The sequence below is a fragment of the Nicotiana tomentosiformis genome, chromosome 2 (assembly GCF_000390325.3).
Source record: "Nicotiana tomentosiformis chromosome 2, ASM39032v3, whole genome shotgun sequence".
Classification (NCBI taxonomy): Eukaryota; Viridiplantae; Streptophyta; class Magnoliopsida; order Solanales; family Solanaceae; genus Nicotiana; species Nicotiana tomentosiformis.
Genome location: NC_090813.1, coordinates 87,075,608 through 87,219,786, shown reverse-complemented (window position 1 = coordinate 87,219,786; position 144,179 = coordinate 87,075,608). Strand labels below are relative to the sequence as shown.

Genomic DNA, 144,179 nt, shown 5'->3' with positions numbered 1-144,179 from the left:
CGGCCTCACTCAGTCATAAACCTCTCAAGCCACTCAGGCATTTCAGTAAAAACAGGGCATTCGGCCCAAAACAACATTTATATGCATCAAAATAGAGTCATAAAACTGAGTTATGCAGTAAACAAGTATAACCATGACTGAGTATAGATTTTCAATCGAAAATAGTGAGAAGATAGTAAGAAAAGGCCCCTAAGGGTCCAAACAGCACTGGCACAAGGCCCAAAATATGGCATTCAGCCCAATTTATAGAATCACTTTCTAAAACATATAAGTATCATATAGTTTTAACAAAATATGAAACTTTACAGTTGCTACGGGACGGACCAAGTCACAATCCCCAACAGTGCACGCCCACACGCCCGTCACCTAAAAATAGTAGAATGATACGAAATTCGGGGTTTCATACCCTCAGGACTAGATTTACAATCGTTACTTACCTCAAACTGGTCAAATCTCTACCCGCATTGCTCTTGCCTCTCGACTCGGCCTCCAAATGCTCCGAATCTATTCACAATCAGTACAATACCATCAATATACGCTAATGGAATGAATTCCACAAGAAAAACTATCAAATTAGCCCAAAACCCGAAATTGGCTCAACCCGCCCCCCAGACCCACGTCTTAAAATCCGACAAAATTTACAAAACTAGGAAGCTCATCCACTCACGAGTCCATACATACAAAATCTATCAAAATCTGACATCGTTTGGTCCCTCAAATCCTTAAATTAAACTCTCTAAAATTTCAAGCCCTAACCCCTCATTTTCACTAATTACATGATTAACAATGGGAAATCACCATACATACGAGTATTAGGGCTCAAGAAACTTACCTCACTAATAGCCCTTGAATCACCCTTCAAATATCACTCCAAAAGCTCCAAAAACCAACTTGAAAATGGTGGAAATGAACTAAATTCGCGAAGGGTTCTATTTATGGTTTCTGCCCAGGCTTTTTCGCACATGCGGACAATTTCTCACTTCTGCGCCACCGCACTTGCGGTCCAATCAACCGCACCTGCGTAAGTCACTTAAACGCCCAGGCTCCGCACCTGCGCTCACTTTCCGCATCTGCGGGAAAATACCTCGCACCTGCGGCCACTGCCTGACTTCCTCAGTTTCGCTTCTGTGTCACCCATCTGTATCTGCGGACTCGCAGATGCGACCAATCCTACACACCTATGGACCCAGCCTACCTCGACATTGTCCGCACCTGCGACCTCTTGTGCGCTTCTGCGGCCTAGCAGGTGCGGGAACTTCATCGCACCTGCACCTTCTGCCCAGCTCCTCCAACCTCGCATCTGCGACATCCCGCTCGCTTCTGCGGGCTCGCACCTGCGATGAGACATCCACAGGTGCTATTATGACAGCTGAGTTCCAACTTCAGCAATCCTCCAATATCCAAACTTGTTCCGTTAATCACCCGAAATCACCCCGAGGCCCTCGGTACCTTAACCAAAAATACCAATAAGTCATATATCAACATACAAACTTAGTCGAACTTTGAATCACTCAAAACAACATCAAATCACCTAATTACCCTAAGATTCAAGCCTAAGAACTTCTAAACTTTCAAATTCGACATCTGATGCTGAAACCAACCAAACCACGTCCGAATGACCTCAAATTTTGCACACACATCACAAATGACACTACGAATTTACTCCAACTTTCGGAATTCCATTCCGACCCCGATATCAAATTTTCCACTGCCGACCAAAAATCACCAAATTTCCAATTTCATCAATTCAAGCCTAATTCTACCACGAGCGTCCAAATCATATTCCGGATGCACTCCTGAGTCCAAAATCACCTAACGGAGCTAACAGAACCATCAGAATTCAAATCTGAGATCGTTTACACATAGGTTAATATCCGATTGACTTTTCTAACTTAAGGTTCTAAATAAGAGACTAAGTGTTTCATTCCACTCTAAAACCACTCCGGACCCGAACTAACTAACCCGGTATATCATAATAGAGCTTAAGAGCATAAAAGAAATAGAAATGGAAGAAACTGGGCTATAACTCCCGAAATGACCGGCCGAGTCGTTACACATATGTAATATAAGTGACACATAAGAAATGAAGTGCCACGTGTAAGTACGAGTTGAGGATAGACGAAGCATGCCATATGTAAAATATGGGCATGACAACCTTGAGTTCCTCGAGATGATGAATGTGATACAATTAAAAGTCAATCTCTAATTATGCATACCAAGGTATGCGAGGATAAAGTATGTGAACTTAAATGGGTAAGCGTGAAAATATTAAGGCATAAGATGCACAAAAGGCATAATCTTGGAGGTTATAAGAAACAATATAGGTTGTTAGAGAAGAAAAAGAAAATGACGTGGAATGATAATCTTGAGTTTTTCTAGTCGAGGTATGTCTTATTTTATTCTATTGAAATGATAAAAAAAAAATTGAGAATTCCCAAGAATGATCTCAAAGCAACTCTATATGTGCCCGATATTGAAAGAGCAGTTAACTTGTGAGTGAACAGATCCTTATGATTCAAGAAGAATAAATATAGAAATGGATCATGGGCTAAGTTAAAGTTGTTGGAAAGTTATACATATAAGGTATATGACGTACGGCTCAAAACAATGATTGAAAACGGTTATGGTACGGATTTGGATATTGAGAAGTTACAAGAATTCTAAGACTACATGATAATGTGTCATAAATCCCTACATGAATGTGTATGGACGAGGTCAACAATACCATGAATAATAGGAAAATATGCAAGTATATATTTATCGTATGAAACATGTTGATATAAATATGTGGTATTAGCTACGACCAAAAGAGTTCATATTGTGATAAAGATATGAGGTAATAAGACCCCACATGCGTGTCATCTTTATTATAAGTATTAGCCTACTCGGTGAGATTCCATCAAAATAAAGTTTCATGAAAGGACTTAAGAGAAAGAAATATAATTTCAGATATATATACTACAGAATCTCTCATATATATATATATATATATATATATATATATATATATATATATATATATATATATATATATATATATATGCAGCAGCTTGAGAACATGATGGTAACATTAAGATAGGATGTGTAATTCTTACATGTAGCATTGTGAAGATAGTATATGTTGTGAAAAGTTATATAATGATATGTGGATTTAGCCTAAGGGAGTCACACTTGTTCAACATATTTAAGCATGAGATGAGAGGCGCAAGGTAGTCGTACTTGCTAGAATTGTATTAGAGCATGGATTGAAGGGTGAAATATTAAAAGAGATTTCAATGGTAGAGTGAACATGAAAGAGTGAAGTGCTAGCTATAAAGATGTCGCAAGGGCGGAAAATAATGGACCTTAGCAATATATGTTGCAGCTAGTAGCGACGTGATACTTGGATACGAAAATGAACAAAGAAAGTTCCTACGAGTATAACCAATATATCATATTGTTAGAATAATGACCATACCAGTATAATGATGAAACAAAAGACAATGTACAATGAAAGATTGAAGCGGTAAAATAGAGATTTATAATTGGGGGAGCCCGCCTGAAAGCTTTTGACAAAATAAAGGATGTAAAATCAGGTGAGCATGTACATGGTCCGAGAAAATTTATCCGAAATTTTAGTTAACTCTTTGAGTGGTAGATAAGAGTTTCAAATTTTATTTGTTCTTAAGTGGGGGAGCGTATGAGTAAGCAGATGTCACCTTTAAAGTGATGGTTTATAAGAAAAAAAAATGAAAGGTTATAATTACTAAAAATAAGATGAATGAGGTATTATCAGTAACCTTTATGATCAGAAGGGTACAATTTTCATGAAGTGCTTGTACGACAAATACAAACTTATTACGAGCAATAGTTACGATATTCTACATCAGGGATGTTGAAAGTTATTTCTGATAGTCAAGGATTTAATACGCAACTTGAATGTATTCCGACAACTTGGGGACATGTGCTATTTGAATTAAATTCAAGTATTGTAGAGAACGAGGGAGTACTTTGAATTATACATGTAATTGTATGGAATAAGAGAGTCCTTTTAATATGTGCGCACTTTGCACGAAATAAAATAGAAATGGATAATGCAATGCTTATTCTTAAATGAGAAGAGACTTCTATACAAAAATAAAGTATGTGAGTAAAAAGCACGGGTTCAAAGAAGAGCACTAATATTAAATGAGTGCAGGTACCATCGTAGTAACAATGACTCTTGACTGTTGAAAGTTTACGGGCTACGGTAGCATGTCTATGGTGCGCATGAAAATAAATGCAATCCCAATTTTTTGGTAGAAAAATATCACAAGATACTCAATGGTGTCAAGAAATTGGTAAAAGTTAAGAAATAAAACTAGAACACGGATGTCCGCGAGTAGGTGGCAAACTAGTGTCATGAACTCAAACGAAGTTAGTTGAATTATTTTTAGAGCAAACTTGTTGGTAACAATAGTTATCAAGTTATGTATCTAACATGAGCTCTAAAGGTATGAGCAAAAGTGGGGGTATAAAATTATCATATGATGGATAAATCTGAGATAAATATCGTATTAATCTTTGGAAGGAATAAAAGAACATTCCAAAATAGTTTTGATGATTAGTGAATATTAAAAGTCTCAAGTGGAAAAACTTTTCCTGGAAACAAGACTCAAAAAGGGCAACAGACTAATTTGAAAGTATTGGTTATAAGAAAATTTAGAGACTATGAGTCGGAATAGATAAGTTTACAGGTACCAAGTGGGAAATATAATTTTGCTCTCACCAAGCATGATCCATAGCTTCAAGGAAGCTGAGAATTTAGGAAGCATGGATATGTTCCATTCTACATTATGAAATTTTTAAAAGTTCCAATCACAGATAAATTTTAGTTTACTAGAAGAGACTTTTCAGGTACAACTTGACGTACACATGACAAAAGAAAATGCATGCATGTATAATAGTGATATGGGAGCTATGTATAATAGCAATTATTGATATTGAATGGTATTCATATATGTTATAAGTTAAAAGTTTTAAAGATATACATTTGATGCACTTATGGTATATGTACGGCCGAGTGAGGTCAAGATGGTACATTATATTATGTGTTGTTGGTTGTTGAGAGATATTGTTATTGGTGCCCGTGTGGGGGCTTGTTCTGGACAGGTTAAAGTTTTTGGATAGTCCTAGTTATAGGGGAAGCTCTGTCGAAATTTTTAAGAATTTGTAAAGATAGCCAAATTTTGAGGGCCATAAGTAAGTTGAGATTTTGGAAAGGAAATATAAGACCCATGTAGTAATAAGTGCCTATGCATAATGGTTAAAGGTAAAAGGATGGTAACTCTATTCTTAGAAGTGACTTGTAAAACATTCGAGGACGAATGTCCTTAAGTGGGGGAGAATGTAGTACCCCGAAAATTTCGAAGTACTTAAGCGCTATTAAGAAAGTTGATATGCGCTAATTATCGAGTCTAGTTTCTAACGCTTCAAACCATTTGTTATTTGGACATTCCTACAAGAATTATGACCAAATTACCAAAGGCTGACGGAGGAGCCAGCAGATGCGAAGCATATGAGGCCGCGTCTGAAAGAGAGGCTGGCAATGAAGTGCTGCCATAGCATCCAGGTCCGCATCCGAGCTTCAAAGAGGAGTGAAGTGGGGATGCGAAGCATATAGGTCCGCATCCGAAATCCAAAAATCTGGACCTATAAATACAAGGTCGGGGGAGGGGAGTATTTTGAATATTTGGGGGTTAGGGTTCTAGAGGTGAAGAGGCGAATTTGAGCTCAAATCAAGTCCAATCAACCAAGGTAAGTTGTTAATGATATTTTTGGTTGATTGTTACTCAATATACATGAGTTCTAACATCATTGTTACATCCAAATACTAGATTTCTTTATCAAATCCTCAAGAACACAAAAATCACCAAAGTTGTGGTTTTTCAAGATTGATCTACTAGAAGCAATCCTAATGCTTCAAACTCGGTTATTATGAGTATTTAGAAGTATTTGAAGCATTTGTTACAAGTTTTAATGGTTGAAAGATTGGATTATAAAACTCTAGTTCATGGCATGAATAATACTTTTGAGAAAATAAGAGAGAAGATGAATGGTAATTTTGACGATGAAATTTATGAATACAATGAACCTATGGAATTATTTGTTTGCAAAAGATGGAAGTGATCAACTAAGTAATCACCCGAATTATATATTTTGCAAGTGTTGATTATGGAAGACGATAAATAGTAACTTGGTGGCAATGGACAATTGATGTAGTATCATTAATGACTCCGAATGGGTATTAAAACATAAGAATGAAGTTGAATGGTCTAGCATGTAAAACTATTTGGCGATTTGAGTTGTTGGAGGCTTATAGACAACTACTGAGCCATATATGGATGTTGATCAATATCTTAGGTCATATTCTGATATAATTAGGATGTCTAATTGTAGATATTGACTTGTTAGTGATGTCGAGAATTTTAATCAATATTGGAATGATGAAAGAGGATTGAAAGCTTGTGAATGTTAATAACACGAAAACGAGGTAAGTTGCTTAAAACTTACTCTTCTTGAGGGACTTTCTCTAAAAGCATGTTTCGAGTTAATACTTAAGTTGTTTGCAAATGTGCTTTCGTGCTTTTGGGGACAAACAAGTACGGATGTCTCTATGTACTAGAATATTATGTTGCATATGTAGCGTCATGCCATTTTATAAAATTTTATTTTAAATCTTGTTGGCAATGTGACACTTAAGGTAAATGTTATAAGTTTTTATCAAAACTTACGTATTGACAAGAGTATACATATTTGAGTGCTAAAGATAAGTTTTCATGGAAAGTATTTCTTTTGGAAATTGACGAACATAATAACACTTGTGGTATCTTTTAAAGATTGCTGTTAAATTGCTAAAGGCTTTAGCATGTAAAAGGTTATTTATTTAAATTTTGTTCAAAGAATTTAGATTTTCTATAAATGCTATGATTTGATAAAAATAGATCATTTGGGGCTAATATGCTATGAATCTATTTTGAACTATCAAATGTTATGGGAGTTACTTGTGTTCACCGAGATTGACTTCGGATATATCGTGTTTGTTGTCATGACACTATATGTGCCGGTGTAGGCGTAGATGGACGCTTTGTGGTATAGACTACGGTAGAGTGCTCTCCCTCGAGAGAGTACTATTTTGTACTATTATTAGCATGGCTGAGTCGATTTGTACGAGACTACGATGAGACGACCTGAGTAAGTAGGGTATATGATACTTGCCGCTAGGTACATAACCTAGTTGAACTTCTTGTGTTGGTGATGGTATAGTACTCCCAGTGAAAGGTAAGGAAGATTTTCTTATGTTTAGGCCTGCCGAAAGTGATTTCGATGACTTAAAGCAAATGGAATGATTTTGTACGATTTTATCCAAACTCTTGGGTTGATGTAAATGTTTTAAAAGTTTATATTGTGGGTTATATTTCACTTGTTTGTTATTTAAAATAACAAGGGTCATGAATTGATAGAATTTCTTATCATTTTATATCAAATATTGGTGCATTATTTTTATAAAGTTTATCCAAAGAACTTGAGTTAGAGAGAGTCTATGACACTTATTAATTACCGTTGTGGTGTACTCAGCCCTTAGGGTCCCCCCTCCAGGGCTCTGCTTACTTTACATGTTTCAGTATGATGTATGATACGTGGCATGTGATCAGGCCAGGATGACTCTCTTTTCGAGGTATTATGAAGCACCACTTTTATTTTGTAGTAGCTATCATGTTCTTCCTTATTTTATTTTGTTAGAACTACTCCAACAGTTGGTTCTATTCATTGGTATAGAGGCCCCATAGATAGTTGTGAAAGGTTTTAATAATGGGGTTGTACACGACATACATGAAAGTATATTTATTTTACTTAGTCTCATTGTTATTTTCATGAAAGACATCATGTGTAATTTTGAATTGGAAAATATTTTATCATTTAACTTGAAAATGTATATGATTTTCAAGGAGCTTCTGCAGTTAAATTAGTTTTCATGCATATGATTTTGGTGCATCACATGCTTTGGTTCACTCGGGTCGGGTAGTGTGCCGGGTGACGGTCACGTAGATTTTGGGTCGTGACAAACTTGGTATCAGAGCACTAGGTTCTAAGTCAAGTCCTAGGAAGTCTATAGAGCCATGTCAAGTAGAGTCCCTCTTATCGGTGTGTTACCGGCCACAGTTATATCGGGGAGCCTACAATGACATCTAGGGAGTTCATTTTTTCATACTCTATATCGTGCGTTTGTGCCTGAAATGAGAGTACTGATTCTCGATCGTATTGATTTCCTGTTGAGGAGGATATTGAAGTGACGATAATGAAGCCCAATGTTCAAGTTATAATACGAGATGTTTTGGCTAATAGCCAGAAAGTGTCAGATTTGTTCAAAATGGAAAGATAAGTTGAGAATAGATTGGGACTGATATAGTCAATACGTATGGCTTTGGTGAATAAGAATTATCAGTCGAATACTGAGAAATCATTGAAAAAAATAAGGTGATGATGTCAACTAGTATTGTCAGGATGGTGTCCTGACTTGTAAAGAGTTTTACTAAAGGATGTGAATAAGGGCACATATGTTAGGCCCTAGATTTCAATTCAAGATCGTTGGTCAAGATGTTGGAGAGACTGTTTACTATGGTAATCACCATTAACGAGTTTAGCAAAGGTATAAAAGAAAATATTGTAAATGAAGATGCTGCATCTTAAATTATCATGACAAGATATGGATCTAATTGATAAGTGAATGTGAATCAGTCAAGTTTGTGGTAAACAAAGTATGACTCATAAGAAGTTTGGCATAGTTAAGACAATGTCAATAATGACCAAAGACACATTCCCAAAAGAAAAAAAAAGACTTTCTTGATCATTCGAAAAAGGGAATGTCATAGGATGAGGGACATGAACCTTAATTATACTAGACACTGGTTTCCTCTGAGCATGATAGGTTATCGTCACGATTGTGTCATACTTAATATAAGTGACACATAAGAAATGAAGTGCCACGTGTAAGTACGAGTTGAGGATAGACGAAGCATGCCATATGTAAAAGATGGGCATGACAACCTTGAGTTCCTCTAGATGATGAATGTGGCACAAATAAAAGTCAATCTCTAATTATGCATACCAAGGTATGCAAGGATAAAGTATGTGAACTTAAATGGGTAAGCGTGAGAATATTAAGGCATGAGATGCACAAAAGGCATAATCTTGGAGGTTATAAAAAACAATATAGGTTGTTAGAGAAGAAAAAGAAAATGACGTGGAATGATAATCTTGAGTTTTTCTAGTCGAGGCATGTATTATTTTATTCTGTTGAAATGATAAAAAAAATTGAGAATTCCCAAGAATGATCTCAAAACAACTCTATATGTGCCTGATATTGAAAGAGCAGTTAACTTGTGAGTGAAAAAATCCTTATGATTCAAGAAGAATAAATATAGAAATGGCTCATGGGCTAAATTAAAGTTCTTGAAAAGTTATACATATAAGGTGTATGACGTACGGCTCAAAACAATGATTGAAAACGGTTATGGTACGGATTTGGAGATTGAGAAGTTATAAAAATTCTAAGACTACATGATAATGTGTCATAAATCCCTACATGAATGTGTATGGACGAGGTCAACAATACCATAAATAATGGGAAACTATGCAAGTATATATTTATCGTATGAAATGTGTTGATATAAATACGTGGTATTAGCTACGACCAAAAGAGTTTATATTGTGATTAAGACATGAGGTAATAAGACCCTACATGCATTCCATCTTTTATCATAAGTATTAGCCTACTCGATGGGATACCATCAAAATAAAGTTTCATGAAAGGACTTAAGAGCAAGAAATATATATATATATGGATGGCATGTGGGCCGGGCCCGGTCCTAAGTCGGTCGGTTCTAAGCGGTCCCGGACTTCGCGGGTTTCTTGTTGAAACCGGCCCGGGACCGGGACCACGAACTAACGGTCCCGGGTTAAGTGGGCCGGGTCCCGGGCCTAAGCGGACCCAAGTGGGCCCAACGGAAACTTTTTATTTTTTAAATTATTTTTATACAAGTTAGAAAAAAAATAGTAATAAAAATATCTAAGGCAATTCCTTTTAAATTATATTATAGAATTGTCACCTAAATTTTTTAATTCAAATTTAAAAATAAAAATATTGTAAAGAGATATTCAAAGTAATGCGTTATAATATATATATATATATATATATATATACACACACACACTATCGAATATGGCTTATATACTATATATATATAGTATAGTATAGTATATATATAAGCTATATTCGATAGTGTGTGTGTGTGTGTGTGTATATATATATATATATATATATATATATATATATATATATATATACTATATTAAAAGTACGAAAATCCTTATAGTATATATATATATATATATATATATATATACTATACTATACTATATATACATAGTATATAAGCCATATTCGATAGTATACATCTTAAGATATACTATATATACATCTTAAGATATATATATATATATATATATATATATATATATATATATATATATATATATATATATATATATATATATTATATAGTATAGTATAGTATAGTATAGTATAGTATAGTATAGTATATACTATATTATACTATATATACAACTTAAGATATATAAAAAGACAAAAATATTTTAAAGAGATATTCAAAGCAATGCGTTATAATTTTATTATATCATTTAAAAATTATGGCAATATCTTTCTTAGTCTTCCTCCCCCCTATGGAATGAGCACAACAAGGTGCTAATATCACCATTGAGAAGAAAAAGAAACTAATCACGATATGCCAAAATACAAGTTACATATTAATTTACATGGTATCTCTTACAAATTTTATAAATCCTTCAAGGTCCGGAGGAATTTCCATTGGTGGTGGCGAAAAAGAAGCTTGGTCATCACCGCTTCCAGGCGAAGCATCATCCTCCGCAAGTTCAGCTAGCATTTCTTCGTAAGCTTCGTCTACCTCTGGTTGTGATTCAGCAAGTCCAAAATTTCTTCTTTCCGAACTGATCCAATCTCTAAAAAATACTGATTTTTCCAAGCTCTCCCTCATAGACGCTCTATAATCACCGAGTTGAAGTCGTGCTTGATTGAAAGCGCTCTCTGATGCCACTGTTGAAGCTTGAATAGTTAAAATATCTCGGGCCATCCTTGAAAGAATCGGAAAGTGTTTTTCTTTGTCCTTCCACCATTCTAAAATATTAAAGGAGCCGTCAAGATTCACTTCCTCAATTCCCTGTGACAAATAAACTTCAAGCTCATTTAGTTGTTAAAAATCACTAGTACTAGAACCTTGAGAACCCCTGAACCCCGCCCAAGCACTAAGTGCTCTTACTCCCGCAGTTCTTTTAGATGATTGAGAACTAGAAGAAGAAAGAGTTGGAACATTTGATCTAGCATGATCTAATGCAACTTGATAAGCATTATAAATAGTTTGAACATTTATTTTAATTGAGGCTATTGCGTCCGGAATTTTAGACAACTCCTCATCTTCAAGTGCTAAACCATTATAAACAGTTTCATACCAAAATTGAGGACCTCCTAATTTCATAGTAGGATTTAACAATGCAGCAACACCATAAATAAGGGGAATAGGGAAAAAATATTTTTTAAACTTTTTTCTCATAGAATCAATAGCAAGTTGATAAATTTCCCCACCCTCTGAAAAATGATCAAACAAATTTGCAAGTTTTGCAATATAAACTAAATAGTTAGAAATAGTAGGATAATATTGCCCAGAAAATTCATTTGAAGCAATATGAAATTTTTCTAAAAAATCTACAAGCATTTTAACATTAGCCCAATCCGCATTTGTTAGGTGCTCATCATCATCACTTACATGAGCATTAAACGTTGAGTTTATGGGGTTTCTATATTCATATGCAACAAATAAACTTTCATACATGTAATTCCATCTAGTTGGACAAGGTTTAGGAACCTTTCTTTCTCTTAGGCCAAATTCATCGCATCTTTTAAAATATTCTCTAAGTCTACTTCTACGGTTTGAATAAAAAAGCCAATTAAGAGCCATTTTAACCTTTTCAATTTCAACATTTAAAATTCGCATACCATCACCCACAATTAAATGGTAAATATGACAAATACATCTAACATGAAAAATATTTCTAAATACAGGACTTAGTGTAGTGGTAAGCAAGGCTACAACATTTATGTTACTAGTAGCATTATCCATTGAAACTGACATTATTTTATCACTAATGTAAAAATATCTACAAATATCCGTAAACGTGCTAGAAATAAACTTCCCTGTGTGACATGAATTAATTATTCTATAAGCAATAATGCGCTTTTGCATTATCCAATCCTCATCAATCCAATGACTGGTAACAGTAAGGTAATCACAGTCATTACCACTTCTACCAATATCAGTTGTAATAGCAATACGATAATTTATATGAGTAAATAAATAGCGCAAATATTATTCATGTTTATATTTATAAATATCGCTCTTTACGGTTGTAATGACCCGGCCGGTTGTTTCGAGAGTTATAGCCTCATTTTCTCCATTTCTACTTTTTTTTGTGTTATTCAGCTATATTATGTTATGTTGGGTTAGTTGGTTCAGGACCGGAGTGGTTTCAGAGTGAATTGAAACACTTAGTCTCTTAAGTAGAAACTTAAGTTGGAAAAGTCAACTGGATGTTGACCTATATGTAAACGATCTCAGATTTGAATTTTGATGGTTCCGTTAGCTCCGTTAGGTGATTTTGGACTTAGGAATGCGTTCGGAATGTGATTTGGAGGTCCGTGGTAGAATTAGGCTTGAATTGGCAAAATTAGAAATTTGGCGATATCGGTCGGCAGTGAAAAATTTGATATCGGGGTCGAAATGGAATTTTGAAAGTTGGAGTAGGTTCGTAGTGTCATTTGTGGCGTGTGTGCAAAACTTGAGGTCATTCGGACATGGTTATCGGTTGCCGAATTTGGAAATTTAGAAGTTCTGAGGCTTGAATCCGAGGGTAATTTGGTGTTTGAATGTTGTTTTGAGTAATTCGAAGGTTCGACTAAGTTTTTATGTTGATATATGACTTGTTGGTATTTTTGGTTGAGGTCTCGAGGGCCTCGGGGTGATTCCGGGTGGTTAACGGATTTGTCGAAGTTGGACTTTGCAGCTGGAGTTGTTGCTTCTGCTATTTCCGCACCTGCGGAAGAAAGGGTCGCAGGTGCAAGGCCGCTGGTGCGTGTGGGGAGTGCATAGGTGTGGGAGATGCTGGGCCAAGGCTGGGAATGCAGGTGCGAAGAATTGGCCGCATCTGCCGAGCCCGCAGGTGCGAGGCCTTGAGCGCAGATGCGGAGATGAGGAGTTTGGGCTGGTTTCGCATATGCGCACCTGGGACTGCAGATGCGAGTCCGCAGGTGCGAGAAAGGTGTCCGCAGGTGCGGAAGCTGGGGGATTAAGTGAGTTGTGTAGGTGCGGCTCCTTGGACCGCAGGTGCGGTCGCGTGGGTGCGAGATAATGGCCGCAGGTACGAAAAACCTGAGCAGAAACCATAAATAGAACCCTTCGCGATTTTGGTGCATTCTTCACCATTTCTATTCGGTTTTTGGAGCTTTTGGGAGAGATTTGAAGAGGGAATCAAGGGGGTTTCGTTGAGGTAAGTTACTTGAGCCCTAATACTTGTATATATAGTGATTTTCTGTTGTTTAATCATGATAATTAGTTAAAATGAGGGGTTAGGGTTTGGAATTTTTGGAAAGTAATTTAAGGATTTGAAGGACCAAACGATGTCGGATTTTGATGAATTTGGTATGATTAGACTCGTGAATGAATGAGCTTTCTAGTTTTGTAAATTTTGTTAGATTTCGAGACGTGGGCCCGGGGGCCGGGTTTGAGCCAATTTCGGATTTTGGTCTAATTTTATAGTTTTTCTTGTGGAATTTATTCCATTAGCGCGTATTGATGGTATTGTACTGATTGTGAATAGATTCGGAGCAATTGGAGGTCGAGTCCAGAGGCAAGAGCATTGCGGGGTAGAGATTTGACCAGTTTGAGGTAAGTAACGATTGTAAATCTAGTCCTGAGGGTATGAAACCTCGAATTTTGTATCATTCTACTAATTTTAGTAACACACATGCTAGGTGACGGGCGTGTGGGCGTGCACTGTTGGGGATTTGTGGGTCTGTCCCGTAGCAACTGTAAAGTTTTATACTTTGTTAAAACCATATGATACTTATATATGTTAGAAAGAATTTCTGTAAATTGGGCTGAATGCTATGTTTAGGCCTTGCGCCAATGTTGTTTGGACCCTTAGGGGTTGTTTCTTACCATTTTCTCATTGTTTTCGATTGAAAATCTATACTCAGTCATGTTTATACTTGTTTACCGCATAACTCTGTTTTATGACTCTATTTTGATGCATATAAATGTTTTGGGCCGAATGCCTTGCTTTACTGAAATGCCCGAGTGGCTTGAGAGGTTTATGACTCAGTGAGGCCGAGCACCTGATTTGTGAGGATGAGTGTGGATCGGGGCTGCCCGCCTGCAGCATATTTATGATTAAGTGAGGCCGAGGGCCTGATTTGTGAGGATGAGTGTGGATCGGGGCTGCCCGCTTGTAGCATACTTTATTATTTTGGCACGTGAGTTGTCCATGCAGATTATAGCGCTTGGGCTGAAGGAGCCCCTCCGGAGTCTATACACATCCCCAGTGAGCGCAGGTACCTACTGAGTACGAGTGCCGAGTGCTGAGTGTTGAGTGACTGGGAGGCATGAGTGATTGTGTGGTATGCCCGAGTGGCAAGAGTGATTGTGAGGTATGCCCAAGTGGCACGAGTGATTGTGAGGTTTGCCCGAGGGGCTGTATATAAGTGATGTTTTGCCTGAGGGGCTGTTTATGATTTCATCATTTTTGCTCACCTTTACATTGAGCCTTTGTTTGAAAAACTGTTGGAAAAATGTCTTTAAATGATTTTTACTGGAACTGGGTTTAAACTAGATAATTTGATTCAAATCCTGATTTTTAAAAAGCATGTGGTATTTTACTGAGATTTCCTGATATGAACGTTATATGCTTTATTGCTCGTCACTACTGCTCAGTCTTTATTTATTGTTGTTACTTACTGAGTTGGCGTACTCACATTACTCCATGCACCTTGTGTGTAGATTCAGGTGTAGCTAGACACGGTAGCAGTTATTGAGTGTTCTGGTTGCAGATTTTCTTGGAGATAGCAAGGTAGCTGTTTGGCGATCGCAGCCCCTGCTCTTCTCCCTCTTATCTTCCTCTAGTTGTATTTAGCTATTTTTCGGGCTGAGTTAGCCTTGATATTGTTAGACAGATTGTAGTATATGCTCATGACTAGTGACACCCCGATGTCGGGCTTTTCTTTTCCGCACTTCTATTTTTCTTTGATTTGAACTCTTTAAATGGAGGTTTTATGTTAAATAACATTGAAATTATCTTTAAAATAAAAATATCGGTTTGTTTTAGAAATGAGTTGGCTTGCCTAGTTCCACGATAGGCGCCATCATGACAGGGGTTAGTTTTGGGTCGTGATAGATTGGTATCAGAGCCTAGGTTGCATAGGTCTCACGAGTCATGAGCGGGTTTAGTAGAGTCTTGCGGATCGGTACGGAGACGTCTGTACTTATCTTCGAGAGGCTGCAGAACTCTTAGAAAAATTTCACTTTCTTGTATTCTATCATGCGAAATTGATTCAGCTTGAGACATAACTCTTTGAATTCCTTCCACGCATCTCGTATGCGCACATGAGCGCTCGGTATCAGTTGTGCATCGCCGGTTTGTGATTCTATGAACAAGCTTGAGATGTGTATTCTGTGTTATGGTGGTGGGCCAGTCTGAAAGACTTGAAGCCATGTGAATGTGACGAGAAGTATTTTTTTGAAATGTAAAGGAAGGCCATTGGGTGCTTGATTTTCGTTTTGATGCGACATACTGTCTCGAGTGTGAATGTTTTGAAGGATCTTTCACGTTGTTAAGTTTTGGGGCAAATTAAATTCTCATGTCTGTCAATGAGTTTGAACTCAAGAAGCGTAAGTGTTTGTGTAGTAATGGTGGTTGCGAATGGGTATTTTGACGTTGATGGCTCGGGAAAGATAATCTTTGAAGAGACTTAGAGTCGGTAACATTTTATTGGTTCAGGTGTGACAGAGATACATTTCGATTTGATGCAGCGGTTGGGTAGCAAAGTATGAGGGAAGACATGACGGGAAGTGTTTCGCAGTGGTTGAAATACTAGCAGGTCAAGTAGGAGAAGTAGAGGTTGAGATGTTTCTTAAAGGATATGATTTAACCAAAGTAAGAGTGGCAGATTAGCATATGAATTCACTAGTAGGGTAGTCGTGCGCCTTGAGAAAGTGTAGAATGGTTTGGAATCGTATTAGTATGTGAATCGGCCTGCAGACTCTATTTGGAGTGATGATTAGTGTACAAAGGAAAAATTGAATATGGCAGAAAGGAGTGTGTTTGAAATGAATAGAGGCGTGAAGATCTGATTATCATGTCAGGTGCAATTTGACTTGAGTTAGGAAGGTATTGTTTACGTACAATTGATGTCAATAGAGAAAGTGCAGACTTATATAAATGGTGGGCGAGCATGAACTCAGGAGAATTTACGAATTTCATGGTTGTTGCACTCAGTGCAGTGTCATTGGGAGATGTCGGTAAGGAATTCCACATATGGGTTATCTCCTGTGTGCAGCTAGCAGTGGCGTAATGTTGATGAAGCTTTTGCGAGGAATATTTCTAGCTACCCGGTAGGAGGTCGCATGTGTAATTTTGGCTGGAGATTCAGAATGTTCATGAAAGGCTTAAAACGGTACGAGACCTTAGTAATTGAGAAGGAGAAATCCTTACGGGTTCTAATCTTATATAATTGCAGCTTAAGGCTAAGTGGGGGAGTCTGCTATCGACGAGTTGATTGCACGGTTATGGGTCGTATTATTTTCGGTTCGGGGTATACCGGTGAATCGGTTATGACTTACAGAGGTCGAGATCGAGGATGACTCGGGTAAAGGAATTTCTGGACACAAGTTGTATTACACTCTATGGTTATAGGAGGACCATAAAAATAATTGAGTGGTTATTCGCAGAGAATGTAGTGTACATGGAGCAGGAATTTGCTCGGTTGCGTAGGAGTGAGGGTTACTCTTTATTCCCTTGGGTGTTGGTGTGCTAATGGGGCACAGGTCGTTTCGATCCATTTGGTCGGTTAATTCGAGAATGGTTCCAATGGATTCAAGATTTATAAATATGGATAGAAAACTGGGAGTTGCATTGAACGGTGTTGAGACTCGTTGCATCTTATATCATTGTGAATTATGCATTTCAGTATCAAGTAGGTGAAGGAAACAGTTTTAGCTTCACATAAAGTCTCTTCGGAGTAAGCATTTTGGTTGTGGAACCTTTGGAATACATAAAAAGGGAATTCGGCGGCTTATAAACCTTAGGGCGGCGTGATTCTATGCTAGAGTTCGTGGGGCAAGTTTTAGTTAAGGATAGTAGTGTTCTAACAAGGAAATAAAATAGCAATTTGAAGGCAATTTGGAAAGGACTTGGGGAAAATAGGACAGTTTGGAAGTAGGTTGGGGTAGCACAGTAATGGGTATGATTGGTTATTTGTGTACTTATGACGTGGCTAGTATCTACAGGTGTTTCGTGCCAATGCTCCCGGATTTGGCAACCTGTGTGGCTTGGTGAAGTTAGTGGAATTCGGTTCAGATAGCTTGGTTATGTGCAAATGGATTTCAAAGTGTTCATGATGTTTTCTACCATGGTTTGAACCAGATATTTTCTACCGGTGTACGGAACGTGCTGTGTGTTATGATTTTCTCCTGGAAAGAAGCAAGAAAGAGGTTTCTGACTAATAAGGTATGTAATTTGCTAGTGACTCAGAGTTGATAATAGAATTTTTATGCTTGTCACATGATGGCATAATAGATGTGGTGTTGTGCGGGAGTAGGATTTACATGTAGAAGGTCACAATTCAGTTTTGAAGGGAAGGACATAAATTCTTAGGCAGCATGGACGGTTTTTGATGTCTAGATAAATGATGTTACTATTTAGTATGGCTTGATGGGAGTGTACAGTTCAGAAGGGGCAGTGTGTTTTGATTAATAGGTACTTCGCTGGTATTGCGGCACTCTCCCGGTTGATCGACTGTTGATATTTAAATTTTTGCCAAGTGGCACGGAAGATTTTTTTTTTATGTATTTATCGTGGGATGATTGTGTATGAGAGAGGTGTTAGACATTCGGGCTGTGGAGGTGGAATCAAATATGATGATTCATGTGTTCTATGGAATTGGAGATTGGGAGTTCTCAGGAGCAGATTGTTTCATGGCTGTGGACTGCGAAGTTGTGGCCGGAGCTATCCAGATGATAGAATGTGTTATGATTCAGTCATTGTGTACTTTTGGAGGTTATTTATTGTGATTCGTTGGTTACATGCACATATGGTGCGGTTCTATTGTGGCCTTATAGCGGAATTTGAGCGAGAATAGTATTGGATATTTCTTGGTTGATGGCATATTGGTCATGTTCTTTCGGGTTTTGTGTGGCATGGTATCGTTTGCTTCTCCGTGGTTATGGTAATGCGCTTTGGGTACTTGATGTCGAATTGCGCATGGTTATTGATTTTAGCAGAGTGTCTTGAGGTGTTTCAGATGGACCAGTATTTGGATAGAGTCATATATTGCAGTAGAGTTATGTGTGAATATGATCCTTTGTGTAAGATTCATGTGTTATGGGTCTGCGGTTAGTGAAGGGTGCTTAGCATGGCGTCGAGGCGGTACCCGTCGAGCTTGCGGAACGGTTCTCCTGTTTGGGTCCTTGGTACGATTGGGTACACTTAGAATGTTGCTATCTGGTGCACGGATTGCACGGGTTGTGGCTTTAGATTGTATTGATATGTCATGTCACTAGAGTGGTCGTGTGGGATGAGACGAGGTCATTGGGCCTAGAATGGATGCTATCGGATTTGATTGTGATATAATTGGGAGGATAATATCGGAAGTCGGCTTTGAAATTGGCTATAGCTCTTATAGAGGGAACGAGAGCTCCATGACCTGTTGGTCTAATGAATGGTTATGAATTTGGTATGTTTCTTTCATCATCGGCGGTGTACGAAGGTTTTGAAATGAGGTTTTGTCTGATATGAGGTTATTACCGGCACTGGGTTGATTTGAGTCGATACTGTGATTAGAAATCATTGCTTTGAGCATTTGAGCTATGCGGTATTTGGATTTGAGTATTTGAGTTATGGTTACGGATTTTGGTACAGATTGTTTAGACATATACGGTATATAGATGCAAACTTCTCATCTTATAGGAAATTTTGGATGTTGGAAATTTGATTCGAAGGCTTGTGAGTTAGGTTGAATTTAGAAATTTCAGTTATGCTATTCTATCAGACCTGTATAGGATAGGGTGACGTGGGATCACCCGCAGGTATGTGCATGTGAAAGGTACACAGTGATTTAATGGCTTTTGGAACAACTTTGGCCACGTTCGAGAACTAATGTGTGTTTAAGTGGGGAGGATGTAACGACCCGACCGATCGTTTTGAATATTTGCACTTCACTCGGTTGTTTGAGGGCATGAGTAGCTCCGTATGATGTACTTTGACTTGTGTGAATCATCAGTTTTGGGTTGCAGGTATTTCGGAATCGAATTGAAAGAAAGAATTTCATTGTTGAAGCTTTAGATTTGGGAGAGTTGACCAAAATTTGACTCTTTAGCATTGGACCTCGGATTTGAATTCTGATGGTTCTGTTAGCTCCGTTAGCTAATTTTGGACTTAGGAATGCGTCCGGAATGTGATTTGGAGGTCCGTGGTAGAATTAGGCTTGAATTGGAAAAATTAAAAATTTGGCGATTTCGGTCGGCAGTGAAAAATTTGATATCGGGGTCGGAATGGAATTTTGGAAGTTGGAGTAGGTTCGTAGTATCATTTGTGGTGTATGTGCAAAACTTGAGGTCATTCGGACGTGGTTTGGTTGGTTTCAGCATCGGTTGCCGAATTTGGAATTTTAGAAGTTCTTAGGCTTGAATCCGAGGGTAATTTGGTGTTTGGATGTTGTTTTGAGTGATTCGAAGGTTCGACTAAGTTTTTATGCTGATATATGACTTGTTGGTATTTTTGGTTGATGTCCCGAGGGCCTCGGGGTGATTCCGGGTGGTTAACAGATTTGTTGAAGTTGGACTTTGCAGCTGGAGTTGCTGCTTCTGCTATTTCCGCACCTGCGGAAGAAAGGGTCGCAGGTGCGAGGGCCGCTGGTGCGCATGGAGAGTGCGTAGGTGCGGGAGATGCTGGGCCAAGGCTGGGAACTCAGGTGTGAAGAATTGGCCGCATCTGCGAGCCCGCAGGTGCGAGGCCTTGAGCACAGATGCGGAGATGAGGAGTTTGGGCTGGTTTCGCAGATGCGCACCAGGGACCGCAGATGCGAGTCCGCAGGTGCGAGGAAGGTGTCCGCAGGTGCGAAAGCTAGGTGATTAAGTAAGTTGCGCAGGTGCGGCTTCTTGGACCGCAGGTGCGGTCGCGCGGGTGCGAGAAAATGGCCGCAAGTGCAAAAAACCTGGGAAGAAACCATAAATAGAACCCTTCGCGAATTTTGGTCATTCTTCACAATTTCAACTCGGTTTTTGGAGCTTTTGGGAGAGATTTGAAGAGGGAATCAAGGGGATTTCATTGAGGTAAGTTACTTGAGCCCTATACTTGTATACTTGTGATTTCTCGTTGTTTTAATCATCGTAATTAGTGAAAATGAGGGGTTAGGGCTTGAAAATTTTGGAAAGTAATTTAAGGATTTGAAGGACCAAACGATGTCGGATTTTGATGAATTTGGTATGGTTAGATTCGTGAATGAATGAGCTTTCTAGTTTTGTAAATTTGGTGGGATTTCGAGACGTGGGCTTGGGGGCCGGGTTTGAGACAATTTCGGGTTTTGGTCTAATTTTGTAGTTTTTCTTATGGAATTCATTCCATTAGCGCGTATTGATGGTATTGTACTGATTGTGAATAGATTAGGAGCAATTGGAGGCCGAGTCCAGAGGCAAGATCATTGCGGGTTAGAGATTTGACCGGTTTGAGGTAAGTAACGATTGTAAATCTAGTCCTGAGGGTATGAAACCCCGGATTTTGTATCATTCTACTATTTTTAGTGACGCACATGCTAGGTGACGGGCGTGTGGGCGTGCGCTGTTGGGGATTTGTGACTTGGTCTGTCCCGTAGCAACTGTAAAGTTGTATACTTTGTTGAAAGCATATGATACTTATATGTTTTAGAAAGAATTTTTGTAAATTGGGCTGAATGCCATGTTTGGGCCTTGCACCAACGCTGTTTGGACCCTTAGGGGCTGTTTCTTACCATCCTCTCATTGTTTTCGATTGAAAATCTATACTCAGTCATGTTTATACTTGTTTACCGCATAACTCTGTTTTATGACTCTATTTTGATGCATATAAATGTTTTGGGCCGAATGCCCTGTTTTACTAAAATGCCCGAGTGGCTTGAGAGGTTTATGACTCGGTGAGGCCGAGCGCCTGATTTGTGAGGATGAGTGTGGATCGGGGCTACCTGCCTGCAGCATATTTATGATTGAGTGAGGCCGAGGGCCTGATTTGTGAGGATGAGTGTGGATCGGGGCTGCCCACCTGCAGCATACTTTATTATTTTGGCACGTGAGTTGTCCGTGCAGATTATAGCGCTTGGGCTGATGGAGCCCCTCCGGAGTCTGTACACACCCCTAGTGAGCGCAGGTACCTACTGAGTGCGAGTGCCGAGTGCTGAATGCTGAGTGACTGGGAGGCATGAGTGATTGTGTGGTATGCCCGAGTGGCAAGAGTGATTGTGAGGTATGCCCGAGTGGCACGAGTGACTGTGAGGTTTGCCCGAGGGGCTGTATATGAGTGATGTTTTGCCCGAGGGGCTGTTTATGATTTCATCATTTTTGCTCACCTTTACATTGGGCCTTTGTTTGAAAAACTGTTGGAAAAATGTCTTTAAATGATTTTTACTGGAACTGGGTTTAAACTAGATAATTTGATTCAAATCCTGATTTTTAAAAAGCATGTGGTATTTTACTAAGATTTCCTGATATGAATGTTATATACTTTATTGCTCGTCACTACTGCTCAGTCTTTATTTATTGTTGTTACTTACTGAGTTGGCGTACTCACATTACTCCCTACACCTTGTGTGTAGATTCAGGTGTAGCTGGACACGGTAGCGGTTATTGAGTGTTCTGGTTGCAAATTTTCTTGGAGATAGCAAGGTAGTTGTTTGGCGATCGCAGCCCCTGCTCTTCTCCCTCTTATCTTCCTCTAGTTGTATTTAGCTATTTTTCAGGCTGAGTTAGCCTTGATATTGTTAGACAGATTGTAGTATATGCTCATGACTAGTGGCACCCCGATGTCGGGCTTTTCTTTTCCGCACTTCTATTTTTCTTTTATTTGAACTCTTTAAATGGAGGTTTTATGTTAAATAACATTGAAATTATCTTTAAAATAAAAATATCGGTTTGTTTTGAAAATGAGTCGGCTTGCCTAGTTCCACGATAGGCGCCATCACGACAGGGGTTAGTTTTGGGTCGTGGCAGATTGGTATCAGAGCCTAGGTTACATAGGTCTCACGAGTCATGAGCGGGTTTAGTAGAGTCTTGCGGATCGGTACGGAGACGTCTGTACTTATCTTCGAGAGGCTGCAGAACTCTTAGAAAAATTTCACTTTCTTGTATTCTATCGTGCGAAATTGATTCAGCTTGAGACATAACTCTTTGAATTGGCCAAATAACATATGTTTCTGCCCGTTTAGAAGGTTGTCTAGAAAAAGTATGGGCATTAACAAGAGGGTCAGACGGGGCATCATTGGATTATTATTAGTTGGGTTAACTTCAGGAGCAGGACTAGTGGGTGTATCGTCATCCAGTTGCGTTTCATCAAAATATATTTCTTCATCATCATTTTCATCAATAGTTGGATTACCATAAAGAGCATTCATATATTCATGGTTTAATTGTTCACCGGGTGCAATATTATGGAAAACTTGACTCTCGGTAAATTGTAATAAACTATTATTGCTATCAAGAATAGGAGGTGTAGGACGGGTAACAGGTTTGGGTTGGGGAGCCGGGGGAAGTGGAGGAGGAACATATTGGCCACTAGATTCACCACTCTTGGATTTTTCCTTATTTTTACTAAACATTGTTGTTAAGGAATAAGCCATCTTAATTAATCAAGCAAAGTAAATAAAACAAACAAAACTATAATATTAAAACTTAAGATTTGGAACAAGTTTACCGAATTGACGAACAACTTGTTGAAAATTAATTATCGTTGAAGACTTCCATTCACCAACTTCACAATTTTGCACAAATTGTAACAATTAAGTAAGCAATTATAGAAGAATATTAGAGAGAGATTGAGAGAGATTGATGATTTTGTGAGAAAAATGAAAGAATGAGGGGGTATTTATAGTTGAAAATAGGAAAAAAGTATAATTATAAAAAGTTTGGGGTTAAAACAAAGTTTGGGGGGTTAAATGGCTATTTTGCAAATAGCCAACGGCTATTTTGGCAGACCAAACGGCTAGTTTTTAAATGACCAAACGGTCAAATTTTGTTTTAAAAAAAATTATCTGTTGGGCCCGGATAGGCCTGTTTAGGACCGCTTGAACCGGCTCACTTCTCAGCCGGTCCCGGTCTCGGTCCCGATCCCAAACGGTCCCGGTCTCGCGGGCCTCGCCTATGGGACCGGCCCACTACCCAGCCCACCTCCCCACGGTCACGGTCCTATCCGGTTAGGACCGTTTAGGCCCACCTCCCATTTGGGCTTGCGGTCCTGGGCCGGTCCCGGTCCTAACCGGCCCACATGCCACCCTATAATATATATATATATATATATATATATATATATATATATATATATATATATATATACAGCTTGAGAACATGATGATGGCATTAATATAGGATGTGTAATTCTTACATGTAGCATTGTGAAAATGGTATATGTTGTGAAATGTTATATAATGATACGTGGATTTAGCCTAAGGGAGTCACACTTGTTCAACATATTTAAGCATGAGATGAGAGGCGCAAGGTAGTCGTACTTGCTAGAATTGTATTAGAGCATGGATTGAAGGATGAAATATTAGAAAAGATTTCAACGGTAGAGTGAACATGAAAGAGCGAAGTGCTAGCTATAAAGATGTCGCAAGGGCGGAAAATAATGGACCTTAGCAATATATGTTGCAGCTAGTAGCGACGTGATACTTGGATACGAAAATGAACAAAGAAAGTTCCTACGAGTATAACCAATATATCATATTGTCAGAATAATGAGCATATCAGTATAATGATGAAACAAAAGACAATGTACAATGAAAGATTGAAGCGGTAAAATAGAAATTTATAATTGGGGGAGCCCGCCTGAAAGCTTTTGACAAAATAAAGGATGTAAAAGCAGGTGAGCATGTAAATGGTCCGAGAAAATTTATCCAAAATTTTAGTTAACTCTTTGAGTGGTAGGTAAGAGTTTCAAATTTCATTTGCTCTTAAGTGGGGGAGCGTATGAGTAAGCAGATGTCACATTTAAAGTGATGGTTTATAAGGAAAAAAAATGAAAGGTTATAATTACTAAAAACAAGATGAATGAAGTATTATCAGTAACCTTTATGATCAAAAGAGTACAATTTTTATGAAGTGCTTGTACGATAATTACAAACTTATTACGAGCAATAGTTACGATGTTCTGCATTAGGGATGTTGAAAGTTATGTCTGATAGTCAAGGATTTAATACGCAACTTGAATGTATTCCTACAACTTGAGGACATGTGCTATTTGAATTAAATTCAAGTATTGTGGAGAACGAGGGAGTACTTTGAATTATACATGGAATTGTATGAAATAAGAGAGTCATTTTAATATGTGCACACTTTGCACGAAATAAAATAGAAAGGGGTAATGCAATGCTTATTCTTAAATGAGAAGAGACTTCTATACAAAAATAAAGTATGTGAGTAAAAAGTACGGGTTCAAAGAAGAGCACTAATATTAAAAGAGTACAAGTACCATCGTGGTAATGGTGACTCTTGACTATTGAAAGTTCACGGACTACGGTAGCATGTCTATGGTGCGCATGAAAATAAATGCAATCCCAATTCTTTGGTAGAAAAATATCACAAGATACTCAATGGTGTCAAGAAATTGGTAAAAGTTAAGAAATAAAACTAGAATACGGATGTCCGCGAGTAAGTGGCAAACTAGTGTCATGAACTCAAACGAAGTGAGTTGAATTATTTTTAGAGAAAACTTGTTGGTAATAATAGTTATCAAGTTATGGATCTAACATGAGCTCTAAAGGTATGAGCAAAAGTGGGGGTATGAAATTATCATATGATGGATAAATCTGAGATAAATATCTTATTAATCTTTGGAAGGAATAAAAGAACATTCCAAAATAGTTTTGATGATTAGTGAATATTAAAAGTCTCAAGTGAGAAAACTTTTCCTGGAAACAAGACTCAAAAATGGGCAACAGACTAATTTGAAAGTATTGGTTATAAGAAAATTTCGAGACTATGAGTCGGAATGGATAAGTTTACATGTACCAAGTGGGAAATATAATTTTGCTCATACCAAGCATGAGCTATAGCTTAAAGGAAGCTGAGAATTTAGGCAGCATGGATATGTGCCATTCTACATTATGAAATTTGTAAAAGTTCCAATCATAGAGAAATTTTAGTTTACTTGAAGATACTTTTCAAGTACAACTTGACGTACACATGACAAAAGAAAATGCATGCATGTATAATAGTGATATGGGAGCTATGTATAGTAGCAATTATTGATATTGAATGGTATTCATATATGTTACAAGTTAAAAATTTTAAAGATATACATTTGATGCACTTATGGTATATATACGGCCGAGTGAGGTCAAGATGGTACATTATATTGTGTATTGTTGGTTGTTGAGCGATATTGTTATTGGTGCCCGTGTGGGGGCTTATTCTGGACAGGTTAAAGTTTTTGGATAGTCCTAGTTATAGGGGAAGCTCTGCCGAAATTTTTAAGAATTTGTAAAGATAGCTAAATTTTGAGGGCCATAAGTAAGTTGAGATTTTAGAAAGGAAATATAAGACCCATGTAGTCATAATTGACTATGCATAATGGTTAAAGGTAAAAGGATGGTAACTCTATTCTTAGAAGTGATTTGTAAAACATTCGAGGACGAATGTCCTTAAGTGGGGGAGAATGTTGCACCCCAGAAAATTTTAAAGTACTTAAGCGCTATTAAGAAAGTTGATGTGCGCTAATTATCGAGTCTAGTTTCTAACGCTTCAAGACGTTTGTCATTTGGACATTCCTACAAGACGTTATGACCAAATTACCAAAGGTTGACGGAGGAGCCTTCGGATGCGAAGCATCTGAGGCCGCGTCTGAAAGAGAGGCTGGCAATGAGTGCTGCCATAGCGTCTAGGTCCGCAACTGAGCTTCAAAGAGGAGTGAAGTGGGGATTGGATGCGAAATCCAAAAATCTGGGCCTATAAATACAAGGTCGGGGGAGGAGAGTATTTTGAGTATTTGGGGGTTAGGGTTCTTGAGGTGAAGAGGCGATTTTGAGCTCAAATCAAGTCCAATCAACCAAGGTAAGTTGTTAATGATATTTTTGGTTGATTATTACTCAATATACATGAGTTCTAACATCACTCTTACATCCAAATACTAGATTTCTTCATCAAATCCTCAAGAACACAAAAATCACCAAAGTTGTGATTTTTCAAGATTGATCTACTAGAGGTAATTCCAATACTTCAAACTCGTTTATTATGAGTATTTAGAAGTATTTGTAGCATTTGTTATAAGTTTTAATGGTTGAAAGATTGGATTATAAAACTCTAGTTCATGGCATGAATAATACTTTTGAGAAAATAAGAGAGAAGATGAATGGTAATCTTGACGATGAAATTTATGAATACAATGAACCTATGGAATTATTTGTTAGCAAAAGATGGAAGTGATCAACTAATTAATCACTCAAATTATATATTTTGCAAGTGTTGATTATGGAAGACGATGAATAGTAACTTGGTGGTAATGGACAATTGATGTAGTATCATTAATGACTCTGAATGGGTATTAAAATATAAGAATAAAGTTGAATGGTCTAGCATGTAAAACTATTTGGCGATTTGAGTTGTTGGAGGCTTGTAGACAACTTGTGAGCCATATATGGATGTTGATCAATATGTTAGGTCATATTCTGATATAATTAGGATATCTAATTGTAGATATTGACTTGTTGATGATGTCGAGAATTTTAATCAATATTGGAATGATGGAGGAGGATTGAAAGCTTGTGAATGTTAATAAAGTGAAAGCGAGGTAAGTTGATTAAAACTTACTCTTCTTGAGGGACTTTCTCTAAAATCATGTTTCGAGTTAATATTTAAGTTGTTTGCAAATGTGCTTTCGTGCATGTGGGGACAAACAAATACGGATGTCTCCATGTACTAGAGTATTATGTTGCATATGTAGTGTCATGCCGTTTTATAAAATTTTATTTTAAATCTTGTTGGCAATGTAACACTCAAGGTAAATGTTATAAGTTTTCATCAAAACTTATGTATTGACAAGAGTATACATATTTGAGTGCTAAAGATAAGTTTTCATGAAAAGTATTTCTTTTGAAAATTGACGAACAGAATAGCACTTGTGGTATCTTTTAAAGATTGATGTTAAATTTCTAAAGGCTTTAGCATGTAAAAGGTTATTTATTTAAATTTTGTTCAAAGAATTTAGATTTTCTATAAATGCTATAATTTGATAAAAATAGATCATTTGAGACTACTATGCTATGAATCTATTTTGAAGTATCAAATATTTTGGGAGTTACTTGTGTTCACCGAGATTGACTTCGATATATCGTGTTCGTTGTCATGAAACTACACGTGTCGGTGTAGGCGTAAATGGCCACTTTGTGGTATAGACTACGGTAGAGTGCTTTCCCTCGAAAGAGAACCATTTTGTACTATTATTAGCATGGCTGAGTCGATTCGTACGGCACTATGATGAGACAACCTGAGCAAATATGGTATATGATATTTACCGCTAGGTACATAACCTAGTTGACCTTCTTGTGTCGGTGATGGTATAGTACTCTCAGTGAAAGGTAAGGATGATTTTCTTATGTTTAGGCCTGCCGAAAGTGATTTCGATGACTTAAAGCAAATGGAATGATTTTATACGATTTTATCCAAAATCTTGGATTGATGTAAATATTTTAAAAGTTTATATTGTGGGTTATATTTTACTTTGTTATTATTTAAAATAACAAGGGTCATGAATTGATAGAATTTCTTAGCATTTTATATCAAATATTGGTGCATTATTTTTATAAAATTTGTCCCAAGAACTTGAGTTAGAGAGAGTCTATGACACTTATTGATTACCGCTGTGGTGTACTCAACCCTTAGCCTCCCCCCTTCCCCCTCCAGGGCCCTGCTTACTTTACATGTTTCAGGATGATGTATGATACGTGGTATGTGGTCAGGCCAGGATGACTCTCTTTCCGAGGTATTATGAAGCACCACTTTTATTTCGTGGTAGCTATCATGTTCTTCCTTATTTTATTTTGTTGGAACTACTTCAACCGTTGGTTCTATTCTTTGGTATAGAGGCTCCATAGATAGTTGTGAAAGGTTGTAATAACGGGTTGTACACGACATACATGAAATTATATTTATTTTACTTAGTCTCATTGTTATTGTCATGAAAGACATCATGTGTGATTTTGAATTGGAAAATATTTTATCATTTAACTTGAAAATGTATATGATTTTCAAAGAGTTTCTGCATTTAAATTGGTTTTCATGCATATGATTTAGGTGCATCACATGGTTTGGTTCACTCGGGTCGGGTAGTGTGTCGGGTGCCGGTCACGCGGATTTTGGATCGTGACAGCCCAATTTGAGGGGATGTTGAGTAAGCTTCTCATCAGAGAGAAATGGAATCGGCGGAGTCACCTATGAAGAAATAAAGGAGAAGAAGAAGAAGAAGAATAAGGGCTTCAGACAAGAGACTTAGGTTTGTTTGGAATTAGACTATGTTGTCTATATTATTGACTAATGGACTTGACACGTGGAGGAATCTCAGCATTCAAGAACTTCTTATCTGAGTTGTTGGATCCTACACGAGAAGAGTACATGCTGAGCAAAGTAGAGAATATTTTTGATTACACAGCTGTATTTACAAGCAATGAAATTTAGACAAGTGTACAGAATAATTTAATTACACTGTTATAGACATAGGCAATAGAAATTAGACAACTGTATAGAGTAATTTTATTTTGCAATTTCTTTTTACAATAAATATCTGTATAAATATCTGTACAGTGAAGTGAATGAAAGAAGATATAGAAAATTCTGCAAATTCCCTTCTTCAATTTTTCATAAAAGAACGTGCAATGTAAGGTCAAAGTTTAGTTCATTGAAGTTGTTAAAAAAAAAAAGTTTAATGTTTTCGAATTGCAATCTAATGAAAAGTAGTGCTACGTACATAGTTTCAATAAATTGTGATTTAGAAGAAGCTAGGATGTGTAAGATTCAATAGCCACAAACCCTACCGGTTAGCATTAAATGAGTGTCGCACTTGAATCAATTGGATGACTTTTCTTTTGGACGATTTTGCAGTCTCCACGTAAGCAACCCTTATGCCTTATAAATTGGTAAAATTATTTGAAAAGTTGTGATTGATCACAAATTTTCATTAAAAAATACTATGATCCTAGTGTGAACTCATGATTTGCTTGAGTGAAGTGAATTTCCCTTGAATTACACAGATGTATCCAAGACTTCATATTTTAATGAACGACTAATATGTTGGTTAGGTGTAGATGGGGAACCTGATTGGCTTCAACCTACCTCCTTAATTGTACTTAAATATACATCTCTTATCCTAATCTAAATTATTCCTAAGGTCTAATATCTAGTTTAAGGGGTTGGCTTAATCTTTGAAAATCACCCTATATATACTGCTAATCAGACCTCCTAAACTGCAGAAATTGGGGGCACTTATATCCACAAACACAACCTAACTTTCTAGTTGACAGTGAAAACTTCCATACAATCACATCACCTCATCTTTCTTGCCATCTTAACTATTTTTAGTATTTTAGCTAGTAACTAATAACTATATAGTGGAGTAGTATCTTTTAGAAGTTCAAGAAAGCCACACACACTCACTATATCAACTTAAGTGGCAGGTAGCTTAAGGCTCTGATCACAAGAAAACTTCAGATTCTGAGCTGCAGAGAGAGATATGGAGGTGGCAATGTCCTTACCAATAGAGCTACCAAAGCAGAGGAATGATTATGGAATGTGCTTTGCTAATAGTTTTAGCTGCAGTCTGAATGCAAGAGACAGAAAAATCGTTTGTGTCACCAGTGGAAACTCCTACTTTGGTTCTCACTTGATCAAGAAGCTTTTGGTATGTGGTTACCTTGTTCGAGTTACCATTCAAAATCAAGGTACTAGCAATCCCTTTTCCTTAATTAGTTGTGTACTTGTGCAGTCCCTTCTTTATCTTTGGTTTTTGTTGCTAATATTTGCAAGTTATTTCCTTTTGAGCAGCTAATCTTGAGGACATGAAGGAGCTGATGAGAGAAGAAATGGAGCAATTGGAAAGTGTTGTGGTGGCAAAAATGGGTGATTTAGAGAGCCTCTGTAGTGCTTTTAGAGGTTGCCATGCTATATTCCACACATCATCTTTTATTGATCCACATGGGATCTCTGGATACACGGTTGGTCATATTTTTCTATTTTGCATTGCATATTATATATAGTCACTACACTTGGTACTTGGTACTCAATGAAAAGAAAAAGGGAAAACTTGGTAGCATCAGTACATTTGTCCACATCTAGTATTTGATCTTTCTCAACTCTGAAATATTTATCTTTTTTAGTCTTGTCCCCTGGTTAGGATGAGGCGGATGGGGCCTGGTTTACTCGGTTTAACTAAATCGAGTATTTTCCACACAGAGTGTAAATATATGTGAACTAAGGTTTCAATAAATATTGAACTTTGAAGTCTGAACTCATATTTCAAAAGTGCTAGGGATTCAATAGTGAGAATTTAAAGGTTTAAACAATCAAATTAAATTCTGGATCCGTCCATTGAATAATTGAGGCAACAAATTTTCTTGAACCTCCTTATACACAACAGATTACTGAAAAATGTATTAAAGAAAAAGAGAGAAAGTTCTTTAAATTCCTTCTGGTGCAGCTCTGCCTGTGTAATGTTTTTTTAACTTCTACAAAACAAAAATTCAAATATGTAAATCCAAAACGTAGGGTCTATTGGAAACAGCCTCTCTATCCTCACAAGGTAGGGGTAAGGTTTGCGTACACACCACCCTCCCCAGACCCCACAGTGTGGGATAATATATGTTGTTGTTGTTGTTCTATGCTGACAAGCCAACATGTCTCAGGAACGGATGGCATTTCTTGAAACAGAAGCAGCAAAGAATGTGATAGAAGCCTGTGGCAGGGCAGCATGTATAAAAAGATGCATTTTCACCTCCTCTCTACTTGCATGCATCTGGAAAGGCAATGACCTGCCAAACCTTATAGATGAGAGTTCTTGGAGTGATGAAGCATTCTGCAGAGAAAACAAGGTACTTTTGACTATTTGTTAACCTTCATTCTTCATTTTGGTCTAAAAATCCGAGGGAATACAAATAAAATTAAGACATATACATTTACTAAGATCATGCTCATTCTGAACCAGTAGTGTATTCGCTTATGCTAAGATAAGAAAAGCTCTTTTTTAATCTTCTTGACTATTAAATTTTTTTTCATTGAATAGCAGCTTTGGCTAGCATTGGCCAAGACCAGGGCAGAGAAAGCTGCTTGGAATAAAGCAAGGGAGATGAAGGTGAAACTTGTTTCTTTATGTCCTGGACTTCTCATGGCACCATCTTTCCCAAATGCTCACCTTGAAACTTCTATTCCATATCTCAAAGGTAACATATCAATTATAGATAGAGGACGTAGTTGATTGATTGATTGGTTTACTAACTCGAAGAAATGTATGTTAATTATAGATAGAGGAGGTAGTTGATTGATTGATTCGTTTACTAAATCGAAGAAATGTATGTTAATTATAGGTGGTCATTTCATGCTACGGCAAGGACTTTTAGCAACTGAAGATGTTAGTAAAGTTGCAGAAGCACATATTTATGTCTATGAAGATATGGACTATGGAGCCTGTGGAAGATATATTTGCTTTGGAAAAATAATTGGAACATTGGAAAAAGCCATACAACTTGAAAATGGCTTGAATATGCATGGCCAGTTATCTGGGAATCAAAACCTTCTTGCAGTAGAAGTGGATAATGATGAAATTCATCCCAGAACCAGAATAACTAAGTCAAAGCTCAGTAGATTAATATTCCGTTCGTCACAACGTCGTTCTTGCAAACAGTGATTAGAAAACCGTTACTGTAATTTTTATCTCTCATTTTGCAACTGTTTTATGCGAGTAGCTTGCTCAATTTTGAATATAAATTGAGTTATGTATTTTCTTTTGTTCTCTTTTTAAAAAAAAAAGGGCATAATTACCTGTGAAATAATTTTGTTTCACTTTCGATTCTCATTTCGAAGATATACAAATTATGTAATTATTTGTTACAAATGATTCGAAGTCGATCTACAGAAAATATTTAAAAACTAAAATTATTTCCTCTTTTCGTGATATCATTTAATCTCGTGGTCAAACTAACTTTATTTAGATGTATTATTTGTATGCTATTTACCTAAAAGAATATATTGAAACGCTAAATGTTGAACGACAAAAATATCCTTAAAATGTTGATCGACTTTTATACCCTTGAAATTTTAATTCTTTTTGGGAAAACCCAATACCATAGTGGGTAAAATTTTAAAATTTAGAATTTTGCTTATAATAGAACTCTAAAATCAACCAAGATTTTAGAAAATCACCGCCACTACATAAAGGAAGCGTACCTTATTTGTAATGGATTCTAATTCAGTTACGCCTTACTACTCTATGTCCTTTATATAAGGGAAATTATTTGTTTATTAGGCATAAACGAGTTATTAAGGAATTATTTGTAAGATAAGTGCATAATTTTTTTATTTAAACGTTGAGAATTATCATCAATTGTTCAATATATTTTACTTGTGATTGCAGTGGTTATGTTGCTTTGAGATACAACAATTGAGTTCTTGCTCATTTGGTAAATTTCTTCTATGTGCTTTATGTTTGTATATCTTGACATATTAGAGAATTTATGATGAGAATTAGGGTTTGTAATAATTGTATTCTTCTTTTAAATTATTATTCAAATAGGTAGATAAATTTTTACTTTTTTTTCACCGTAGATGAATGTTTTTGCTTTTTTTTTTGTTACGCAGAATGCACCTGCTAATTTAGAAGTCGTATCTATATCACATGCATAGTTTCTTCTTTATGTAACAAGGTAACCGTGATCATTTATTTAGGTATGAGTACAAACATATTAATAGGAACATATATATTTGAATTTGAACTCAAATTCATATTCATCGAACATCACATATGAAAATAAGAAAGTTAAGAAAATTGTTCTCGCCTATAAAAATTACTACATATTATCAGTTTTCTCTTAGTAAGTAATTAAGTATACAAAATTAGTCTAAAATATATAGTAAACTAAGACATGAAATACAACAAAGCTAAAGTGAGATAGAATTCTAATGGAACTTTATCACACAATGATTTGACTACAACTGTGTGTGAAAGAATTCTAATACCAATCAACAGTCTTTCCAATTCAAGTTTGACTGTCGTCTTCCAGTTAAATTTTGGATACTGGAATCTTACACAAATGTAATTTTTTAAATTGAGTTTCTTGTTTAAAAATTAGAATTAACCAATTCAGTTTAGAATTTAGACTTGGCTAGCTACAGTGAGAGAATCCTAAAACCAAGGCCTTCTCAATTTCTAGTATGAATTCCGACAATGTCGTACGTGCACATGCAATAATTTTTTTTTACATGATAGGTCACAATTAATTTTCTAATATTTGGACATTTTAGAATTAATAATCTATTAAAAAAACTACTTACGTTTTATATAAGTATAATTTCACATACCTCCCTCCAAATTTGGCTTGTAACACTAATCTTCCATGCGATTCATAATACAAAGTTTGCCTCCCTTGTTTTGATTTCTTAACTTAATAATTATTTTAAGAGAAAATGCATAAAGACCACATTCAACTTGTCCTGAAAAATTATTTACACACCTAAACTTTACGGGTGTCCTAACACCCCACTATTATTAAAATAATTATATTTATTTACTCCTTCCTAAGCCCTGGCCAGCCGAGCGTCTCACACAATGCAATTGAGCGCGTCTTTGCTCTCTTTTAATCGTTAAAAACACACCAAAAAAAAAAAAGAAAAAAATAAATTTTTAACTTCAATATAACCCCCAACCAACGGTAAAATCCATTCTTCCCCATTATTTTACCAAACCCGATTGAAGAACCCTAATTTCTTCTTCATCTAAATTCTGTCGAAATTGCATCAAATTGCTCTTTGAAGTTTTGATCTTTGAAAGCAAAGATTAATCTTTCTCCTCCAAACGTAATAATGGTTCACAGATAATTCAAATTCAATGTTTGAGCTTGATTCTTCAAAGAACTTCGGCTTCGAACGGGTCTTCCTCCAACTCGTCAGGAACTCTAAATAACAATGAAATCGAAGGATTTTGCAACCGGTCACTTCGATTTTGTTTAGGCAAATCAATTTTGGTGAGGCAAGAAGAATTTTCAATGGTTGGGCATTAGGGTTCTTCAATTTAGAATTTTTTAACTGATGGGGTAAATAAGGCTCGTTTAGAGACTGTTATTTTTATTTACTAGACATTTTGAATTGAGAAAAAGTCAAAGTTTGACTAGAATCAACATAAAAAAGAGCTGGTTTTTCAGGAAAATATGAAATATTTCTAAAGACAAAAGAGACCATAGAAAGATTTTGGTTTTTTGGAAGAAACAGATGAGGTCTAAGTGATCTGTATATTCCATCACACCCAATATTTCTATTGAATTGAACACTGTTTTTTTCTTGATTTTATGTAACATTTTTTTCTGAATTTTCAGTGGGAAATGAATTGGTATTTGGAATTCTTGAATTGAGGAGAAAAGATAGGAAGATGGCACGGAAATATATAACGTGCTATGAAGATTAGATAGAGGAAAGACAGTTTGTTGGGTGCCGTCCATGTTAATTACATGACTTACTAATAAAGCGCATGTTTCCCACTCAAATTAATATAGTTGGGCCAGAGCTTAGAAGGGAGTAAATAAATCCAATTGTATTAACAATAGTAGGGTATTAGGACAGCCGTAAAGTTTAGGTGTATAAATAATTTTCTAAGACAAGTTGAATGAGATCTTTATGTATTTTCTTAAATTTTAAACTATTTATCATTACTGCAACATGATATATCACCATTAAATTAAAGTCTATGTGATTTGGCTAAAGAGACTTACCATATTTATTTCTAAGACTAAAGTCTTTCTACGAAGAGCTCAAAACTCAGATATTCATTCTCTAAACATATATATACAAGACGAGAAAAAAATAGGCAACTACTCAATATATAATAGAGATAAAATTTACTAACATTCGTATGTACATTGGCTCTAAATATCTACGTACAAAGACGAGAAAAGAAAATATGCAACTACTCAATATATGTAACAATCCGGCCAGTCATTTTGAGTATTATAAACTCGTTCCTTCATTTACTGCTCAATTTATGTTTTATAGTTGTTCTATAACTTACCGGATTAGTTGGTTTAGGTCCGGAAGGAATTCGGAGTGAAACGAGACACTTAGTCTCATAATTAAAAATTTAAGTTAGAAAAGTTGACCGGATGTGGACTTATGTGTAAACGACCTCAGATTTGAAATTTTGATGATTTTAATAGCTCCTTATGGTAATTTTGAACTTAGGAGTGTGTCCGCAAAAATTATTTGGAGGTCGGTAGAGGAATTAGGCTAGAAATGGCTAAAGTTGAATTTTTGGGAAGTTTGACCGGGGGATTGACTTTTTGATATCAGAGTCGAAATCTGATTCTGAAAATTTTAATAGGTCTGTTATGTCATTTATGACTTGTGTGCAAAATTTGAGATCAATCGGACGTGATTTGATATGTTTCGGCGTTGTTTGTAGAAATTGGAAGTTTCAAAGTACATTAGGCTTGAATATATGTGGGATTCGTGTTTTTAGTATTGTTGGATGTGATTTAAAGACTCGACTAAGTTCGTATAATATTTTAGGACTTATTGGTATATTTGGTTGAGGTCCCGGGGACTTCGGGTGAGTTTTGGATGGTTAACGGATCAAATTCGGACTTAAAACCACTCCTGAAAATTTTACTTCTGGTATTTCCGCAGAAGCGGAGCTAGCCTCTCAATGCGAGCCCGCAGAAGCGGCTCCTAGCTCGCAGAAGTGGCTCCATTGGAGGCTTGGTGAAACCGCAAAAGCAGTTGAATTCTCGCACCTGCGAGACCCCAGAAGCGGCTAAGTGAGTCGCAGGTGTGGAACCCCTAGACAATATACATTTCGAAGGGGTTCCGAGTTTTACAATTTTTGGACCTTCAAGCACGATTTTTTGGGGCGATTTTGAGAGAGAATTCAAGAGAAACTTGAGGTAAGTCCCTTGTGATCATTTCTACTCCATAATATTGAATTATCATCGAACATTCCGACTAGATTACATATTTTTGAGGTGTAAATCGGGGGTTGGAACTTACGGATTTGGAAATAAGATTTGATGATTTGGAGGTCGAGTTGATGTCGGATTTTGGAAAAATTAGTATCGTTAGACTCGTGGTTAAATGAGCTTTCGGATTTTATAACTTTTGTCGGGTTCCGATATGTGGGCCCCACTAGCGAATTTTAAGTTAAATTTCGGGTTTTTATGAAAAACTTGCATTTTCTTATGAAATTAATTCCAATAAATTTTATTGATTGAATCGAATTATTTGTGACTAGATTCGAGGCGTTTGAAGGCCAATTCATGAGGCAAAGGCTTAGCGGAATAAGAATTTCACGGTTTGAGGTAAGTAACAGTTATAAATCTGGTCCTGAGGGTATGAAACCCTGAATTTTGTGTCATGTGATTATTTTGGAGGTGACGCACATGCTAGGTGATGGGCGTGTGGGCATGCACCGAGGGGATTATGACTTGGTCTGTCCGTAAAACTGTAAAGTTGAATAACTTGTTGTTAGCTATATGCTCTCTATGTGTTTAAGAAATTTGACTATAAATCATATTAGAAATCATGCTGAGGCTATGTGATAGTACTGTTGGGACCCGCAGAGGTCACGTACTTGTTGAATTATTTGCTAATTGTTGTCTTGTGCTCAGTCATGATTTTTATCATACCTCAGTCTTTCTTGATTTTGTTGATACACTATGTTATCTTTGTTTGGACTGATCTTTATGATTTCCGAGAGCCGAAAGACTAGAGAGGTTAATGACTGAGTAAGGCCGAGGGCCTGTCGGTGAGGTATGGATATTACAGCACATGAGTTGTCCGTGCGGATTATAGCGCTAGGGCTGTAGGAGCCCCTCCGGAGTCTGTACACCCCCAGTGAGCGCGGGTACCCTTTGAGTGTGAGTGCTGAGGGCTGAGAGCCTAGTGAGTGAGTATTGTCCTGAGAGGCTATACTTACTTTTCATTTGTTGTTGCACTTAGTTGCTATTTGTCATTATTGTGAAATTTTCTAAAAGATGTTATATTCGAAATATATGAACTTGAACTGTATAGAATTGATTTGACTTAAAATACTGGATTTGAAAACATGTCTATTCTTTCCTGGAATTACTGAAAATAAACTATAACTGTGTAGCTCGTCACTATCTTCAGTTCCTTATTTATTATTGTCACTTACTGAGTTGGTTGTACTCATACTATACCCTGCACTTCGTGTGCAGATCCAGATATTTCCGGACATAGCGGGTGTTGAATCGTTCGCGCAGTTGATTTTCCAGAGATTCTGAGGTAGTTGCCTTATTTCGTAGACCTTGTCTATCCTTCCCTATCTTATTGTTTACTGTACTTGGTCTCAGATTATCATAGACCGTATTTTTCAGACTTGTAATCATATTAGATGCTCATGTACTCAGTGACACCAGTTTTTGAGAAGTGTTCATATCAATATTTGTGGAATTTTGTATTGTATTTAAATATTATATTTTTCAAACTTAAAGGAAATCGGGGGTTATTGATGTTATCGGCTTACCTAGTATTGAAATAGGCGTCATCACGACATATCAGATTTCGGGTCGTGACAAGTTGGTATCAGAGCCTAGGTTGCATAGGTCTCAAGAGTCATGAGCAGGTTTAGTAGAGTCTTGCGAATCGGTACGAAGACATCTGTACTTATCTTCGAGAGGCTGCAGAACCATTAGGAAAATTTCACTTTCTTGTATTCTATCGTACGAAATTGTTGATTCCGAAAACTAAATTTCTATTATTCTATTCTCCCACAGATGGTGAGAACACATACTACCGGATCGGACGGTCAGCCACCAGTGCCACCAGTTAGGGCCGCGAGAGGTCGGGGCCGTGGTAGAGGCCGGGGCCGAGGTAGAGGTCGAGGTGTAACTCGTACCACAGTTGGACCAGCACCTGTAGTACCACCAGTTGCTCCAGCTCAGGAGCAGATTCCAGATATAGCTAAGCCTACAGGACCAGCTCAGGCACCAGCTGTGCCCATTGAGATTTCAGGCCTTCAGGAGACTTTGGCCCAGATATTGACAGTTTGCACTGGTCTTGCTCAGGTGGTTTCGGCTCAGGACGCACCTTCCACTTCTCAGGCCGGAGGAGGTACGCATACCCTTGTTGCTCGTACTCCAGACTAGGTAGTGCAGGGACTTCATATACCAGGGGCACTACCAGCCTAGCCGGTTGTAGCTGCTCAGGCCCCGGTAGTTCTTGTTATGGCAGACGATGAGCAGAGAATACTTGAGAGATTTGAGAGGCTTAGTCCTCCACCATTCAGTGGTACTGAGTCAGAGGATGCTGAGGCTTTTCTGGATAAGTGTCAACATATGCTTCGGACAACAGGTATTTTAGAGACCAGTGGGGTCTCGTTCACTACTTTTTAGTTTTCTGGGGCTGCCTTCAGATGGTGGGAAACTTACGAGAGGTGTAGGCCGGTCGGCGCAGCACCCCTTACCTGGTAGTAGTTCTCCGGTCTATTCCTGGAGAAGTTCGTGCCTTAGTCCCGTAGAGAGGAACTGCACAGGCAGTTCGAGCAACTTCATCAGGGTGATATGTCAGTGACGCAGTATGAGATGAGATTTTCAGAGTTGGCCTGCCATGCTATCTGGTTAATTCTCACAGACAGGGAGAGGATCGGGAGGTTCATAGATGGCTTCACTTTTTAGCTGTGATTACTCATGACTAGAGAGAGAGTGTCTGGTGCTACTTTCAATGAGGTGGTCGACATTGCTTGTAAGATTGAGATGGTTCGCAGTAAGGAACGGGTTGAGAGAGAGGCTAAGAGGCCTCGTGGTTCAGGTGATTTTAGCGGTGTTCCTTCAGGTGGTCAGTTTTACTACGGTAGGGGCCATTCTTTCATACACTCTCAGGCGACTCGTCCAGCTCATCGTGGTGCATCAGCTAGCCACAGTTCTTACAGTGCTCACTCAGGCCAGTCTTCATTTAGTTCACTACCAGCGCAGAGTTCTCATTATGCCTCGTCCGCTCAGGCTTCTACAAGTAATTACCCGGGTTATCAGGAACAATAGTTCCGTCAAATGAGGGGTTGTTTCGAGTGCGGAGAATTGGGTCATTTCAAAAGAGATTGTCCTAGGCTGTTAAGTGGGGCTCCACAACAGAGTCCTCGACTGATAGCACCAGCACCAGCAGTTCCACCACCCGCCCAACCAGCTTGGGGTAGGGGTCAGGCAGCTAGGGGTCGCCCAACAAGGGGAGGCCGGTCAGGTGGCGGTCAGGCCCGATTCTATGCTTTTTCTGCCAGGCCAGATGCTGATGCTTCAGATGCAGTGATCATGGGTATTATCTCAGTGTGCCACAGGGAGGCTTCTATATTATTTGACCTTGGATCTACTTATTCATATATATCATCGTATTTTGTTCATTATCTGAACATGCCCTGTGAGTCCTTAGTTTCACCTGTTTGTGTATCTACACCGGTGGGCGATATTATTACTGTGGACCGTGTGTATCGGTCGTGTGTGGTAGCTATTGGGGAACTGGATACTTGAGTTGATATCTTATTACTCGATATGGTTAATTTTGATGTAATACTGGGTATGAATTGGCTGTCTCCATGTCATGCTATTCTGGACTGTCACGCAAAAATTGTGACGTTGACAATGCCGGGGTTGCCAAAGGTTGAATGGAGAGGTTCTCTAGATTTTGTTCCTAGCAAGGTAATTTCTTATTTGAAGACCCAATGTATGGTTGGTAAGGGATGTTTGTCATATTTGGCCTTTGTGAGAGATGTTGATACAGATGCTCCTATTATTGATTCAGTACCGGTCATGCGAGACTTTTCGGATGTATTTTCTACAGACCTGCGGGGGTACGCCACCCGACAGGGATATTGATTTCAGTATTGACTTGGTGTAGGGCACTCATCCTATTTCTATTTCTCCGTATCGTATGGCACCAGCTGAGTTAAAAGAATTGAAAGAGCAACTTTAGGAACTCCTTGAAAAGGGATTTATTAGGCCTAGTGTGTCACCTTGGGGTGCATCGGTTTTGTTTGTGAAGAAGAAATATGGTACTATGCGGATATGCATTGATTATAGGCAGTTGAATAAAGTTACAATCAAGAATAAATATCATTTGTCGTGTATTGATGACTTATTTGACCAGCTTCAGGGAGCGAAGCTGTTCTCCAAAATTAATTTGAGAACGGGGTATCACCAGTTGAAAATTCGGGATTCGGATATTCTAAAGACGGCATTCAGAACTCGTTATGGCCACTATGAATTTCTTGTGATGTCTTTTGGGCTAACCAATGCCCCTGCAACATTTATGCATTTGATGAATAGTGTATTCCAGCCATATCTTGATTCATTTGTCGTGGTATTTATTGATGATATCCTGGTGTACTCACGTAGCCAGGAGGAGCATGCACAATACTTGGGTGTTGTATTACAAAGATTGAGAGAGGAGAAACTTTGTGCCAATTCTCTAAGCGTGAGTTCTGGTTTAGTTCGGTGGCATTCTTGGGACACATAGTGTCCAGTGAAGGAATTAAGGTGGATCCGAAGAAAATAGAGGCAGTTCAGAGTTGGCCCAGACCATCTTCAGTTACTGAGATTCGGATTTTTCTCGGCTTGGCCAGTTATTATCGTCGCTTCATGGAGGGTTTCTCGTCTATTGCATCGCCTATGACTAAATTGACCCAGAAAGGTGCTCTCTTCAGGTGGTCGGATGAGTGTGAAGAGAGCTTTCAGAAGCTCAAAACAGCTTTGACTACAACTCCAGTATTAGTGTTGCCTACATGTTCAGAGTCTTATACTATGTATTGTGACGCGTCGCATATTGATATCGGCACAGTGCTTATACAAGACGGTAGGGTGATTGCCTATGCATCCAGGTAGTTAAAGGTACCTGAGAAGAATTATCCGGTCCACGACCTTGAGTTAGCTGCTATTGTTCATGCCTTGAAAATTTGGCGGCATTACTTATACGGTGTCCAGTGTGAGGTATATACCGATCATCATAGTCTACAACATCTGTTCAAACAGAAAGATCTTAATTTGCGGCAGCGAAGGTGGTTAGAGTTGCTTAAGGATTATAATATCACCATTCTCTATCATCCCGGAAAGGCCAATGTAGTGGCTGATGCCTTGAGTCGTAAGGCGAAAAGTTTGGGCAGCTTAGCATACTTACCGATAACGGAGAGGTCTTTAGCCTTGGATGTTCAGGCCTTGGCCAACCAGTTTGTTAGATTAGATGTTTTCGAGCCGAATCAATTTTTGGCTTGTGTGGTTTCTCGGTATTCTTTATATGATCGCATCAGCGAGCGCCAGTATGATGATCCACATCTGCTTATCCTTAAGGACACGGTTCAGTACGGTGATGCCAAGGAAGTTACTATGGGAGATGGTGGTGTATTACGAATGTAGGGTAGGCTATGCATGCCTAATGTAGATGGTTTGCGTGAGTTGATTCTCTGGGAAGCTCACAGTTCGCGGTACTCCATTCATCCAGGTGTCGCGAAGATGTATCAGAATTTGAGGCAGCACTATTGGTGGAGGCGAATGAAGAAAGATAAAGTTAGATTTTAGCTCGGTGTTTAAATTGTCAATAGGTAAAGTACGAGCATCAAAGATCGGGCGGATTACTACAGAGACTTGAAATTCCGGAGTGGAAATGGGAATGTATTACCATGGACTTCGTAGTTGGGCTCCCACGGACTTTGAGAAAGTTTGATGTTGTTTGGGTGATAGTAGATCAGTTGACCAAATCTGCGCATTTTATTCCAGTTGGTACTAATTATTCTTGGGCACACAGGTTCTGTTGAGTACAACATTTCACCCTCAGAGGACGGATAATCCGAGCGTACTATTCAGATATTAGAGGATATGCTGCGCGCTTGTGTCATCAATTTTGGGGGTTCTTGGGATCAATTTCTGCCACTTGCGGAGTTTGCTTATAATAATAACTACCAGTCAAACATTCAGATGGCTACGTAAGGCTTTGTATGGGAGACGGTGCCGTTCTCCGGTGGGTTGGTTTGAGCCGGGTGAGGCTAGTCTATTGGGTACTGACTTGGTTCAGGATGATTTAAAGAAGGTCAAAGTGATTCAGGAATGGCTTCGCACGGCACAATCTAGATAGAAGAGTTATGCCGACAGGAAGATTCGTGATGTCGTTTACATGGATGGGGAGAAGGCTCTGCTCAAGATTTCACCTATGAAGGGTGTGTTGAGGTTCGGGAAGAAGGGAAAGTTGAGCCCTCGGTATTTTGGGTCTTTTGAGATGTTTAAGAAAATTAGAGAGGTGGCTTATGAAGTTGCCTTGCCACCTAGTTTATCAGGTGTTCATCCAGTGTTCCATGTATCCATGCTCCGAAAGTATGTCGGGGATCCGTCTCACATTTTGGATTTTAGTACAGTACAGCTGGACGGTAATTTGACTTATGATGTGGAGCCGGTGGCTATTTTAGACCGGCAAGTTCGAACGCTTAGGTCAAAGAATATAGTATCAGTGAAGGTACAATGGAGAGGTCAGCCAGTCGGAGAAGCTACTTGGGAGATTGAGCAGGAGATGCAGAACAAATATCCACACCTATTTGAGACTCCATGTATTATTCTAAACCCATTCGAGGATGAACATTTGTTTAAGAGGGGGAGAATGTAACGACCCGGTCGGTCTTTTTGAGTATTATAACCCCGTTCCCCTATTTACTGCTCAATTTATGCTTTACAGTTATTTTATGACTTACTGGGTTAGTTGGTTCGAGTCCGAAAGGAATTCAGAGTGAAACGAGACACTTAGTCTCATAATTAAAAATTTAAGTTAGAAAAGTTAACCGGATGTAGACTTATGTGTAAACGATCTCAGATTTGAATTTTGATGATTTCAATAGAATCGTATGGTGATTTTGGACATAGGAGGGTGTCCGAAAAATTATTTGGAGGTCGGTAGAGGAATTAGGCTTGAAATGGCGAAAGTTGAATTTTTGGAAAGTTTGACCGGGGGGTTGACTTTTTGATATCGGGGTCAAAATCCGATTCTGAAAATTTTAATACGTCTATTATGTCATTTATGACTTGTGTGCAAAATTTGAGGTCAATCGGACGTGATTTGATAGGTTTCGACGTTGTTTGTAGAAATTGAAAGTTTTAAAGTTCATTAGGCTTGAATATATGTGGGATTCATATTTTTAGTGTTGTTGGATGTGATTTGAAGGCTCGACTAAGTTCGTATGATATTTTAGGACTTGTTGGTATATTTGGTTGAGGTCCCGGGGGCCTCGGGTGAGTTTCGGATGGTTAACGGATCAAATCCAAACTTAAAACTACTAATGGAAATTTTGCTTCTGGTATTTTCGCACCTGGGGAGGTTTGATAGCAGGTGCGAAGCCGCACGTGTGCACTAGCCATCGCAGAAGTGGAGCTAGCCTCGCAAATGCGAGCCCGCAGAAGCGGCTCCAGTTGAGGCTTGGAGAAACCGCAGAAGCGGTTGAATTCTCGCACCTGCGAGACCGCAGAAGCGGTTAAGTGAGTCGCAGGTGCGGAACCCCTGGACAGTATACATTTCGAAGGGGTTCCGAGTTTTGCCTTTTTTGGACCTTCAAGCACGATTTTTGGGGCAATTTTGAGAGAGAATTCGAGGAAAACTTGAGGTAAGCCCCTTGTGATCATTACTACTCCATAATATTGAATTATCATTGAATAATCTAACTAGATTACATGTTTTTGAGGTGTAAATCGGGGGTTGGAACTTAGGGATTTGGAAATAAGATTTGATGATTTGGAGATCGAGTTGATGTCGAATTTTGGTAAAATTAGTATGGTTAGACTCGTGGTTGAATGGGCTTTCTGATTTTGTAACTTTTGTCGGATTCCGAAACGTGGGTCCCATGGCCGAATTTTGAGCTAAATTTCGGGTTTTTATGGAAAACTTGCATTTTCTTATGGAGTTAATTCCAATAAATTTTATTGACTAAATCAAATTATTTGTGACTAGATTCGAAGTGTTTGGAGGCCAATTCACGAGGCAAAGGCTTAGCGAAATAAGAATTTCACGGTTTTAGGTAAGTAACAGTTATAAATCTGGTCCTGAGAGTATGAAACCCCAGATTTTGTGTCATGTGATTATTTTGGAGGTGACGCACATGCTAGGTGACGGGCGTGTGGACGTGTACCGAGAGAATTGTGACTTGGTCCGTCCGTGAAAATGTAAAGTTGAATAACTTATTAGCTCTATGCTCTCTAAGTGTTGAAGAAATTTGACTATAAATCATGTTAGAAATCATGCTTAGGCTATGTGATAGTACTGTTGGGACCCGCAGAGGTCACGTACTTATTAAATTCTTTGCTAATTGTTGTCTTGTGCTCAGTCATGATTTTTACTTGCGTATCATACCTTAGTCTTTCTTGATTTTATTGATACACTATGTTATCTTTGTTTGGGCTGATCTTTGTGATTTTCGAGAGCCAAGAGACTAGAGAGGTTGATGACTGAGTAAGGGCGAGGGCCTGTCGGTGAGGTATGGATATTACAATACGTGAGTTGTCCGTACAGGATATTATAGCGCGTGAGTTGTTCGTGTAGGATATTATAGCACGTGAGTTGTCCGTGCAATACGTGAGTTGTCCGTGTAAATTATAGCATTTGGGCTTAGGAGCCCCTCCGGAGTCTGTACACCCCCAGTGAGCGCGGGGTACCCATTTAGTGTAAGTGCTGAGAGTTGGGAGCCTAGTGAGTGATTGTTGTCCTGAGAGGCTATGCTTGCTTTTCATTTGTTGTTGCACTTAGTTGCTATCTATCATTGCTGTGAAATTTTCTGAAAGATTTTATATCCGGAATACATGAACTTAAACTGTATAGAATTGATTTGACTTAAAATGTTGGATTTGAAAGCATGTCTATTCTTTGCTGGAATTACTGAAAATGAACTATAAATGTGTAGCTCGTAACTATCTTTAGTTCTTTATTTATTATTGTTACTTACTGAGTTGGTTATACTCATACTACACCCTACACTTCGTGTGCAGATCCAGATATTCCCGGACATAGCGGGTATTGATTCTTTCACGCAATTGATTTTTCGGAGATTCTGAGGTAGTTGCCGTGTTTTGCAGACCTTGTCTCTCCTTCCATATCTCCTTGTTTACTGTATTTGGTCTCAGACTATCATAGACCATATTTTCCAGACTTGTAATCATATTAGATACTCATGTACTCAGTGACACCAAGTTTTGGAAAGTGTTCGTATCAATATTTGTGGGATTTTGTATTGTATTTAAATATTATGTTTTTCAAACTTAAAGGAAATCGGAGGTTATTGATGTTATCGGCTTGCCTAGTATTGAGATAGGCGCCATCACGACAGATCAAATTTCGGGTCGTGACAATATATAACATTTGCCAATGTACACATATTTTTTATGAAAGACAAAGAAAGTATGATGAAACAAAAAGAATAACTTAATAATCGGAATTTAAAGGGTAAAGTTACATTGTCTTTTTAAAATGGTTGCTTAATTGACATATTTTAGGACGTGCCATAATAACCGTTTATTTGTTTAAAGTTGGATGGATTTCTTTTTAATATAAAGTTGGAGGAAGAAGTACTTTTCACCTTACCTTTAAATAGTTAACGAGAGATATACGTACAATGCACGTAGATAGAAATTAGTTAATATAAAAGTACAAATATTTTACACTAAATGTTGAACGATAAAAATATCCTTAAAATGTTGATAAACTTTTATGTCCTGTGAAAGATAAATTATTTCTTCAAGAAATAATAAAATGTTGGATAAAATTGTAACATTAAATGCCTAAAATAGGAGTTTGAAACTAACTAATACTAGAAATTTTAAAGCTATAACATAATGTGAAATTCTAACGTCACACAAATTCACTTGGGGAATAACAATGGTCATTTGAATGACTTTGACTGAAATTCTAATTCCAATTGCTTTCAAACATTATAACAATCAAATACTTGAAAAAAGAATTATTTCCTTAAAAAATATTAATTCTATTTTGGAAAAGAATTGTAACATTAGACTTTGCCTAATTTTAGGACTTTGATTTTAACTGTAAATTTGCAATAATTTGCTAAAAGAGACTTAATTAAATGGGAATGGATTAATTTATAGTTTATTATTAAAGGAAAAAATAGGAATCGGTCCCTACAATTTTTTTTTAGAGGCAGATTCTTGATTTGAGACCTGCTGGATGCAAGAGGTCAAGATTAAGACTCTGAACTGTGTTTATGGTGGAGCTAGACGGTATCGTACGTGAAAGGAGTATTATTTGGTGCATTAGAGTACTTTAAACCTTTAAAATATAATTGATATTCCTCGCAAAGAATTGTCGGACGGAGGCAAAAGCCTGATACTTATTTTTGGTGTACGATTTACTTATTTTCACATCTTGGTGCTCTTATAGTTTTTATGTATCACCAATGCTCTTGTTTCCGACTTCAAACAGCTGGTATACATATATAGCACTTGATGTCTTCTCTTTAGTTTGCTTAGTTTTGCAGCGCAGTCTTCAAACAGCTTTGTGCATGAACAAAACCAAGTCCTCTACACCGGTAATTGTTGGTAATAAGTATCTATAGAGGTGGATAAGAGATGTAAATGACCGCTGCAAATTTATGTTACAATTTTGTACTCTTCATGCTAATTTCAATCAGGTACATGTCATGCATTTAAATTATCTATGACATGATTTTCTTTTTAGACGTAGACAAATTTACGATATATCATACACATCGACAAAGTGCTTTTCATGTGCCCTTAGATATACTTATTTTGATATGTTTTTTCAATTATAGAAAAAAAAATATATTACTTATGTGGTGTACCCTTCGGTTTCAATTGTCACAAATATTAGTGAATAGCCGTCAAATTTTTCACGATGTGGCATGATCGAGTCTAGTGCGATTGGAACACATAGTTGGCATGATCGAGTCTAGTGATATTGGAACACATAGTTGGTACTTATGAGTTGATCTAAAACAATATTGTCCAAAGCCATGACACTAGAGGTCTTCCAACTAAAAATATCAAAGACTCTTAAATTGATCTTATTTTAGTCCAGTTTGTTTGCAAATTAATTCTAAACGAAAAGAGGAAAATATTTAATGCAAATAGTACAGAAATCAACCTATAGGAGTCACAAGCTCATGATTATTGCCACAAGCATTTTGAAGGTATAACTTGGATTATATATGATATTTTTCTATTTTCGTTTTTAAGTAACTGATTATTGAACTTAGTATATATTCACTAACAATTAGTTATAGAGTATCCGCATAATTGATAGTTTATCATCTTTGGAAGGCGTTTTGTAATATTTGATACAAAATAATTAGTGTATCGCACGAACATAGAGACTAGTATTATCAAAAGAAATGGTTCACCACTCAAGCATAGTTGCTAGATTTATGGGACCATTGAAGTAGATTTTTTTTTTAAAGATGTGATTGATTGTAAGGAATATTTGGATTACGTGAAAGCTAATTACAAGAACTTGTCTAGAATGAGCGTAAAGCGAAAATGATAAATCATAACCGGTTAACACTAAAAGAAATAAAACTTTCAGTGGCGCCTTTAATTCCTTGGCGACCGTTGTAGTCGCCACCAAAAAAGTAAGTCTATGTTGAGGCGACCTAGCTAGAATTTATTTGTGCCATTTATTACTTTTAGTGACGAGATTATTAATAATTAAATTCGCTTTTATGCTCGCCACAAAAAGTAAATAAATGACAAATTAATGTGGGAGACGTGGTTCTCCAGCACTGTCCGTCAAAAGAGTTCTAAAGAACACCACGACTAAACGACTGTGAAGAATAGTAGAAGCAACATCAACTACTCCACGGATTTTCACAACTACTAGTAGTAGCAGGGAGCGATGGGAGAAGGAGGAGAAGATGATTCCCAAAAATTGAAGAGAATAGCGGCGGCGGCGTATGACTATGAAAATGATCCCAGATGGGCCGATTACTGGTCCAACATTCTCATTCCTCCTCACATGGGCTCACGCTCCGATGTCGTCGACCATTTCAAGCACAAGTTCTACCAGCGTTACATTGTACGTTTTCTTTCTTTTTCTTGTTCATCATATGCTGCGCCGAATAGAATGGAACAGATATAGATGATGACTCCAATTAGCTTGAGATTTGGTGCTTAGTTGATGAATTGATTGAATTTGCGTTTCATGTGTATATGCACACTATATCTGTTTACAGTATTTTTTCTCTAACTGCTCCGAGATCCTTGGATTTCGCATTTTAATTAATGGCTGACTTTTTATGGTATAGTAATGGATCTAATGTCCCTCTGTTGATTCGGAAGGCTTAATTTCCGGGGTAATCTAGATGCAGGGATGCCGATTTCATTCGATTATGAGTTTGTGTATGTGCAGAACTGGTTTTTGGCTTTTTTTTACCATAATACCGGTTCTTCTGCGTGTTCAGCTTTTCTCCGAAGTGTGCTTCTTAGTTGCCCTTGTTCAGTGTTCGTAGGCCTTTTCTTACAGCCCCATCAACTGTAGGGCACTGCTTTCTTATCCCTTGCATTATGTCATATGGTGCCAAATGAAATTTATGGAGGCTCCCTGACCACATGGAGTCCTTTATCTCTGAACTTCATGCAGGTCACTTTGTCATCCTCTTCTTCCTTAGCTTGTTTTTATATTAATCCATTGCTGATAAATACAATGTTGACAAAGTTTGACTTGATTAAATTGGGAAGAGTCTTTCATGTTTGCTTTGTTTGGCTGTTCCCACTTCCTTCTCCCTCTGCTTCTTCCTCTCATGGGTCAAGTGTATCAGTATCACTTGCTTCTCTTTCTATGATGTGATTGTTTCGCATAACTGTATAAGTTCCTAATGTTTAGATCATAGTTGCGTATTGTTTTGTTGTACTGGAGCATATGAAATACTCTCCTCCATTGGTTTTCTGTTATATAGTGGTGTAAACCGTCCTGACATACCAGTACTACACTATGGACTGAGTAACACCGAGAGATATTTAACTTGCAGTAACATGAAGTGTATTCCAATTCAAAATTTTGCTATAAGTGACTTATCTACGCTTTCTGATGGGCTCTTAAGCTTGGCTGTAACTGACAGTAGAATTTCAGATGATCTAAATAATCAGGGGATGTTTATTATTTTAATTGTGGAAAATTTCCTCTGAGGTTCACAGTGTTGATTGTATCTATGTGTCCAGGATCCTGGTCTAATTGTTGAACCAATGACTACCAGCAGTTCGTCCCAACCAGCAAGATCATCAGCCCCACAATCTTCTTCATCGTCGTCGTCATCATCAACTTCTAACAACCAGCCAAGACAACGTAACTCTGGTATAAATTTCTTTCTTAATAGTGAACTCTGAATGAATAAAAAGAGCCCCTTTTTCTTTGGTTGAGAAAGGTAACAAAAAAGCCCCTTTGCTTTGTAGACATCTTCACTTCAAATGTAAATGTGTATTTCATCCAAATGATATTTATTTCAGGTTCAGCTAGTAGAACTTCTGGAACATCCACAACTCCAACTTCATGTGCAACATCGCTGCGATGGAATCGACAAACTCTACAATTTTCAGTGAATGCTTGGGTACCATATATTCATCTTTTTATCTTTTGCACCATGATTTTCTGTGCGAGAAAGTTTTGATTGGCTGCTTCTATGTAGTAACTGCTCTATGTGATACTAGATTAATTGTTAACTCTTTATTAGCCCAAAGAGTCCAAAAGTGGATATATACTTTCAAGGATAGGACCTTATCTCCTTTACAGTGATGGAATCTGATATGCCCTGCTTTACCACATGGCAACTTTTGCTATCAGGTGATGCCTCTCTATGAACAGGATGCATTATGGAAAAATTCCTTGTAGAAGTATTGCCTTTTATCATGACTTCTTTTAGCCTTGATTAATTGCGGAGGGGAGAGGGGGGAAGAAAGATGCCACTTTGTCGTTAATCAGAAATATCATTGCATGATATCTTACCTCTTCTTGAAATCACCTTTTGTTTGAATTTGTTGTTTAAGTTCCTGGAGACAAGCTATGGAAAAACTTGACTCATTGATAGGTGTTTGTCAGTTTTCCAAAATAAATACTGTATTTGGTTTCCGTTTCCTTTTAGATGTCACAGTATGCTAATTCCTTCTGTCAGTGACGCCCTGTCTTTTGCAGCGCAGAGGGGAGAGGCCCTTTGTACATTTCATTAGCTCTGAAAATTGTCTGTTAAGAGCTCTTGGGATTTCTGGGATCAAGCTTCATATAAACTTCTATCATTATCTCACTGAAGCATTTCTGCATGTTCCATTGTGCTTTCTAATGTGGCATTGATTTTCAGCGTGGAAATCATGCGCCAAATGATTTTGATGATTGGGTTTATCGCTCTTGCGTTTGATTTGACTACAGAATAGTTGGCCATCTCTTTCGATTAATTTTTGGTACTCTTCTCTGCAGGTCCTTGTTGTGGCAGTTCTTGCAATCTTACCACTTATACCTGCAAATCTGTCAAACAGAGCATTTTGACTGGCCTTTGCAGGAACTGCATGTTCTTCCCTATATTCATTATACTCATTATATGGGGTAAATTCTGAATGCAGATTCGCCCTCTTACTTTGTTGAGGCTAGTTCGTGTCTTTTGGTCTATGAGGTGACTTTTGATAATCTAATCCCCTTTTTGCAGAAGCCTAGCGCTTGGAATTTGCAGGCGGTGCAAGTTTGGTTTCAGTCAGTTATTGTGACGAAAGATTTTATCTACTTCATTTACTGCCTTACTTTTGTCACTTCACATCTTTACTTGAAATGTGAGTCTATTTTCGTTTGTCCCTCTCGTTCTTTATAATTTTATGGAAATTTGGTCTATTGGTTCAATAACATGTGTTAATTGATCAATGCTGAGCAGTTGCTTTGATTCCCGTTCTATGCAGAGCACTTGAACATGTTGCGAAGTTTCTTCGACGCAACTTCAGCACATCTTCGTTATACAGGTAGCAGAACGCTTTTCCTTAAGTATCATGAAAAAGAGTTGTTTCTCTTGAAATGAGTGATTCTAAAATTGATTGAAATTGATAATATCCTGCAAAATCTGTAGAACAAACCTTAAGAAATCTTCGATATAATGGCAAAATATTTATTCATGTTGTAAATCTCCTAGATGTGCTTTTACCTATTCGTGCCTCCTCTTGATTATTTTTTGTGGTGTGTGTTGCGGGGGGCAGGGGGTGTCCTAGAAAGTTTTTTCCTTATCTCTGACTTACATGGCAATATTTACAGGAAATACTTGGAAGAGGCTTGTGTATGGGTCAAGTCAAACACAACTACTCTTAGCATACTGTCTTCACAGGCTGAGATTGGGCTTGGATTTCTTCTAATTGTGTCCCTATTATCGTTAGTATCAGAGCTCATTTTCTTACACCAAGTTTCTGTAACTGGTGCTGGTACTTGTTATTCTCATTGTTCTTTCCATTTTCTGCATTTAACTCTCCACATCCTTAAAAATGCAGGTGGCAGCGTAACATAATACAAGCTTTCATGTATTGGCTTGTATTTGCCATTCTGTCATTTTCATCGAAGTACTTCAACTTCTAAATGAGTGAACTCTAAAAGTTCTAGTAACTTCAGCTTCTTGCTCCGTAAAAATTTTATCAAGTTACATCTTGTGTTCCATCATGTCAGTCAGTACATTACAATACGTCAGGCCGCTACTATCACTAACTCTCATTGACGAGTATTCAACTCTTGTGCAGCTATTGAAGCTTATGTATCAAGCTCCTGCTACTGCTGGTTACCATCAGAACATGTGGGCTAAGATCGGGAGGCATGTAAATCCTCTGATTCAAAGATATGCTCCATTCATGCATACTCCTATTTCTACTATTCAGAGATGGTGGTTCAGGTAAAACCGTAGAACATAGCGGGCAAAAAAGACATAGGACACAATTCATGACAACTAGGTCGGAAGTACTATTTTAGATTTATACTTTGTTCAGGAGGACGAGTATCAACTAGACCTTTACTTTTTAACTTTTATAAAAATATTAGCTAGTAATTGTCTTCCGAAGCAAGACCTTGTAGTTACCTTCGGGACAACTGCCAATTTTTAACATTTTTCCCAGAAGAGGTTCGGTGAGAGGTGACGTGGCGCTTGGTTATAATTTGGTTCACCTTGCCAGAATGTAATCTATTTGTTGAAGAATGATTCACTGAAAACGGGCTTGAAGGGTCTTCTGAGAAGACATGTGATTTGGGTGGTTTTACAGGGTTTCACAACCTAAAGTTAAATAAGTATAGCATATTGTAACTAATGTATTAGTGTTAGATTGACTCATGTATATCTATTGACATTTTTGTTTCACTTATTTACTTCTTTTTTATTTAATTAATGTTATATTAGTTCTTGTAAAACTAAATAAAAGTGACATTCTAATAGCTAGCCAAATAAACCAGGTCGCTCGTAGCATCCCTATTTAAAATATATTTAGTTTTTAAAAACTATTCAAAATTTAGTTTGTTTGGGCAAACTTAATACTTCCTCCTCCCGCTTCTTCAGGTCTAGGTCTAAAGATTGAAAAGCCAAAGTTCAAATTAAGAACCTGTGAGTCTGAAGTTGGGTACTATCAAAGCCTAACTTAATTTGAATTTCATTTAAATTGGTATGAAGTTAGGCTTTTGCAGTGTAACTTCATACCCGTATGTCTGAAGCTGATTCTGAAGTGGTTAAATTTTAAAACTTTATAAATTTGACCTTTTCAAAATAGGGTCCTAAAAACGACTATTTGTGCACTTTGCCCATATGATAGTAAAATCAAAAAGGGGAATTTACCTATCTATACTATAATAGAAACTTATTTGCCACTTTTCTTTATGTTCCTTAAATATTACATTTTCTATCTATATTTACTATTTATATACAAAATCTTAATAAAGAGAGCAATCCTTAAAATTAGGATGTAACTGATATAACCCCCCTCCTCACGCCGCTCCCCTCCCCATCTCACTCTCATGTATATCTGTTATACAAAGCCCCTTTTTTCATCATATTTTTAAATAGATTTCAAAATATTTCTTTCTCTTTCGTACAAATCAACCCAAATCTCTCCCTCTTCACACAAATCCATCGATATTATCTCTAAAATTGCAGCAACAAAGAGTTCTCCATTGATAATCATTAAAAAACTTTGATGCTTTGAATTCAATATTTGGGCTTTACGAATTTGTGATTTGTTTGGATTGTGTGTTCTTGAAAATGATTGAGAATATATCTTGGAGTTTTATATCTCAATTTTGAGGGAGATTGGTTAAGTTTAAAGTTATTTTTAGGTAAAATTTTATATTGAATCTCGTAGAAGAAGAAGTTTCTGAGTTGTATCACGATTGTATGATAATTATATCATAAATGTATCAGATTTGTTTCATAATTGTATCGCAATTATATCAAAGTTGTATTTGACTTGTATCCGATACATCAATACCTAAAACAATACCTGATACAATACTAATACAATTATAATACAATATTGTATCAGAATTTAAGTTTATAGTTGTGATTGAAACTTGAAGAAGATGAAGATCAGTATTGTATCATAATTTTTCAGAACTGTATCACGATTGTATCATTATTGTATTTGTATCATAATTGTTGCATAAATTATATCACAAATGTATGATAATTGTATGTTAATTATATATGGCGACCCGCAATTGTAAGTTTGTGCCCAATTTTACATTTGAATTTTGTACGAGACATTATCTTATTAGTAATAGTTTTGGTAAAGTTTAACGATTTTTGAATTGTTGAAAAAACTTTTAGCAACTGATTTTTTCTGTCATCGCATGACATTCTATGCCGTGTGTATAGATTTCTAACTGCAAAGAAAAAGTTTTTTTTTTTGGCTATTATGGAATTATTTTCCTAATATTATAACAATAATATGAACATATAATATGTTGTATAACATTATATCCATTCAACCAAAACCATTCAACAATTGAAGCAAAATTACCAGCTTCTTGTTGAAGACGTGCAATTATAAAAGAGAGAGAGAGAAGAGGAAATCTATAAGATATTAGGACGCATGAAATGAGGAGAAAGGATATAATTGAATTCCTTAATTGAAGACATTAATAATGGAATGAGAGCCTTTTAAAGGGGGACTGTATACAATTTGTAAGAAAAATCTAGATACTTTTTGAAAAAATACAAAACCTAGAGAAAATAAATTAATAAGTTCCTATTATAGTATATGTAGGAAAAACTCCCAATCAAAAAAGCATTTACAACCTATTTGAATTAATGGACCTTGACTCAAGCCCAAATTCATCGTAGCGAGCTGAATTTTTTTAAATAAATAACTGCAAAAAGATTAACAGGATATAATCTATTGAAACCCGTCTTTATATTTATGTGCTTTTTTTAAAAGATATAATCATGCTAAGGCAGCCAGAAAGTAGAACGCTATGGCTTCAAATATGTTATCATTTACTAAATTGTGAGCTCATCGTAATTGTGATTATGTTGGTGTATGAGGCAAAATCTATCTCTAGAGTATCTAAGCCAAGATAATATTATGGAAAGGATTCTCGAGTCTACGTTAGTCGAAGCGACCCAAGAAGCAACAAAGTCCTTGGCCGAAGTATCGACATGAGCCATAGTCGAGATGTTGACAAGGACCGTAGTCGAGATGTCAACAAGGGTCGAGTTCGAGGTTGAATATCGATGATAAGAGTTGTAACAGCGAGTTTGTCAGGATAAGATATTAAAAGAAAATATTCTAGTGGATATTCTCTGCACTTGTACTATTAGGGTTTCTTAGGAACATATCCCATATATATAGAAAAAAGAGATAATGATAAGGGCATGTGATATTCATTTGTAAGAATACTCTTTGATAAAAAGATTCTCTCTCTCTCTCTCTCTCTCTCTCTCTCTCTCTCTCTCTCTCTCTCTCTCTCTCTTACTAAGCTTACTAAGATACAAACACCACCTTTTCACTGATATTCTTGTCTATATTATTCCATATTTCCATCAGATCCGAGAATAACTCGAACATTTAAGGATTTGTCTGTCACTCATCATTGTCAGAAGGAACAACCATCTAGTTCATCATTTATTGGGTGAATCATTCCTCCTATTTACTTAAATGTCATTTATTGTTATTCATTGCTATTAAATGCTACATTATTGCTCATTCTTTTTGGAATAGTTATTGTATATTGTTATCACTATTTGACAAAAACTATCTAATATTTATTGCACCCTTGGAAGCTACATCTAGAAATATTATTGTTAACTAAGTTTGACCCATAATTACATAAATTTAATTATTTGAACCAAGAGCCATATTTTTTGTCAAACAAATTGGCGCCGTCTGTGGGGACTTCTTAGTTAAATTTTTAGTTCCTCTAGATCTACGACTGACACGAGTCACTAATGTCACAAAATCCAATATCTTATTTCTTTGTGCATACACAACCCTACATGGCAGGTAACTGAGAAGAAAGGACGAGAATAGCATGTGACCTCCCAACCAACCTCATGAACGTCATCAATGAAAGTTGTGAAACCGCGGGTGAGGACACGACGCCCAGTACATCCCTTAGGCGAGACGGGTCACCACCCCCTTACTGCAGCATCATCACAAAATCTCATGGTAAGGGAGCCTCCACGTATGTGGGGGGAAGAGACGCCCCCAGCTTTAAAAAAGCTCCTTGAAGTATGGCTAATTGACATGCTAACCCGCGTCCTCAACAAGCCCACTCGGGATACGAATACAGAAAACGCAAAGACTTGTATGATACAACAAGCGGACGAGCAGTGCAACCAGCTTTTTCCTCCAACGACAGGTATTACTCACAATGTCATTGATAGTGCAGGTGACAACTCCCTTGCAGCCATTCGGAAAAGGATGGAAGAAATGGAGAATGAAAACAAGACGCTCCGAGATCAAATGAAAGAACACCAAGAAAGGGTCGATAAAATGCCGGGCACCCCTACGCTATTGCCGAAGAGGTATGCCGGCCGGTTCGTCGAACAGTCGTATAGTGATGACGCAACCCCACATGTTATACCAAAAACCTATAAAATACGGCCCTACCTCTGGATATATGATGGCACAACCAACCGACCCTGAAGATCATGACTCATTACGTCACCTCCGTAAAGAGCAACGACCTCGCCAAAGAACAGGTGTCTTCCATCTTACTGAAGAAGTTCGGCGAAACCCTCACATGAGGGGCATTAACCTGGTATTCGCAGCTACCAGCAAGCTCCATAGAAACCTTTGAAGAAATGGCTGACAAGTTCGTAACGGCCCACGCCGGAGCCAAGAAGGCCGAGGCGAGAGTGAATGACATATTTGCTATTAAACAATCTCTGGGAAAGGGGCTGAGGAAATTCCTCGCCTGGTTCAACCGAGTAAGGATGACTTTGCCAAACGTGTCCGAAGGGATGTCGGTCGTAGCTTTTCAGAAGGGCTGAGTAGGGATGGTTCAAGAGCAATGAGGAAACTGTTGAGTCAGTTGATGAAGTACCCCCCAACCACTTGGGTCGAAATCCACAATGCTTATTGTGACGAGGTCCACGCAGATGAGGACGACCTCAACGGGCCAACTAACCTCGATACAAGCGAAATCACGAAAGGAGTGAAGAGACAATGCCAGAAGAGATCATCCAATTCCGCGACCTAACAGGGAACAACATCAACCATATATCAGAACGGCCGCCCCCCTCCCCCCCACTACGAAGAAGGTCTATCCAGACCAAGGATGGGAACCCATCGGAACGACAAAGTTATGTCCTCGTATTATCTGCTCACAATTTTTGTGTGTCACCTACAGAGATAGTCTACGCCCTGGAGAAGCTTAGGCCAAAAGTGAAGTGGCCGCCAAAGATGAGATCAGACCCTAATACCAGAAAATATGACGCTCTATGTGAGTTCCACCAGGAATGAGGGCACAAGACTGAAGACTCCATCGCCCTGAGGCAGGAAGCCGTGAATATGTTACGACAAGGACACCTTAAAGAGTTGCAAAGCAATAAGGGAGGAACCAATTTTGCCAGAGGACACGAACATCAAGGGCCGCCTAGACCACCCTCACCAGCCCTTACCATCAACATGATCATTGGCAGCGACGACGACGCCTCTATCAACAACGTGAAGTTCACCACTACCCACAAACTCAAGCGATCTATCACCCACGAACGGTACGACGAACTCGAAGAAAGTATCATCTTCGACAAGTTGGACGCCGACGGTTTAGATTTTTCTCATAGTGACGCCCTCGTTATTACTCTGCGAATTTTAGATACTGATGTTAAACGCATTATGATAGATGACGAGAGCAGCGCGTGCATTATCCATCCCTGAGTACTTAGCCAAATGAAACTCAAGGATAAGATAGTACAGCGCTGCATCACGCTAACTAGTTTTAACAATGCATTTGAACGGACATCCGGGGAAATTACACTCCCCATTTTGGCCGACGGCGTGACTCTCAAAACAACTTTCCACATCATGGACCAAGAAACCGCGTATAACGCCATAGTAGGATGATCGTGGATATACCCCATGAAGGCCGTCCCCTCCAGCTTATACCAAGTCGTTAAATTTCCAACTTCATGGGGAATAGTCACCATACGAGGAGAGCAACGTATGTCACGGGAATGCTACCGCATTTCTTTATACAGCACGGCCACCCAACAAAAGAATAACAAAGAAAAAGAGACATAGCAATCATCAGGGTCAAGGTATGGGCATGACAAGATCGGGGAAGGCATCAAAGAGCCCGACATAGTCGAAGCTGCGGGATCGACCATAGAAGACCTCAACCCCGTTCAATTAGATCCCAATGACCATAGCAAGAAGGCCTATATCGGTTGCAAACTTCAGGTTCATGGTAAATTCAGTCTATTCTTAAAAGCTAATACGGATTTGTTTGCTTTCAGCCATGCAGATATGACGGGCATCCCAAAAGAAATCATCACGCATAAATTAAACATCGACCCCTTCCACCCCCCACCCTACCCCCCGGTGAGGCAGGTCAGGTGTAAATTTAACTCCGCAATCAATGACGCAATGCGTGATGAATTGAAAAAACTGTTAGAAAATGGTTCCATCAGGGAGTCGAAGTACCCCAAGTGGGTCGCCAATGTAGTAATGGTTAAAAAGAAGAATAGGAAATGGTGGATGTGCGTGGACTTCACATATTTGAACAGATCATGCCCAAAGGATTCGTTCTCGCTACCTCACACTGACCATCTCATTGACGCAACGGCCGGGCATGAGCTGCTAAGCTTCTTGGACGCTTACTCAAGCTATAATCAGATCCTCATAGAAGAGGAAGATCAGGAAAAAACCAAATTCATCACCCACCAAGGAATGTACTGCTACAGGGTCATGCCCTTTGGACTAAAGAACACGGGGGTGACTTACCAAAGGTTGGTGACAAGGATGTTCAAGGATCAGCTCGGTAAAATAATGAAAGTATATATAGACGACATGCTAGTCAAGTCCAAAAGGGGAGAAGATCACATCGACCATCTGAAAGAAACTTTCGACATACTCAAACGGTACGAAATGAAACTGAACCCGTTGAATTGTGCGTTTGGCGTAACCTCAGGGAAGTTCCTAGGTTTCATGGTATCACATCGAGGGATCGAGGTCAATCCTGACCAAATCAAAGCCATCGAGGGGATACCCGAACTCTTGACCACCAAAAATAGGTCCAAAGGTTGACTGGACGCATCGCCGCCCTACCAAGGTTCATCTCGCGGTCGTCAGATAGGTGCCATAAATTCTTTGGAGTACTTAAGAAAGATAACGGCCTCCAATAGACTTCGGAGTGCATCCAGGCTCTGAGGGAACTAAAGGCATATATGTCGTCGCCGCTTTTGCTTTCAAAACCAGAGTCGGGGGAGAATCTCCTCGTTTGTCTAGCTGTGTCCGAGGTAGTTGTAAGCGTAGTCCTAATTCGAGAAAATAAAGGTACGCAATCTCCCATCTACTACATTAGCAAAACACTAGTCGATGCCGAGATGAGGTACCCACACCTCGAGAAACTAGATTTGGCCTTAGTCATAGCTTCACAAAAGCTAAGACCATATTTCCAATGTCACCCCATCTCGGTCGTCACAACGTTCCCTTAAGAAGCATTTTGCATAAACCCGAGCTATCGGGAAGGCTGGCCAAGTGGTCCATTGAGCTAAAAGAGCACGATATCACGTACCATCCGCGAACGGCGATAAAGTCACAAGTGCTCGCTGACTTCGTCATCGACTTCAGCGCAAAAATAATGCCTGAAGTTGAAAAGGAAGTCGTCCAAACTTCCCCCCAAACACAAGACCCCTGGGTCCTATACACTGATGGCGCATCCAACGCGTCGGGGTCCGGACTGGTGCTCGTACTCGAAGTCCCAACAGGCGAAGTAATTTGCCAGTCCATAAGGTGCCCGACTATGACTAACAACGAGGCCGAGTATAAGGCCCTCATTGCAGGTTTGAGACTAGCGCTCAAGTATGGGGCAAAACGTTTAAAATTACATTGTGATTCCTAGCTCGTGGTCAACCAAGTCACAGGGACTTTCCAAATCAAGGAACAAAGATTGCAAAAATACCAGACCGAAATATGCAAGTTGCTGCCCGATTTCGACGAATGCCAGCTCGACCAAATTCCACGAGCACAAAATGCCAAGGCAGACGACCTTGCTAAACTAGCCGCAACCACCAAAAGCATCACAACAGGAGACAAAAACGTGGTCTATCTCCTCAACTCATCGCTAGACCAAGTCAAGGTAAGAAACATTAACTTAACTTAGGACTGGCGCAATCGTATTGTCGTATACTTGCAGGACGACACACTCTCAGGCGATAAAAAAGAGGCCAAGAAACTGAGAATGCAAGCAGCCAGATGTAGTATCCTCCACAATGACCTGTACAAGAGAATTTATGTCCTTGAAGAAATCCACGAAGGTCATTGTGGGGCTCATTTCGGCAACTGAGCACTAGTCAGATGCCTCATACGGGCGGGATATTACTGGCCTACCATGAAAAAGGAGGTCACAGACTTCGTGAAAAGATACGAGCAATGCCAGAAATATGCCCCAATGATTCACCAAGCGGGCGAACACCTCCACTCAGTCACCTCACCTTGGTCGTTCATCAAATGGGGAATGGACATCGTGGGCCCCCTCCCGATAGGGCGAGGTAACATACGATTCCTTTTAGTTTTAACTGACTATTTCTCTAAGCGGGTGGAAGTAGGAGCATTCACCCAAATACGGGAACAGGAAGTAATCACCTTTATATGGAGAAATATCATATGCATGTTCGGCCTTCCCAAAGAAATCAGTTGCGACAACGGACCCCAATTCACGGGAAAGAAAACCGCCGAATTTTTCGAGAAATGGCATATCAAAAGAATAATCTCAACCCCGTACCACCTCGCTGGAAACGGGCAAGCAGAGTCCTCTAACAAATTGATACTAAACATCATGAAGAAGAAGCTTGAGGACGCCAAGGAAATATGGTCAGAAGTACTACCTGAAGTAGGAGTACCTTAGACTGGACTCTCCGACCTCGACTGGTATTACTGCCTCGGTCCCGTAGACCAAAGAGTAGGCAAGCAACGATGAGCAGAAGGCAAGAACTCGACGAAGTCGACGAACGAAGAGATATGGCCTATATAAGAATGATCGCCCAAAAATAGCAAGTAGAATGCTATTATAACAAAAAAGCAAAGGTTAGGCCGCCCAAAATCGGGGACTACGTACTGAAAGCTAAAACTCAAGCGAGCAAAGATCCCAGGGAAGGCAAGATGGGAACAAATTAGGACTGTCCGTACAAAATCATAGCAAAAGCAAATAAAGGATCATTTCAACTAGAAACAATGGAAGGAAAGCTACTACCATACAATAAGAATATCAGCCACCTCAAATACTTCAACTTCTAAAAGAAAAAGCGTCCCCCAAGTCGTACTCTTTTTCCCTCACTTGAGTTTTGTTCCGGTTGGGTTTTCTCAAGGAGGTTTTTAACGAGGCGGCGAAGGGAACACTCCAAGTCAAAGTATGCGAAGGTAAGGCCGTGATCACCATTTCATTGCTTGACCTCTCACTACTCTCCAGATCGACCAATGAAGGGACTAGATAGACCGAGACTAGGACTGGAACACTAGCCAACACCCAAAAATCTATAAATTTCTCCAAGTATGTAGCGAAAACAACAATGTCAAGGCAATAACTTTATACTTATCAGCACATCTTTCTTAAATTCAGGTTATGTTCGACCTCGCTCGAACCACTATTTTAAAAGGCTTTTTTGGGACTCGCCCCTGGGCGGGGCACTATCAAAAAGCTCTGAGACTCACGCGTGGGGCTCAGTTCTATGAGGCTTACGCCTTAAGCGCCCGACTGTACGCTTTAAACACGCCTAACGCCCGACGCTCGGGGCTCGCCCAACAGTTTTTACCCAAATCATGTGTCAATTTTTCTAATTAGCATTGTTGACCCTCAAAATTCTTTATCAAATGAAGGATTAAAGGTTTATTCATCTATATGAATATGAAGATTGAAAGTAACTCAAATAACGAGACATAATATTACATATTTACTTATTGAGAACACCGTGAGGGTTAAATAGATAGCAAAAATTTATATTTTCACTTGTTGTTGGCCTTCATGTCTTAGTTCTATGTCTCTCAAAATTATTAATTTTTTTTTATTTTGCTATTTGAAAGCAATTTTATATTTACTCATGAAGGATAATATTACTGGTAAAGTTTATTAATTATTATCTTTTAAGAAGGTAAAATATTTAGTTAGTAATATTTATTAAGAAATTATAATTTTCTTATTATTTGGAAGTTAAGACGTTATAGTTGATTTGTATTTCGAAGTAACATTAACATTATTGATTGTTTATGTTGTTAAGAATATGCTGGATATTTTTTTTTCTATGAGTAATTATTTGTAATTTTCTTAAACTTTTATTGTATTTTTATATTTTTATGTTATTATGCTATTTTATTAATTTATAAATTAAAACATTTAAAGATCCATAGGGCTTACGCCCCATGCCTCGGAGCTTACTCCTCACCTCATAATAGGTAAAACGCCCCGCCTCATACCCCCGCCTTTTAAAATACTTGCTCGAACTAAAGCCTACCGGCCCTCAGTCATAATTAAATTTAAGTTATGTTTGACCTTGCTCGAACTAATACCTACCGGCCCTCAGCCATAATTAAATTCAAGTTATGTTCGACCTCGCTCGAACTAACACCTATCGGCCCTCGACCATAATTAAATTCATGTTATGTTCGACCTCGTGAACTAACACCTACAGGCCCTAGGCCATAATTAAATTCAGGTTATGTTTTACCTCGCTCGAACTAACACCCGTCGGCCCTCGGCCATAATTAAATTCAGGCTATGTTTAACCTCGCTCGAACTAACACCTACCGACCCTTCTGCCATAATTAAATTCAGGTTATGTTCGACCTCGCTCGAACTAACACTTACCGGCCCTCGGCCATAATTAAACTCAGGTTATGTTCGACCTCGTTCGAACAAACACCTGTTGGTTCTCGGCTGCGATTTAACGAAGGGTCATGACCAAACAAGTTGACGACCTCGGCCATGTCTCAACGCAGTAAAAAAGAGAGAACAAAGGCAACCAAACAACAGAAGCAAAAAACATACAAGTACAGAAAATAAACCACACGAAAGGAAACAGATACAGAGAACAACCTTGTCATTTCATACTTAAACATTTTTTTTTTACAAAAGCTCGTGAAGATGCCGGCAAAAATACACAAGTTCACAAAAAAGAAGAAGAAAAACTACTGATTGTCATCATTATGATCCTCTGCACATTCACCACCCTGACCATCGATGCCCAGGCCGTCTTGATTCCCTTCATCACCGTCATCTTCGCCCTCAGGGTATGCAGCATCATACCAGGCATTCTCTTTAAGCTGATCCACGCCCTCGTCCCCCTTGTCATCGCCGACCTCAGGCGTGGAAGGATCATATCCACAAGCGATCCGAGCCTCACAGGCCTTAACACGAACATCATCAAGGGCGACCACAGAAACAGACCCCGCCTTATACAAATCTCGAAACACGTCCAACTGAGCCTCGACATGAATCCATTCTTCATACAGGTCCCGAGGAATGTTGGGAAATTCTGAAGTACGAGAAGAAGATGGATGTGCAAGCAGTTGGGCCTTCTCAGCTTCTAAAGCGGCTACCCGATCATAGAGGATGGAATTGCCTTTCTCCAACTCTCCTCTCCTCTCCTCTAGTCGATCCTCTTTTACCTTCATCGTAGACTGATCAATCTCCCGCTCGGCCAGGAGAGTCCTATTCACCAACTCTAGCATCTCTGATTTCCTCCGATCCTCCAAATGGGAAGACTTCATCTTCTCAAGCTCGATCTGCTTCTCGGCGACCTCACCATTAAGGACCTCCATTTGAAGCCGACATTCTTCCAATTGACTTCGTAGCTCGACCACTTGTGCCTGAAGGTCGAGCACTGGGCCTCCACGGCTCTGCTGACCTCGAGATCCTCTTCCCTACTCCTCAACGTCCCCCCAAGGACACTACACTTCTCAATGACTCTCACTATCTCGTCATCCTTCTCCTTCAACTCATCACGAAGAGCCTGCAAATTACGGCCCTCACCAAACTGCCTACAGAACTCCCGGTACTTGCCACGGTACTCGAAATATTTGTTTTTTAACCAACCAAATATTTCCCTGCGCTTCTCCTCCCTTCAGGCGCTTTCAATATCCAAATCATAGTCTGCAAACACAAAACGAAAAAAAAAGTAAGGAAAACATGAAAATGCCCCTACTAACAAAGAAAAAAAAGGGACAAAACACTAAGCACTCACCCTGAGAGCAAGACCTGCTATACTCCTCGACAAGGTGACGTTGTTTAATTCTTGGAGGGTCTTACCCTCTATGTCAGAGCAAAGAGGTCCGAGGGCAGGTACCACGTTCTCCGTATTCTTCAGCAAGTCGCGATCTATAGGGATCGCAATGGTTCTCGTAGACCCCTCCAACCTTACCTCCAGTTGGGTAAAACCATCCTCTATCATCTTCAGGTCATCCGCGTCAACATCCGACCCTGACTTCTCGCCTTCCTCGGCCACATCCTTACCTCTCTCATTGGTCGGCAAAGAAGTATTAGCGGCCGGCTGAGAAGTCGATGCCTCCTCTCTCCTCAAAGTATCGAGAACATTGGTAGCCGATCCCTCTACCTCAGCCTCCATAGAAGGCATATCCACTTCGGCTACCTCAAACCTCAAAGTCCCGAATTCCGGCTCGGTGTCATCCCTAATGATAATGGTCGCCGTCTCGCGTAGTGAAAAATCACCTGTCACTGAGTCAACGGCCCGGGAGACCCCATCGCCAGCGTCCATGGATCTCCTCTTACGGGGCATCAAGTCCCCTTCGCCCGGCACAAGTTCATTGTCTTCATTTATAAGATGATATATAGGAGAAGCCGATATCTCCGTGGTCAAAGTCCCCACGGCCACGCAAGGCGCAGAACCATACGCTGCAATATGAGGGGTAGAGGTGCGAGCAGAGATAGTCACTGACATAGATAGAGTAGAAGCCGAGGGCGTCGCAACTTTGTTTTTTCAGAACGAACGGGCAGGAGCTCTCGACCTACTCGAAGGCCCCCTGGTCGACGCTGAAAAAAACACAGTAAAAATGGGAGGTCAGCAAAGTAAACGGAAGGAAAATAAACCAAGACTTCAACAAAACAAGGGACTTACCAGTCGAAAGGAGAGCCGGCCCAAACCCTTGAAGAAGCCCGACCACTCACTAATTCCCATGATGTGAGGGAGGAGTCTATTAACCCAGTCCGAAATGTCTTCAACTAGAGGAAGAGGCGAGGTCTTGGCTGCATAAAAAAAAGAGAGGGGAAAGGACCATAAATCATAAACCACGACCAAGCAAAAAAAAATCAGACACATGCGAACAAGGAAACTAAGTGCTTACGAGTGCAATTCCAAACCTAAGTGAAACCGTCAACGTTGGCTACCACGTCTTCGGTTTTGACGAAGAAGTAGTTTAACCAAAATTGGCGATTAGCCTTGTCGTCCATCTTCACCACCATGCACTTGCCTCCTTGGTGGCGAAGGTTTAACATAGTCCCCCTGTAAAATCTAGGGGCGAAGATGTGTATCAAATGCCGAAGTGAGAGCTTGGCCCCGGCCAGCTCGGCAAATTTAGTGAGCATCCTTATAAGCTTGTAGAGGTATGGGGCGAGCTGGGCTGGGCAGACGCCGTAATAACGGCAAAATTCCTCCGCCAGTGAAAGGGAGAGAGAGTGTAGCCGACTTGGAAGGGGTAGGCATAGAAGGCGCAGTATCCAGGACGATGGACCTGCACCATTTCCCACCCAGTCGGGATCAATTCGAGATGATCGGGGATGCCGTACTTACCCCTAAGATCTCCCAATTTCTTCTCCGTCATCACTGACCCAAAGGCTCCAGGGTCGTCATCAGGGGACTTCGAGAAATTAGACCTGGTGTCAGGATTGCGAAGAATTATCTCCTCCACCAAAGGGAAGCCTCCATCCTCGACGGCTGTAGGAGCATTCCCCTCATGAGGAAGGAGCACCATCGCTAAAGGGACCAACTCACTTCCCTCACTAGACTCGGAAGGTACGTTAGTCATGATTTATCGGAAGAAAAAGAGTATCAAGCAATAAACGATTGAAAACAACGAAAGCCCCCGGAACAGAAAGTGTTAAGTCACAGAGAAGAAAGAAAGAGATATGGAGTTTCGGAGTAAAAGGTCTAAAACTTCGAAATTACACCCTACCACATCTATTTATAAGAACCTGGGCACCAAAATCGAAAATGATGCGCCATAACCGAAGCGGCAGGTTCAATCAAAGGATGTACGAGAAACGAAGCAATGCATTGGGAAAACGCATCATAATGACGCATGACGTCATGGCGTCATCTTAATTTGTGGACAGCCCAACTCCAACAAACCGATTGGGAAAATCGAGACATTTTAGAATAGGTGGTATGCATAGGGCCACGTTGCCGACTCACCATGACCACTGCGACCTGAACGGCTCGCTCAATTATTTCTACCAACGAGGAAATCCGCTCATCGACCCCGCCTGAAGCCAATCTCAATAAGCGGATAGACTATCTGTATGAGGCAAAATCTGTCTCTAGAGTATCTGAGCCAAGATAATATTATGGGAAGGATTCTCGAGTCGATGTTAGTCGAAGCGACCCAAGAAGCAGCAAAGTCCTTGGCCGAAGTATTGACATGAGCCGTAGTCGAGATGTCGACAAGGGCCGTAGTCGATATGTTAACAAGGGTCGAGGTTGAATATCGATGATAAGAGTTGTAACAGCTAGTTTGTCATGATAAGATATTAAAAAGGAATATTCTAGTGGATATTCTCTGCACTTGTACTATTAGAGTTTCTTAGGAACATGTCACATATATATAGAAAAAAGAGATAATGATAGGGGCATGTGATATTAATTTGTAAGAACACTCTTTGACAAAAAAATTCTCTCTCTCTCTCTCTCTCACTAAGCTTACTAAGATACAAACACCACATTTTCATTGAGATTCTTATCTATATTATTCCATATTTTTTCATCAGATCCGAGAATAACTCGAACATTCAAGGATTTGTCTGTCACTCATCATTGTCAGAAGGAACAACCATCTAGTTCATCCTTTATTGGGTGAATCATTCCTCCTATTTACTTAAATGCCATTTATTGTTATTCATTGCTATTAAATGCTACATTATTGTTCATACTTTTTGGAATAGTTATTGCATATTGTTATCACTGTTTGACAAAATCCATCTAATGCTTATTGCACCCTTGGAAGCTACATCAAGAAATATTATTGTTAACTAAGTTTGACCCATAATTACATAAATTTAATTATTTGAACCAATAGCCATATTTTTGGTCAAACGGTTGTTAGAAACAATTCATGGATTTCATTGACCCATCAAGTATTACTCAAGGTGTACATTATGTTGGCTTGTTTACTTGATCAACCTACTGTTGGTCTTGGCATCACTGAAACTCGATGAAGTAAAAGTAATAAATAAGTCGAGTTCAAGGGAACTGATATAATACGGAACATGATTTCTAAACCCATGGTCTAAAATTAAAAAGACAAAAAAAAAGTATTTTAGAAAAAATTATGATCAAATTTTAGACCACAATTATTAGGAATGTCTTGCAACCAATGGTTTGAAGTTGTAAGAATTAAACTACTTATAAAAAAATTTATGATCAAACTTTGTACCACTTAGTGTAAAGTTGTCCAGAAGATTTCACACAACTTCATTAGAAACTCCAGACCAATGGTATGAAGTCGTAGAAGAGACTGAACTACATATAAAAACTAATGACCAAATGTTAGACCAAACTTTTTTATTCTTCCGGTTGTGAAGTGAAGGTGTTATATTTGCAAAGCTTTTAAAATAGGGTACGAAATAAATAGTGGCCTCAAAACGAGTTATCTGAGAAAATCAGCTAAAAAACTGAAATCCGAATACTACCCAAATTTGAATCCGGAATCCGTATCCGTTTCAGCCTCAAATTCTTGCCAATACTCCTTGCCGCGCTATTACCCTCCCTTTTATCTACCGCGAACAAACCTTCTATTTTTCTCCGAAGGAATCAAATTGTAAGTTCCTCTTTCATTCTATATATTTTCCTTCTCTCTAATTATACCAAAAACCTTATCCAATCTGTAACAATTATGATAGTAAAGCAATAATTTTTGTGAATTAAATTCTAATGCTGTGTTTGGAAATCATAGTTTCTTCGGTAACTTTATATGTCAATTTACGTTCTTATTTGCTTCACATGTGTTAATAGCTTGAATTTTGATGGTAGAATAATTTGCATGTGAGTAGTAAGAGTCAATTAATTACAAAAACCTTTGTTGGATTATGCAGTGGCATGCAACGTTGATCAATGATCAGCATTGCAATCACAGAATAGGATTGATTATTAGACTTAGTGATTTTTTTGAAAGGCCGTTTTCTGCCTTTTTAATCTTTCTTTTGCTTGAATAACTTATCTTGGCAATTAGTTGTATAATGTAATGGATGCTACTAATTACTTGCACTGCTCAAGTTGTGTAGATAAATAACATTGAAGTTAGTTGGTAAGTTCTACGTGTAATTACTCTCTTTTTGTAACAATTAATCTTTGTTAGTCCATGAATCTTTTATTTGATGGAGACTGTTTAAGGCAATCTCACCATAGTTGTCGAAGAGAATTTCGCGTGATTGCCACAACCCCCTTTCTCAGGGTGGTGAGGGGATGACTATTTAAACAAGAGAGAGTACTTCCAATGAAAACCATATATAGGATGTTTGTTAATGAAAACAAGCTTCACTTCCCCTTCTCCAACCCTAAAAGAAAAAAGAAGAAGAAAATAAATTGAAGTGCTTTGATCACCTGAAATACACAGTATGTATGTGTATATAATAGTTTTATGGAATAATGCGATCTCTTTCTTTCTTGAATCTGCTGCTGCCACAGCATTTGAACCAAATTTTTTTAACTCACATTAGCGTCAGTATCACTTCTGCAAGTAACTAGAAACGCATTTGTGTCAGCTGATACGGGTTGAAGCCCCTAAATCTTGTTGGCTTTTCAATTTTCATTGCAGGAGGAATGTGTAGAAAGCGAGATGAATTTGAACGGATTCAACGTTTGGATACCCTCTAATTCTGGAGGAACCTATTTGTTCCAGGAAGCATCAGATATCCTGCGGCTTAGTAACACTGGTTCACGACAACATTCCTGTGAGAAACAAGATTTTAATCAGATTGAGTGGACCAGCCAAAGAAGGGCTCCTGTGAGTGGATTGATTGGAAATAGAATGTAAGTTCTGAATACTTTTTTGTCTTTCCATGGATAGAGTTGTTAAAACTTGGACGTATGACTTCATGTGAATGTTATGCTTTCTTAATTTTCTGACTTTTGGAAAACGATTTTCTTTTGCAGCAAGAGTTTTGTGTCGACAAAGAATTCGGACGTGGGCAAGCAGATGGTCAACAATTTGGCTGACTTGAGAAGTCATCCATCAGTAGATGCTGTTTGTAAGGTCTGTTTCTTTGGTGATTATTTCTCTTTTAGCCCGAGAAACATGTCAAATTCTCTGGTCACATGTTTTTTATTTTTTATTTTTATTTTTTAAATTTAAATGAGGATCTGTTCATAGTCCAATGCTTTCTGAACGAATTTTCCATTACCAGCTAAGAGTTCACTTTTGTTGGTTGACTGATGTTTAATTTTAGTCTGAGAACTGCTTTATAGAGATGAGCTCATTTGTTTTGAGTTAGAACAGCAGGATCATGTGTTGAAGGAGATACTTTCACGTGAATATCAAAACCTAATCCAGCAAGAAGCATATTATCCGCAACCATGGCAGGATGAAGCAAGGGACTTTCTTTCGTCCAACTTGACACCCATTTCCCATACAATAGACCTGGGTGATTCACCTCTTCTTTGCAGCTCAAAATTGCAATCTGCACAGCGTGATCTCTCAACAGCTTCTTGTATGAATTACAGCATGCTCCAAACAGGTGAGTTTTTGACAACTTTGTTGTTTTGAAAGTGGCAAGTAGCTTTGCACCCTGGCATGGATCTCTCTCTCTCTCTCTCTCACACACACACACAGAGTTAAATGTGACACTTAATGCTTTACAATTTTAAATTCTAAGGTATTACTTTTAATACAGGATCCTCAGCTAATAAGCCCAGTGAATTGGGAGATGTACTTTCCCCAGTCAGTGTGTCACATGTTCCTCAAGAGATTGTTGATTCTCCTGAACCATTCTCATCTGTTACTGTATGCTCTGATGGAGAATGGAATGCCAATAAGGAGCCTTATGAAGATGGACTAATGTATTCAGATAGCAGTTTGCTGAGTATCTCTGAGTCAATATCGAAAAGTTCAATTAAGCCTCAGTATTCTGATGATGGTAAGATTTCTATTTATTATGATCAACTCTTGGAATGTATTAATTCCTAAATCTTCTTATGGAAATCGTTAATATGGATAAATGATTGCAGTGATAACCTCTATCATTTTCTGAATGGTCTACAACCTTTTATTGCTTTTCTCATTCTCTTACTATCCCTGCCCTCTTTTCCATTTTACTTTTTTCTGCTTTCCACTTTAATCCGGAACTCTGTTCCTTTTTCCTATCTCTAAACTCTTCAGTACTTTTTGATATATCGTCACCGAAAAAGATGCATTTAGAACCCACTTTTTATACTATTGGAATTTCGTCTTTGTCAAAAGATTAAGTTCTTTAGATTAGACCCATTTTATACTATTGAAAGTTAATATTTATCAGCTATTACTTTTTGAAAAAAATCTACTATTTATCAGCTATAACTTTATTATCAACTTTGGACCTACTTCAATTATAATCCAATAGATTTTCAGCCCTCAGTTTAATAGCTCTTCCAGGTCAAATTATGCCGCATAAAATGGGACGGAGGGAGTAACTTTTTGGGAGAAATCCCGGAATGGTATTGGTTGTTAGAGGTAGTTGCATGTGTTTATCATCTTCTACTTGCAGAGCATGACACCTTGAACTTTACGCCAAGTAGAATTTGAGGTTGCAAGATGAAAATTTGCTATCCTTCATTACCGAGTTTTTATACTCAAAAAAACCAAGAAAATGGCGAAATAGAGGTGTAAACATTTTCATTTTCGACGGAAATATAGTACTTTAAGAACATAGGGGTTGACTAATTAGCACTTGTAAATATTAAAAATTCGAAAGAAAAACTGAAGTACTGTTGGGGCTGGGTGCAGCTTGAACTCTCTTCTCAAGCAGGGTTTAAGCTCAGTTTCAGCCAGGGAAATAGCAAGCTGAATCAAATTCTAGTTAGTTTTATCAGGTCGCTTGCAGCGTGCTATGTTGATTTGAAGCCCACCTTGTAATTTGATGATCTGCTCCTGTTCGGAGATTTAATCTAACATTCTCCATGACTTTTAGTTTTTGTTTTCCTTTTTTGTTTAGTCACTTATTACACTTGCCTTTTTGCTTGATTTGGTCAGTTGAATTCAATCTCAGAAACTATGGAGGATATTCGGAAAGTAATCAGAATATATATCATGAGAATGTTCCAGCATCACATGGACAAAGTGTAGCGTTGTCTCATCTGAATCGTTGGACTTCACAACCGGATGTTAAGTCTTCTGAAGACAACACTTTGTCAGCTGCAATATCTTATCAGCTGCCTAATCTGAGATCACATGGGTGCTTGGTGGAGCAAGACGCTTCTATGATTAATTTATCAAGACAAAGGTCGATTTTACCCAATGTATTCCAGCTTTTCCCAGAGCAGTTACCTAGTATTCAGCAACGAGATTTTCATCAACTCCACAGTGGTTCTTCAAATGGGTCTGGCTGTGATGAGGAATGTAATGGCTATAGCTCTTATATCAATGAAGCCGTTTTACCTCCATCAAAGCGGAAGAGAGAGAAAAATATCCCTGTGCTTCATTTTGGGGCTTTCAATGCTGATGCTGGTTCTGGAAATCAGCAGTCTCCGGTTGCTAAACATTTATCATTAGGACAGTGCTCTGAAGGTCCTACATGCAGCAAAAAGAATAAGACAGAGATCAGTAACAAAATTGCAAGCTGTGTGGAGGACCGCAATATAGCTGGCGGATCTTGTAATCTTGCCAGAGTCGACATGTTGGGGGTTGACAATGGTTATTATTTTTCCTCTACAGAGCTCAATAGTGATTGTGAACTGCAGAAGATAGAGCATACATGCAGTAGTGGAACTGAAAATAGTGAAATTGACAATTCTCCCGAAAAGAGCTTAGATAGGTCGTCTTTTCGTCATGTAGAGCCCGCTGATGATCAACGAGAGGAGATACAACAAACATCCAAGTATAACCAGATCACTTCAGCAACACGAAGCGATTTGATTGAACCAAAAGTTAAGTGCCAGATGGGAATGAGGTCAAGTACAGAAGACTCAGAGAGGCTGAGTGTTTCATTGACGGACTTTTTCACGGATGAGCAGTTGAAGAATCATGTTTACAGCCTCAGTCAGACTAATCAGGTATGAAATATAACCTGACCTCCATATTTGCTCAATGTTTTTCTCTAGATCAAATGGACACTTTGAGTAATGAAATTCTAGGTTATAGATTGAGCTGGTCTGACTATTGGGTAGAAAATTTTTGAATTTTCTTCGGCTTGTTACTTTGAGTTGATATTTAATGGTACAATTTATGTATAATGGCTTGTTCTCTTTCATGCCGTTGCTCTTATTGTGGCTGTTATAAGGTATCAATAATGAATTAGGAGTACCTATTACTATTGTTTTTGTTAAATGGTAAAGCAGATTGATAGAGATATGTCAAGAAGGTTAGGTAGCAGGGTCTCACGTTTATACTTAAGTGATTTCACAAACTTCCTCGGGCTTTAAGTTTCCAAACTTACGCTAGCACATACTGCAGAGTTAGCTAAGTGAAAGGAGCATAACCTAAAGGCATTTCTTATTACATGCAAATCATACAATGAAAATATGTTCTGCTTTTGGCTATATCCTATTAAATTAATGGAGTAGTCCTCCTTAGCGAGACACATATCTTTGAAGAAATAAAAGAGTTAGAAATAGGGATACTCTGCTATTTTGTTCAGTTTGGGGATAGGGGATTAAAAGATTACACACATTTTGGAGCTTGCAGAAACATAATTAGTTCTTTTGAAACTTATTGAAGTTCATGCATTAGGATCCAGGTATATGTGTTAAGCTCCTTAATTCCTTTTCCGTCTTCTTTATTTCCAGTAGTTCTTTTATTTCTATTTATCTTTACTGTTTTATTTTTTATGTGCTAGTGTTTCTGTGGAGGCACTTCATGTACTTATGCTGGCTTGTTAGTTAGCTAGATAACCAGTTATCTCTTACATTTTTGTGTAGGGATCAACTGGAAATATGATACTACATTCTGTCTGTGAGAATATATGCCAGTTATGTGGCACAGATCGGCTTGCTTTTGTCCCGGTACCTATATATTGCTCATCATGTTGTGCTCGTATCAAGCGCAACTTGGTATATTATTGGACTGTGGACAAAGCCAGTGCACGACATTGCTTTTGTACAAGATGTTTTAGGGAGTCTCGTGGCGATAATGTCTCATCCCAAGGACTATTAATTAGCAAACAGAAGTTTCAAAAGGCAAAAAATAGTGAGCAAAACGAAGAATCGGTTAGTTTAGTAAAAGTATATCTTTTTGTTTCAAGTGTTAGTATTTGATTTTCTATTGTTGTTTAATTTTATCTCATTGGTTTATTCGTAGTGGGTACAATGTGATAAATGCGAGTGCTGGCAGCATCAAATATGTGCTCTCTACAATGCTAAAAAAGATCTAGAAGGACAAGCAAAGTACATATGTCCATTTTGCTGCTTAGAGGAGATAGAAGCAGGAGAGCGTGTGCCTTTACCTGCTACTCTTGGAGCCCAAGATCTTCCAAGGACTATGCTCAGTGATCACATAGAGCACAGATTGTTCAGGTGCCTCAAGCTAGAGAGAGAGGAGAGGGCAAAATTGTCAGGACAAGATGCTGATGAGGTAAGCGAATTAAATAGGCTGGATGTAGTTTGTTTCCAACAAACATTCAAGTCCAATGATTCATTAAGGTGTTTTTTTATCCTTACAAGCTACTTGAATTATTAATTATCTGAAGCGAAGCGGAAAACATACAAAACTAGCACTTTTCTGATATTTACCTATTGTCAGGTACTTGGTGCAACAGATCTAATTGTCAGAGTGGTATTGTCGACCAACAAAAAGTTGAAAGTGAAGCAGCAATTTTTGGATCTCTTTCACAATGAAAATTATCCAATGGAGTTCCAGTACAAATCAAAGGTGAGATAAGTGAACTTTAGCATTCTTTCTTGATATGACTTTAAAATGTAAGGTTCCCCTCTTGAAACTATAACCTCCATTCGAATTGTTTGGTCTGAATGTACTCAAAGTTTTATGTTAGCTTGATATTTGCAATAACACTTCCTGGTTTATGAATTTGTGGAGTATGAAACTCCTTGACACTTTTTCTGGTCCACACCATTTTCTTTTGTCCTGCATACGTTTAGAAAATGCTGTATAATTTTTTGGAGTTGAATCTGACATAATGCCCAAATAGGTGATTCTACTGTTTCAGAATATCGAAGGAGCAGATGTTTGCCTCTTCGGGATGTATGTCCAGGAGTTTGGATCAGAATGTGCTCCTCCGAATAAACGCTGTGTCTATATATCATATCTTGATTCTATCAAGTATTTTATACCTGAGATAGAAACTGTGAAAGGGGAAGCTCTTCGTACGTCTGTCTACCATGAAATACTGGCAAGTGCAAAATAGAACCCTTCTTTTATAGTTAATATAGATTCTTAATTATATTGGTTGAATCACAGGAGTAATTAGATATTTGCTTTCTCTTGGTTATCATATCAGATTGGATACCTGGATTACTGCAAGAAACGAGGTTTTACAACATGCTATATATGGGCTTGCCCACCTGTAAAAAGTGAAGACTACATCTTGTATTGCCATCCAGAATCTCAGAAAACACCAAAACCAGACCAACTTCGGCGGTGGTATGCATCTCTCTCTATCGCTCCTCTCCAGTTTTCTTTCCTCATCATTCCTGGCTCCCCTTTTCTGTTGCAATTTTTCGACATTCTCATGCTTTGGTTTATTTCTTAGATATGGCATGAACATATGGGCATTGTTCTTTGTAATTTTGATAGCAAAAAGGAACAAGTTCTTACATTTATCAATTTCCTGATTTCAAGGCTTAAAAGTAAATCCAGCCGTGAAGTTCCTCTACTGGCGCACAAAGTTTGTTCATCAACACTTCAGAAGTTTGAGAAATTTTTTAACTAATAAAACAATATACAAAATCATTCCATTCATGAACTTCTAATCTGTCAAAACATTGGATTTCTGAATTCTATTAAGGCCCTCCTTGAATTCCTTTCAAAGCTTGTTGAATGATCTTTATGGATTCTGTCATTTCACTGATTCATACTAAATAACAAGCTAATGAATTCTCTTCTCTGTGCCATTTAACCTGCCAGTCAAATTCGTCGTAAGACTTATGAAGATCCCCCTCTAATCCGGAAGCTCATCATATCCATATTAGTGGGATGTCCTATCAACTCCAAAAATGTACAAAATCTAACAAACCTCTCTAAATGGGGAAGCAAGTTCTCTTCATTCCTTCAAAGCTCTTTTGTTTCACTACCTCCAAACTGTCCACACTGGGGCATGAAGGCATAATTGTGAAGCTTTGCCACTTTCATTTCTTCGAGTTTGTCCCAATATCCTGCAGAACCAAATTTTCCCTTAAATCCATTTAATCCTGATGTCTCTCCAGAAAGTGGCTTCTTAGAAAGTTGTGACCTGTTGAACCAACTCTCCTTTCGACTAGTTTGTCTACTATGATTTTCTTTCAACTCCACAATCCCTTCCAAAATAGTGCTTTATCGGGACTGTCACGTTCTCTTGCGCCCAGTTCCACTTCTACTGGGAGTCACCTTTTCCCATTCGAGTTAAATTGTTCTCTTTCTCCATCTTTTGCTTAAATTTCCTTCTAATCTGATCAATCTTTTTAAAATTACAAAGAGAAAATTAGCGCCAAGCTTTCAATACTCACCAAAGAGGTTTCAAGGGTTCTTCTTGGACAGGTCAAGTCTCTTTAGCCGTACAGTATGTTTATTTGAATTGAATGGATTCTGTCTTTTGGGCTGCAGGTATAGGTCAATGTTAAGGAAAGCATCTGAAGAGGATATCGTGGTGAACTATACTAATTTATATGACCACTTTTTTGTTCCGAGTGCAAGGAATAATGCCAGGATAAGTGCAGCCCATTTGCCATATTTCGATGGAGACTATTGGTCAGGTGCTGCAGAAGATTTAATTAGGAATATTGAAAAAGAGAGCAGAGGTGATTCACCAAACAAAGTGAAAAAGCTAATGACAAAGAGGGCGCTAAAAGCAATTGGACATAACCATCTTTCTGCTGATGCAACTAAAGACATTCTAGTTATGCAAAAGGTATAGTTTCATTGAGTTATGTCCTCAGTTTGCATACTTCACCTGAAAGAACTTTCCCCTTCTTTTGGTATTAGTTCTGACATAAGTTTAATAGAAAGAAATAGGTTGCACTAGATAAGAGATTCACCACCTAATTCTTATTACTGTGGAAGACTACAAAAGATTGGGCTGAAGAAAATGGAAAAAGTAAGTATAAAAGGAGAAAAGAGATGAACAATCAGGAATATGCAAAGAAAGAAGGAAGCACAAGGAGGTTTTATGAACTTTCTTCTTTTTTAGAATATCTTTCTTTTAAAAAGTACTTATATACTACTCTCTCCATTCTCAATTTATATGGTACTCTTTCCATTTTGGGTCGTCCCAAAATACTTGAAAGGTTCCGCTAACATTGTTGAGCCATTCAACTGAAAATATTTTTCTATATGACTTTAACAAGTTTCAGGTTTACTTAATATTAAACTTTGATGTGATGTTTTTTTATCGAACTAACATTTTAATCATTACTTAAATATTTTTTCTCAATGCTGTAAATATAATAGACAAGTCAAATTGACATCTTAAATTTCATTTCTAGGCGAACACCGTCACATAAAATGGGACGGAGCATTAGGAAAAACCTTAAGTATCATCTGGGATGGTTGCGGAATCTGATGAACATCTTACAATTTTGCAGTTACAGAAAACACAACTTTTAATATCTAGAATGAATGGTGGCGTTAATAAAATCAATCTCATTGTCTGAATTTGTAGACAACAAACTAAAAATGTAACTTTAGATGAGACTTATAGTTTACATCCTTATGCCTGGTATATGTAATGTCTTTAACTTTCACACTAGGTGATTGATGAGACATGCTAAGATAAATGTGTGATATACATGTGTGAGCGGGTGTGTGTGTGTGTGTGTGTGTGTGTGTGTGTGTGTGTGTGTGTGTGTTTGTATCTCTCTGCGTCTGTTTGCATTCAGCTGAAAAACCCAGGTGCTTTCGAATAGCAGAATGTATTATTAACTTGAGTATTTCATTTATTTGAATTGACAGCTGGGGCAAACTATCTTACCTGTGAAAGAAGATTTCATCATTGTAAACTTGCATGTTGTGTGCACGAACTGCCATGAAGCAATATTATCAGGAAGTCGATGGTTTTGTTACCAGTGCAGAAACTTCCATATATGTGCAAGGTGATATTTCCACGTCTTTTGTTTCTCCCCTTCACTGTCTCTTTGTTCATTGAAGAGGTTTCTTTTAATCTATGTTTAGTTTGGGGAAAGATGAGGGCTGATTGATATTTTACATCATCCTAAGGCATATGTTAATACTCATATTATGCTGCTTAGGACAACTAGAAAGGAAGATAAAACTTCTTCCTTTTCTTACAGAGGGAGGTTGACATCTGATTTTAAGTCATAAAAAATTTCTCCACTTTCACGTCGCCCCCTACACCTCCTTTTAAACAAGGTATATGAGCCTTTCAGCTCTTTACACCCTTTCTCCAGTCAATAATAGGTGTCTTTGGAAGTAGAGTTCTTTGGGGTATCTTACCTTGGGGATTCATCCTGCATGATATTAGTATATCATACAGTAAATGTATCTTTCTATGGATTGAGTGTGCCTAGTGCCTTTGGAGCTTTGGGTTTAAAAAGTAGTGATAACTATAGATTTGCAAGTCATCCTTGTATAGAATGAACTTTTCTGCGTATGTGTTAATTGAAATTCTCCTCTAAACATTGACTGATAATTGACTTGGTACATATTGTTTCTTTTGTCATTGAAAAGAAAAGGGAAATAGATATTAGGTCATTGTACCTATGTTTTTAGCATGTTTTTATTGTAAAATGAAAAATATGGAATATGTTATATCTTCATTCATATGTTATATCTTCATTCATGAGATGTAATGTAGTATCAGTTTCTATGACACTCCAGCTTTGTCTTTTTTCAATGGGTTAATCTACCAGCTGCAAAGTTGCGCAATTATATCAAAATTTAGATGAACCTTGTATTACTTAAAACCAAGTGAATTTTCCTGTCAGCAATACAATCCCCTCTGCTCTTGTTTCTCATGACATCTGTAGTAGTCTAATTCACTACCTTTAACTTATCCTATTTGCTCTCTTGACCTTTCTCCCTCTTGGTAAAACAGACTTGTAAAAACGGTGAACTTGCGTTTTTGTTGTAGAAATTGTGGTTATTTCCGTGAGAATCACAATACTAATATTGCATATATTTTGTAATTTGAATTTTATTTTCTTCTTACTGTAGGTGTCTTGCTTTGAAGGAAAACTTTGGTGAGCAGAAAACACACACTTCCATTAATGGAGAAAAGCATTTACTTTCTGAGGTGCTCTCTTTTTCCTTGAAAATTCTTCAGTAACTTTGTGGAATGGATATGAAAGAAATGTTGGGACTTAAACATAAATCTTTTCTTCTCACTTTCACTTTATTTTATTGGATGGTATGTTGAATAACTTCAACCTCACTACCATTCTGACCATCAAAACTTTCTCCAAAATTGCTGTTTCTAGGTTGTGGTGGACGATATACCTGCTAATACAGAGGACCAAGATACCATTATAGATAATGATCTTTTCGAGAATAGGCATTCTTTTTTGAGTTTCTGCCAGAAAAATCACTATCAATTTGACACACTCCGTCGTGCTAAGCATTCCTCAATGATGATATTGTATCATCTCCACAAGAAGATTCACTCGTCCGAAACTGACTCTGGCGGTGGAAGTGAGCAATTTGAGGGCCAAAGACCATTGCAGGTTCGCATTGCTATATCATTTATTTGTGTGATAACAAACAGAACTGCCAAGTTAGTTTTATCATGTTATTAAGTGTTTTTAGATGTCTAGTGTCTGCTCATTTACCTTACTCTTAAAATTTTTGAAGGGTCTACTTAAATTATATGTTCTGAATCTTGAGTGTCGGCATAAAGTGGAACAGTTTTTACTGTAATATGGAAATAATCTGATCAGCATTGCTCAAGTCATCTAACGAGATATTTTGTGCTGCAGGTCAAATTAATGGGCGTACTGGTGCATGCATCACAATGCCGTGCAACCCCAAGTAATCCCTGCTCGTACTCAGGATGCCTCAAAATTAGAAAACTTTTTCAACATGCAAGTCGGTGCAATGTTAGAGTTCCAGGGGGTTGCGAACTTTGTTTCAAAACCTGGTCGTTACTGCATTGGCATTCACAGACATGTCAGGATTTCAGTTGCCTAGTTCCCCGTTGCATGTATGTTAAGTCCTGAATTTTTGTTCCTCAAATTTCTTGCTTCATAATTGATGTAACTCCGCTTTTATCAAATATGATGCAGGGACATTAAAAAGCACGTAGCAAGGAATTCATCGCTTCAGAGAGGTGAAAGGGATTAGCGTCTACATGAAATTACATTGCCATGATCACCCTAGTGTATATTCATCACAAGATGACAAGTGTATAGTCATTTCAGTAATTGATAACGTTGACTTGATGTACAGTGACACTAGCTCATCAGCCGTGGCCAAGTTTTTGTGAAGATTGCCACAAATCCTTCTCAAGATCCTAGTACATATGTTAGCATGAAATGTACATAGAGTTGCCATTGTAGTTGAGTAACATGATTTAGGACTTAGTTTGCCTCACAAGATAGCCCCTTATGTGGGAGCTGCAGAAATTTCTATAGATGAATATAGTACAAAGAGTTAATTTAGTCAAAGCGTAGTTGTCTTTGTAGATAAGCACAGCACAAGTAGTTAATTTAGTTGAAGAGTAGTTACATCGGTGCATCACTAGATGTCGTTCAAGCTTTCATTCCGGTTGCACAATTTCCTGTTGAACATATAATTCAGATCCTTATTAGATTGTATCTCTCTTGGCCGGAGATTGAGGAATAGACGTCTTTTCCCTTCTTTTTTGACCCACATTTTGGTAAAAATTGTTTATCCCCACTTGAAAGAGCAAGTTATTAAGTCCGCGTTTAGAAAAAGCTGGTATTACATGTATTGGTCAACGTGCATCAGGAATTCAGTAGTTGCATATATTCTTAAATCGGTTAACATACCTACTGTTACGCGGCGCCTTCCTGAAGTTCCTTGGAAGGGCGAGGTAAGGCTAAACAACCGATGTCAGTGCGGTTGCTATGCGCCAACTGAGGTCCTCGCTGTACGCTAGATTAGATTGTCAGTGTCGTACGGAAAAACCAATGTCGTGAGCAATTGAGCAGCGAAAAATGAGCAATTGATGATGAAAACTGATGATTGTATTGATGATGATGAAAGCTATTACAAGATGCAATGCGGTGTCGGGGGGAGAGATACCAGTACAGAGAATTGTTTGAATGCTTTGGTCCCCTTTAATAATGCTTAAAAAAAATAAACCAAAGTTACATGAGTTGAGCTAAGAAAGTTGTAGAAGCACACTGAAAATGAATGAAGTAAAACTACTCTATAATTACAATGAAAAGGACTTAGTCTTCTATGGAAGCAAGCCCGATGGCAGCAACTTTGTCTTGAGCAGCAGGGTCTGCGCGCGCATTGCTGTGGGCGCGCGCGACACTATTTGGATCTGCCAGCGGCTGGGCGCTGGTGCTTGGCATTGGATCTGCACGCGGGGCACTGTCTGTGCTTGCGGCGCTTTTGGCAACATGATGGTTTGTGCGCGCGGCATTGTCGGTGCGCGCGGCACTGATGGCATTCGCCAGCCGCTGGGTTCTGGCACTAATTATCGGTGGGGCGACAGAGGCGCATGCGCGCTTGTCACTTGGCGCAGCCAAGACCACGGGGTCGACCATAGCGCTAGGCGTTGGCTTGCCGGGACGCCACGGGGCGCTTCCAAGGGGTCATGGGTCGATGATGGAAAGCAGTCCATGACATTATGTGATTCGGATGCTTCACTAGATGCAGAATCCTTTCCCCATAAATCCACTGCATAAAAATGATGCAGGTTGGCCATTTCAGAAAGAAAAAAAAGAAGAGAGAGATGCAGATTGGCAAATCGGCGTACATATTTGACAGTAGGCTTCCCCCGCTCATTTGGAAAGAAGTGAGAACAAAGAACTATAAGGTACCACCTACTTGCGTACTACAATGCAACAACAAAGAGATTGCAAATGAAACAGAGAAAAAAACTATCCACTTATTTAGTATTTGAATTTCAATGGTATAGATACAGGAAAGCGCACTCTAGTGTTACAGCTGCAATGGTTAACTAAGGGACTCAAGCATATGGATACTAAAAATCGTTAAACCAATATGAATGCACCCCGACTTGGACCATCATTATATAAACAATCAAATTCCAACCCTAAATTGATTTCTTGCTGACTACATTTTGAGAAGGATACAAAACACTGCACATTACCGTGAAAGCTTTAAACTACTCCACAAGTAGCAAAAGAAACAAAATACTAGTCAAGATGCCAAGAAAGCTATAATCAAAAGTGCGACCAAACTACAGAGTCATTTAGATTTCCACTATGTCGTGATGAAAGTCCAAAGCTTCTTCCCTATAGAGACTTCACCGGGATGTTCAATCTCTTCCTCCTCATCACCCTCATCGCCATCACTGTCATCACACCCATCCCCATCTCCATTCACATCATAAGCTGAAGGCTGTTTTGGTGTTTCATTTACCTCTTCACTCAAACCTGTATCATCTACCAGTTCAGTTGCTATGTTAGCACTGCCTTCCTGGTTGTCTACTGTATCATTCAACTGGAGAAAAATATAATGAATGTTAATAGCAGCTGCTGGTTACAAAAAACATATATCACAAATATATCACGGATGAAACTACCAGTCTACTAACAGCTACACCTATGCATTTGGGGACAATAGTGATTTCAAACATAAAATCGTAGTAAATCCAGTGGAAGTAGGTGTGCCAAGGGATAAAAGAGAATATGATGTGCGCATACCACCTAAAGCAACTTGAGTAATTATAAAGAACTTCTGAAACATATTCCAAGAAGTTTGAGAATGTGTGTGCAATTGTGAGAAATTGTGCATCACAGATGAGAGAGAGCACGGAGAGTACTAACAGGGCTCTCGGCTACCGTGGGATGACCAGCAGCAAAATTTCTATATTTTCCATCATCTGCACCGTTGTCAACCAGAGGAGTCACCAGGGAAGCGTTAGAGTTCCAATTCTCTTCCTGAGATTTTGAAATTGGGTCTGACAAAGATCCATTGGCTGTTGCTGGTGCAGCACTGTGAATAAAAGAAAGCGCAAGTCAACCACTACAAATTGTCTAAACAACATTGTCTCTTGAGCATGTGAAAGCAGTGGCTCCTAGTCCTAGGATAACATATATATTTTTAGGGGGGATGGAGGGAAAAACAATTTTCATGTAATTCTTAAGACAAGTTCCACAATGTTTTAAGGTCCTATTTACATTCCAGCTCATTTTAGCTATGCAGTAGAACTTGTCTATCCAGTTCAGCAATTAAAAAGGCACTCAAACAACTTACCTTTTAGGTCGGCGGAGATTGTATCTTCTTTCAGCATGAGCCTGCACACCGGGGGCAACCTGTTGTCTCCTCTTCCTGCGACTGTTGGCTACACTATCTGACTGTCCTTCACTATTATTGCCATCGATCTCACTAGCCATTTCTTGTGATGTTTGCATGTGACCACGTTTTCTGGAATTTCTTGGTGCTCCACCCAGAAGACCTGATTTTCTCTGGCTCTCCTCGTTCATATTAACTGAGGTCTCCAAACTTCCATTGGCGTGCATATTCTCACCCTCTTTAGGAACTTTTTCAAGAACTGTTCTTGTATCTGTAGCTTTTGCTGTTTTACTACTTCTACCACTCCCTTTCTTCACAGGTCTAAGCTGACCAATTTTCACGCTGGCATGATGAGAGTCTTCTACAGTGCCTTGGCCAACTTCCACCTCTCTAATGCCATCACCCTGTTGAAGCCTCTGATCATCAAGAACATTCATGGAAACAGCCAGATCCGTGTGATTTCCTTCGTTTGACAGTTTATTTGGTGATATGTCTGCACACTTCTCTGATGCAGAAGATCCATCAACCAGACAATGAGAAGAAGCATTTTCAATCTTTATGCTAGGTGAGAATTTGAGAATCTTAGATGTGCACTTCCGAAGCCAGGACATGGTTCCACCAGAAACCATTGATCCTGTATTACGAGCACCAGGGGACAGCTCATCACCAGTCCTTTCCAAAGATCCTCTTTGACCATCGTGTAGATATTCCTGCACGACACTTGGCAGAGGAGGGGCCTCAAAACTCTCCGCTTCAGCGAGAGCTTGAAGGTCAGAAAACTCAATCACACGAATTCCTTCTCCGCATGAGCTGCAGCTTTTCTGCTGCTTGACAAAAGCAATAAACTTGTCCCTTTCCTCAATAAAAGCTAATCTCTGATCCTTCAACTTCCTGCTTAAGCCAACAAGCACATCAATATCCTTTTTCATCTCTAACTGTTGTACTTCAAGAAGCCCCTTGTTAGCAGAAATTTCCTGTTTTTCTTTCTCCAGACTTACTCTTTCTAATTTCATCTCTTCCATTTCTCTATGGGCGACTTCCTTTAAATACTCAATATTGCTGAGCTCCCTCTGCCTCTCTTCCTCAAAGAGTTTCTCCCGTACATGCAGTGCAGACTCCTTTTCCTCCTGCTTCCTCAGCATATCACTTTCAAGTTCTCTTTTTTGCCATTCAAAGGCATGAAGCATTTGGCTTTTTTCACTTCGAGTTTGTTCTGCTAATATTGACTTCTCATGATCCATGGTAGCTTCAAATGTTTCTCTTGCCACTCTAAGGGCTTCCAACTCCCTCTGAACATAATTTTCTGTTTCCAGCTTCTCCTTGCTTATCATTTCCTCTTCAGTGCGTTTCAGTTTTTCGAAATTCTTTCTCTGTTCATTAAGTTCCTGCAAGTCTATCTTGATCTCAGATCTTTTCTCATCCAGTTCTTCCCATTCTTTCTCAAATCTTTCTTTTTCCTGCTTCAAATCCTCAGCTTCCTTCAATAGATTTTCTTGGAGGAGTCTACACTTGTCTATCTCCTGCTTCAGTTCTGATTGTAGGCGAGCATGTTCCATCCTCTCATCTTCAGTTACTTTAAGTTGTTCTGTTTCGTCACTGATCTTGACTTGTTGCTTTTCAATGTCAGCTCTTACATTCTCAAGCTCAGCCATCAGAGCTAGCAAATTCTCCTTCTCAGAAACTATCTGTTTCCTTTCAGTTTCCAAAATTTTCTCCTCGGTTTTCAAAGACTTCTCCCTTTCCTTCAATGATTTTAACTTCAACTCATGATCCTTCTCCTTCTCCTTGACTTTCTCCAGCTTCTTTTCAAAGGCTTGTTCTCGTTTCTTAATCTTTTCTTCCATGTGATCAACTTCAGCTTCCTTCGTTTCCAGTTCAAGCACCTTACCTTTTAGTTCCTCATCAAGTGATGCCCGCCTTTGCCTCAGTTCCAATTCAAACTCTTCTTCCTTAGAATGCAGGATACTTCGATGTTCATCCATTAGATTTTGAATTCCCTCCTGTTTACAATTAGAAGAGCAAGCCTAAGATAAATATCATAGCTTGATAGTAACTTAGATAATTTTTCTTTTTCAAGTAACTCTCTTCCTCAAAAGATTCTGAAGGAAGAAGAGGGAGGGAAAACAGAAAACTGAACCACAGAAAACGTAAATCAGAAGGAAGCTTTAAAGGGCAACTCAAAGAATTGGAATGGGTTCATAATGGAAAATTTTCAACAAAAACAAGATAATGACTGGTGAAATTTCTTGGATTAATGGGTTCGTGGTCATAAGTAATTTCCAAACTAAAATGAACTCAAGACAACAGAGGCCATCTTTCATCAATAAGGTCATTAATTTCAATCATCTGCACTAGACACCTTGTGGTCCGGCCCTTCCCCGGACCCGCGCATAGCGGGAGCTTAGTGCACCAGGCTGCCCTTTTTTTATCTGCACTAGACAAACCCAGGGGGTGGGGGGGAAAAGACCAGGTACTCACTCTCTCTTTAAAGTTCAACTTTTCCTGTAGATCGAGCAACTCCCTCTCTTTTATCTCCAGGCTCTTTCTCACATCCTCGAGTTCCTGTATCAAGCGGAAAACTTTATGGTAAATATAACCTCAGCTAGGCAATTGAAGAACTCAAAGAAAACTTACCTTCTCCTTATGAGTAAGGTTTGCTATCCGGCTGCTCATATCATCTTCTTTCTTCCTCAAAACTGAGTTAGCGGCGTCAATTTTCCTCTGGTCATCTTCAAGGTCATTTTCCTTTTGCATCAAAATTCTATCAGTGTCATTGGCTCGCTGCTCTCTTTGGTTAAGCAATCTTCGGCCATCAGCCAACCTCTCCTCTCCAGCCTGTAGTTTTCTTTCCCATTCCTGCAAGTCTTCTCTTTGTCTGGATAGATAAGTCCCAAAAGCTTCACGCCTGAGACAACAAGAAACAACGTCACTATCAAGCAAAAATTAAATGCGGTCATCATACTCTTACCAATTCAGCCTGTGAATTTAAATGGGAACAAATTAGAGGAGAAATATGGGATAAGAAAGAATCACTGGGAGCCAATAGCATACTCTGCATTGAAAGATGACCGTTCTCTTCGAAGCACATTTTCTTGAGCCTCAACTTCATTAAGTTTCCTCTCTACTACAGAACTCTTTTGGTTCACCTCAGCAAGCTTAGCATCCGCTGCACGCAACTTTGCTTCTACCTCCAATGATTTCACTTCAACACTAGCAGCCAATGCATTTGCCTCTGCCAATTTTGAATCAGCTGTATATTTAGTCTCTGCATACTCCGAGCGCATCTCACGCAATTCCTTCTCGAGCTGCATCCACCAACAATTACGACGTTAGTCACCAAAGAGCATTACTAAAAGGAAGTCCAGAGTTTTTCACATTCAAATAGGAGAATTGAGCAAGTTCAACATAAAAAGTGCATGAGTTATCAGAAAATCAGCCACTACCACTACAAGCAATTGACACGCATTCAATCTGGAGTGTTAAATATTTTGTTACTTACAGGGATTATCCCAACTCGTAAAAAAAAGTCTCAGCAAGGATTAAAATGCACATGATCATTCTAGAAGTCGAAATAGAAGTTGATATAACAGGTAAGAAATTGCGAGATAACATCCCATATAAACACTTGTTAGCTCTAAGCAAAATGCAGATATGTCAGCTCATAATTACAATCATTACTATTATTATTTCTGACAAGGATCCCAAAATGTAAATTATAATGCATGCTATAGATCATTGTTTTTTAATATCTATGCCACTAAATCACTATTACTTTGTCCATAGCGAAAATACTAGCGCGTACTAAATAGCACATGAGATGCAATGCATGACGGGCAATATACCTCCCCTCCCAAATTTTTTGTTTTGAGAAGGTAACATGTTGTATGTATTAAACACAAAACAGTACATGGGTTGTACTGAAACCATATATACTGAAACCAAAACATGCACCTAATGTGTCTAAGATAGAAATAGTATCCTCTGGGCAGATCTTGTTGCACCAAAAACAAAAAAGCTTAATACAGTTAAGTTTGATCTCTTGCAATGTGTTGTTGTTGTTCTCGAAACATCTAGAGTTTCTTTCTTTCCAAATTGTCCACCAAATACTAGCAGGGACCATTCTCCATCTGTTTTTGTTGTCTGCCCCAGCTCCAGCTGCTTCCCAACTATAGAGAGCTTCAGTAATCTTTCTAGGCATTGTCCAAGCTATGCCTCTGAGATTAATGAAGATCTTCCATAACTGATCAGTTATCCTACAGTGCAAAAATAGGTGATCTAACTGTTTCCACTTCATTTTCACAAAGAAAACATCTTGAGCATAGAGTCCACTTCCTTTGGTTTAAGTTTTCATGTGTGAGCACAACTTCCTTTGCTAGTAGTCATGAGAAACATGCAACCTTATATGGTATCTTGGTCTTCCAAATATGTTTCCAGAGCCAGTTGGTGACTTGAGGTATTGGTTGGTTTATCGTTTTGTAGGCTGCATTGACACTGAATTTTCCATTGCTATGTCCCTGCCATCTCAATGTGTATTTTCATTCTGAATTCCTGTGAAGTTGTCCAGTTGTTTGTAGAACTCAATCATTCTATTTATCTCCCAATCATTCAAGTCTCTTCTGAGTATTAGTTCCCAACCTTGAGGTGACCACATTTCAGCTATAGATCTCTGTTGGTGATGAGCTAGAACATATATGTCAGAGCATAGATCCTTCAGAGCTCCATTTCCCAGCCAATTGTCATTCCAGAATGATGTCCTGCTACCATTTAGCACTTTAATAGAGACTTGATTTTTTAGAGCTGGCCATAATACCCTTATGGATCTCCAAAGACTAACTACATAGGCTGTGCTAACTGGTTTAGTCATCCAGTTGTCTTCTACTTCATATTTGGCTTTGATTACCTTGCTCCATAAACTTTGAGGGACTTGAGAGCACCTCCATAGCCAATTTAGTTTAAGGGTTTTGCTGTGATTCTTCAAGTTTCTAATTCCCAATACACCTTGCGCTTTGCTGAGAGTTACCTTTTTCCACTTGACCAGGTGATAGGACTTTTTTTCCTTTTTGCCTTGCCACAAAAAATTCCTTCTTATGATATCCAGCCTTTGAATGACTCCCACAGGAATGGGGAAAAGGGACATCATATAGGTTGACAGTGAGTCTAATACCGAGTTAATTGAGCCTTCCTCCCATTGACAAATATTGACATTTCCATCTTGACAGCTTTTTCTCACATTTCTCCAGTACATTGTTCCATATTGCAGTAGATTTTGACTTTGCCACCAGTGGCATACCCAGATAAGTGGTAGGGAGAGTCCCCACTTCTCCGCCCAGGATCAGTGCAAATCCTCCACGTTTGTTTCTTCATTGATCGGGAAGAGACGACTCTTTCTCCAATTAATGTGTAGCCCAGAAATTCCTTAAAAAAACCACTATAAACCTCAAAACTTAGTTGTTCCGCTTCTGCATCACAGAAGATCAAGGTGTCATCAGCATATTAAAGATGTGTAATCTCCTGGTTGTTATGTCCACTCATGGCTACCTCAAAGCCTTTAATCCACCCATTGTGTTTGGCTTTTTTGATCATGTTGTTCAAACCTTCCATGGTTATTATGAAAAGAAAAGGTGACAAGGGATTACCCTGCCTGAGACCTCTCTGAGTAGGAAAGAATCCTTCTGGAGAACCATTAATAATGACTGAGAATTTGACAGTAGATATACAGATTTTCATCCATTTAATCCATTGCACTCCAAATCCCATTTGTTGTAGCATGTTTAGTAAGAAATTCCAATTCACATGGTCAAATGCTTTCTCAATATCTAGCTTGCAGAGGATACCAGGCTTCTTCTGTTTTTGTCTTGAGTCTATTTCTTCATTGGCTATTAGTATGGCATCCAATATTTGCCTTCCTTTTATGAATGTCATTTGTTGAGAATCTATCAATTTTTCCATCATCTTTTATGAATTTCCCCTCCCAAATTTAATTTTTACAATTTGGAAGTTGAGAGTCAATCTGGTACTAAGTTCTTAGGTTTTCAGGCAAACCTGATGAAATACCCCAGAGCAACAAACACAGTAAGAACCAAGTTTACGTGGCTGACTTCTTCAAAAAACAATGAATGTAAAAACCTATGGATGCTTAATAAAGAAGTGGAACTTTTTTGAGTAATAATAAAGAAGTAGAACTTGTACCTCTAGCACACATTGCTTCTCGACACCCAGTGCCTTCCTTAAATTCTCTTCCCGTTTCTCCACTTCAGATATAGCAATTGAATGAGCTGCTTGTTCTCTTCTATAAGCACCATTTGCTTCTTCTAAGGCTTGCTTAATTTCTTCAAATTTAGAAGACCAATCCTTCTTTTCGATCAGTAGAAGGCCCATACTGTATTGGTAGGAAAAAAGCTGCAGAAGAAATACAGCAGTATTGCAGTGAACAACTTTGTAGACGTAATTGAACATTCTCAGTAGGTATACTGTGCAGCTGATATATTAAGAAAATCTAACGTAAACATCCAAAAAAGAAGATACAATAAGTCTTCCTTCTACCCTACAAGTGGCTTTGGCATACTGTTGTGAGCATTTGCACTTTTTATGTTTTGTCTATGGCCCCAACCACAGCTTCTAATTTATTCTCATTTTGGCAGGTTATGCAGGCTGAGGGGAGCAGGCAAGTTAGGGTAACAATCAATAGAAAAAATGCTTCCGGGTTCAGAAAATTGATCTATATTTTTTTAAACTAAACCTACGCAAAAAGTTTCTGCACTCAGAATTTGGATTAAAGCAAACACAGTTTACATTGTCACAGCTTCTATATTGTTGTATAATTTCTATCAAACTGACTCTTTGGAATTTGTTTTGCTATCCTCTTCCCACTAAAAGTAAAATTGACCGCTTAAACAACATTCTCAAGTCTCAACCAGATGATGGCCACAAAGCATTAGATGGAATAATTGTTAGGTTGGTTTTGATCTGCATACATACATGGCAATTAATATTGTACCATTTTGTAACGTGTACATACAAGTGAAACAATCTCTCTGTTATCAAAGTGAAGCAGTCTCTCTATCCAAGGGAAACAATTACATAGCACCAGGCATTGAAACCCAAGAAGATATACCCTCTTCATCCAGCTCTAAAGCTGCAAACTTGCTAGTTTTATAATAATGTTGCCCATAAACCACTCATATTCAGCGAGAGACATCACTATGCAATTATGATGGATGATTATAGTCTTCCCATATGATGATCTGATGCTCTGCAATGAACCTTTCAGCTCTACTAATACTAATGTACTGAATCCCAGTAGCAGGACGAAAGTCGCAGAATTTCCAAATATCCTTTTTACAGCCAAATTCACAGTTCATTAAAAAGGCTATGGAATACACGAGGGGTTAAGTTGGCTAACCTCATTTTCAAGCTTGGAGACCTCTCCAATTAGTGCTTCCTGATCCATGTTTCCATAATCTTGGCTCGTCAAACTTTTCTGAGCAGTACCCATAAAGGCAACGCCTTTGCCCTTGTCAGCCGGTTCGCTCCTCGGTGACAGCGACCAGCCGGTCCAAAATTTCCTCGGCGGTGTAGACATCTAGAAGATTCTACAAAAAAGACCACCCCAGAACTCAATAATTTACAGATCGCAGATTTATAACTTACGTTGCAACAAGGATGATTAAAAAAAGCGTAGTGGCTTTAACAATTGATTATAACCGTCAATTTGATACCGGAATTTGTAACCCTCGCCGGAGAATTCCCAATTTACAACGGGCTCCTCCGGCCCCCTCGCTTTTTCACAATTTACCTCCTAATTTTTGTTTTTTCAATATATATATGTACTGTACCAGGCCCGACAGTGATTTGGCTACGTTCGTTTACAATTTTAACCTTGGTGCTCCGGTATTTATTGTGGTCAATGGGGGCTTTTCTGGAATTTCATGGCCTTATTGGCTCGAAAATGTGTTTTACGTTTTGTGTAGTGACGGTATTACCCTCAAATGGTAGTTAGGAGCACTGTGAGGAGTTGGCTTAGAGGGGGTGAAGGAGTAAATAGAGAGAGATCCAGGGGTTTTTTGACAATTGAAGAAGAATTTGGCGTCTAAGGGCGAATATGCTGCTTTGGAATGCCACGGTGTCTAGGCATTATCCATTTATGGTCAAATTTTGGAAATTGTTGACGACTCAAAATCCAAATAGTTTGACTCTTTCTCTTCGCTCATAGGCCTTAGCTGCATTAAAAAATAATTCTTGCGTAAGATTCTCGTAACTAATAGTAGTATTAGTATATATTTAATTACATTATTAATAATTAGTGCCAACACAACTCTAAACTTATGTATCATTTTACGAATGTAGATGTGGATTAAAAGTTGGTGTATCGCCAATGATAAGAGTATTCAATGACGAAAATATTTTTAAATTAGTCAATTTATGTGTAATAATTAATATATTATTATATTCGTGAACAAAATGACCCAATAATTAACAAAAAGTAAGAGGGGGGGGGGGGGGGTGAATCATTCAACAATGGTGCTCAGGGATGCACTGTTTTTTCATTATTTATAAAAACAATCCCTACAGTTATAAGTAATGAAATGAATTTTAATTGTTGTTATAACCTCGAATATTGGAAGTCAAAGAAAAAACTGATATTTTTGCAGCTAACTGCTAGTATATTCAATTTTATCTGCTCAGAATATAAAAGCATATTCCTGACAACAATTTATAAAATTAATTATCTTGCTTAGTAATTACGGCAGATTCTTTAATGCGTCTCCTTGGGATGATTAATTTCCTGATTATGCTAACTTGCTTAGCCTTGAGCCAAGCGAATAAGATATTACAGGCTCTCGCGGAATACTTTGGATTCTTAACGTCGTAGGAATCAAGGGAAAAATCTTTAAAAAATGAACAATCTCATTTTGTACATGAAATCTTATTGGGGAATGAGGAAAGAAAAGAAAAATAAATAATAGGCAGTGTGACAATTAGAGAAAGAAAGAAGCGTTAGTTTTTGTGTCTATATTGATTATTGACACACTTGTTTTACTCGCTTTATACAATTGTAGCTGAAAATCATTTGGTGTTGTGTGGCTATAATGTTACTGTCACATTGCACGTTTAAAATTTTAGGGACTTACATAACCACCTTGATCATTAAAAAAAGATCATCTGCATTGTAGAAGAGTGACTAAAATTGCACCGGCTTACCATATAAAGTTATGAACTGCTCGTTCGAGAAATATCTTTTGTCTTTTCATGTTTATTGAATGATGTCACTTATTCTGCGCCCCGATCCCCAGTTTACTTTTTGAACTTTTTTGATCACACTAATTTCGAGTCCGGAATAAAAATATGGTTTTTTTTACTCACAGAATCAAAATGTGTGAAAAAAAAATATAGTGACCAGAATATATATATATAACGCCCTTTTAAAGGGCGCTATATATATATATATATAAAACGCTTTTCATTACCGCGCTATACATATTATGTGGGCCCACCAATAATTTTTATGGGCTTAACTAACATAACAATAATTCAACTGGGTATAGCGCCCTTATTTAAAGCGCTATACCTAAAAAAATGTACCCCGGGACGATGAAACTCTGAGAGATTTTTTGAGGACTCCGGATGAATACCGGTAATTTCTTGTGATAAAAATATTGAAAAATGTACGTCAAGGTTGAAGACGTTCGCAATAATGAGGTTGCGCAAAGCAAGGATATCCTTCAGTCATCGGGTGGTTATTTTAGAGTAGTTTTAGCCGAACAGGTTCCGACTGAAAGAGTTTGGCCTGATCTAAACTTATCTCCACGGGCGAATGAGGAGCGAGGAAATAATTTCCCTCATAGTTTACATAATCCACAAGACGAGTGGTAAATTTCAATTTTTCTTTGTGTTACGATGTTTATTGTTGCTGTATTGAATTTGTATTAACACTCATATATTCCACAGGGGGTACCGGCCAGATATGAATTTTACAAGTTATGAACCAACGCCCAGTTAAAATATGCCTAGTTCTGGTATGTTGGATTATGGTGTTCCATCAGGGAGTCATCACCAACAAGATAATGTCCATCATGGGATGTCAACACATTACGATTTGTAAGTGAAGTGATATAGCTATATGTAAAGTATTTATCAATTTGAGTAACTCATTATTCTGTTGGTTGTGCAGTGAAAACGAGCATCCTGAAGGTCCTGTCTGTCCTTACTCAATTGCCCGAAGACGACATATTTAATCATGATCTGGCAGATGTACAAAGTCAGAAAGAGAATAGTGATTATGACAACAATGCCGATGAGTCTGGAGATGACACACCCTTCCCTGATGAGGGTGATGATGAGGAAGAAGAGAATGCTGGACCTGATTTGACGAGGGAGCATGGTCCACCCCCACCCCGTTAGACTAATAGTGTATGAGTCCCACGTGCCGTTTCATTCAAGGGAGATTCCCTACCTTGATCATTTGCCAAGTATGCCGGATGTGGATTCCCTCACAAGGGATATTGACTAAATTCGGACAGCAATGTGGGATGAATCTAGAGCAACGGTGCTGTCAAAGGGCATGCTTTTTCCCGATAAAGCGTGCCTAACCAAGGCGGTGCTAATATACAACGTAAAAGAGTGTTGTGAGATCACAGTACATGAGTCATCTCCAGATGTATACAAGGTAGTCTGTCGTAGATGGTTTACGGGTTGTAATTGGATGCTACGTGCGAGGAAGAAGAAAACAAATATGAGGGTGTGGGTAAATACATTGGCACCCACAATTATGAAATGGACACATTCAGTGAGAATCATTTTAACTTGAATGTTAACTTGATTTCTCTTGTCTTCATTCCACACATTGAAGCGTCCATAAGGTACAAGATCAAAGAGTGTATAACATCCGTCCACCGGGAATATGGGTGCACTATTACTAAAAGAAAGGCATTTCTCGGGCGCAAACGTGCGTTTGAAATTGTTTATGGTAACTGGGATAAGTCCTTTGCATCTCTAGCCAAGTACATGGCTGCAGTGCAACACTTTAACCCCGGGACTATTGTTGAATAGAAGCTTGAGCGGAGTCCGAGAATACCAGAACATATATTCAAATATGTGTTCTGGGCATTTAAACTAGCAATTGATGGTTTTCTGCATTGCCGGTCGGTAATATCCATAGACGGCACTCATGTTACACCCCATATTTTTTTGTACGTGGAAGTACGCCATAAGTAAATTGATATAAGTTCGGAAATGAGATGTTACATTCTGCATTTTCTTACGTTAAAGTTTCGTCGTAAGCTAATCGACGTAAGTTCGGGAATGAGATTATTTTGAGATTATAAGCATTATGCTATTTCAAACAAGTGATGAGTAAATTCGTGAAGGTGAGAGGGAAAGCAAATTAAAGAAAATAAATTTTCGTCAAAGTTTGACATGTTGGGATAAAATACGGTTCGAGCTAAAATACCCGATATTTATGGACTAGTGTCATACAAGGTACCACATGACCATGATAGTAAAGTGTATAAGGTATGTTAAAAGCGGGTAGTATTTTAAGTAATTTGAGATAATTCTTAATTATGTGAGTAATTAGTTAATTATTGGATTAGTGAGGGAATACAAAGTTGATTAAGGAATCTTGGATAAGCCTAAGGTGCCCAAACGTGGCAGCAAATGAAAGTGACTCACAAATAAAAAATGTGACTCTTTTGATAAGTGAAATGGTGTCACATTTAAAGGCTTGGTCATCAAAAGTGTGGGGCCACGCCCACTAATACAAAATTCACAAAAATAAAGATACTTCATCTTCAAAGTTACGGATGAACTTCAGCAAGAAAGGTTATACAATATTATGATCAAAATTAGACAACGTTCAGCAAAGATTCAACCAAATTTCATATCATCTTAGCAACGTGAGTTGCTTCAATATTTCCTTCAAAACGTGAAATTGGCACCTTAAGAACATATATCAATTTAAAGAGAGATTTGGCATGTTAAGAGAGATACATATATCAGTTTCAAACCAGATTTCATGGCGTCTTAAGAACGTAAGATTTAGCAAATTCTAAGGAAGTACGGTGCAATCCTTCTCAAGAATATCATACAGATTTTTCCCTACCTCGATCCGCCGTTATATGTTTCGTCGCAAAAGACGTGTGTTAGAGGAATTATCAAGATAATCAGTCCAGGTATGTTAAGGCTATACTTTCTTTCTTTTTTGCATGATCCAAATGATACAAACGAAACGAGCAAAATACGCAACTTTCATAAATAACTCTATTCATAGAAATATTAGGGGTGTCTATATTCTTGATTACCCGTGTGAATTATTATTATATCCTCTGTTCATGGGTCTCAGAAAAATATGTATTTGATAAAGTTTGTCCGAAAGGCATATTGATTTTATGATATTCGAGAAATCTTATTAACGTATTTCTTATGCATTTCATGCATTTATACATGTACATTGACCCATGACCAGAAGGCGTTATATATGCGTATATTATAAGTATATGGGATATGAGAAAATATTACCGCATTATATACACCATCTGATCAGCTGGTATACGTTGATGATCTGCCCACAGTGGCCGAAATGATATGATGGGATGCCCTCAGAGGCTTGATGATGTTATGAACGTATATACCTATGCATGATATGACATTTATACGCATATGCATGACATTATAAAAATGAAATGATTCACAGAGCTATGCAGACGTATATGTCGAGTCTTTTACTCCATGTTTCTATCATGTCTATTATTTACTCATTTTCATTCCTTAGATACTCGCACATTATTTGTGCAGACGTCCCTTTTGTCTGGGGACGCTGCGTTTCATGCCCGCAGGTCTCGATAGACAGGTCGAGAGTCCTCCAAGTAGGCGATCAGCTCAGCGGAATATGTTGGTGTACTCCATTTGCTCCGAAGTTGCTTGTTTGGTCAGTATGATTTAGATGTGTATTGTTTGGTATGGCGGGGCTCTGGCTGGACCTTTATGACAATTATGTATTCTTAGAGGCTTGTAGACAGATGTCATATACGTAAAAGATTGTATGTCCTTGTCGGCCTATGTTCAGTGAACGAGTAGTTATTTTGGTCTTATAGGCACATATGTCTTATGTATACGTTGGTATTACATGTTGTATTCTACCTATCTCACGGCAGCCTCTCCGACTTAGTTATCTATGATAGTATGATACGAAAAGATATGTTATGTTGGTACTCGGTTGAGTAAGGTACCGAGTGCCCGTCGCGGCCTATCGGTTTGGGTCGTGACATGTCTATGGAAAGTATGATATTAATTATTGATCGTCGTTGTAGTAGATGCTAATGGAAGTATATTTCCCTTAGCTTTTGCTATTTGTGCCAATGAAAGCCAAGAGACGTGGACACTATTTTTGAACCACTTGAAAGTGCACGTTTTCAAATAGCGTTTAGGTATTTGTCTAATATCTTATCGGCATGGTGGTATTTTAAGTTCTGTACAAAATTTGCGTGCATGGCAGGAACCGTATGCCTACCACCATTACTGTGTGAGGCACTTGAAGGCCAATTTCCAGAAGGCATATCCCAACAAGGATTTGCATGATTTAATGTGGATGGCTGCAACATATCACCAAGAGTGTAAATTCAGGAGGTGCATGGAATCTATCAGGCAGGAAGACGATTGGTTGATGCGACATGAGCTTGACAAGTGGACTTTGCATGCGGATGGTGGCAGAAGATGGGGAATTTTGACTACAAATATGTCAGAGTCTTTCAACGGGTTATTAAAGTCTGCACGTGGATTGCCTGTTACTGCCATGGTGCGAATGTCATTCAAGCAGATGGCAGAGAGGTTTGTTGAAAGGGCTAGATGTGCATCGTCATTGATGAAAATGGGTGTTGAATTTATGCCAATACCAATGTAAAGATTTGAGAAATACAGGCGGCGAGCACATTTTCATTCATATTTACAACATTGCAACGAGCGAAATATTTTTGAAGTTCGCACCACTATCCATCAAAACCGGGGGAATAATACACACACTGTTAATGAAGCCAGAAGGTTATGCTCTTGTGGAAAATGGTATATCTACCACATGTCGTGCTCACATGCCATCAAGTGCTTTCAACATACAGGTTTAGGGGCAACCAACTATGTTGATAAAGAATATAGTATTGTTGCATACTTAAATACCTATAGTGGGCAGTTGCAGCCAGTGGGTGCTGAGCATTATTAGCCACCGGAACCATTTAAAATGGTGTGTAACAAGGACTATGTACGTGTCACACCCCGACCTGGGAGCGAGACTGGAACCCGGTGCCTCAACTAACCTGGTGTACCAAATTGCGACTAAGGGACTCTGAACATATAATGTCATAATTTGGCCATGGGGCCACCTTACAAGACAATTTGCGAAGCAAAATATAAAACTGAATAGAAACTAGCGCTGAATAAACATCAATATAAAGTTGGGCCGACAAGGCCGTCATAACTACTACAACTGACAAACCACCAAAATATACATACCAGGCCTACAAGCCCAACATAGTGCACTAACTAACAGGATATGTCTACAAGCCTCTACTGATGGATATATTGTGATTGGAACAGGGCCCCGACCTACCCATAACATATATATACACACACACACACACACACACACACACACACACACACACAGAGAGAAGATGTACACGAAAACCTAGACCCGATAACTCCGAAGGACGTAGAGCTTACCGATCAGGCTGAACTCTGGAAACACCTACTGAGGAGGTCTACTCGTCTGTCTATCTGAACCTGCACGCATGAAATGCAGCGTCCCCAGAAAAGGGTAGTCAGTACAAAATAATGTACCGAGTATATAAGGCAATAACATAACTGAAAGTTGAAACTGAACTGATAATATAATAACTGAAAGTAATTGGGAGTCAAAGATGATCTAGAGATATACTTACCTGTTGATACTGACTCAACTCCTTCAATATAGTAAGTAAAATAATTGTCCGGCCTTATAAGGCTCGGTATATATAACTGCTCTGCCGTAGTAGGCTCGCTCATAGGCGCTCGACCATACTAAGCTATGTATCTCGATCATGCTGGGCTCACTCATAGGCGCTCGGCCACAGTAGGCTTGATATATAAATTTTCATCTGATCAGAGGTTGCCCAATAGGGGCCTGCCCATCGATTATAGCTCGATGGTAATGAAAATACTGTAATACTATATACATAGGCTTGTTACTCTCTTGACTGGAAGAAGATAATACTAAATTGAATATAAAGTCTCGATAAGGAATAATATTGTAACTTATGAGACTAGAATAATGTGAATAAATTCATGAATACGAACTTCTCTTTATGTCTCATTACTAACACATGTAGCTACGAGATCATGCCAAAATAAAGGAAGGCTTAGCCTTAACATACCTTATCACACTCTTTCCAATCATCAAGTTGAACTCGCCTCTTCTCACCTTAATCTACAACAATGATAATAATACTATCATTAAGTAACGAAACGTATAACTATCGCACAACGAACGACATGCTTATTTTGTATTAAAACGGACAACATCTGCCCTATAATCCTTACTTCCTCCAAATTCAAGATAACACCAACAATACCAAAAACAACAATAACAACATATATACATTATTTTCCAACCTTATGTACACCACACAATACTACAAAATAGACCAACACACCCAATCTCTTCATACACAAAACGACCACTGCAGTAGTGTCAACAACCCCGAAAATGTTACGACAAACGACCAGCCCAACATCCTGCATTTATGTGGTATTTCTCCAAACCCTTCCTCCTCCAAAACTCCATAAAATAGTAGTAAATCACGAAGCCCAACAGCAACACCAAATAGTCCACAAAACAATCCATAAAACAGTCCGCTACAAGTGAATAACTCGAACTCACGGCTTCCGATCACCGTCCCGTGAGTTCTTACAAATATAGAACAACTTACCATGCATATACAACTGTAAAGAATGGATGAAAGAGAGAAGTAAACTTACCTTATTTGTGGGATAACTCAGCTCCTATCTTGGTTCTTCAAAATCTAGGCTTTACCTCCAATTAGAACTTGAAAGGGAGAGAAAATCAATTGGGATTTGTGGGAACTTTTTGGGAAGATTTTTACAGAGATTAAGTTTGGTTAATTTGCCCTATTATCATCCTAATATATGAAGGGGATAGGCCTTTTAAAAGGCCTCTTTGAGAGACCCGAACTGGCCCAGTTTTGGACGATCCGAACTGGCCCAGTTTTGGATTCTCGTTTAAGCAAGTAGGTGACAGTCTGTGCAGTCTCGCAAAAATGCCCATATCTCTCTACTCCGATATCGTAATGACAAACGGTTTAATGCGTTGAAAAGTAGACTCATAGATTTTTAATTTGATGGGTGGAACACCCCATAACTATAAGTATATTGGGAGAAAATCGCAGTTACATTTGACCCAAAGTTTCAGTAAAACTTATGAACGTAACTTGTGATGACTTTCATCGACTTTTGTTCCACCACTCGCTTGACTTCAAAACATAACACATGACTATCATACGAATAACATAACTCGTAACATAACCTCCTTATCATGTAAAACACCCTGGTCTCATCCCAAAACTACATGCTATAACATTCCCAATTTGTCGGCTTTCGACGAAACATTATTTTCTTCAATTCCTTTAGCTTCTAAACCTTCCAACCCTCTTTGTACTTGTTGTTCATGATATTCAATATTTATAACTTCCGAGGTAACATGATTAACTTGCTTTATATATTTTCAAAGATGATATCATTTTTGGGTCCTACATTAGTTTGCTCACGACACAGTTTTGCGTACAAAAAATATAGGGTGTAACATCATTCCCCCTTTGGGAACATTTGTCCTCGAATGTTTACTTTTAGAAACTTTGGAAAAATTTTGCCAGAGTTTCCTCCGTACACTAGACTATAACCAACTTGCATGCAGCCAAAAAATATACTATGCATGCCACACATGCCAATGTCTATAAATAACAATACTTTGCCTCAAAGAGTCGTAAATCATAAATACTGAAAGTCAGAAAATAAGAGCTTACCTGATGACCTACTAGCCTGAATAGAGTTGTGTTGTAGCATCCCATCTCGAGCCATATCTTCAGTTTGAAATAGGTGGGGGTATTTATACTTCATTTCTTCCTCCGCTTCCCATGTTATCTCTTACACATTATTGCTTCTCCATAAAACCTACACGGAGGCTACCTCCTTATTTCGTATCTTGTGAATGTGTCGGTCTAAGATGGCAACTGGAATTTCCTTGTATGACAAGTCCTCCGTAATTTGTACATCATTTGTGGACACCACTCTGGTAGGATCGCCAATGCACTTCCGTAGCATAGATACATGAAAAATCGGATGGACTGACTCCAATTCTGAGGGCAATTCTAACTTATAAGCTACTTGGCCCACTCTCTGAATAATCATGTAAGGCCCAATATACTGTGGGCTAAGCTTGCCTTTCTTGCCAAACCTCATCACGCCCTTCATAGGGGATACCTTTAAGAATACCCAGTCATTAACCTCAAACTCTAAGTCTCGTCGCCGCACGTCAGAATATGACTTCTGGTGACTCTGTGCTGTCAACAGTCGCTCCCGGATAAGCTTTACTTTCTCTACTGCTTGCTGAACTAGGTCTGGCCCATGTAACCCAGATTCTCCAACATCAAACCACCCTATAAGAGATATGTACTTACGCCTATACAAAGCCTCGTACGGAGCCATCCGGATACTGGAGTGGTAACTGTTATTATATGCAAACTCGACAAGAGGTATATGTTCATCCCAACTTCTTTTAAAGTCCAACACACATGCTCGTAGCATATCCTCGAGCGTCTGAATTGTGCGCTCGGCTTGTCCATCAGTCTATGGATGAAAAGCTGTGCTGAGATTCAACTGAGTCCCTAGACCTCTCTGAAATGACCTCCAAAAATGTGCTGTAAATTGAGCCCCACGGTCAGATATAATAGATATTGGTACTTCGTGTAGCCGCACTATCTCCTTAATATATAACTTTGCATAATCTTCTGCTGTATATGTAGATCTGACCAGTAGAAAATGAGCTGATTTAGTGAGCCTATCGACTATCACCCATATAGAATCGAACTTACGATGAGAACGAGGTAAACCCGTAACAAAGTCCATGTTTATCGCCTCCCATTTCCATGCCGGGATCTCTATAGTCTGCATTAGCCCTCCGGGCTTCTGATGCTCTATTTTCACCTGCTGACAACTAGGACACTGGGTGACAAACTCAGCAATGTTCTTCTTCATATCGTTCCACCAGTACACATCCTTAATGTCATGATACATCTTCGTCGACCCAGGATGAATGGAGTACCACCAATAATGTGCCTCTGACATAATCCTGTCTCGTAGCCCTGCTACATCTGGAATACACAAACGACCCCTGTATCTGAGAACCCCATCTCCCTTGAGCTCTAACAATGGATTCTTCTGCTGCGGGACTCGCTCTCTCAACTCGACCAACTCTGGGTCCTCGTACTGCCTTTCCTTGACTTCAGCTATGAGAGATGATTTTGCAGTGTTTTGGAGTACAACTCCACCATAGTCGGAATCTACTAACCGAACCCCCAAACAAGCTAATTGATGAATCTCTCTAGTTAATTGTTTTTTCTCGGCCTTTACATGTGCTAAGCTACCCATAGATCGGCGGCTTAAGGCATCTGCTACAACATTAGCTTTCCCTGGATGGTAGAGAATGTTAACATCATAATCTTTCAATAACTCAAGCCATCGCCTCTGTCGCAAATTCAACTCTTTTTGCTTGAATATATATTGCAGACTTTTATGATCTGTAAATACATCAACATGAACACCATATAAATAATGCCTCCATATCTTAAGTGCATGGACAACCGCAGCTAACTCGAGATCGTGGGTTGGATAATTCTTCTCGTGCTTCCTTAACTGCCTTGAAGCATACGCAATTACCTTCCCATGTTGCATTAGGACACATCCTAACCCGACACTTGAGGCATCACAATACACGACATAACCCTCTGACCCTCTGGAAGTGTTAGAACTGGCGCTGAGGTCAACCTGTTCTTAAGCTCTTGGAAACTCCGCTCGCAAGCCTCCGTCCACTGAAACTTAGTTGATTTCTGCGTCAACTTCGTCAATGGTGCCGAAAGGGAAGAAAAACCCTCTACGAACCTCCGGTAGTATCCTGCTAAGCCTATAAAGCTACGAACCTCTGTCGGAGTGGTAGGTCTAGGCCAAGATTTCACGGCCTCAATCTTCTGAGTGTCTACCTTTATACCTTCATCGGATATAATATGCCCCAAGAATGCTACAGACTTCAACCAGAACATACATTTAGAAAACTTAGCATACAACTTACGATCACGGAGGGTTTGGAGTACCGCTCGCAAGTGGTCCACATGCTCATCCTCTGAACTTGAATAGACCAGAATATCATCAATAAATATTATCACGAACAGATCTAAAAATGGCCGGAATAGGCTATTCATCAAGTCCATAAATATGGCGGGTGCATTCGTCAACCCGAAGGACATGATAAGGAACTCGAAGTGGCCATATCGGGTCCTGAAGGCTATCTTCGGAATATCTTTCTCCGGAACTCTGACCTCGTGGTATCCCGATCTCAAATCTATCTTTGAAAAGAAATCTAGCCCCTTGCAACTGATCAAAAAAGTCATCAATCCTTGGAAGTGGATACTTATTCTTAATACTTACCTTGTTCAGCTGCCTATAATCGATACACATCCTCAACGAGCCATCTTTCTTCCGCACAAAGAGTACCGGTGCACCCCAAGGTGAGGTACTGGGCCTGATGAAACCTTTCTCCAACAAGTCTTTTAACTGCTCCTTCAACTCCTTTAATTCGGCAGGTGACATTCTATACGGAGGGATGGATATTGGTTGAATTCCTGGAAGCAAATCGATGCTAAAATCAATCTCCCACTCTGGAGGAATACCTGGAAGCTCATCTGGAAACACATCTGCATACTCATTGACTACGGGAATAGACTGAAGTGTAGATATCTCAGCATCTGCATCTCTAACTCGCACAATATGATAAATGCACCCTTTTGCAATCATTTTCCTCGCCTTCAGATAGGAAATAAACCTACCTCTGGGTGCCACTATATTACCTACCCATTCAAGGACTGCCTCACCTGGAAAATGAAATCTGACTGCCTTTGCTCGGCAATCAACTGTGGCATAGCAAGCTGACAACCAGTCCATGCCCATGATAACATCAAAATCCATCATCTCTAGCTCAACTAGGTCAGCCAAGGTCTGACGACTACAAACTGCCACCGTACAACCTCGGTAAACCCGTCTAGCAATAATCGATTCTCCGACCGGTTTAGATACTGCAAAAGGATCACTTAGTATTTCAGGTACTATACCAAATTTCCCCGCGACAAATGGGGTAATATATGATAAAGTAGATCCTGGGTCTATCAAGGCATAAGTATCGTGAGAGAAAATGGTCAATATACCTGTCACAAAGTCTGGTGAAGACTCCTGGTCCTGTCGACCCGCTAAAGCATAAATACGATTCTGATTAACACCTGAACTGGAATCTCTACCTCTGCCTCGACCTCTACCAGCCGAAGATTGAGACTCGCGCCCAGAAGGATGCACCAACATGGATGATCTTGTCGCTGAACTTGCTGGTTGTGCCATACCACCAGAATCTCTATTTGGGCAATCTCGCATCATATGCCCCGGACGTCCACATGTATAACAAGCATCAGAACCTGCTCGGCATTGGCCCAAGTGTCCTCTACCACAGATGTCACACCGCGGCGAAAATGACCATGTCTGCCTTGAACCTCGTTGTCATTGCAAAACCGACGCCCGTGAGCTCTCACCTGGTCCTGATTGAGTATAGCTGTCATACCTGTAACCTTGTAACTGAGGTGGCGGAGGCCTAGGTGGCCGTCCGAAGTACTGGGGCCTATAACTACCCTGAGACTGCTCCTGAGACCTAGGAAATCTCATCCTCTTATGCTGCCCTTGCTCAGTCCTCTCTGTACCCTGCTGTCGACGCTTACCCCTTTCTATATTCTGAGCGAATGCCTAAATCCGGGAGATATCCATATTATCATGCAATGCAGCGGTGGCACATGCCTCGGTCAACTCTGGGGCTAACCCTGCTATAAACCTATGGATCCTGTCATGCATAGTAGCAACTATGGATGGTGCATATCTGGCTAATGAGTCAAAATGGAGGCTATACTCTCGAACACTCATATTGCCCTGCTTAAGGGCTAGAAACTGATCGACCCGAGCCTGTTGGATCTCCCGCGGTAAGTACTGGTCAAGGAAAGCATTTGAAAAATTCTCCCAACTAGCTGGTGGTGCATCATGTGCCCTGGACCTCTCCCATCCCTCGTACCAAAGGATGGCTATATCTCGGAGTCGAAAAGCTGCTAGCTCAACTGCTTCTTTCTCTGTGGCATGCATAACCCGAAAGATCCTGTGAAGCTGATCTATGAAATCCTGCGGGTCCTCCCTCTGATCTGACCCCGTAAACTCTGGGAGACTCAAAGAAATAAACTCTCGGACCCTTGAACTCCCAGACCCCTCAGAAGATCCTCCACTAGCTGATGCCCTAGCTTGTTGCTGGGTAGCTACCAATTGTGTCAACAAATGTACCGCACTCCTCAAGTCCTGATCTGGTGAAAGTGGAGGGGGAACTGGATGTGTGGTATCCCTAGGAATCTCCTCAGGTGGTGGAGGAGCCGGTAATGGCTGAGTAGGGGTCTCGCCTTGGGCCTCAGACTGGGACCCATCTACTGGGGGTACCCTACCGGTCCCCTCACCTGTTATTGTATCTCCCCTCTGGCTAGCCGTAGTCTTCCTAGTCACCGTCATCTGTGTATGAAAACACCAACACGTAAGTTTAACTCAAATTTCTTATAACTCAGTTCTACAGCACGATTTAGATTTGAAAGATGGGTAACCAACTCCCAAATGCCCTGTAGCTCCCTGCTTATATAATGTGGTGCACAACACATCTATAAACAAGATCCTACTAGACACGGCTTGTAGACTCCCTAGGACAGAACTGCTCTGATACCAAGTTTGTCACACCCCGACCTGGGAGCGAGACTGGAACCCGGTGCCTCAACTAACCTGGTGTACCAAATTGCGACTAAGGGACTCTGAACATATAATGTCATAATTTGGCCATGGGGCCACCTTACAAGACAATTTGCGAACATCCTGCATTTATGTGGTGTTTCTCCAAAACCTTCCTCCTCTAAAACTCCACAAAACAGTAGTAAATCACGCAGCCCAACAGCAACATCAAATAGTCCACAAAACAATCCATAAAATAGTCCGCTACAAGTGAATAACTCGAACTCACGGCTTCCGATCACCATCCCGTGAGTTCTTACAAATATAAAACAACTTACCATGAATCTACAACTATAAAGAATGGATGAAATATAGCAGTAAACTTACCTTATTTGTGGGATAACCCAGCTCCTATCTTGGTTCTTCAAACTCTAGGCTTTACCTCCAATTAGAACTTGAAAGGGAGAGAAAATCAACTGGGGTTTGTGGGAAATATTTGGGAAGATTTTTGCAGAGATTAAGTCTGGTTATTTTGCCCTATTATCATCCTAATATATGAAGGGGATATGCCTTTAAAAAAGCCTCTTTGAGCGACCCGAACTGGCCCAGTTTTGGATTCTCGTTTAAGCAAGTAGCTGACAGTCTGCGCAGTCTCGCAAAAATGCTCATATCTCTCTGCTACGATATCGTATTGACAAACGGTTTAATACGTTGGAAAGTAGACTCATAGATATTTAATTTGATGGGTGGAAAACCCCATAACTATAAGTATATTGGGAGAAAATTGCAGTTACATTTGACCCAAAGTTTTAGTAAAACTTATGAACGTAACTTGTGATGACTTTCATCAACTTTTGTTCCACCACTCGCTTCACTTCAAAACATAACACACGACTATCATACGAATAAAATAACTCGTAACATAACCTCCTTATCATGTAAAACACCCTAGTCTCATCCCAAAACTACATGCTATAACATTCCCAATTTGTCGGCTTTCGACGAAATATTATTTTCTTCAATTCCTTTAGCTTCTAAACCTTCCAACCCTCTTTGTACTTGTTGTTCATGATATTCAATATTTGTAACTTCCGAGGTAACATGATTAACTTGCTTTATATATTTTCAAAGATGATATCATTTTTGGGTCCAACATTACTTTGCTCACGACGCAGTTTTACGTACAAAAAATATAGGGTGTAACAGTACGTCAACGACAAGTGGAAAAAAGAACATGTATACGGAACCAAATGGATGTTGGTGATATCGTTTATGTGCGCAAATGTGGCATATGCTCGCAAACAGGACACGACCGTCGTAAATGTCTTTCAACTGGTTTGGGTAGCGGTGGTAATCAAGCTCCTGGTGGAAGTTCATCTAATGTGCCCAACTATCAAGGATACACGTAGTGTTTTGTTTCCGTAATGTGGTTGTAATAAGTTTATGTACTTGTTTATCTTGCAGAATGTATGAAATAAAATTATATTTTCATTGCTGTTAAATCTTATTAATATTTAATATTAATACTTCAGTAAAACAATCTAACATAAACCCATTTTAAAAAAATAATTGTCTTGTCGACCTAAAAAGCTGCTCGCCTGCAAAAGCTATCTTCTGGAAAAGTTGTATTGTAACCGAAAGAATCTTTAACACGCGAAGCATAGCGCGGTGAAATACTACATTATGTGTGTTGTCTTGTCGACCTGAAAAGCTGCTCGCCTGCAAAAGCTAACTTTTGAAAAAGTTGTATTGTACTCGAAAGAATCTTTAACACGCGAAGCATAGCGCGATGAAATACTACGTTATGTGTGTTGTCTTGTTGACCTAAAAAGATGCTCGCCTACAAAAGCTATCTTCTGGAAAAGCTGTTTTGTACCCGAAAAAATCTTTAACACGCGAAGCATAGCGCGGTGAAATACTACGTTATGTGTGTTGTCTTGCCTATAAATAACTAGCGTATTTTAGTTATTATCTGCGCTTAACCAAAACAAATAGCAAAACTTTCCATAAATTTTTCATTTTTCTTGCATTAACAAATGTCTAGACGCAATGACCAACCAAGGTGCTATTGTGGCAAATGTGCAATTTTGAAAGCATGTTGGTCAGATGGTAATGTTGGGCGCAGATACTGGATATGTCAACAATTGTTTGGATGCAATAACGGAAATCAATGTATGTTTGAGGAATGGTATGATGAACCCATTAACCAGGAATACTACAAATCATGTTTGCAGTATGTTTGGAATATGAACTGTGAATACTAATACCAGATCTCTGAAATGCAATGAGAAATTGCGGCAATGCATGAGAAACTAAAAGAGGCGGAAGAAGAAAAAAATAGGTTGGAAGAGAAATTTAAGTGGTTGGAGCAGATAATAATAGGCGGTAGTGACTAAACAAACACATGTATGTGTTAAGTATAGTATTTTATCTTTATGTTTTCCGTGTCATGTATTTTTATTGGTTGTACTGAATTTAAATGATGTTAAGTTGCTATATTTGTGCTTTGTTGTAGTATTAAAATAACGAAGAATCGGAGAAATAAAAATATAATGCGCATATAATGTAAACAATAAAAATTGGTGTTATTATTTACTGAATGTCATATGTACATAAAATATAAAAAATCAATGTGTCCCACATCCTGTATGCTTTAATGCAGTCGTTGACCTGAGGCGCATCCCATCCCGCCAGGCTACACTATCAAGATCATCCTCATTACACTGCCTCTTTATCGGAGGATGCGCTGCAGCACGATCGTTAGTAGGACTGGCAGGCTCGGTAGAAGGGGCTGTCGTCCAGCATTAACCTACAGAATAATAAGATATTTTAGTATATGATATATTTATATATTAGTAATGTACGTGTTAAGTCACAAAAATTTAAATTGTCTTACCATGGTATCGTCGGGATCCTGAATATAATCATCCGACGCAACTAGGTCAGTATCGCACAAAGTGGCCTCCATGACGGGCGAGGATGAAACCATAAAAAAAACATAAAGATATTATGGCTAATCAATGGGATAAAAATAAATATAAATAATAGTAATATAAACAAACCTGCGCCTGTGAAAGATCCTCAGCATCTCTCGATGATGAGCCATAACTCAGTCGGCGCCCCACATCTCGTGTCGGACGATCATCAACAACGGTCGATGGGTCTAGAGGATCAGGAAAATACTTATCCCAATCCTCTAGCGTAATGGTCGTGCCCGCGATCAACAATGGAGCTAACGGGGTCACCTGTGAAGTCCCTAGAGTAAGCTGAAGGTTGAATGACGGCATATCACTATGAGCATGGTCTGACTCATGGAGGTCACCCGACTGATCAACTCCAACATCCTCAATAGGTGCCTCAACGCTCCCTTGCTGGGGACCACCTCCTCGCCGAGCTCCACGACCTCGTGGGACACCCCTACCTCGTGGGACATCCCTACCTCGTGGGGGCATGCCTGCCACGTCAACTACGTTCCGGCTCTACTGCTAGCCCATGATGGTACTGCTTTGATTAATACATAATCAGCCTGGTATCCTAAGCACTCATCATCTCGGGCTCGCCTCAATGTCTGGGAAGCCAAATCGGTAACCTGCCGGCCATACTCATGCAAAGCAGCTGCTCCCTCGCCGGTATACTGCTGCATCTGCAGTCCCAACTGGTGGAACATATGTAGGACAATAGCTTGCACAACATGTAAAATATAAATTACGGAACGCTAGGTTAACGTTATAAGTAAGTATACCAAATAACATACCAGTGCCTCGTGCCTCCCGGCGTATGGAACGTACCGACCGCCAATGCGATAAACGGAATTCCCGATGAAAAGTCGGGTAACGCTGCAGTACCAGGCCATATATTCATGTTCACCATCCGGCCGCTCAGGTGTAGGGGGAGCGGAATCAGGTCATGTCGCTGGTCCCAATTATCGATTTGCGCCTCTAGCCATGTCATATATGTCTGGTACACCCTGGAACGACCATCCCGCTGGTAATGTGTCATATGCCAAGCGGGCGGTGGCGGTACAAGCTGCGGGCGGCCAAACTGGCGAAGTACTCGCTCGGTGGCATGATACTCGACAATATCAAGGCACATCAACGGGACGGAAGAGCTCCACATAATTCGGTCGGTCGAGCAATAATCAGGCAAACCATCTATTAGCTCGTCGTTGTATGGACTCTTAATGAACTATTAAGTAACAACAGAAAACGTGAGTATACGCAACACATATGAAGCGAGGCCAAGTAAACTTAGGTATACATTTACTTGTGCGCCCTCCAGCAAATCCAACAAATCCCTACAATAGGGGAGATTATGTCGAGCCACGTACTCCCGTCCATATCCTCGCCTATCAACCCACCTTCTAGCTAAAGGAGGAAACAGAGGTGGTGCACCCGGAGCTAAGGGTGGTAGAGGTGGCAACAACTGCAGGAACCGCTCTGAGGCCCAAACCTAATATACAAAGTGGACGTAAATTTAAGGTATATTTTTACTAAGTATGTTATAATGAATAGAGTATTCGACTATATTTTCACCTGTAGCAGTGGCAAAAATCCAGCAACGTCTCGCTGGGTGCCCATACTCGCCCGACACATCTGCTTGTACAAGTAACCGAGAACATCATCACCCCAGCTGTAATGATGTAAATCATCTAGCCGCTCAAGATGATGAAGAAATCTCAAGCTGACTAGGTTCCCCGAAGTGTTCGGGAATAAAACCCCTCCAAACATAAGCAGCAACAACCTCGTGTACCGGTGAATATGAAGCTCCGATGTATCATCTGTGATGTCAGCGTGCATCGCCTCCAAATGCTGCCGGACGGGCTTCAACTGCAGACGACTGGCCCCAATCAATGCAGTCTCGTCCGGTGGCTGGAAACCGGTGAGCCGCTGCAGCATCTCCAAGTACTGCAAACCCGTATACTCTCTGATGGCATTCGGCAAAGCAACAGGATATCCATCAACGGGTAGCCCATACAAGACCTCCAAGTCCTGAAGCGTGATAGTGGCCTCACCAATGGACAAATGGAATGTGTGCGTCTCCGGTCGCCACCGCTCTATTAGGGCCATGATCAACGACCTATCCAGCTGCAGCCGGCCGATCTCCACAATCCTATTAAAACCCATATCCTGGAGGCGTTTGACTATACGAGGATGGAAAGGGTGGGCCCTAAGAAAGCCCCACATATCGTCTACTCTCCTAGCGCGGAACGTCTGGGCCAGTAACTGTCCCTCACATATGTAGGACGACCTATGTTCGCCCTGTAGCAACAGTAGCTCTAGCGTGGCAGGTCCAGGGATACAAAGGCGGAACCTCCATGTCGGCTACTATAAATTGAACAATATTAATTACATTATTTTACTTTAATATGTTAGTTTTATTATTTTACATGTTAGTTTTATTATTTTATATGTTTGTTTGTTACTCACCTATTTTTGACTATAATAAAATTAAATAATTAATTTTCATAATTATACAAGATTTAATTATTAAATATTCACATATGGGTTCCGGGTTCGATATTTGAGGCCCAGTAGCTCCAAGGTATCCCGAATTCTTATGTTCATGATGAGAAAATTTTTCCGATTTATCACTCAATAGGTCTGTTATTTTAAATGTTAGTTTATTATTTATATGTTAGTTTTATTAATTTATATGTTAGTTTTATTATTTTCTATGTTAGTTTTATTATTATATATTTTTGTTTACGACTCATTTATTTTTTACTATAATAAAATTAAATAATTAATTTTCATAACTATACATGATTTAATTATTAAATATTCATATAAAAATACTTAGTCCGAGAAATATTATTGTTTTCTCATGTTATTTTCTTACGATCGTTGACTAGAATTGGACAGAGTTTATGTTTGAACTATCAGTTTTTTGACGTATTTATTGGGTATAAGAGATACTTAAATGATTAATTTCAATAACTATAAGGATACTACTCTAACGGACACTACATTTTACTACGCTAAAGGGCACTACATTACAAATACGAGCACTACGTTAGGCCACAAGATACCACTACAGGGAACTAAACTAACAATTTATCTATTTTACTAGTCTTTTAGCAAATAAATAATCTAAAGCAGATAACAACAATAAATTAATTTAATAAAAAAAACAATCATGAAAATACATATACCACAGTAAAAAGTAACTAATTAATAGTATTTTTTAACAACTAATAATAATTTCTCTATTTTACTAATTTTTTTAGCACACTAATACTATAGCCCGGATAAAAAATAACAAATTAATTAAATCGCAAAACAATCACAAAATAACATAGAGGACATTAAAAACAACTAATATGCATTTTTTATACGAATTTTAACAAAAACTAAATCGGAATACCTCGATTTAAGGTTTTTGGAAAATTGAAGATTTGGAGCCGAAACGAGCAACTCACTACGAGATAACGCCTTAGCTAGGATGTGAGACCGAGAATCTATACTTTTGTGGGACCAGTGGGCTCCACTCGAGATTCTTTTCGTTGGCAATGAGGGGGGGGACCGTTGTTTTTTGTTTTTGTTTTTTTGTGGGTCAATCTGGGGGGGGAGTTTCTGGATTGCTGGGGAAGGGAAGGGGACGGATTTTTATGTGGGTATAGCGCCTTTTATTAAGACGCTATAGTATAGCGGTCTTAATAAAATGCGCTATATATTCCCACTCTTTTCAGGTTCAACTATAGCGCCTTTTAAAAGGGCGCTATACTTGCAAAAGGTCATTAAGGTATAGCGCCCTTTAAAAGGGCGTTATATATAAAATGATCATCAACTATTTTTTATACACATTATTGTTCTTTGAGTCCAAGAGAAACACATTTTGGTTCCGGACTCGACTAATTTCTATAGATATTTCCTTTGTTCTTTTTGTGTGGTTCTGCTAGTTTGTTCGACTATAACCTTTCAAGAAACGAATCTAAAGTTCATCTTCTATCTGTCGTTGAGACTAATTTCACCATTTGTCTATTTTGGTATTGAAGGTCACGTCTAAATTTTCTAGCGCCCCCTGATATTGTTTCTCGCCCCTTTATTTCCTAAAACATAACCTCAACAAAGATCAAATTGGGTCAATCCGTGTGCAACAATCTTTCCTTCTCATGGAAATCCTGGCTCTCAGAATCGTTACAACATATATCTATAACATCACGGTGGTGTATAAAAAAGCCATTAATGAACAAGTATAATTAGTTCCTCCTTTTCTATCAGAAAAATAAATGGAGTATTAAGCATCCTGATAGACTAATAGAAAAGTTGAACCCACATGCCCATGTAAGAGCAACATGTTTTTCGTTGACAAGAAAATTAAAAATTAAAATACACCAGAAAGAAACATGATTCTAGGCCCAGGAGCGGAGGAAGGTGTCTGGCTTCATGAATTGTTATTCATATGAAAATCTGATCACAATTTTGCAAATCTGATTACATTCCCAAAATTGCCCTGAGAGGCGGAGAAATCGCACTCTTCATGGGGTCAGGTCAGCTAAAAATAGAGAACCCAAAACCTGAGGCACATAACTCAAAATCATTATCCCAAAAATGAACCAAGGAGAAATTAACAGATGTTAAGCAAAGGTAGAGGTCTCAAATCCATGTCCCTATCAATATCTTTGAGATGCAGGCTAGCAGGGGGGACGCAAAACTGGTGCATAGGTCTCCCTTTGCTTTTCTCGAGGCAACTATCAGATCTTTGTAGCTCTCAGTTGTGCTCCTTTCATGTCCATAGATATTCTCTGCGATACTCTCGAACAATAACAGGAACACTTGTAGGAGGGATCTGCATATGTTGAGATGAACTCCAAGTTATACTCAATATCATGCTTGTTCAGCTAATTTACCTCAAGAAATCTCCAGGGAGGAAATGATATAAACACGAGTATTGATGACTTACCATGCCATAATCCGTGATTATCATTGATACATAATCTGAAGGTGTTGCATCGTAACTGTAAGGGTTGAAAATAAGAAGTAAGTTCTAGAAACTTGACTGGTTAGCCAATAAAAACCGAATACTCCTATCATATATCTGATATAATGATACTTACATCAGATTCAGCAGTTGTAAATTATCACTGTTAGACCAACCATCCAAGTGGTTAATTTCCATTCTACCAGGAACCTTAGCTATAGCTTCTGGATCACCTGTACAGACACAAGGCTGAGCTAGTAAGAAACAGGGTACCATCAGACACTCCTTCAGGTATGACCAACCCTGAAGGAAGCAATCAGCATAAAAACAATTAAACCCCTAGTGCCCCGTCTTTGTTGGGGGGTTGAGGGTGGGGCACATACCAAGTTCATTAGAGCAAATCGAGTCAAGTTGAACCCTTTCATGAAATTTATACGCTTCACAACATATCAAGACAGGTACCCGGAATGAATGAGCAACCATAGCAACGCTCGCAGTTCCAACCCTTGAATAAACAGTTCCATTGGACAAAACTGATGAAGCACCCAAAAGTACTCTAGTAACTTCATGCATGATATATGAAATGGCATTTATATGAGTGTATGTACACTTAACACCCTTCCCCACCAACCGGCGAAGCAGTAATCTCCCTTCAAGCTTTGGACGTGCGTCTACTACTACGACACGGAAATCCTTGCCAAGCTCATGAGCATGTAACAAAATCATTTCAACAGCAGAGGATGATCCATATGTGAGAAGAACGTCACCGTCCCTTATTTTAGTTACTGCATGCTTGACTATCACCTTGTCTGCAAGTATTATCTTTTCACTTATGAAGCGATCAATATCTGTCAGAAGAGTGGCTTTAGCTTCTGACTCTGACAAGGTCAAAGGCAGTTTGGCAATCCTAGTTTTAAGGAACCTAATAGCATTCCCCATGCTGATTGAGAGGGGCCTGCACTCGATCAAAAATGAAACATAACAATTAACTTTTGCAGTCAAGTCTCTTATAAGAGCTTTCTCTGGGGGTGTTGAGTAGTCTTTGATGGACTCTTGAAAAGCTTGAAGCATTGCAATACAGCGGGCATTCCCACCAGATATATCTCCAGCCAAATATCTCAGCCCAACCTAGTACCAAGTAGAAAATCCAAGATTTCAATGCAAGAAGTTTTAAAGTATTAGCAGGATATTAGCTCCCAGTCAATCATATACCCTTGTAGCAAAAAAACAAAGAAGGTTTTGCAGCCTTCCTTGATTCTTCAGGTGTCCTGATGCGACACAGTTCTTATTACATTTCCCAGATTTAAGCGTCCATAATTCACCCTGATTCCCTTCTTTAAAGGGGATGGTGGGTTTGGGGGGTGGAACCGTGGAAGCCTCTAAAGGTTAAATTTAAGCAACATAACAGTGACAGTGTGGTTAAAAGTCCTTCCTCCCAACCCAAAATGAAAAAAAGTAAAATAAAATGGAAAAGAAAGATAACACAATCAGGGTATACCTTAAAAACAGCAGGATGAACTGGATCCAGTTGGAAGAATCTTGATTCAAGCTCGGGAAGTCTTGTTCCATGTTCATATTGAGGCAAATGCCTAAAAAGTTCAACCCTGTTTTTTGCTTCAGTTTGCTTTACTACAGAGCGCTTCTTCGCCTTTTCTACACGACTCTTATCATCAAATTGCATCCGCGGATGAGGAACATCTTTTTTCCTATCTTTATCTGTTGCACGATCACTGCCCTTTTTTTCAGTAGCTGCAACAGGAGGGCTTTCTTTCTTTTGTGAAGTGCCCTTGGCAATCTTTACTGGGTTTGAATTTGATGGTTTAAGTTCTCCAGAAGCAGCAGTGGCGGTCTTAGGTCCTTCCGCTGGCATATAATCATCACGACAACCCAATATATGTGTTATGATTCTGTAGAAAGGATACAGACATAATCTGAATCGAAGAACAAAGCAAAAGCATTTGCCCTGCAGTAATATTTTTAATACACAACACATTCCGATAAAGTATGCCTTTTGAATTTAAAGAATCAAGTCCAAATAAGATAAGAAATTCTGTAAATATTAATCCTAACAAGGGATGATACTTGGCAGAGCAAAGGACATAGAAATGCCAAAAGAGAGTTTGGATGTCATAGGACATCTGAATTGTGGAGAGCAGCGCATAGAAATGCCATACTGCATCAAACTGGTATGGGTACAATCTCCCTCAACCACTAACATGAAGTCATAAGTTCTATGTTTTTTCCTTCTTTGATGCATTTAAGTCACTGTTTATCCATTCAGAAGTTGATCTAGTCATTCCCTACCACAAAAACCACCATACTATCCACCCAAAGCAAGCTGAGTAAGTGAAATCTCCCATCAACTCCTAAAGTACCTATGCAGAATCCGCAGCAAGGAGGTCAGCTCCCCAACATCTCTGTCTTTTAACTGCCCCACTCCCCCGAAACAGTTTCTTCCACAAAAAACATGACATATCAGATAATATTACAACAGTGAAATCACACGAGGCAAACAAGTTTCCCATGCCTGCAACTACATAGGAAGAACACATTCTTCAAACTGTGGATCCATGAAATATTAAGATGGAAGCCCTACTAAATAGATCTTGTCTTCACATTCATTTTAAGGTATACAAATCTGGCATGCCAAGACGCGTCCAGCAACAAAACGATACCTAAAAAAGCCAGCTTTGCTGGCACTAAACTGCAAGTACAGACAAAGTGGAGAACGGACAATATCAACGCAACAGGACGACATTAGTTGTTACAGCCATTTTAACCCCCCCCATAAACAAACATAAGGAAGAAATTTAAATTTGTAGAGCTTATAGATGTGCTTTAAATATTTCTCAGCCAAATGGCCAAATTAGCAGCTCTCGATTTTCCAAAAACATCATATGTTCCAAAGTTAAAACTCATAGTAAAATAGATGGAAAGAAAAAAAAAAAACACTGATTAACAAAAGGTTAATCAAATGCATCCTCTCCAAGAATATAAGCAGCAATATTTCTTTAAACCAATTAGTTCTAATTTTAACATGTGTTAGCATGTAAAAGAAACAATATATTAACAAAGGACTATGATCCCCTAGTTCAAACAATGAGCCTCCACACAAAATATAACCATTCCTTATTCGTTTGTAAGACAAATAACAGCACCATAAATCCACCTTTCTTTTGATAGATAACAATATCATAACTTGTACTAATAGCTAATTTCGCTAAGGAAAAAAGAGCATTTAAAAAAAGATGCCATGAAATCTAATCTCGAAATAAAAAAAAAACCTTTAGCAGCAGCTTTTGCAGCTCTTTGAGCTTCCTGAAGAGCACGCCTCTCGGCCTTGGTTGTTTTCTCTTTCAATGGTTTCGAACTAGCAGTTCGTTCTTTCTGCACTTCCCCATCCTTATCTAAATTTAAAACACAGCTAATTTTATCAATATGAGAAAGGTACCAATATTGACATTTGACAAAAAGGTACTAATATTGACATAGAAAAGGGAAGAGAGAAAAACACCTGTTACTCCTAAAGGCACGTTAGCCTTGGAGACAGTAGTCAATCTAGAGACCGTAAAGCTGTTCTGCTTGGCGGCAGGCATTTCAAATCCTGCGGAGGGAAGAGAAGTAGCAAATTTTCCAGAACTACCCCTGCGATGCCAGCCAGGAGAGGATGAATCATCAGCGGGGAAGTCGGTGGTAGTGGGAGAAGAGAATTCAGACGGATTGTAGCTGCCGACGGGGATAGAATCACGGCGCAGCGGGGATAACGGTGCCTGAGGGGGACGGGGTAGGGATAAGTCGGCGGAGAGATGACGTGGAGGAGGGATCATAACGGGGGAAAGAGAGTTACCAGAAGGGGATAGATCGGAAACGGGAGGAGAAGAGGAAAAATGGATGTTAGGACCCGATTGGGAACGGTCGGGTGGAGCGAAGAACCCGACTTGACGAACCTTAGGGTCGCTTACGGTTCGAGGAACTCGGCGAGAGTCCATAGGAGAGAGAAATGGTACGAAAACTGGGATTTGAGTGGAATGGATGGGAGAAGGAGGAGGTAGGATTAAACAAAGGCCGTGGGAGGGAGAAATCTAGGGTTTTAGTTGAGGGGACAGAATCAGAGATGGGGTTTCAGGTGGCAAGGTTTGTGAGCTGCTTTAGTTTTACAGTGCTGCTTCAGCTAGGAGTGTTAAAAATAACGGCTATAGTTTTACGACTCGTAACTTTTTCCTTTTTTATTTTTAATGGTGGATGCTGTGTAGACTACTATTTTTCTTTTTCTTTCTAGTTTCTAGCCCGTTGTACTTGTATAATTGTACTTCTCGCCATTATCATGACTTGATGTAAAACTATTGGGAGTACTTCAATGTCCTAATTACATGTTAAAATCTTCTTAGGCTTCATGTTGCTTGTTCGTGTAATAAGGAAATTATATTTACTTGTTATAAGAATAATTACTTGTTGCTGAACAAAGTATGACAACTCAAACGTAAGTATCTTCCAAGTGTTATTTTGTCCGTGTTTTGATTCGATAAAACCTTGCTAGTATATGCATTAATTAATCATGGTTTAGTAGTGAAATATATATTAAAATATGTGTTGATGGGTTAATATAAACATCGGATGCATTTAAGTATAGATAGTTTGTGACTCTCAAACAATTTTATATTGTCTAGACTCCATTTATGAGAATACACTGAGTTTGTTATAAGCAAGAATCGATTGATTATAACAATGCAAAATTTGACTTCCCTATTGTACTCCGCTATGAATGTTGCTAATGGACTAGAACTACAACTTAGACCAATTGCACCTTTAGCCTCCGAAAAATTTCATCACCACTGTAATAGAATCAAGTTAAATGTGCATTCACGATTGAGGGAGAGCTAATGAGGACTGGGCAAGGAAAAGGCTTGACAATTTTGTAAGCTAACAAACTTCAGAAGAAAGGAATATATATGACATATTAATTAGGCAAATCTCACATATAACAAAAAGAGGAGAAAGTAAAGTGATAGAAAAAACAAAACACGAGTTCATATGGTACATGCCCTTTTGGATTAAATGTGACGTAACAAACAGACAAATTCGTACACGTCATAAATTTGGACTGCAAGAAGAACCGAGTTAAGGTTCGGAGCCAGAATAGATCTCTTCTACCCTAATCCCTAAAATGTTTAATACTACTAGATTACAGGGAGGAGAGATTGGATCAACCCTCAGTTTTCCAGTCACAAAGGAAAGACGTGGAGCTGGAGCTAGTAATGGTTGCCCCGCCAGTAGAAGATAAGGAAATGAGAAATAATTGTGTACGCATGTGAAATCTTGTTCACAGTGAAACAGATAACGAGAAGGAAATAAAAGAAAGAAGAAAGAAGGAAGAAGAATAACGATGGTGGAAGAAAAAACAATCAGTAATTGTTTGTTCCCAAAATCCAACTATATTAAAATACCCAATGACACAATGTTTTAAGGAAGATGAGAAGAGTACACAGCAGCAGCATTATCAGTTACAGATTCTCAATTAATTGCGAATGATTCAAATGAAGCTGGGACACACAGGTCCCCTAGAAAGCCCAAGGCGCACTTCCATGCCATGATACGTGTCAACTGGACGAAAACTTTCAGAATCCTTGGGATCTGTAAGAAGCATCAAGAAACACGTATTAAGTTGATATCTCGAGTATGTCTATTTAATATTTATACAGACTTTTTACTTTAAAACACACTCAAAGTCGAGACCAACTGATGGTATCCAACATCATCCCTCCCTCACCAACATCTCGAAGTATCTCCGAGAATTCCACACAAAGCTGAACAGGAGCAGAACCTTACTACCAGTACTCAATTAGCACAAGAAACATAAGGAGAATAACAACCCAAAACTAAAGCTAAGGCCTTACATGGCTAGAGGAAACTGGTATTCTTATTCACTGACGAACTTAGTTAAACCAATGGAAATGTTTCCTGTACGTTTAGCATCAACAAGATCCAGCAAGTGGGATGAAATATTTGACACAAGTTCACACATCATGTACAATAAAATCAATTTTGATCCAATCTGATGCCACATAATACGACTTAAGCAGTAGATCAGGGTCTAATCAGGCTGAGCAGATTGTCTAGTTTCTACTTTACCAAAAAATCGGATGGAAAAGTACCAGAGAAGCAAGTTTTACCTTGGATTAATTCCAAGAATAATGACAAACGAATTTCTCCAGATGTTCCAAAGACAATCACAAAAGAGAATTACCACTCCATCTATTCAATTTTACATGACTCTCTTTCCTTTTTAGTCCAATTTGAAAAGATTGACACTTTCTAACTCCTTAACACTCTAATGTTGCTCCTAATGACATACTCTTATGGAAATGATAGTGCATGTAAAAGACCACATTATTTGAAGGTAATTTCAGAATGCTATATGTATTTACTCATCTGTCAAAGGTTTTTCTTTCTCAACAGGGGCGGATGTACAAGGGTGGAAGCGGTGTCTTCGCCAGGAATAATATTAAATGTTTATACTAATATTATGTAAAAATAAAGCAATGTATAATAATGGCACCGCTTATTCCTAGCAAAAAGTACTTTTTGATCCACTGATCAAGCTCATATTTGGGCTTGTAAAGGTTGTTGGTTCAAGGCTGGACCTATACATTCTATTTTTTGAACATCTTTGAGCGAGCATTTTTGTTAAAAATTTAAGGCTAAAAAGAATTGAACTTACACTTCCCTTTGCAATAATATTCAATTAAACCATTGGGCCAAGGCTTTCAACTTATGGAAAAATAATATTAGATAATAGTTATTTATATATTATTATTTATGTAAATACGACACCGCTTACAAAAAATTTTGTGTACGCCCCTGTTTCTCAAAATATATCCAAACACTGTCATATAAAATGAAGCAAAGGGAGAATATCCATAAAATAATGCCGGTTTAAACTTGCCCAAATAAACTGAAACATTTTTACTAGACCTTAGAGCTGTGTCAATAAGAAATTTTGCTCCAGTGTCTTATGAGTTTATTTGTTTTAACGACTCCAGTGTTATAGGTCAATAGCAACCAGATGAATGGCAGATCAACTAAAGGCATTTCCCAATGAAGAGCATAGTCAACATGCAGTGATTTTACTTTTTATTTAATAAAAAGCAGCAAAACCATAACCAGAAAGTATAGCATTAGATTCTAATACCATTCAGGTAGTCCTCAAAAGCAAAGTCTTCCAAACCCCCGGTTAGGGCTTCTAAACCCACCATTGAAGATGGTATTGCGCCCGGTGGCCTCTGAAATCTGCAAATTTTGAGAAGGAAAAGAGATTCAGAACAAAGAAAGACCTAAAACTTCTGCTGTCAAACAGATTCCCCCCTGCATGTGTATAATGTTCTGAAACCCAGAAAGCCAGTAAAGTTTGAACAGTTGGCATAAAAATATAGGAATTTACATAGAAAACCTGCTGGTGAGCTTTCTTTATCTAGTCTAAAAGAAATATTATTCTCAGAAATGGTACTTGCAAGATGAAATTGAAGGCCTTTGTCAAAGCCTTCTTCGTTTATAAATGATGTAAGTTTTCAATTGCAAATTCTAAGCCTAATGTTCCCACTTTTAGCCCTTATTTTACCACCTTTCTTGTCAATGTTCCCATTTATCAAAACTAATGGGGGTTTTTTGGTTGAACAACTTACCCTATTCCAGTTTGGCAACTAAATTAACATATTCTTTAATTTGAAAATACGAACCTCCCTGTCTTACTGTGTCAATGCTGAATACAATTTGACCAAATTCTCAATCAAGATCAATCCTATATCTTTTTGGAAGTTGTGAAAGGTGTTGAGATTGACAAGGACGCTGGACATGATTGTGTGAAGGAGAGGATTGCAAGCAAGAGGAGCAAAGTGGAGAGAATAGAGTAACAGAGAGGGTTAGGGTTGAGGGGCCTGAGAGTTAAGAGTAGTGCTCGTATGTGTAGCTTAAGGGTCAGGTAGACACACCTGGAGATTGAAGATAGCCTATCATTTTTCTTTTTTGGCCATACAATTGTTTATGTAAATTATATGAGTGATCGAGTGTAAGTTCAAAACAAACTGAGCTTCTTGCCGTAAGTCACAGGCATTTAACTATGGTGATAATGGAGGCTACTAGTCTTACCAATACCATTAGACCAGAGATGTGGTCTTTGGTATCACTTAAACTAGAACAGAATAAGTCCATTTAGTTCTGCTATATTGAAGGAGAGGTATCAGTAAGTCACCTTCCTTTCTCGTTTTAACAACTATCAAGATAACAGTTAAGTATGATACTTGACATTTTAGTTCCACCCACATAAAAGTGATAAAACCTTAGTGCATATTCACGATGATGGATGCACTACACCTCTACAAAATGTGGAGAAAATAAAAAAGGCATGCCTCTTATATCGTTTTTTTGTTTTTTTGAGAAGGTAATGCCTCTTCTATCCATCTTGGGGAGGGCTTGAAGCTGATATAAACATCAGAAACATAAGGAATATGATATCAGCTAGAAGTAGGAACGGACAATTAACGCTTGTAAGAACACACCCAGCTCACTCTCGCTTAATTCAGACAGCCTTCCCCACCTATACAAAGGGAGAGAGCTCCTAACTAAGTATATCTCAAATCAACTTAACAAGTGGTTTCAGTTTAATTGGACTAAGCCCTGAAATCCAAAGAAGAAAAGGAAAAATGAGTCACAGGCCATGACCCACGAGCATAAAAGCCCATCAAATTTACCCAATCTAAACAAAAAAGTTGTGATTGAGGCATAGTAGTTGTTGATAAAACAATAAGTTGAGAACTTTATTGGAAAATCAATCAACCAACTACATCTATATCCGTATTAAATTAGCCTCTATTCAAGTCCATTTCCACTTCTACAATAGTAAAACTGAAAATAAGAATAAAACCCTAGCGAGCACAAAAAAGGGGTGCTTCTGCAACTCAAAACCCTTCATTCACCAGAGGATTTACACCAAAACAATACTACAGCTAGAGTCTATTAATCCATTAAAAAATTTAACAAGTAAGAAACACCAACCTGGAAAGAATTTGGCGATCGAGCTCTAACTTCATAGGTAAAGCCGACCCGTAAGTGTTAGCAAGTACCTTCCTCTTCATCTCCTCCTGCCTAACCTTCGTCTGCTCTCAAAAAAAGGAAATTAAATAATCAGAATATCAAGCAGAGGAAACATATGAATAGGCAAAAGAACATAATAGTGTGGAGAAGGGATAATACAGAGTGATAAGCAGACTCAAGAGGATGAGATCCGACGATGTCGCTCTTAACACCCTGAAGACCGAATCGAAACGCATCATTTCTCACTCCCCCGATTTCGTGTGCTATTGTCTTTGAAGCTTCCATTGCTCTCTTCTTTTTCTTCTTCTGGCTCTGTATAACTATTTCAGAGGAAACAAATCTTTCTGAACAAGAAAAGAAGGGGCAGAACTGGGTTTATGAATTTTGTAGCTGGGCCTCTTCTTGTTATGGACCTATGGTGTATCTGGGCCTAACATGATCTCCGAGAGTGGATTAGCGGCCGTACCATATATTTGTGCCACATTTTAACCTGTACCATATTTTTAAAAATTATTAATTTGGTAGCAATCTCACAAAAAATCCGTAATATTATGACAATTATACCCCTGACAAAAGATATAAAACGATCTCCTCCTATCCTCTCATCAACTTTATAAAAAAATCAGAAACTTGTCCAAATTTATCTTCAAAATCACACTTGCATGAAATTGTTCAACTTGAAGCTAAAACTTCATCTAATGTAGCATGAAGTTGTTTCATGTTGAAACAAACTTCATGCTGATATAGCATGAAGTTGTTTCACATTGAAGCTAAAACTTCATGCTAATGCATGCTGAAGTTATTTATCCTGCAGTCTACCGTTTTGTCATGAATTTTATCTGAAACTTCAGTCTAAACATGCTGAAGTTATTTAGTTCATTTGCTAAAACTTCAGACTAAACATGCTTAAGTTATTTAGTTCATTTACTAAAATTTCAGACTAAACATGCTTAAGTTATTTAGTTAATTTGCTAAAACTTCAGACTAAACATGCTTAAGTTATTTAGTTCATTTGCTAAAACTTCAGACTAAACATGCTTAAGTTTTTTAGTTCATTTTCTAAAACTTCAGACTAAACATGCTTAAGTTTTTTAGTTCATTTGCTAAAACTTTAGACTAAACATGCTTAAGTTTTTATTTTGTAGTATGTAATTTTCTAATGAGTTTTTGCTAATGCATGCTGACGTTATTTAGTTCATTTGTTAAAATTTCAGACAAAACATGCTGAAATTATTTAGTTCATTTGCTAAAACTTCAGACTAAATATGGGTGAAGCTTTTTTAGTTCATTTACTAAACCTTCAGACTAAACATGCTTAAGTTTTTGTCTTGCAGTATGTAATTTTCTAAAGAGTTTTTGCTAATGCATGCTGAAGTTATTTAGTTCATTTGCTAAAATTTCATACCAAAATATGCTGAAGTTTTGTAACGCAGTCGACAGTTTTGTCCTGAGTTTTATCCGAATTTTCAGTTTAAACAAACTGAAGTTTTTTAGTTTATTTGCTAAAATATCAGCCTAAATATGCATAAGTTTTTGTCCTGCAGTTTGTTAATATTCTTTTATTAAAGAAGGGCAAAATCGTTTTTTAAAAATAATTTTAACAAAAAAAATGGGTACGGATGCAAACGGAAAAATAAAACGGGTATAAGTTAAAAAAGGAGCGACCAAATAGAGCTCCCCATGCAATTTTTACTCTCCAAAATGGCATAAATGGATCTCTGGATTTTGGAGACTTTTAAGGGACTTTTACAGAAATAGCCGCCAATATTCATTATTTATTTTTCTAACTATATATATATAGATTATAAATTAATTATATATAATTATACATATATAATACATAAATTATGCATATATTATACCTCTACTGGCTATTTTTAGTTTAAGTAGTTGGGTGGACGGTTTTTGGGTTAATTCTTCAACTTTTAAGCGTGAAAGACTGAAAGTAGCATGGGCTAGCCAGTTTTTGGACGGGTAACTGAAAAATAGACAACGTTTACAAAGTCAATAAAAAATAATCACTATTTTATGCGGAGATAAAATTTGAAAAAAAATGACTCTAGCTTAAACACGAAAAGTTCAGTATAACATACTAGATTATGGAGCTCATACGTATAAACTTTCAATATATTATGTTGGAACTTCACATATGTAAAAAATTCGAACTCCAACATATTATGCTGGAATGTTTTCCGATTTTTAAGAGTATTTTTTATTAGATTTTATCATTACATGAAAAAGTGATTAAATTTCGATCATTTTTTAAATTGTGACTATTTTTCAATTACCAGTTGTAAATTAGATTATTTCTTTCCCCCTTTTAGTTACCAACTTGCTTGCAATTGTCTAGTTCTGGCATGCTACATAAATACCAGCGTATGATTATCACTGCCAGATACATATTTCATAGTAATAATTTCCAAATGTGAAAGTAACTCTCGGGTTCGAGCATGTGAATGACAAAAATTCTAATAGCTCGAAGTATAGACGAATAGGCTACACATTAAACAAAAGTGTTTAATTTTCCTTCTGATTTTAAATTTTGCTCCGCTTTTAACTAGATCTTTTTGCTTCTTTCATTTAATTGTTATTTATGTTGCTAAAAAGTAAGATTCTGGATCTGAAACTTTTAGACCACGAAATAATTTATTGCTAATTGGAAAAAAGAATAACATGATCAGCTCGAAGTGTTACTGTATAGTAACCCAAGAATAGAAATATCAAGTTATTCATATGTAGAAAATGATGTGGTTGAGAATAATAGGAATTTCATTTTAGTTGGTATAAATGCAGAAAAAGAACGAATTCCTAAACAATACCTGTCAATTAGTTGATTCGAACCAATATTGAACCATGCCAATTAAATCTTGTTAATTACTACATCTTTACTGTAAGTTCTTAGACAAATACTTATATGGACTATCATAAACATAAAAAAGTCAGATTTGACAAAACTTCCAATTTAAGGCATATCTGCTTTCTATGACATGTTTAAGAACTAATGCCCGATTACCACCTTATTATACACATCTGAATTTGAAATTACAAGAAATTTGATTCCAAATTTTTATCTCGACCCAATCTAAGACTAGGTTCTACCCTTGAACTCCTAGGAAAATTGAAATTATAGGAGGGGGAAGGTATACACGGGGAGAGGATTGGGAAGGAATTAAGGGACTTGGCGAAATGCCCTGTGGTGAAGCTTGACTAATTCCCCTTGGACTGCAAAGCATACAAGGAAGCTAGTGATGGCAAAATGGTAAAAAAGAAGAAGTTATCTACCTATATTAATCATTAAAAATGGATTGGATAATAGATTTTTTAGAAACGGGTCAAATATAGATAAGAACCATATTATCCATATAGAAAATGGATAACCAATGGATAACTAATAAGTTTAACTTTTACATTTGTAAAGATTCAAATTAGGGGTTCCTCAAGTTTGAGAGATTATGAATTCTCCCATAAGTGATCATATTCAAGAAATCATGGATAATATGGATATCCATATTATCCGCCGGTTAACCCGTTTTTTAACCGTATAAAATATGAGTGGGGCCGGATAATTTATCCGTTTTGACATTACCCGTTTTTCACCCGTCCATTTCGTTTGCGATCCCTAATAGAAGCATACTTGATGAACGCACTAATTTGGATCTTGCAATTGAGTATGAATTTTATTGGTGATAAAATTAGCTCATAAAAGTATAATTTGCTATTTATCAATTAGTTCATTTTGACTCGCCAAGTTTTATCTATATATCTAAGTGTTAGTTAGTTAGTGCTAAGAATGTGACACAAATTGACCCATGAACCTTATCAATATTTCCTTTTTTGTTTGATATGTTGCACTTAGCTATAATAAAAAGAGAGATACTAGTTTTTTTTTTTTAATTCAACAAATTATAATAAAACAAACAAAATAAAATTTAGTAAGACTTCGACATATTGGGTTATGACCAATTTTTTTAATCTATCTTGGCACAGCTCATCGCAAATTAAGTAATCTTTGGGTGAATTATTGATATTAACTAAGTTCATTTTGACATGTCCAAATTCAACTCACTTGCTTTTTTAACACCCATGGGCTAGCCATACATTCCTTTAGCACCATACCAGATTTTCTCCTAGTATTTAGTGTGATCCGATTAGATTCAAGGTTGCAGCTATATGTCATGTCAATTAATGATCATTATCTTAAATGGACCTAAATAGCGCCAAGTGGAAACATAAGATTTCCTCCCTTCGTTTCAGTTTATTTATTTTTTACTCGGTTTTAAAAAAAATGATAACTTTTTTAATTTGTAAATAATTTAATTTTTATTTTATCCTCAATTACAAGTTTAATTATTACATGTTTTAGACCATAAACACGTCAATTCTTTCTTTCTTTTTAAATTTTTGTGTTTGATTAAATATGCTTACATAAAATTAAAACAAAGGGAGTATTAGTGGATTCAAATATTAATATGATCGAGGGGTTGTTGATTGATTGAATGATCGGTTGTTTGGTCAATCTTCTAAAATCAACTTATTTTGAAAAGTATTTTTCTCAAAAATACTTTTAAAAAAAATGCTTTTGGTGAGAAGCAATTTGTGTTTGACTAATTAATTTGAAAAATACTTGAGCAATAATTAGTGTTTGGCCAAACTTTTAAAAACTGCTTCTAAGTGTATTTTTCTCAAAAGTGCTTCTCAGAAAAATGCTTTCGGAGAGAAGCTATTTTTTTCTGCTTCTCAAAAACTGTTTCTGCTTCTGCTCAAAAGCATTTTTTTCCTTCTAAAAGCTTTGCCAAACACCTCAATTTTTAAAAAATAACATTTTTGACAAAAAAAGCGTTTTTGGCCCTACCGGAGTTTCTACACCACCGTTTTCTAGCTTCCGATCCCCAGCTACAGTTTCTTCAGTACCCAAAATCATCCTGAATCCCTATTTTCAGCCTTCTCCTCGCATTATATGACACGAACATACTGAACAAGCACCAACATGTCTTAATTCACCAAGCACAAGAACGGAGATATTTGCAATTGAAACTGAAATATAAATAAAAAAAACTTAGTAGTTGTCGAATTAATCTTGTAGTAAAAGTATAGTTGGGTTTCGTGCTTCTCTAGCTAAGATATGGGCGTACAACTCATCTGTATCTGCAGTGAACTAAAAGATATCTCTAAGTCTGGCCTAAGACATTTTAAATTCATCTCTGAAACCTAAAGCTATACATATAGGAGCATAAAATAATACTAGTATGATTTGACTTGAGTAAATATGCACGGAACTCGTTTAGAATAACCATTTAACTACTCATGATGGCTAACCTAAGCTCCAACGTCAATATTTTATGGCCATATTCGGTCAAACTTTGCAGAGAAAAATATTCTACAAAATCCAGAATCGATTAAACTAATTAAACAAATCTCGCCTGTCCCATCTGATCTGCTTTCTGAACCATGCCTCGACCTTCAAAGCTACCCACGAATTAAATCAACGTAACGATCCCATGCTGCATCCACTAGTTGATATTTAAATTTATAGCAAGCCTCACCGCCGTAATTAGGGTAGTGAGATTACAAAGCTAGTGACCCTCTTTGTAAGTATAAATGAGGACAAATTAAAGAAGTTAGAAGGGAAAAAAAAGATGTCTAAGGTTTGAACTTGTGAGCTAGCAAGAAAAAGGATACCAGTTAGTTTTCGTGAAAAAGAAAATATGAAATATTAATCTTTACTAATTCTCGTGTCTCAATTGTAATTAAGTTGGATCCAGGAACACAATATAAAGAGAATGGAGATTTGTCTCTTTTATTTCGCATGTAATTAGAAGTTCTCATTGAACGCGTAGGGATTTGGCTTAACTAGTCCATTAAGATTTGTAATTTTTTTTTATTTCAACTAAGTAACCACCTTAAGGTGTGTTGGTACATGAACAAATTCCCTCATTGGTAGCTTAAAAGATTGGGAGCTTAGATATAAAATGTAAGAATCTCTTAATGGTCTGACACCTTTTGGAGAAACTTATGTGTGCTTGACTTAATGCGGACAATCACACCAAACGAAAAGTATCTTTGAGTTAGTTTAGCCCAACACCGATTGGTTTAGCCAAACAAATGGTACTAGAACTCAGGTTCGGCAGGACAAGTATGACGATGGTAGAGTGATGGCGTGAGACTCGATTTACTTTTCCTTACGAGCTCAGACGCACACAAACAAAAAGAAGCTAGTCAGAGACACACACAGATCGTGGTGGTGGGCGTCAGAGACACACACATATCGTAGCAGGGGGCCATTTGGAGCTTACATATAAGGTATATGGATCTCTTAATGATGTGAGTTATTTTGAGAAAAATTGTACGGACTTGACAAAACGTACAATATTACATTGTGATAAGAGTATCTTTGGATTGATTTAGTCCAACAATGTTATTTTAAGTTTTTAACCCCTTAGCCTTCTAGCTTATATAGCATCACATAAATCGTCTCATCAGTACTACTAACTGCCAAATCCTATACCTTTCTTTTAATGTTGGTTGCTGGGGCAATAAGAATACTGTTACTACGCAAATTTTATTATTTGTGACTAACGGAAATGAATACAGTACCTTTTACCGAGGGAAGAAAAAGGAAACTAAAGCTTCTCCTGTCTAAACGTTTCTTCTGTTGCTTGTTTCTCTTATTATCTTTAATTAATAATAACTGTAGATATATATTTCCTTTTGCATTCCCGAGTTATTCTTTTTTTATTTGTCTTTTCTTTCCCGGATTTAAGCTAGATATCAAAACTAGGTACTGAATCTTTTCTTTTCTAGCAGCGTATTTGAAGAGAGATATCATTAACTAAATTATTAAAATATAGAACTCCAGCTATTATTTGAAAAAAAAAGTTGTTTTAAATTAAATGTAGGAGTACTTGTAGTACTCATTACCTTTTTTTTGTGGTTAAGTGTAGTACTCATTACATTTCTCCCTTAATTTGACTCAAGAAGTGAAATGATTAATTAAATAAGGGTAATTTACATCATGGTATCTGTGACTCATGGTCTCCATCAGAGAACATAAGTCTGACCAGCTGACTTAACATAGTTAATAAAACCTTTAGGAATAACCTCAAAAACGTCAAGTTAAACTCCATATTTCTCTTTCTTTCTCACAAAATCTAAAAGAATGCATTTCTTATGGCGAATGAGACTCATCCGAAGCAACCAATTTGAGTTCAAGGTACGTATGTATGAACCTCATATTCTTTCAAGATTTCTACTTTCTGCTTTAGGTGGATCTAATTAAGAGCACAATTCTAAAGTGTAGCTTTGGACACATGCATGTTTTTACGTTATAGACGAGGGATATGTTTGATCTCTGTGAAATACTACTGTCTTTTGGTGTAGAGATGGAGTACTTAAAATGATAAAAAGTTGCATATCATTTTTGTCCGATTTAGACATTATATATATACGTTTACTTGAAAAATATACATGTCTGTAATTTTAAATTTTTGAATGTTGTTTACTGCTTTATTATGCTCTTTTAAGTTTTAACTACTCGCGTGTTTGTGATCATGAATAGTTAAAAAAAAATAAAAATAAAAATTAGGTTTCCTCCTTTGTCTTCTAGAGAGTAAGGTGTAATAATGAAGAAATATCCCTGACCGTAGTCCGAAAACAAAATTAAAGCTGCTTAAGATCGAGTACTTGAGACTTGAGTTCCATTACCTCTATCTGTTGTCTTCTAGCTATACTACCCTGTGAAACTAATTACTGTAATTTTGTAAAAGAGAATTAATACATTTTTATATTTTGAAATAATTTATGTTAAAACTTTATTTTACTCTTAACTAGAAGTTTTTACGTAACACAAAGTTTTTGATCTTAGTTACTTCTTTCCGCACAATCTTCTTTTCTTGAAAAGTTTCTTTAGAATCTAATCCTTTCATCCCATTTTATATGGCTTGTTTTGATTGAGCATTGAGTTTAAGAAAAAAAATAATTCCCGTCTAAAACAAGTTATAGACATTTGTTTGACTACAAATCATCTCACTAAAGAAAAAATGAGAATTTTAAAATTAAATTATTTTTAAATATAAAAAGGTAACATTCTTACGGACAAACTATAAAAGAAAGTGTGTCATACAACATAAAAAGATGAGTACCATTCAATATTCAAAATGGGAAATTTTTTTTAATTAATATATGCATGTCATCGAGCTAGACTAATTAGAAGAAGGGAAAATACCAGCTATATTCATTTATAGGTAGCTTATTACAAAAATTGGTCAATTCATAAAATATTACTAATATTAGTCGCCAATTAGCTATTTGTCGCCAAAAATATTAAATTTTTGCTTTCTTTTGAGTGGGTGTTATTAGAATAGATTGGGTACATCTTAAAGAGCTTGAATCTCAGTTTTGGGGCGATTTGATGGAGTTTTGAGGTGATTTAAATTGAAAATTTGAAGTAAAAGATGAACATGAAAAAAATAATACGTGTATCACACTGTATAGCATATATGTATCAAATGTGTATTACATGTATATCCATGTATACCAGCGTGTGAGATACATGCATGATACATGTTTGATACAGGTGTCGTAGAAGAATTTTTTGAACTCGATTTTAACTACCAATTTTGATACCAAATCAGTCCAAATCACCCCCAATTTTCCTTAAATTTTGTATATTGACTCATCTATATGTTTTCAATGAATCTCAACCCTACTCATTGAAAAAAGTCCTTTTTGCTTAGATTTTTGGAATCTTATATATATAATTTTTTGTATTTTATCACTTTATTTGCTACCTTATCCGTGAAATTTCTTTTTCGTCTTGCATCTAATGTTGCTAATCATGCTTGAAAATATGGAAGAAGATCTGTGTATGATTCTTGGAGAGAAAGAACCTTATTTCTTTGAGTTTTTAATTTTTATATGTGTTTAGTTAGTTTTGGTAAGTCTATGGTTAATGGCTAGAAGTTGATATTTAAGTTAGGAATTTTTTGAGACATTTCTCTAAGATTCCCTTAGAAAAAAGCTATAGATTCCCTTAGAAGAAAGCTATAAGAGTATATATTATTGTAGGCCAACTTAACCTGAAAGTGTTAAAAAAGTTATATATCGTGTGTTAAACACTTGTTAGTTTACATCACAACCCTATCAGCCTTTGATATCATGAGAACACAGAGAAAGGACTCATTCATTCCTCACATAATTAGTTGGAGAAAGGAAATAAAAAAAGTTGAGCACCCAGATTCTATTGGTGGTAAAATAAATTTAAAAAATAGTTATTCATTCGTATTATCCACGAAAAAAATGAATTGGATAACGAACATTTTAAAAATAGGTTAACTATGAATAAGATCTATATTATTCACTTAAGAAATGGATAATCAACGAGTTTAACTTTTATATTTGCAAAGACTCAAATTGGAGGTTCCTCAAGTTTGGTAGACTAGGAATTCTTCCCAAAAGTAATCATATTCAAGAAGCCATAAATAATACGGATATCTATATTATCCACGAGTTAACCCATTTTCTATCCATATTAAATATGGATCGGGTCGGATATTTTATTTGTTTTTACACTATCCATTTTGACTTGTCCATATCCAATCCGACTTGCCCGTTGGCCACCCTACCCAGATCCAAAAAAAAAAAAACTTTATAGCTTGTGGTTTTGAGAGAAAATATTTTTGTAGTCTTAAATAATATTTTCCATTATCTATTTCGGCAAAAGATTTTTTTTTTTTATTTTCCATTATCTATTTCGGCAAAAGATTAAAGTTTTATACATAAGTGTAAATTTCTACATCTAGTGTTAGTTTAACTAGTTGAAAGTTGAAACATGTCACATACATATTCTGGAGGTTATTGATTCATGTTTAATAATGATAATTACTTGTGGTTAGTTTTGAAAGTATTACCTAATAAAACTCTTTATACAACAAGTGCAAAACTACATCCAATTCAAAATTGGTGCACATAGTTATATATCTGCTAGTCAAAGAAACTGCACCCAGATTTAAGCCAACCAAATGATTTGCATTAAAAGTTTCTGTCTAGTTAACTGGGAGACAGTCAATGATCTCCCATCAAAGTTTTACACGAGTTTCAGTGAACTGCGTAGCATTTTGACATACTACTAAACACATAGTACGTTCAGTTGACATGCTCATAATGTCAGTGCTGACAGATATACAGTAGGACAAGAAGGAAGGGTGTCCCTCAATATGAGTAATCGAATAGCTTTGATTTAGTTTGATACCCTCTCCTTCACAAGTTAGAAATTCAATTTTAAAAGCAATTACTCCCAGAAGTTCTAACAATAGTTAAATCAAAAAGGAATTCAACTTCTATACGTGGATAGTGTAAAGAAATTTTATACTATTTTATTCGTACTTGATAGGTAATTACAGACGGACATCTCTATAACAACATCCTTATATAATAGTATTCACTATAAATTAAAAGTCAAGTTTTCCTCATAACCGATTTTTTAAGTTATATTTTACCTCTCTATAACAACTTTTTATCTATAACAACATTAATCATATTTATAGCAGAACGCTCTTTATAAAATTACTCCTCGATAACAGCCATATAAAATCTTTAAGATTATTATTAATAATTCTAAAAATATGCACACAATCTTTTTCATTAAATAAATTTTCTATTTTGTACTATAAGATATAAGATTTGAAGATTTGCACATGATATCTTTTCCATTGGAAAAATTTCAAAAATATTTATAGATAGAAAATTTAATTGTTAAGCTCTTAGATTATCTTCGAGGAAAAACTATTGGATACCTTTTTGCTTAAATTTGGATACGAATCTTCGCCAATTCAAGCATTATATCTCTAGTAAGAGAATGAAATCTACGAAACAAGCTACAATTACAAAGTTCTTACATCAATCTTGAAATAATTTATTTTTTTAGGCAGCTTTAAAATGTCAGCCTTAGAGTTTAAATCTTTATACGTTTAGTTATGGATTTATCAATAATGTATTTGCTTTCTTCAATATTTAGCTTGTGAAATATGCATATTTTTTGAGTTTTTAAATTTGAATAATTTTTTTTATCTTTTATATGTAACATTAAAAAAGGAAAAATAATTAATTTTTGGATAATTTTTATCTATAAGAGCCAAATAATATTTATACATCAAATGCTGTTAATCTATAAAATCCAAAAAATATCGGAACAACGAGGCTGTTATAGAAAAGGTTGACTGTACATGTAATCTTCTATAGTAAGGGAAAATTAGTAATCTAGAAAATACTAGGATTTTTTGTCTCATCTTTCATGTTATAGTCAGACCTCTCGATAACATCCCTATATAACAACACTTCACTATAAAAGCCAAGCTTTTTTCGGAACCAATTGTTATGTTATGTTATAATATATGTTCTCTATAACATCACTTCACTATTCATCCAAATATATTCGGAACAAACGAGATTCTTATAGAGAGGTTTGACTGTACTAATTTCACTTATTATAAAATGTTATCTTTGATTACTGTTATGAAGACTTGTTGGAACAAATTTTATTACACTGTCCGTGTATTGAAGCTAAATCCTAAAGAATATAAGTTCTATATACCGACGATATAAGATTTATTTATATAATTACGTCACTTATTAAGTAATTATATATAAATCTTTTGATAAACATTAATTGATAATTTGATAAAAATAATAACAAACTTCTATCATAGGTTAAGATTTATTGATAGTGTAAAAAATATTGTACACTGTCAATAACAAATCCTTTTGATAATAGTATAGTGAAAAGAGCTTAAGTTCTATAAACTGATACGGGAAAACATACTTATACAATTAGGTCATTGCAGGTAAATTCATTTAATAGCATTATTGGTAACTTAGAATTGATTTGTCATCTTTTAGCAGGTTCCATCATCTTTTAGCAGGCTAGCTCATTTGTGCTTTTAGGCCCTTCACCCTTGCATTGTTTTTTTCCCCTCTCCTCCAGAACTTTTTGAACTTAAGCAAAAGTACTTGGAACTTCGAATAAGAAGACATGAATTTACCCTACGGTCTGTCTTATTATCAAAGTGGAATCTCTTGATGATCATAAACATGACATAAGCATTACATGCATGATTTTTAGATAGGATTATTATAGACTGGTTGGCCAAGCTTTTTTTTTTTGGGCCAAAAGTACCTTTTTTGACCAAGTACAAGCAGTTTTTGAGAAGCAAAAAAAAAAAATTCTTTTCAAAAGCACTTTTGAGGAAAATACACTTAGAAGCAATTTTTAAAAGTTTGGCCAAACACTAATTACTACTCAAAAGTATTTTTCAAATTAATTAGTCAAACACAAACTGCTTCTCACCGAAAGTACTTTTTTGAAAAGTACTTTTAAGAAAAATAACTAGGAAAACAAGAAGATGTGTATAGGATTATTAGTCAGTATATAGTAACTAGGATGTGTACTGGACCAATTCTGGGAAATGGCGAGTCCGATAGGACTTGTTATTGGTAAAGATAATATTTTTCATGTCAATTTTAACTTCTAAGAACAATAATTCTCCCAAGTAGGAGTAATCTTTAACTCCTTGTAGGAAAAATAGTAGAAAAAGTTGCATGGTATAAAATAAAAGTGAGAGCCAATAGTATCAAATTAAGTTATTAGGGTGGATCGACTAACCATTTTGACTACAAAATCTTGGTGAAGTCATAAGTCATAAACTATTTTTTTTAAAATCATAATCCACCACTCTGGTGGGGTTAGACACTAACCTCTACCTGTCATAGCTAGTACTCTAACACAAAGTAACTTCTACATAAATTATAGACGTTTTGTAAATGTTCAACTTGGAGAGGGGATCCGATTGTATGCTGTTATAAATAAGTAGACAACATAAATTTTGGCTTCAGAAGATATATGGATACAAAATATAGAGTGAAAAGTGTCAACAGACCTTGAACCTAAATCATTTTTTGTTTCTAGTCTGGTGCAGAGTTCTAAATTCTTACAGCTATCTAATTATATTCTACTGCAACATAGAACACTGAAAATATTAATAGCCAAGTTAAATGCGCCTGAGGCATTTAGTATAAAACATTCACTAAAAGCAGAAGAAGACCTTAACATTTTCCCCACAGAAACCACTTGATTGCCACATATTGTAAGTCCTTTGCATCTGATTAGAGTACATAAATATATATAAAACACAGTACATGGCAAGAATTTAAGGTCACCAACTTGTGTACTCATGAATATAACCCAGCCCTTGTTGCAATATCCCTTAAAAAATTTAAATGAAGGTAGCCAATGGATCACATCCATATATCCTTTTAGTATAATTGTTTGCTTAGAGATTCGTAGGAACTGAGCTTACAAGTTACAATGCAGGACATAGAATTAGATCAACCCTATCTATAGTCACGGAAAGCAGGAAGGAAAAAAGACAAAAAAAAGGAATTAAAACTTATGCAATTACTTAAGAATGCTTACCCAATAAACCAAGTAGCTTGGTCAATCACAACACAATAGTGTGCTTGCATGTTCCTTAAAAAAAATATATAGATGACAAATTGTGGCTTTGAGCAGACAAAGAGGCTATCCACGTTAGATATATACAAACAATGTTTCTTTTTTAGGAGTAACACTTTTAGCTAATTATTTGTTTTAAAACTATGAATTACAGTAGCTAGGTTTAGTATGATCATGTCAAATCCAGTGCTGATACTAAGGGCTACACTGTGCAAGGAGGAAGTCAATCCGGAATCCGTTGCAGGGGTAAGTTTTGTGTTGATCTGAAAATTTTCCTTTGTTAATGTAAAGTACTTCAGTGTTTCTCTGGTTTTGGCACTTAATTTAAATGGGTCGTTATCTCATTTAATTTTCAAATCCTTCTTTTGTTAGTGTCAAGTTAAAAATTATTGGTCCTCCGGCTTAATTAATTAATTTTTATCAAGCTAAAGTAGGACATAATATAGCCCCATATGTTTTGGAATAGAGAAAATACAAATGATGTGTATGAATTAGAAAACTCACCATAGAAAGCCCATCCCAAACATTAATTATTCAGTTTGAAAGGAAATTAGACTTGGACATTGATTTCAGTTCAATTTCTCGGAATTTAAGGTATGTAGAGCAGTGCCAAGATTCTGAGATCATCTGGTTGCTTTTTTTAACTTCACTTATTCTTAATTTACTTGTAATACAGTACTACACCAAAAACTCCTAAACTTTTAGTGCACCGGTTGATACATATTTAGTAGACTTACAAAAACAAAATTAAGCACCAAATCAAACCATAACATCCATTACCAGTGGCTCAGAGAGGGATTTGCGAAAACTAAAACAGAAGGCACCTCTATAGTAGTACTAAACCTAGAAATTAATAAACAGGAAACGAAATTTTACTTAGCTTACGCTGTCCCCCGACCTTTAGATTTGGCTGCAGTGATATGAGTCCCATTCTTTCTGATCGCTACCTTGAACAACTGGAAATTGAAGAGAAGACATAAATATATATTGGATTGAGAATTGTGGAAGTAATTAAATGACTAAATTGTACTACTACACTTTTGGAATTAGAAGTTTACCTTGCGATGAGGTACTTATTGTAGCCATAACTGCAGTTAAGCTGGAGTTCATTATTGTTCGATTAACATCATGATCCCAATTTCGGGTACTAGAAGAGGAGCTATTGTAGTTCGAATTAGCTGCAGCCTCTTCAGTACCACTGAGATTCGGGTGATGAAAACCCAAAGTTGAGGAAGAAGACTTGATATTCTTCCTTTCCACAAGTACAGATCCGTGAATCATTTCTTTAATTTCATCAATCTTAGTCTGCTCCTTTACTACTGATGATGAGTTAAGTTTGGCTTCAATTTGGGCCCAGATTTTCTTGATTGTTCTTTCCCTAGCTCTTGCTCTAGCCTTTGCCCTTGACTCTCTCGCAACCAAATTAAGTATAGCCTCCTCTTGTTTTGCTCTTGCAAGAACAACGTCCTCACATTCTGAATTAATAGATGAAGGACTTTTCTTTGCTGCTGACGACTCATTAGGGCTGGTGATTTTGATCTGAGCAGTAGTCAGCTCTTCAATGGCTAATTTGGACTTTGTGAATAGCCAATCAAGGGTTTTACTTGGTTTGTCAAAACCAAGCATATCTTGTAGATCAAAGAACTTACGAGCAACCCCAATGGACAATCTCACCCTCCGATCCCTATGACCTTGTGATGTCAAAATTTTACTGTGTCTATCTTTTTTCATAGGTTTCTTCATCATCGTATTTAAAGGATAGCAAATTTCCTGATTATTTGACTTGTTGTGGATGACATTGTTTGCAAACATCACCGAGCTGTTGTTGTCGATTAAGTGACCATTATTAGCGGCTAAGTAATGAGTAGAGAGTTGATCTTGGTGTTGATGAAGGAGTATTTGGTTGCCATTAATGCCAAGAAAGGAAGAATTAGAGCTGCAAAAAGATGGTATTGAACACCGGAGAATAGGGTTCCCACTACTGTTTCCAGAAGGGAACATCTTTTTTTTTTTTTTTTTTTTTGAACTTATAAAATCTTGAAGAACTAAAAAAACTGCAATTATAAGCAGCTAAATGCTACAGCATTTGACCTTTCACAAGCTTGATGGGGGAGCCCTTTTGTTTCTGGCACTATTACTCTAAAAAATACTGTAGAGAATTAAAGGAGAAGAAGAAAGAGTTTCTTAAATCTTGGGCTGAGACTGAATACTCTTACTTCTTCTGCTCGTTTTAATTTGTTTCTACTTTTCCATCTTCTACTCATAAAAGAAAATCTTCCTTTTAAAGAACAACTTTCTCTATTCATATCAACATCTCAGTAATCCCTAAACAGTGTGTAAACGTACTAACGTAGCCCTCATCCACTTTTAAGAGATGGAAAAGTGATGGAAATTGCAAACAATTATTAAGAGTGAAGAACAAAGGCAAACATTTATGGACAAACAGAAGAAGATATGAGTTATTTAGGTTCCAAATATAAACTAGTTGATGAAGTTGTGGGGAGGGTTAAAAGGTCAGTAGCTTCAAATCGAAGTATGCTTAACGCCGTGAGCTTTTTATGTTTGGACTCTGTGAATAAATTGTGGATGGGTACTCGTACCTTTGTCTGTCGTCCCTACGATACCCGACAGTTTTCATTACTGTTTCTTCTTTGTACTAGAGCGCCTCAGTATTCATTTAAATTACACTATTAAGGAAACCCTAATTTATACATCTCATCCACGTCCTCAGTAGTAAACCTAAAATACATATCCCCGCTCCAGCCCTCTATAAATATTAATTAAATAAAATTGTTTGCCTAAACTTTTTAAGTGAGATGTGATATTACAAACATGACTCTTGGCTTTAAGTTTTTTCTTTATTCATCCAATTTTTTCGCATATGAGTTTAACTTGTACTCCTATAAGGTGTAAATTTATTTTTATATTATCATATCATCTAATATTAACCAATGTAATTCAGAGGCGTAGCTAGAAGCCCACATGCTGTTTTTAGCCGAACCCAGTAATTTCTACTCAAGCAGTGTATTCATGTTAGAAAATTCATTAAATGTGTATAAATATTAAATTTAGAACTCGATTATTAACACTTGAATTTGTCGGTTAAAAATTCAGAAATTATAATGTTGAAATCCGTGAAAACAACTTCTTGCAGGAATGCAGGGTAAAACAGCGTACAATAGACCCTTGTGGTTCGTTCTCCCCGGACCCCCGCGTATAGCAGAAACCGGGCTGCCCTGTTTATAATGTTTAAATCATGGCTCCACCTCTAAGGTACCTAAAGAGTGAAATTAGTAATATGGAGTAAGAATAATATTTTACACCGTAAATTAAAGTACATATATTAATACGAACTCTATTGACTATTGGTATATTTCTTAAATCATGGCATAGTTACCAAAAGAAGAAGCTCTTTACTCAATATTCTTTTTTTTTTGTGGCTCTTTTTCTCTTGCATTAATGCCTAACCATAACTTTGGCGTTTCTATCTTTTAAAAAATAATAAAGGACGATAATATTATTAAACTGATGAAATTAGTACATTGTTCATACTTTCTGCTATATACTCCATTTCTTGTGGTTTGGGATTTTTGCATATACACGTACACTTTAGTAAAGGAGGGTTAAAGTTGGCACTCGAACGATGCAAAATGGCAGGCTTGAGATTACAAATGCAATTGGGTCTTTATCAAAAGAGAGAAGTAGAAATATGGTCTAGCTTTTACATAATTATGGAGCGATGTGCACTAACGCACATTAACCAAAGTGCTTTTAAAACCAATGAGGAATTGTTAAAATTAAGGGTCAATTGTCAAGCCTAACAATCATACCTTTTTAGTCCGTTTAATAAAACAAAAATAGAAAACTATTTTAAGTTCAATTAAGATAATACCAACATGTGATAAGACGTAAACCAAGTTATCACATGCCATAAAATTGCCTAACAATTCCCCCTATTTCACCAGCACAATATCTTGTTTAGCAAACAATTAGACCATACTTTTATGGAATACTATTGCCATTAACCTGATTCGAAAGACACCGGTTGTTTGATTTGCAATCATTTTAATCATAATGTGGGGATTACAAGATTAAACAATAATAGAATTATTTAGTAAATACTCTTTTTAGATATTTGGTTAATTAGATTTAAAATAGAATATTCAGGGTAAATACAGAATATGTGTTTGAATTTACATTAAATAAATTAGATATTTTTTTCTTTTCAATTTTAACGCCATGCTTCTTAAAGGGCCTGAGAGAAAAGCTTTGGAGAAGGATATTTTTTGTCGTCTGATTGTTTTATTTTGGGATTAGCTAATTAGATATTGTTATCTCACTTTAAAGGTAGTATTAATTCTGAGATTATATCTGACATTGTGTCATATAAAATTAGTACCATAATTTTAGTATAAGTAGTTTTGAGATTACTCACGTCGCAAATAAAAACTTTAACCAAATATAGAATAAACTATTCTCATATTTTATCTTTGAATTATTATGCTTATCCCTTTATCCGAACGACAAAAATACGACCACTAAGTGTAAGAGTTAAATTCAGTATCGTTTTAAAAGTATAACGTAAGCTCTAGAAACAATCATCATTTCATCCTATAAGATTAAGAGAAAATCTCGCCACGTTTAAGCAGCAGCTCATAAAGTGGAAATGATTTAAAACTTCAGAAAAATGAAGTATCTTAAAAATATAAGTAAGCATGATCTCTCCTTTTGGACAATTAGACATTGAGAAACAATTCATTCAAAATATCTTTTCTTTTAGGGAAAAATGATTGTTTAGAGACAAGGTGTTTGTTGTATAAGTATTATAGCATTGTTAGAGTCAGTGGTGAAACCAGAATTTTCACACCAGAATATAAAAAATTAGATATACCAAAAAGTTAAAGGGAGTCAACGTACAGTAAATATACATAAAAAAAAAAATTATCTAGCAATATAATTTTCCGACGACGGGTGTCGATTGATATCCCTTGTGGCTCCGCCGCTGGTTAGAGCAATCCTACTTTAGTTTCTCTTTGTCTCGCGTATACCTATATGCTTATTCCACAAGTAAATTAATAGAAGCAAATTGATACACACACATACACGATTAATTTGTAGACTAAAATCGAGGTCCCTAATTTATATTCGTAATCGTTGAAGCAATTCTTTTAATTCTCTCAGTAATTTTTATAGTTCTCATCTTTTTATCAACAAATTAAAATAAAGAGGAACTTTATATATTGGGAATTGGTACCGACTATCATAAATATCACGCTAGGGCCTTGTGCTGTTTGTATTGTTTCAAAAAGGTTGTGGAACTAACAATTGTAGAATTTTTCTTGTGATAAAATAGGAAAAACTTAATAAAAGTTATAGAAAGTATCACATCGCTACATCCGGACGTCCTTATTATGGTACGATTTGCTAATCCAGGGAGGGGGTCCTTCAATCATTGTCAGACAAATATAGAAGCCCAGTTCAATCTGTATCGTAAACTATTGTTCATGTGTAAATGTCTGTGCACTGCGTTTTAGATTCCCCTTATAACATGTAAAATGTTGTTTCCTAAGATTTAACAATAAATATATGTTTATACATCTAAGAGGTCGTTTGGTTGGGAAACAAGTTATTGCATGATTAATTATCTCGAGATTAGTTATTCCATCCTTTCATGAGGATAAAAAGATACTACAATCCCGAGATAACTAATCCCGAGATTAGTTATACCATGATTTTATTGTAACAAAAAATAAAATAAAATAATCTCAAATCTAATCCCTAAATTAATTATCCCTTATCCCTCATACCAAACGAGCTCTAAAGTGTTCACACCATCCGATCTGCCCCTGTATTCTTCTTCTCTTCTTGCTTCCTGAATAAATCACTAAGTATAGAATATTGGGGGAGATCCATTATTAAAAAGGTTGATTAATACTACGCATAAGTTTGCCCTAAATTATAAAGGGGGGTCTAGTTGTGGCCTTGGTCATCATTAGGGATGATAAACGAACAGGTCGGGTCGGATATGGATGAGTATAAAATGAGTATTATAAAAACAGATAAAATATTCGACTCGGCCCACAAGGACGGATTTATGTGGAGGGGGTGGGATACATGCACCCATGCTTCCCTCCTGTAACGACCGATCGGTCGTTTTGAGCTCTAGTACATCGTTCGGTGGTTTGAGGCCTTGAGTAGATTCACTTCATGTATCATGACTTGTACGTGTGGTCGAAATTAAATTTCGGGAAGTTCTGAGTTGATTCGGATGAAAAATTCCTAATTCTGAAGCTTTATGTTGGAAGAGTTGACCAAGGTATGACTTTGAGTAAACAACCTCGGAATCAGAATTTGAGGGTTTCAATAGGTTCGTATGATGATTTCGGACTTGGGCGTATGTTGGGGTTGAGTATCGACTGGTCTGGGAGCATTTCAACGCTTATTATGGAAGGTTGGCATTTTGGAAGTTTAAAAATTTCTTAAGTTTGATTTGAAGTGAATTTTGGAATTATCAATGTCCGTTTGGGGTTCCGAGCATTGGAATAGATTCGTATCGTGAATTGTGACGTGTGCGTAAAGTTTGGCATCATTCCAAGATGTTTAAGTATGAATCGGATGCGTTCGTCTAAGTTCGAATGTTTTATAACTCACACATTTATTCGTGAGTAGGGTCAAGGACCCGTTAAAGCTTCTTATTCTAGTGAGATCGGGCCGTTCGCCTCGATAGTATCATATTCTAATGATATCGGGCCGTTCGCCTCGGCAATATCATATTCTTATGGGATCGGGGCGTTCGCCTCGACATTTCTATGAAATACTCTTATGGGATCGGGCCGTTCGCCTCGACAGAATCGTGCGTAGTATTTGAGAAGAAGCTAGTGTATCCGTAAGTTTTCCTGATTTGAGTTGTAACGACCTATATGGTGGGAACCATTATATTTATACACACACTCCGGTTGAGGAGGTAGCTGATAATTGAGAGCTTGTGTTTACTATTCAGAGGAGGATTGTACCGCGTACTTATATTTGTTTACACTGCTTATTTATCATGTCTCATACTTATTTACTTTCTACTGTAATTAATTTATCGGACCACTAGTAATTGTAGATGTCGACCCCTCGTCACTACTTCTCCGGAGTTAGGCTAGATACTTACTGGGTACATGTTGATTTAGGTACTCATGCTATACTTTTGCACTTATTGTGCATGTATATATTTCTGATGGTCTTCTGGTGCAAAAGCGCAGCTATTGCAGGGATTTTACGGTGAGTTGCATCCCATGTTACGGCCCGCAGTATACAAAGTCTCCATCATAATTTATTTACATTTTGCTGTCTAACTTGTATTCGAGATAGATGTTGTATTGTTATTGTACCTTCTAGTAGGCGCTCATACACTTGTGACATCGGGTCTTGGGGGTGTTCTAGAATTTGTTTATGGATTGTTCTATATTGATACACTTTTACTTATTATTTTAATTAAACTGTATGTAACTACGATTTATTTTAATGTACTGACCTCTCTATCTAAAAAAGATTTATGATTTTAAAAATAATAAAATAAATAATTATGTTGGTAGTTCACCGTTGGCTTGCCTAGAGGCAACGTTGGACGCCATCAATGTAACGACCCAACCGGTCGTTTTACTGTCTAGATCCTCGTTTCCCTAAATAAGACTCCCCGTATGTGCCTTTTACTGTTTTATGACTCGCGGGGATTGTTAGTTCGGATTTTGGAAGGGTTCGGGTTGAAATCGGAATACTTGGTTCCTTAGTTTGGCTTTAAAGGGCTAAGTTTTACTTTGGAATTTTTTTGAGTAAATGACCTCGGAACCGGGATTTGACGGTTCCAATAGGTTCATATGATGATTTTGGACTTGGGCGTATGTCTGGATCGTGTTTTGGATGACCCGGGAGCGTTTCAGCGCATAAAGTTGAAAGTGGGTGCATTGAAAGTTTAAAGGTTCTTTAAATTTGGTTTGGAGTAGGTTTTGGTGTTATCGGGGTCCGTTTGTGATTCCAAGCCTAGAAATAGTTCCGTATGATGATTTAAGACTTGCACGCAAAATTTGGTGTCATTCCGAGTAGTTTAAGTATGAATCGGCGCGTTCGGAGTAAGTTGGAAGAATTTGAAGTTTATAAGTTGATCCCATT

At 37.8% G+C, this 144,179-nt stretch overlaps 6 protein-coding genes and 1 pseudogene across 12 annotated transcripts; 3 read left to right on the top strand and 4 right to left on the bottom strand.

Moving 5' to 3' along the window:
* The first annotated feature begins 30,214 nt into the window (after positions 1–30,214).
* LOC104093933 (cinnamoyl-CoA reductase-like SNL6) lies at positions 30,215–32,660 on the top strand. 2 transcript variants are annotated; one of them, XM_009599776.4, is made up of 5 exons: positions 30,215–30,547; positions 30,651–30,820; positions 31,508–31,693; positions 31,888–32,041; positions 32,186–32,660. In XM_009599776.4, exons 1-5 carry the CDS (start codon positions 30,340–30,342, stop codon positions 32,503–32,505), a joined length of 1,038 nt encoding a protein of 345 aa, XP_009598071.1. In that variant the 5' UTR covers positions 30,215–30,339; the 3' UTR covers positions 32,506–32,660. The 2 variants fall into 2 exon arrangements, with proteins under 2 accessions (XP_009598071.1, XP_009598070.1); XM_009599775.4 differs by having other exon boundaries at positions 30,226–30,547; positions 31,885–32,041.
* A 15,896-nt stretch (positions 32,661–48,556) lies between these two features.
* On the top strand, positions 48,557–53,158 carry LOC104093932 (uncharacterized; annotated as a pseudogene).
* Positions 53,159–68,319: 15,161 nt separating this feature from the next.
* LOC104093931 (probable histone acetyltransferase HAC-like 1) lies at positions 68,320–80,815 on the top strand. Of its 3 annotated transcripts, none has more exons than XM_009599773.4 (17): positions 68,320–68,488; positions 69,485–69,699; positions 69,823–69,922; positions 70,166–70,403; positions 70,560–70,802; positions 71,894–72,912; positions 73,777–74,064; positions 74,156–74,428; positions 74,597–74,725; positions 75,003–75,203; positions 75,312–75,454; positions 76,613–76,916; positions 77,957–78,096; positions 79,178–79,256; positions 79,441–79,683; positions 79,936–80,159; positions 80,242–80,815. In XM_009599773.4, the coding sequence occupies exons 2-17, from the start codon at positions 69,506–69,508 to the stop codon at positions 80,297–80,299; spliced, it is 3,876 nt and encodes a 1,291-aa protein (XP_009598068.1). In that variant the 5' UTR covers positions 68,320–68,488; positions 69,485–69,505; the 3' UTR covers positions 80,300–80,815. The 3 variants fall into 3 exon arrangements, with proteins under 3 accessions (XP_009598068.1, XP_070051795.1, XP_070051794.1); XM_070195694.1 differs by lacking the exon at positions 68,320–68,488 and adding an exon at positions 68,499–68,631 and having other exon boundaries at positions 70,169–70,403; XM_070195693.1 differs by lacking the exon at positions 68,320–68,488 and adding an exon at positions 68,499–68,631.
* A 1,200-nt stretch (positions 80,816–82,015) lies between these two features.
* Positions 82,016–91,275, bottom strand: LOC104093930 (nuclear matrix constituent protein 1-like). 3 transcript variants are annotated; one of them, XM_009599772.4, is made up of 9 exons: positions 91,132–91,252; positions 90,816–91,005; positions 89,603–89,812; positions 86,465–86,718; positions 86,048–86,318; positions 85,892–85,975; positions 83,375–85,413; positions 82,945–83,113; positions 82,016–82,618 (listed from the first exon to the last, which is right to left on the bottom strand). In XM_009599772.4, exons 2-9 carry the CDS (start codon positions 90,993–90,995, stop codon positions 82,379–82,381), a joined length of 3,447 nt encoding a protein of 1,148 aa, XP_009598067.1. In that variant the 5' UTR covers positions 90,996–91,005; positions 91,132–91,252; the 3' UTR covers positions 82,016–82,378. The 3 variants fall into 3 exon arrangements, 2 of the variants coding, with proteins under 2 accessions (XP_009598067.1, XP_033511442.1); XM_033655551.2 differs by lacking the exons at positions 90,816–91,005; positions 91,132–91,252 and adding an exon at positions 87,365–89,455 and having other exon boundaries at positions 89,603–89,726; XR_001968827.3 differs by having other exon boundaries at positions 82,491–82,618; positions 82,822–83,113; positions 90,816–91,275.
* A 21,602-nt stretch (positions 91,276–112,877) lies between these two features.
* Positions 112,878–117,632, bottom strand: LOC104113002 (uncharacterized). Of its 2 annotated transcripts, XM_070195691.1 has the most exons (7): positions 116,949–117,632; positions 116,719–116,841; positions 114,933–115,297; positions 113,818–114,562; positions 113,571–113,667; positions 113,417–113,471; positions 112,878–113,302 (listed from the first exon to the last, which is right to left on the bottom strand). In XM_070195691.1, the coding sequence occupies exons 1-7, from the start codon at positions 117,421–117,423 to the stop codon at positions 113,240–113,242; spliced, it is 1,923 nt and encodes a 640-aa protein (XP_070051792.1). In that variant the 5' UTR covers positions 117,424–117,632; the 3' UTR covers positions 112,878–113,239. The 2 variants fall into 2 exon arrangements, with proteins under 2 accessions (XP_070051792.1, XP_009621362.1); XM_009623067.4 differs by lacking the exon at positions 116,949–117,632 and having other exon boundaries at positions 114,933–115,341; positions 116,719–116,833.
* A 1,211-nt stretch (positions 117,633–118,843) lies between these two features.
* On the bottom strand, positions 118,844–122,895 carry LOC104113004 (cyclin-B1-2-like). The gene is made up of 4 exons (XM_009623068.4): positions 122,681–122,895; positions 122,483–122,583; positions 120,624–120,721; positions 118,844–119,065 (listed from the first exon to the last, which is right to left on the bottom strand). Exons 1-4 carry the CDS (start codon positions 122,804–122,806, stop codon positions 118,965–118,967), a joined length of 426 nt encoding a protein of 141 aa, XP_009621363.1. The 5' UTR covers positions 122,807–122,895; the 3' UTR covers positions 118,844–118,964.
* Positions 122,896–136,716: 13,821 nt separating this feature from the next.
* Positions 136,717–138,036, bottom strand: LOC104113005 (transcription factor CYCLOIDEA). Its single transcript, XM_009623069.3, has 2 exons — positions 137,084–138,036; positions 136,717–136,981 (listed from the first exon to the last, which is right to left on the bottom strand). Exons 1-2 carry the CDS (start codon positions 138,024–138,026, stop codon positions 136,926–136,928), a joined length of 999 nt encoding a protein of 332 aa, XP_009621364.1. The 5' UTR covers positions 138,027–138,036; the 3' UTR covers positions 136,717–136,925.
* Positions 138,037–144,179: the final 6,143 nt, after the last annotated feature.

What these genes read in the sequence shown, in the direction of transcription:
- LOC104093931 (XM_070195693.1), top strand. Translation starts at nt 68,602, where the DNA reads ATGCTGTGTTTGGAAATCATAGTTTCTTCG. An exon ending in GCCTCAGTCAGACTAATCAG is followed by an intron (nt 72,913 to 73,776) that starts GTATGAAATATA and finishes ATTTTTGTGTAG; the next exon opens with GGATCAACTGGAAATATGAT. An exon ending in AAAAGCATTTACTTTCTGAG is followed by an intron (nt 79,257 to 79,440) that starts GTGCTCTCTTTT and finishes TGCTGTTTCTAG; the next exon opens with GTTGTGGTGGACGATATACC.
- LOC104113002 (XM_070195691.1), bottom strand. Translation starts at nt 117,423, where the DNA reads ATGGACTCTCGCCGAGTTCCTCGAACCGTAAGCGACCCTAAGGTTCGT. An exon ending in GATTTGCTCTAATGAACTTG is followed by an intron (nt 113,668 to 113,817) that starts GTATGTGCCCCA and finishes GTGTCTGTACAG; the next exon opens with GTGATCCAGAAGCTATAGCT. An exon ending in TTACAACTGCTGAATCTGAT is followed by an intron (nt 113,472 to 113,570) that starts GTAAGTATCATT and finishes CAACCCTTACAG; the next exon opens with TTACGATGCAACACCTTCAG.
- LOC104093933 (XM_009599775.4), top strand. Translation starts at nt 30,340, where the DNA reads ATGGAGGTGGCAATGTCCTTACCAATAGAGCTACCAAAGCAGAGGAAT. An exon ending in AGTTACCATTCAAAATCAAG is followed by an intron (nt 30,548 to 30,650) that starts GTACTAGCAATC and finishes CCTTTTGAGCAG; the next exon opens with CTAATCTTGAGGACATGAAG. An exon ending in TTCTATTCCATATCTCAAAG is followed by an intron (nt 32,042 to 32,185) that starts GTAACATATCAA and finishes TGTTAATTATAG; the next exon opens with GTGGTCATTTCATGCTACGG.
- LOC104113005 (XM_009623069.3), bottom strand. Translation starts at nt 138,026, where the DNA reads ATGTTCCCTTCTGGAAACAGTAGTGGGAACCCTATTCTCCGGTGTTCA. An exon ending in AATAAGTACCTCATCGCAAG is followed by an intron (nt 136,982 to 137,083) that starts GTAAACTTCTAA and finishes TTCAATTTCCAG; the next exon opens with TTGTTCAAGGTAGCGATCAG.
- LOC104113004 (XM_009623068.4), bottom strand. Translation starts at nt 122,806, where the DNA reads ATGGAAGCTTCAAAGACAATAGCACACGAAATCGGGGGAGTGAGAAAT. An exon ending in GATCGCCAAATTCTTTCCAG is followed by an intron (nt 120,722 to 122,482) that starts GTTGGTGTTTCT and finishes CAAAATTTGCAG; the next exon opens with ATTTCAGAGGCCACCGGGCG. An exon ending in TTTTGAGGACTACCTGAATG is followed by an intron (nt 119,066 to 120,623) that starts GTATTAGAATCT and finishes TGCTTCTTACAG; the next exon opens with ATCCCAAGGATTCTGAAAGT.
- LOC104093930 (XM_009599772.4), bottom strand. Translation starts at nt 90,995, where the DNA reads ATGTCTACACCGCCGAGGAAATTTTGGACCGGCTGGTCGCTGTCACCG. An exon ending in TCTCCAAGCTTGAAAATGAG is followed by an intron (nt 89,813 to 90,815) that starts GTTAGCCAACTT and finishes TTTCTTCTGCAG; the next exon opens with CTTTTTTCCTACCAATACAG. An exon ending in AGTTGAACTTTAAAGAGAGA is followed by an intron (nt 85,414 to 85,891) that starts GTGAGTACCTGG and finishes AATTGTAAACAG; the next exon opens with GAGGGAATTCAAAATCTAAT.